Source organism: Phaethon aethereus (assembly GCF_964289735.1).
Source record: "Phaethon aethereus genome assembly, chromosome: 5".
In the NCBI taxonomy this organism is placed as follows: Eukaryota; Metazoa; Chordata; class Aves; order Phaethontiformes; family Phaethontidae; genus Phaethon; species Phaethon aethereus.
In genome coordinates, this window is record NC_138579.1 from 57,964,440 (window position 1) to 58,108,618 (window position 144,179).

The window sequence follows — 144,179 nt, forward strand, 5'->3', positions numbered from 1 at the left end:
TCCTTGATCTGAGAAAGGTTTGCTAAGGTTTGCTAGCTCAGTGCTCAAGCCACAGTAAGCACAGCAGCAAAAACTTCCGTGCAAGGATTTACCAATAGCCCCGATAGTAAGTAACTTCCATTTATGCTTATAACATGCCAGGAGGGCTTCTAATAGGGTGACCTGAACCACCTGGAAAGAGTCCTCGTCAATCAGCATGTTACCCATGATGCTGCCAGGTCCCAGACTCTGCCTTGTAACAAAGGAACCTTTCTTACTCTTATCCTGTGGTCCAGCCCTGGGAGCTGGCCAAGTGCAAAAATTCAGAATACAGATGTTGACAAAGTCCTCTATAGCTGTTGAAATGCTGTTACCTCTATTCTTTCCCCTAATCATGGAGGAAAAAAGGGGTAAAGAAATTTATTGCAGTCTGGCAAAAGTATGTATAATAGCTTCTGTATCTCTGGCCTACTGTAAAGTGATGGTGCCCGTGAAATGGCATGTTAATGAATATTGGTTTTAAGATGCACCTATATTTATCTTGTGGTATTAATTTATAAAAGCCTCACTTCATCGTCTCAAACAGCTAAGTGAAAAACTCCAAAACACACCATTTCTGAAGTTCTCTTGTCTTTAAGAGCTGGAAATACTGGATTTGTCTATAAACATAACACAGTTTTTCATGGCTTCGAAGAGCAACATCTTCACACAATTTTTCAGTTATCTACTTCATTAAGAAGTTTTTTAATGAAAACCTTGTTTTAAATAAGTTTTTATGCAAGAATGCATATCTAAAGAGAAATCTCTTCGAGTTTTTCAAATTTCAGCTTTGTATCTGTTCAGCACACATTTTTAATTTTTTCATCTCTTATTTATCTAATACCACATTTAGAGCTAAACATTTTGAGTTCAAGGAAAAAAAAATTGATGCAACTAATTATCATGTGATCTTCAATATGAGTGAAACCAAAGGTGACAACTTGACAGGTAAAGACAAGATAATAACAGTACAAGACCATTCTAAAACAAAGTTGGAAATGTAAAAGGAATTTTTTCTCCTTAGAGCTCAGCTTACTAATTTTTGGGAAAGAAGGGATGCTGGGTTTGTGGGGGTTATTGTTTGGTTTTTTGTTTTCTGGTGAGCAGTAGCTTTCCTGACATGTGCAATGCTATTTATTAGCTCAGTGGTATTTCACATATTGTCTAGGATAGCTCATTTTGGAGACCATTCTGAATTCGTGTCCTGTGACCTGTTTTCTTTTGCCTTCTCTTTAAATGCAAGAGATTTTTCTCTAATAAGAAATGTATAATCTAGTATAACATTCTGAGCTCGATGAGTTGGTCCAGCTACTCCTTGTTTTACAACACTGGCAAACAGGAGTCATCTAGTGCATACTAAACATGAAAATAATGTCTCAGTTAGCAATTTCAAAGGGAGAGTCTGATGTTGCAAAAATTTCTGTTGTGATGGGAATTGTATTTGATTTGTTAACAGCCCATGAAACCCGAGCTGAAAAAGTGCCTTCCTTTTGTCTCCACAGTGACTCTGGAATTCATCTTGCATGATCTGAACTAATAGTTAGATGTCAAGGTGTTTAGACAACTCCTCCAAACAAATCATCAGCACTTTTTTCCCTAGCCACTGGGAAAAAAAGGCAGCCTCATGGCATTATGTATACTCTCCATTTTGGGCAGTCATCCTCAAAGAGAAAGAATTGCCCACTTCTTTCTCTGGTCTACAGAAAGTACGTAAATTACTCATCTGGAAAATACTTATGGAATTGAACTTCAAAACAGATGAGAAATCCCCCCTAGAGTAAAGGACATGATAGATTTCTTCTACTCCAGATATTCTAAACTAATAACCAGTCTACCTCATTCCACAAAGTTTGTGTCCTTTTAAGGATGAGACACTCATGTAAATGATCGGCTGTGCTTCAAGGTATTTAGTAACTTCCCTGTTTATCCATCCCTAAAGATGGGCTAAACTTTTGAAATCACTAATTTGTAGTAATTGCTGCTCTGAAAAAAAAGTGTGGCCTTTTTAATAATTAAGCAGTACAAAAGTGAGACCTGTGACAAAGGGCATTGTATGTTGCTTTGGAAGTGGAAGCAAGCATCTGTAAACAAGCACGTTGCTTAACGTACAAAGCATACTCCTTAAATGTTCATGTTTATACTGAATTTTACAAGTAGTTTATCCTTAGCTTCATATTGTGAGATTTTATTTATATTTATTTTATTTTATCTTATTTTATTTTATGTGTTAGATCTCTGCAGTTCTAATTCTAGCAAGAATCTTGAAACCTAGGGGTTAGCTCTGGCTCTTCTTTACTGCAATACAGGCACACTGACTTACCATATCTTTAAAGAAGTCTTCCCTAGATGGTTCGGTCCCATTCCATAATTATTCTTTTGATGCAAGTCAAAACACACATGGCTGTTTCTGGATCTTTTTAGATATATCTTCTTGATTTATCATAAACTTTGCCTTACCTGATGAGCATACGTAACAAACAAGTCGTTAGGTATATCCTTCCAGAACTATTCAAGAAGAAGATTTTTACATTATGTGGTATAAAAATAATTCAGACTAAGTTTTTATATACACTGAAATCATTAAGTTACATTGAAGACGTGTGCGTTGTTAAGTCACATTCTAAAGGTTGTGGAGGACATGGACAAAAGTTAATTAAAAGACAGGGGTAATATCCAGAAAGTTTGAAGAAAAGGGTACACGCAGTGAACCTCTCAGACATTTGTGATACAGGTGATCACAACAGTGATAGAAAAGGTACTGTGTTAGACACACCACTTCTTCATGCCATTTAAACCTTTTGATCCCTTTTAATTTCTCTCTACAGCAAATTAGCAGTATTACCTACTACACTTTTTTTTGCACTGGTTTCCCATAAATTCCATTGGGTTCTAGGCACACTCGAGCTATTAAAACAAAAAGTCACTGATGGGCTGTTGAAAAGGAAAAAGAAATATCTTTGATTTCCCCGTGTTTTGTCTGTAGGTCTAGTAGTTTTCCTTTATTATTTTGATTCAGTGATTATTTGGCAGGGGACTGATCAATTCATAAACTCTTAGTTAGCAAGTCTGCTCATAAAATTACCAATACCTGGAAGCAGACTATTACACATATGTTTTCTCTCGAGTTTTCTGAAGAATATGCTGGTTCTTCCCCCTGTTTGGAACAATAAATATTTCTTTTTGTTCTAGGTGATCTAGAGTACGTTTATTTAACAAGCTATTCTTGTTACATAGTTTCTCAGCAAAAACCTTATCAATATAATAATTAGCAGGACCAGACCTTGGAATTTAACTCTCTTCTATTCAGATAATTAGCAATTATACAAATAACACTCCCAAGTGGCAGAAATTTGTCACAGCTAGAGAAAAGAGAAACTCAGACCAAAGAGTAAACTAGAAAGTAGAGCTATGGATTTCTGCAAAGCATGTCAGTATCTAAAATAGATGACCCTGCATTTTCCTTCTTCTTGGTTCTTTAGCCTGTCAAAGGCTGAAACTATTCACCCACCTGCCCACCAGCTAAGCACTTCCAACTCAAATGAACAAATTCACTCTTAACCTACCTTTCAATGCTCAATGCCTTTTTCCTTCCCTCCCCTTAAAAATGAGAACACTAGTGAATGCTTTACAGTGTCTAGAGTGTTACTTTAAATACAGAATCACAGAATCACTGTTGGAAGGTTGGAAAGGACCTTTAAGATCATCAAGTCCAACCATTAATCCAGCACCACCATGTCCCCTAAACCATGTCCTGAAGCGCCACATCCACACGTTTTTTGAACACTTCCAGAGATGGCGACTCCACCACCTCCCTGGGCAGCCTGTTCCAATGCCTGACCACCCTCTCAGTGAAGAAATTTTTCCTAATATCCAGTCTAAACCTCCCCTGGCGCAACTTGAGGCCATTTCCTCTTGTCCTATCACTAGTTACTTGGGAGAAGAGACCAACACCCTCGTCGCCACAACCCCCTTTCAGGTAGTTGTAGAGAGCGATAAGGTCTCTTCTCAGCCTCCTCTTCTCCAGACTAAACAACCCCAGTTCCCTCAGCCGCTCCTCATAAGACTTGTGCTCCAGACCCCTCACCAGCTTCGTTGCCCTTCTCTGGACACGCTCCAGCACCTCAACATCCTTCTTGTAGTGAGGGGCCCAAAACTGAACACAGTATTCAAGGTGCGGCCTCACCAGTGCCGAGTACAGGGGCACAATCACTTCCCTACTCCTGCTGGCCACACTATTCCTGATACAGGCCAGGACGCTGTTGGCCTTCTTGGCCACCTGGGCACACTGCCGGCTCATGTTCAGCCGGCTGCCAACCAGCACCCCCAGGTCCCTTTCCGCCGGGCTGCTCTCCAGCCACTCCTCCCCAAGCCTGTAGCGTTGCGTGGGGTTGTTGTGGCCAAAGTGCAGGACCCTGCACTTGGCCTTATTAAACCTCATACAGTTGGCCTCTGCCCATCGATCCAGCCTGTCCAGATCCCTCTGCAGAGCCCTCCTACCCTCCAGCAGATCAACACTCCCACCCAACTTGGTGTCATCTGCAAACTTACTGAGGGAGCACTCAATTCCCTCATCCAGATCATCAATAAAGATATTGAATAAGACCGGCCCCAGAACCAAGCCCTGGGGAACACCGCTTGTGACTGGCCGCCAGCCGGATTTAACGCCGTTCACCACAACTCTCTGGGCTCAGCCATCCAGCCAGTTCCTCACCCAGCGAAGAGTAAACCCGTCTAAGCCACGAGCCGCCAGTTTCTCCAGGAGAATGCTGTGGGAGACGCTGTCAAAGGCTTTACTAAAGTCCAGGTAGACAATGTCCACAGTCTTTCCCTCATCCACTAGGCGGGTCACCTGGTCATAGAAGGAGATCAGGTTGGTCAAGCAGGACCTGCCTTTCATGAACCCATGCTGGGTGGGCCTGATCCCTTGGTTGTCCTGTACATGCCCTGTGAGCACTCTCAAAACCAACCGCTCCATGATCTTCCCTGGTACAGAGGTCAGGCTGACAGGCCTGTAGTTCCCAGGATCCTCCTTCCAGACTTTCTTGTAGATGGGCGTCACATTGGCAAGCCTCCAGTCTTCTGGGACCTCCCCTGTTAACCAGGACTGCTGATAAGTGATGGAGAGTGGCTTGGCAAGCTCCTCCGCCAGGTCTGTCAGTACTCTCGGGTGGATCTCATCAGGCCCCATAGACTTGTGGGTGTCCAGGTGGTTTAGCATGTCCTTGACTGCTTCCTCCTGGATTATGAGGAGTACATTGTGCTCTCCATCCCCATCTTCCAGCTCAGGGGGCTGAATATCCTGTGGATACCTGGACTGGCTATTAAAGGCTGAGGCAAAGAAGGCATTAAGTACCTCAGCCTTGTCCTCGTCCTTGGAGACAATGTTCCCTGCCATATCCAGTAGGGGATGGAGATTCTCCTTGCCTCTCTTTTTGTTTTTAATATATTTGTAAAAACATTTTTTGTTACCCTTTACGACTGTGGCCAGACTGAGCTCTAGCTGGGCTTTTGCCTTTCTAATTTTGTCCCTGCTTGACCTAACGAGATCCTTGTACTCTTCGTGAGTTGCCTGCCCCTTCTTCCAGAGGTGATAAACTCTCCGCTTTTCCCTGAGTCCCAGCAAAATCTCCCTGTTCAGCCAGGCCGGTCGCCTTCCCCGCCAGCTCTTCTTACAGCACATGGGGACCGCCTGCTCCTGCGCCTTTAAGATTTCCTTCTTGAAGACTGTCCAACATTCCTGGACCCCTTTGTCCTTCAGGACTGTCTCCCAAGGGACTCTCTCAACCAGTGACCTGAACAGGCCAAAGTCTGCCCTCCGGAAGTCCATGATAGCAGTTTTGCTGACCCCTCTCCTTACTTCCCTCACAACCAAGAATTCTATCATGTCATGGTCGCTAAGCCCAAGACAGCCTCCGACCACCACATCTCTCACCAGTCCTTCTCTGTTTGTAAACAACAGGTCCAGCAAGGCACCTCCCCTGGTGGGCTTACTCACCAGCTGTGTCAGGAAGTTATCCTCCACACACTCCAGGAACCTCCTAGACTGTTTCCTCTCTGCCGTGTTATACTTCCAGCAGATGTCCGGTAGATTGAAGTCCCCCACAAGAACAAGGGCCAGCGAATGCGAGACCTCCGCCAGTCGCTTATAGAATGTCTCATCCGTCTCTTCATCCTGGTTGGGTGGCCTGTAACAGACTCCCAGCAGGATATCTGCCTCATTGGCCTTCCCCCTCATCCTTACCCACAAGCACTCTTATATACAAATACATTAAATTTAATATAAATTTAAACTGAAAATGAAAGCATATTTCTCTAAATACAAAGACCAATGTTATTTTGACTGTTTGCTGCTGTTATTTAAAAGGAGGTGGTCAACACACCTATTTGGAACAAACCGTATGAGATACCAGAATCAGTCTTTTACTAAGGCAATGTGACAACCTACAGACTAAGTCCTGTCTTTTGCATACTAACAGGCAACCCTAAAAAATAGGTAAGACATCCAGTTTATCAAGATGTTATTTTATCCCTTGTAGGTACAAATATTATTTTAAACAGAACAGGTCAGACAAGTAACATTCCACACAAATGATTCGTGTACCAAACACACAATAAACTGAGAAAAAAATTTATTCCATGAATTAAACATCTGGGCCCCGAATACTGTAAACGGTTCAAACTAAAGCTGAGATTTGAACACATTGTCCAAAGTCACTGGAATGTAAATCAAAGTTACAAAGAATCCTGCAGTTTACTGCACATTTGTCTAACATTTGTAATCTCATACAAAATCTAAAATGTTCAGAAAAATTAAAATTAAACTACAACATTTCTGACAAGTATAAAGTTAAGTTTCTAGAATGATTAAGATAATATCTAACCTACATACAGTCTCTATAGGTCAATGAGTTCACATATATGAATTGATATGTAAATGTATTACACATACTCACTACCTCACTCTGCTAACTGTATATCTATTTACACAGAGTCCAATGACTGATCGACCAAAATAAATGTTTTAATGAAAATCTTTTGATATGAAATACTCTGTTTCATACTACATTGAAATTAAATATGTTTATTCTGGCTTAAACTGTTCCCTTTGTTTTGGTTTAAAAACTGAGAAGTCACTTTCAAAGCAAACATATTTAATCCAGAATTCATTCAGAAGTAATGAGAAAATAGTATTTCAATATTTTTAATGACTTTTTATTTCCAAGTTAATTAAGAGGAAAGGAAGAGGTATATGTTTATTTTCTCATAAACTTTATCATATACAAAAATAAAGTGCACAACTTCAGGTGAAAAATTCAGACCTAGCAAAAATGTTTTTGGTGACACTTAGGTATTAACAGGTCTAAAGTAGCCCTTTCAAGGTATATTTTTCTACTGCAGATGTGAGATCCACCTAAATGTATTTTGTTTCTCTAATGTGAACAGCCACATTCACAATATGAACACATCTAAATGGACAATATGGGCCTAGAATTATGGCCACATATTTACATATTGAGAGTATCTGTAGTAAAATCAGTTGATGTGGATTCACATTATTGTATCTGAGAGCAAATTAGACTCATTCATTGCTACTGGCCTGCTCAATGAATATTTAATTGACCTGTTAGAAATGGCTTTAAAATATTATGAGTCAGAACAGCATTTTCTAAATAGCTACTTCAGTTCACTTTACATGTGTTGACTTTTTTTTTAATGAGATTTTAACTTTACCTATTATGGGATAAACCCTACCCCATCTACAAACTAACATCTCTGGTGTTAGTTGCAGCTGACAGAACGAGGTTCGGTACAGCACATTCACAACAGAATTTGATATGTTGTATTCTATTAGGGATTAACACGCTATCAGCATGATAGCAACAGGACCTTAGTGAGTTCATTTTTTATGAGATTTATGAGTTCATGGTTTATACCAAGCATGTTGAATTTACTGTTTAAAGCATCCATGGTTCATACAAGTATTTCTGCTTAGTGAGGAAAGTGTTAAAACCCATCACTTGTATATTTTTAAAGCTGTACAGTACCATACATCTTAACAATCTCAGAACTTTAAGGAGCTATCTCAAAGTCAGCAAACAAAGCAGAATTCATCTCTGCTTTTACTAGGAAATTACATCTGTGAAACATCTGATTCAATGCTTATCTTTGAGTAGTTGCTTATGGCAGAGGTCAATGTATGTTTTCTAATGTTTTAAAACTTCAGACAAGATAGAGCTCATAGTTAAATGAAGACATTACAAGGAAGAAATGTTAAGGCAGAGACTTCTTAACCCATATACTTAAGGGGAGAAAAAAGTAGCCACCATTTATCACTGCTTGAAGCAGGACAGGTTTCTCAGACACAGGAAATGTGGAAGGCAGTCACAGCTTAGCAATTTCCTGGTGCCTTTCATCTAAACACCACATAATACTAAATAAACATTATTGAATTAAGCTGCTTAACATATCTACAAAGTAAGTACAGTAAAGAAGAAATGTACTTACTTTTTTGGCAGATGGCCTAGTACCCTAAAGTTGTGGATCGTGAAATGATCCAGAGTAATAGTTGCAAGCCATCAAGAAAAAAATACCTATACTTTCATAATCTACAGAGTGCTTTGTGAGAAGCTGGGGTGAAAAACACTCTCAAGATATTGCCAGTTGAGTAATTTTAAATTTGTATAATTTCTTGATTAAAAGGAAAAGGCAAATTTTAGGAGGAATGTTCATGAAAAAAATAAATTTATTTTAAAATCAATTCTATTCTTTGTGTTGTTATCCATTGGTAAAATCTCCTTTTGTCAATTCCAAGAGCTCCTGAAAGTCCTATTTCAGAGTTTTAGAAATACAGGACTAGTTAGAAAAACAGAAAAATGGAAATTCAAGTTACAATCAATTTATCTGTTCCGATTATTTATTGTATGCATGCACAACTTTTCACAAAAGTAGTAGCTTGAATATTAAAAACATGTCTGGACATGCTCACTTCCAGTTCTTGTAAGGCTTGGAAAGGAGGGAAAATTATCTGTGTGTGATGATTTTAAGTCTTATGTGGATACCTTCCCATTGATGATGTGTGTTTGATCTCATAAAGATTTTCCTAGAATTCTCCCAATTTCTTTAGGAAATTTCAGTAAATATAAGTAAAAAAGTGGTCTGCAAGTGTGTATCCTCTAATGGAGCACATCTTTATACAGCGTAAGAATGTCCTCTAACATCAGTCCAAGACAGTATTTGAAAATTTTCAGAAAAAATTTCTCAGCTAATCACAGTTACCTATTTTCATAATTCTATTAAAAAATAGCAACAGTTAAGAACTGGACTCAGACTATGATATCTCTTTCATTTCAAAGTATATACTTGCAGCTTTAAGCATTATTTTTCTTCTAATGCAGCAAATGCATGAGACAAGCAATTTTCTCTAAAAAAATGCAAAATATTCTAACTGTAGAAAAATATAAGCAATAAAACATTATTAGAAGCATTTAACATCAGAGCACCAAATTCTTGGCTTCGTTACCTTGATTCAGCTATATTAAACAAGACAACAAGATTTTGTTAGATCGCGGTGATAAGGTCTGTTGAAATGTCTTGGAAGGAAAATAAAATAAAAAATTACCTTTGCAAACCACTGAAACAAGTTTAGTAGTTCTTTTTCTTTGCTCCTACACACCAGATGTTCGTGGTTTTAAAATAAATAAGTCATAAATAACAACAGGACTAAAAGTAAATAAAATTTTATATCTATTATCTTATTGTATTCCTATCAACTTGATTATTTTTCAAAGGATTTGGCTCACATTTATACAAAGCTCTCTTCCATATTTGTGCATAGCAGAAAGGAATCCACAAGTCTGGGCTTTACTAGCTGCTGAAAATCTGAATCTTCAAGTCCATCAGGACTCATAACGGCTAGTCTCCGTAAGGCTGCCTAGAAAAACAAAACAACATAATTGCAATACTGTTAAGGGTTGACAAAGTCTTCATTGCAGGAATCCATTGTAACTATCTCTAAATAATAGCCTAGATTCAAAAGTGAACTGTGCAGGTCTACGGAGTCTTCTGCCTGGCTAAGCTCTCATTACTGTCTTTATCTGTCAGATGAATCTCCCCTCAAATGCAGCTATTAAATGACGATTCTTTTTGGGCACATTAGTCCTGAGCAGCAAGGACACTGTGGTGTTAAAGAACACTGAGGTGAGGGTCAGAGCACTTAGATTGTAAACCTATGTCTGATCTGCTGCACATCTCACACTGCCTCTTTTTGTCTCAGCTCTTAAGTTTTGTCTTATTTATGAGAACTATAAGCCATCTGATTCAGAAAATGTTTGCTACTGAAGCTTTATGCAATGCCCATAACAGAAATCTTTTATGTACTAGTGTAGTAGAAAGAAGATGTACATTTCAATGTAACCACAAATAAAACTGCCAGTTGTTCCAATTCTGAGGCTGCACAAGAAAATTTCATTGATGTTACTATTATCTTCATAAAGTCTTCCATTCTTTGAAAGTTACTTGTTTTTCTCACTGAAGAAAAATGTACAATTACATACCTTCTGGCAACCTGACATGACAGATACAGCTGGAAAGCAGGCTGGCTTTCCTCACAAACAAAAATTGTCTTCTATTAGTAAGGTCTGATAGTTGTGATCAGCTTATCTCTATGCTGTTTGTCAATGCAGCACTAACACAAGAGTTAATTGCCTGCTTCAAAATACAAAGCTAAAAATACCAAAGAGTGCAAGCCATTAGACTTTTAGTGACAATATCTATCAGAGCCTGAAGCAGCTTATGTCTCAAGGACAATATTTTTGCCACATGTTTAGCAGAAAGCGTCATCAGACTGTTACAAAAATATCAGGAGAAGCAGAATTGCTGAGACAGACAGGCAGGTAAGATCTCAAGCAATAGGCATGAATTCAAGCAATGTGCAGCAACAACTTCAGTGAGACAGAAAAATCACAGTCTGGTTTGCTGCCATCACTCTGTGGCCTCTGCTCTATCCATACAAGATTAACAAACCTTCTTGGCATGTATGAGGAATAACCACAGCACTTCTTATGCTCACATTGATACTCTCTTCATCCTGAACAAGTCCTGCTTAAGCAAGCAAAACTTCTCATGTGCTGGTACAAAGCTAGATGTTAATCAAAGCTGCAATAACCAAGTTTTACATTTAAAATAACATGAATACTAAAAAGCACCATCAAACAATATTTTTCAGTCTTTATTCATGAAAACATATCTCCTAACCTTAGACCACCCATGTCCCCAGAGCACTTTCCTCTCACAGAATGCTAGGTGAAATACTCAACTCTGACAGTTGGCCGGGGCTTACAGTCCATGTAGTGCAGGGCCAGCAGCTGGGATCTTTCTCCTAAGCAGAGAAAGCATTAACCTTCTGTTGGCCACTCCTTGGCTGGACACTACATCGTCTTGGAGACTCAAAAAGAAAAAAAAGGACTGTAATGCAAGAAAATCTCCTTTCCTCTTTTTGGCCACTTTACATAAATATTTCCATACATATGTGTGTGTGCAGATAAAGGGCTGTTACCCCTGTGATTCAAGGCTCATTTCAGCAAACATAGCAACATCAGAGAATGGAGTTTAACAATTATTGAAACCTTAAATTCTGAAGTGTTCCAGTGAAATTTCTTAGTGCTCAATAATGTGAAGATGAAGCCATTTTTCCTTATGTGCTTAAATCTTCAATCAGAGGATAAATAATTGACACTGTACAGAATTACGCTTAAGGGGAAAAGCAGAAGACCCTCGCATGAATTTAAAACATTCCTGCAATACTCTACGCATTTTGATATCTAAAGGGCTGTTTTTTCTGCCTTTTTCAGAATAAGTGTGAAAGAAAGATTAAAATGTACATACCAGACATGCCACTAAAACAGAATCGCTGTTATTTCTTTCAGTTGGTGATCTGCAAAGTTTAATTAGGCGAGGAATACCTGAGTGCACAAAAGAGTATCAGGATAAATAATTTAGAAAAACAAACTCCTTATTTTGAGATGAGGTCTATTTTTAGATGTTTCATATTTATCTTCCTTAGTAGGTATGATCTCTAATGCAAAGATGATATGCAGTTAAGGGACTGTGCCTGGAGCTACGCAGTTCAGAGCAGTCATAATTAATAGTTGTAAAGCATAAACAAACACATGCATTGTTTTTACCCACTATTGCTGTTTCAGAGTGGAAATTGTGACCCCCGTTTCTTCCCTGTCAATCCTCCCACATGCCCTTAAAAACTCCAGCCAAAAGAACATGTTGCTTCCTGTTAGATTTATCACATCTGAACCTGCAAAGGCCCAATTTTTTTGTCCACTGACAGATCCTGCACAAGGGTTTAAATAAAGGAATGGAGAAAGCAGCAGTGTCAGTTGGCACAGTCTGCCACAGCTGTGTGTGGAGCGGACGCTGCACCTTGGTTCCTCTGGGAAATGAGCCAGAAGTTCATTTAGCACAGCATCCTCAGTCACTCTATGAACAGGCTGTATAGGGAACCTATTCCATAAAGTGTACCAAGTGAGGCTAAAAATTGAAGAGAGCTTCTCTATGACTGTCAGTTCCTCCCTCTTTTTCAGTCTGCCATTAACGCTACCCGGGCTGAAACCAGGACAGTGATACATCCTTACAGCTGAGTTTTACGGCTGCATCTGCCACCTCAGGATCTCGGCTGAGTCGTGCCAGCGTAACTGCAGATTTCTGCTGGACTCGCTCACAAGCAGCAACTTCTGCTGAATTTCCTGATGATGATCTTTCGAAGAGCATTTCCATTAAAAGTTGAACACCTAGAAGGATATAAGAGTCATTGTTATCCTTTCTCCAATAAAAACTCAGTCCAAAAAAGTAAAGGGAAAAAGCAAGCTAGGTAAATACAGACCAATCATTGCCCAAATAGGGCATGAAGAATGCATAAATTTGGAGTGCAATTTGGCCATCCGCATTCAGGCACATACGATCTGTGCATAAGTTTGTCTTCACTAGGAAGGTACAGAACTTCTGGAACTAGAAAATGCACTAACTCTTCCCTTTTCCAACTTCTTGACTCCTCTACAAGTTAGTATTTTAGATTTCACAAATGTATTGCTTCTAAACTAACCTTAATGTAATCACTAACCTAAAAACCTGTAATGACGTATTTCAGGTCCCTGCATCAAGTTTTGCTTGAATTAAAGGAAAGTAAATTTTTTTTTTTCAGTTTATGTATTTTTAAGCAAGCCTTTAAAACTTCCCATCTCAAACTGTTTAAGGGTATTTTAGAATGGAGAGTCCTTTAATGAAGGAAATGATGAAATTCTGGCTCTTGAAGTGTACTGTACGACTAACTCTTCACTTCAGAAGAGACAATGTCATCCATGTCAAAATGGTTTCATTAACTTACTGTTGCCTGTAGGAGTTGACATTCTTATTGTAGCAGCACAAAAACAGGCGAGACTGTACTGATTTCTATTTTCTAGATTATTTTAAATGTAAAAACAATTATGTGTTATTAGACTCCATATGCTATCAGGCATTCAGATTACTTCAGGTAGCATCAGAGGATTTTAACTATTAGAACATTTGCATAAATAATTAAGAAAATTAGCATCAGAATCATGCAGCTAGATAATAATCAATCAACATACAAAAAAAAGTCAAAGTTGAGAAGAAAATGTATCTAAACTCTCCATGATTCAAAGAGCCTTCTCACTTTGTGAATCGGGCTTCTGACCAGGATCTGATTATTATAACGTTAAGCAGTCACAAAAAGCCTTTATACACAAGACGAGTGTCAAACCATCTCAAAATCCTGGGGGCAAATGTTTCTGTGTGAACTTGCATTATGGAGTGTATGCACAAACTTTACTTCATCGCATTGTGCTTGACAATCCACTTGTACATCTCCACGTGCTGTGGTATCTAGCATGAGTTACATAACCAATCTGTTAGGAGTGCAAAAGCTTCCAGGGCTTATCTGGATTGTGAGTGCTAACAACAGCAAATCAGAAAACAGCACAAGTCAGACAGACAAATGATTCTCTACCCAATCCTACAATTACATACACCTAGGGTCCTAGGAAATGTCAGCATCTTACCAACAGTTTCTAGAAAAGACTCTAGGTAGGGAAACCCATGTGCCTGCACCAGGAGGTCCAGGACCACCTATCCAACCTCCAGGAACACAGGGAGCTTGGACAAGGAGCATGGCAGGAACCACCACGTGGACCTGACTAACCTCTCTCTGGGACTGCCCCATCCCTACCATGCAACAAGGAGGTCATATAAGAAGCTTTTTAAGGCTTCTTATAAGCCTTATAATGTCATATAAGAAACCACCATGCTAACTTGCCTTGCTCTGTCCCACCCTGCCACACCGCAGTGTCTTCTGCGTGGGACAGAGAAGTCAGGTAATTTGTAAAGCTGCATAGATCTGTGATTAAACTGCTTCAGTATCCAGATCCATTCAACCTCTACGTTGTCATTTGGTCTCAAACTGCAACAACTACCCACCTTAGCAAGGATATCAAATGCACACTACCTCTGTGCACACATGGATCACATCAAGTAAATTAGTTGTGCCTGCTCCTTGACAGTCTTATTTGTGTGCACAGAGCTCAAATTTTCCACTGAAATGCAAGGAACATCTAAATGCAATATTACATAGGAATTGGCCAATTCTATTTCAAGACCCACTTCCATGTAGATCCTTTCTGAAACCCCTTCCCCCACCTACAGCCAGCCATGTCTGAGATTCAAATGGTTCCAAATTCAAACTACTCCTATCCAAACCTTAATTTAAAAAGCATGGAAGGAATATTCCTAGGACAGAAAAAACAATATATGTGAAGCTTCACTGTAATTTAATATCTCCCACAAAAAAAAAAAAAAAAGCTGTCTTACTATATAGCTTGGCCATGAATTTGCTGATAGGTGTATTAATAAGGCAGTTTTGCTTTCCTGTATCCTTATCCACAGAATTATTGACCTAACTTCTCAGATATCTGGTGGGCCTATAACACCTAGGGTTTTTTCAACATAATGAATTTCTCATGATATTTAAAGAAGTGTGGGGAAAAAACTGGCAACTGCTGTATGGTAATTAAAACATAATGCTCCAAAATTTATAATACTTCTGAATACCGGTGAAAAAAGTGGCACAAAATGCAGGTATGCTTTGCTCAATATCAGGTGATGTCTTTCAATGTGTAAGAACTGCCACTGATAACAACTACTACAATGTAGTTACCAAAATGAAGGTTGTTGAAACACTTGGTACTACCCTGCTTTGTATCTATGAGTAAGTCACACACACAAGAACGTCAGTGACATGGTCATACGTGCAAAGTTTTCTAAAGCAGTGATAATTTATTTCCGTTACATAGAACCATCCCAAGGACTCATTTTTGCACCCTGCAGCAATGTGCTATATCCAGCAGAGACAGAATGCAAAATATAATATTATTAGTGAAGCCTTTCTCCTTTACCTTGTAACCACTTGTTTCCCATCAATCCACATTCTCCACAGACAAATACAGAATATAACTCAGATAAAATACATACCATTTCCTTGAATGATTTCTGATGTACACTGGTCCAAGACAGACATGTTTGCCAATATTGTTACCACCTGTTATTAAAAAGAAGGAAATATGAAGTATAGCCCTACAATTCAGAAATATTAAATAGCACTGTGCTTTATAAAATTAATATGGCAGAAACATGGAAAACCCAATAAATTGAAAAGTGTTCTTGTAGTTGAACAGTCTGTTTCCACCTTTTTGATTTCTCAGGGGTCTTTATCTTACATATGGCTGCTAACTGAAATCCAGAGAACAAGAAAAGTAAAACCTCTTTTTCTCACACTCCTATACGCATGCGTAAAATCTGTCATATAAAGATCTATGCAGCAAATTTGTTCAGTGGTCAAATTGGTAGAAAGAGGAAGATAAAAATTAATAAAAAACAACACCAAAAAAACCCTGGTATCCTGCAAAGAATTCAGCTAGGATCTGCCTGGAATCAATCCTATAGTCACATTCCAGCTCAGGCAGAGCTCACAGTAAAGGCTAAGAACCAGAATGTAGCATGTGTTCAGTAAAGGCTAAGAACCAGAATGTAGCATGTGTTCAGTTGCACTAAGTTATTGCTATGATTCTGCTTCAGGGTTCAGCTGAAACGCTGAATTGGAAGATGCCGCTGAAACGGCAGCTTTGGAATTTTGAGCCTTGATTCAAGGAAGTATTTAAGGAATACTTTTTAGTTTTAGTGAAGCCGTAAGTTGTGTGCCTGTCAAAATACTGTCCTAAAATGAGCTAGATTTAAAATTCTGTTTATACCTTTCCTGAGCTAAGGCCAGATTAGGTTTTGTACCAGCAGAAACACATTTTGAGATCCTGATTTACAGAATTTTTTATCCAAAATAGCACTAACTGTTTTCAAGATTAGGTATAACTCAGCTTGCTTAAAGTGATGCAGCAAGCCGTTGACAGAGACTGGATCATGTGGAGCTGTTGCCTTTCAATCACCCTTGCCCTTCATTGATATCATATACTTTCTCTCATATGTCCTGCAAGATATTCTTTTTTACCTTATCCTTCAAATAACTTGCTTCTTGCATGCAAACACATCTCAATATTAACAGTGTATGTGAGAGACCAAATAATAAATGTTATAGATCATTACAACACAAAATAGAAATAATATTCCTTCTTAAGATGTTTTAATTTTCTCTATTCTTGTTGAGAAAAACCGATCAGCCTCAAAAATAATGATCCGTTTGAGAACTGGTCATCAGCTTTTTAAAAGTACAGTGTCAGTTCACAAATAAGATGTAAGTAGGCATGAGATCAAATCACCATTCTGATCTCACTTTGCCATTTTAATAACAAGGATGACTCATTTTTGATGCTGTGACATAAAGGTCTTCCACTTTTAAAGGTAGTGTTACAGTGTCATCTCTCTGAATAAATATACTTACTTAGGATGCAAATGAGTTGCTGAAACTCTAAGGAGTGACAGGTAGAAATATGGTAACTCAGTATATGCCTATATATTTATTCCATATTCATTATTAATGGTGTTTCAGGCAGAGTGTATATGTTTTCTCATTCTAAATTATATCCTGTTAATGAAAATTGCTTCCTCTATGCAGAATCTGTACCCCATGTGGCTCTCTCAGCCACAGGTGAAGAATTCAATTAAACAGAATTTGAATACGTGCCAATTATTCCACTGTTTCAAGTTATTTTGTCTAATAAGTATTTTCATACATAAAAATATTTTGTATGTATCTTTTGACACCAAAAATTATTTGAGGTTTCATTTATACTTCCTTTGCGTTGATTATTTCCGCCCCCCCCATATTTTGCAATGTATTTATGAACTAGCCTAGTGGGTTTTTATGTAACCTTCTCCAGAGGGGTTTATAAAAGACCCTTATCATCAATAACCATCAAGTTCTACCTATATTATCTTTCTAAATCTTAGTAGGACTTGAAAGGCAGTTAAACTATAGATTAGCTCACTCCATATGTGTAGATTTTTCTTTCCCCAAAAAAGTCACATTTTCCTGTGATATAAACAATGTAATGTGAAATAGCATAATGTAAACACATAGTAGGAAAGCTGAAGAGTTGACTTTAAATGCTATATTTCCCCTATACTTGCCTATTTTAAAATTCAGTATACATGCAGCTTACACGAAAATTTCCTCTGTAATACAGACCAAAGATCAATGAAGTTTAATACAAAGGTGAAGTCTCTAGAGGAAAGCACAAACTTAAATGTAGACTCAATTTGCTTCGAAAAGCAACACTTCTGTGAGCACTGATATTAATGAGTCTCATTTCTTGTGGATTTAGAGTTGATCAAAAACCATAAACAGAACTCTTCCAGTGGCATCTCTCCCACTGTCTAATAATACATAGGCTCATGCTGCAGTCTTTATCTTCGCCTCTCTTTTCCCATTATCTGGCTCCAAATTTCATAAAGCCTTAGGCAGTCTCTCAAAAATAACTGTGAAGTCCTGTTGAATCAGCAAACCAGTTCAGATGTTACTGTGAGATGTGGAGCACATAAACAGATACAGGTAAAAGTGACTGCCTTTCCATCACCAGGCTTAGGTGGTGGAAAATAGATGAAAATTACTGGAAAAAGTAGATACCAAAACCACTTTCATAATTGAAAGACTTGAAAATATTTAACATGGAATCTCTACTGTTCAACTGCAATATTTAGTATTAATTTCATTAATTGACATTTTTTTCTAGAAGATTACACTCCAGGATTATAAAGAACTGGCCCCTGAGACAATTTATGATTCTTGCAATTTTTCTGGATTCCTAAGCCATGCAATGAACAGGTAGTGGTCAGGTCAAATTATAAAAAAGAAGGTATCCTGAAGAGAGGACACGTAAGCTGTGATCATTTGCCAGTGCTATCATACCATGCAGAAAGTCTGTGCTGAAGCCAGTCACAAATTCCAGTATCCTATTGATCTCTTGATATGTGGGATTTTCAGATGTCAGAGATTTTCCAGAGAAAAAAAAAGACGTTTCTTCATGATATGTGGAATTTTTTAATGGAACATCTGAACTCACATTCTATTGCCCAACCTAATGCAAGATTATAGTGGACTACCTTAGAAACCATGTGCTGCAGAACTGATCCCATCCAGCATAATACCCTGCCTCAGTGCCTGTATGTCTGCTAGGCAGATCCATTCTGGAGCTAGATCTTGATCCATGCATCTCCAATATCTGTATGCTAGCAAAGCTCTCCAATAGACTAACCCAGGTTAGTCCACGCTCTGGTCTCTGTTATCCAGATCCATCAAAAATTGCAGGTGCTTCTCTACAGCCGGACTTCCATAAACCTGGTGGCTGCAGCTTTTTCTGTGGGAACTGGCAGCCCTAAAACCACTGTAGTAATGAACACCACAGAAAAATAGACTTCATCAACAATGAACTAATGCATTTGTTTGCCACCAGATGAAAACTGAATTATTCAAGTCAGTATCGTATGATTTACACTACTAAAGACAACCAGAGGAACTGGCCTCTGGGGTTTATCCCTGTGTTCACCACCTACCTGTTAATATGTGCTATGCATTACGCACCTAAGCCACATAGTAGTGACACACAGTAAAACACAAAATGCCAGGAAGACAGTTATCAGACCAGCTCATGCTTTAGCACCTTTTGAAGAGGCACCAACTTATCAAAATATTAACATGTAGATAGTCCCACTGGGACTAGTAAGATTTTTCACAAGACTAAGAGTCTAAGGAGTTAACTTTCAGAGCTTAAAAAACCAAACCCAAAGTGAAGAAGTTTTGAATCTTCACCTCTAAATGATTTGTTAGTGAACTAGGTATGCAGGGATATTTGGACGGGAGTGGGGTCCCCTTTAGGTCCATGGCAAATTTCCTTACTTAATAAATAAACTTTAAAATAATAGAGATATTTAATACTTTTCAAATGTCAGTACAGCATCATGTTGCTAGTCTCACAGTTGCTCTGGAATTTAATCTAAAACCTAACTAAAAATCTCTATTTCTGTAGGCAAAATAAGTAAACAGATAGTAAACACAGATACCTCTCTGTGGTGACAATATCATCCATTATTATAAAATTGGCAGTGTTGATCTTGTTGGTTACTCTAGTAAACAAAATCTATTTGTAAAATTTGAAAAATGTTTTTAGTTCCACATAGTATCCTTCCATTCACCCAGCCTTTCACACATGCTGAATTTATGAGTGATGAACCTTCCTTTTCAGTTCTGTAGTCTGCTTTGCACTGAACCATAGGAATTTCAGTTGTCCAGGGTGATTTAAATTTGAGAAACCATGGTTAATTAAGACCTTTTAAGATAGTTTTGTTCAAAACTTCTTGAAGAACAACAGTCAGCTTGGAAATTCCCTTTCTAAAAAAATGCAATCACACTAACACTATAATAACTTTTTTCCTTCTAAGCAACTAATGGTGACATACTTATTAAACTGCACAAAGATAGTAAACATTTGTTGCAGAAGTGAAAACTAGATGAAAATGCTTTGTTGTAAACTAAGATACATACACTGAGAGTGTAAATCTCAAATGCTTTAGTTAACAAAGAGATTTAAACCTAAAAAGCACATAAGAAACAGAAGGCTTCCTTGATACCTTTCCCTTAACGAGAGATTTAAGATGATCTAAAAGTGTTTCTCGTTATTGTGAAACCAGCTATTTAGCAAGAAAGATGCAACAGCAAGATGAAAACACATGGTTTAGTGCGTTAAAGGATCAATGTCTTCCACATCTGAGAGTGACTTACCTAACATGGGGGATGGGGGGGTGTTTACAGAGGTGGAAGGTGTGATGCTAATATACCTTTATTGATAATAAAGGCCCACTGTTCAGTGAGCTTTTATTGACAGTCCCAACATAAATAGAAAGACACAAGCTCAAAATGAGAATTAGCAAGTAATTTGAGTGGCAAAGTAGATCAATATAGAATTGCTAATTCTCTCAGTTAATTACTGCTGTAAGGCTGGTTAATCTCTAAGTAAAATTAATTTTTCTACATATTATGAGAATATTTTGTAATTCTTTCAAATAAGTGACATAAGGATAAATCAGAGCGTGTCTGCAAAGTTCCAGATACCCATCTTCAGAAACAAAAGGGCATCTGACAACTAATTAGAAACAAAATGGAGTTTGTTTCTGAATGTAAATTAAAAACATCTGAACTTCACAATTCAAGGGCAATCCACAGGGAGATGGCAAAAGCATACATACAGCAGGGGTCGAGAACAGGCATTACATCAAGTCTAGGTAGAAAAACTTTTCAGGTTACTATTTATTGGGAGAAAAAAACTTGCTAAGAAATCTCTAGACTTTTTCTCTAGGACATTATATAGCTTAAAATAGAAAACTTAATTCCTGTTGCTTCTGATAGCCATTTTTGTGGCTGGGAATTCAGTTTTCTTTCTGAAAACAGAGAAATAATTATACCTAGATAAGCAGATCAAGAGGTCTTTCTGTCACCTGATTGGAAGAGGCAAACATCCCCATAAAACCGTAATAGCGGTTAGAGACAGAATCTGCTTGTGAAGTCTAGGTCTACTTTGAGACTGTGTCAGGGATCTATAATCTTGGAATGCTGAGGTAGAGCAACAGAGACTAAAACTAAAGGAATCTTACCCTTTGGAATGAAAGATATCTTCATTACATTTTTATTTACTTACCTTCATATTGTTGACTAGTCTAGCTAAGGAATAGGCAGAATAACCAGATTCTCACATTTTTTCTTTTAAAGAAAGGAATAGGAAATGCATCCTGCACAGGTCACATGGCAAATGGACATCTCCCACAAACCAGGTCATGTGACTCTTTTAGAGTGACAGAGCTAAAGTGTGTCTCCTACCTCACTTCTGTGGCCACAGTTTTCTGTGTTTCAGATGAAAATCCAGGAGAAAAAAAAAATAAATCATCCCTCAGATTTCCTTCGTGGTATTAGAAAGCTGCTTAGATTTTGAAACTGACTCAATCAACGAAAGACACCTAAGACATCTTGTGTCCCTAGAGCAGCGCACAATTTGGCCTAAGGCAATGCACAGTTGTAGGAAACAACTTTGCTTGTCTAGCTAGTCTAATTGGAATCAAGGTTTGAGTATGTGGGAGGAAACTTAATTACTCCCATTTTAGAGGAGGCAGAAAGTGCAGAGAACTAGTTCAAAGTGCCACTAACTCAAGCACAGTGGTCAGGAAGTCATTTCTGGTGCCTATCCTAGAAGGTAATAGTTTTCTGCTTGAGGAGGAAAATGAAACAAGAAACTGTAATCTGTAGAAACACTGTTTATGAGCTCACCTGCTCAGAACCAAGACTGCAATTGCAACCTCCACCTAGGCAGTGATTCTGTTTTGGAAAAAATTATCAGTGGCAAAACTCAGAGGCTGTTTGAAATCTGCCTGAAGGACTGAAGAACAAAAGATGACAAACACAGCAAAATGCATACATAACCATTTCTGACTTACAGCTTTATGATTGGTACAGCCTGCAGCAAAGTCTCTTGTTTATAGTTTCTGCAGTACACAGCCCAGCACCAGCCCAATTGTACTGTGAACCTGGCAGGCAACGGCAATGGATTGCGCTGACATAGCTTGTTTCCTCTAGAGAGACTTTACACTGAGTAAGTGCAATGTCTGCCCAACTTTACAGATGATTAAATAAAAATGCAGAAAAGTTAAACTGCTTCTTCAAAACCAGGACAGCAGCAATATTAAGAATTGATCCCAGGAATATAAACCTCACTACACTAAGCTAGCAACGAATAGCAGAGTTTTTCAATTGAGCTGAGATTTTACTCTTCCATCTGAACCTCTTGCTTTGCAAGTTGGAGCACATTGTCTTATCCTGCATCAAATCTAAATGTGAAAGGCAGAATTGTAACTAAACAGGCATTTTGTCTCAAAAAGATTTAGTGTTTGAGACAGTCAGTGTTCAACCCCTGAAAAGTATCATTCCATAACACTGACCACTTAATACTATTATAGTACACATACTGTTATTTATATTTTTATATTGTTCAAATGTATATGCAAAGACAGAGGTAACCAGTTAAAAAGAAAGAAGGGACATCAGGGAAGCAATTACAATCTTACACAGAAAACTAATTAGGATATCAATGATATAACAGCATGGTTAAAATTCAGATAGAATCATGTGACTTTTGGCCAAATTTTCATTTGTGCATCTGTTACTGGCAGCCTTGTTTCTTCTTTAATTTCTTAAGGTTTTTTAAATAACTTAATTATGTAATTTATCACCTCTCTTTCTAGCTATATTAGTTGAAAATATGTTTTCTCGGTGTGATCTAGTCAATGCTGGAAAAGATCGCACAATTTTAGTGTATCGTTTGCCAACCACAGTTCACAACCAGAACACTGAAAGGGAAGGCAATTCTGACCACACATCTAGTCATCATTATACTAACACCAGAGCTGGATATTAATGGAGATGTGTGCAAGAAAACTGTGCAGATACCCTTTTATAACCTACTTGTCCTTACGTAAAGGCTTTGTGTTGCATTTTTACCCACAGTATGTAAATCTACAAAAGTGTGTTGAACTGCAGAAAGGGTGTGTGAGCATGCAGTTGAACCATTTGTGACTGTTAAATATTACTTGCAGCTGATCTTGAAAATAATTTTCAAACACCAGACAGGAAGCTTAGGGCTACTGAAGTCAGACCTGACAGAAGCAGACCACCAAGCTTTGCTGCTAACCCTTGCACTGGCTGCTTGTGTAACATGCCATAGGTGATTGAGTCCCAGGGAACCACATGCATTTCTCCCCTGGGAAAGACCAGCTGATGGCTCAGCAGTGGGAGGGGTATTCCTCTTCTGATCCAATGGGGAGAGGGATCTAGTAGACTAAAAGTAGTCCATACTACTTTTGCTCCAAGAAGAGAGTTTTAAAAAGCATAAATGAGTACTCTTCATCAACTGCCTTCCCCTTGACCAGAAATGATTTTATTTCTTGTCAGATGTAAGGAATGTGCACCTAACATGGGCTGCACTGCTCAAACTCTACTTCAAGCTCCCTGTTCTTAGCCCATACTGGATTCCATACATATGGGAAAATCTGGACAGCAATTTAACAAAATGGAGTCAGGAACCCCACAGTCTTCATGACAACAAGCAGAAGCTATAAGCAGTTGGCAAGGAGTAATAAATTCCCCAGTATTCAAGAAATTCAGACTGAGAAGTAGTACTGCAAGTTCCTTTCATCCAGGCAGGGATTTTCAAAAGAAGTCAAAAAGACCTGTTAATATTCTTGTTAAAAACATTGCTCTCAAAGTCTTTCACTGGGTGCTAGGCAACATTTAAAAATCAAAACTTCTTTATGTTAAAATAACATCTGTCTCTGCACTCCTTTTCACCCTACAATCTCCCATGTAAGAGAAAAAAGGGGGAAAAAGGCAACAAAAGGAAAACTTAAATGCCCTGAAAAAAAAAATGGATGAGCAGAGAAAAGGATCTGGAATGTAGAGGAAGAATAATATCAAGAGTTTAAAATCTTAAATGAGACGGAAGGTCTCAGCTTCAGAGCCGGCAGCATCTCCCAAACACCAAGAAAACAGGAATCTAGCAGAAAAAAAGCAGCAACCATTTCCATTTTCTCCTTCCAACTTAAAAGCCTTTCTCCACCTCAAACTTTTTTGAAACATAATTCATTGATTTTAGACATAGAAATAGCCACTTCAAAAATGATGTATTCACTGCACATTAATTCTTTGTCTGCCTGAATAACAGAATATCAGAAGCTGTTAGACTATACCTCCACAACTTCACAGGTAAGGTGAGAATACTAGCAACACTGAAGAGACAAGTGGGAATGCGGAGAGAAAAAATTTATTATACATAGGCATACTGTGCACAAACATACATATTTCATATTTTTCTATGTAGAGTCTAAAATGATGGTTAAATTCAAGTAGGCCCTGAATGATAAGGGTTTTGGCCAAACCCTTCTTCTGACAATGCTTAAACTCCATTAAGACATCTGACTGTATATGTTACACTGCTGAATTTAGGCATGAACCCTTCTGAAAGGATATTTTGATGCTCCTTTGAAGTAAAAAAACTGCTATTCAGAAAATAAGTATCTGCAAAAAGAAAAAGAACATGGCACATTCATATCCATTTTGACCCAAAACTAGAGGCTAAGGTAACTGCAAATGATCACTTAATCTGACAACTCCTATACAAAGTATTTTGTTATAAAACTAAGCAATCTCAATGTAATATTGCTGGTGACAGAAGCAATACATGCTTCTATAAAATGGGCAATGATTATCTTGTTTATCGTTAACTCTATCGTTATCTATCGTTATACTATCATGGAGGGTGATAACTAATCAATACTACACTCCTTACCATCTTTCTCTCATTTCTCTCACAGTCTATTTTAGAAAATGACAATTTTCTTAAATCAGTAATAATGCTAAAGTAGTAATGTATTTAGAAATACTGCATAGTTTTCTATAGGATAATTGTGTTACTTAAATTAAAGCTCTGTATGAAAAACAGGGCATTTAAGTTTGAAGGGCTCTTTTATAACATTTTATGATAATTAGACCATATTTTGTTGTATTTGTTATTAATCTTATTCTTTGTTTAATTGTTCCAACATTTAGTGTAGCTTAATTCTAATTCATCTATTTTACTGGCCAGGATGACTTGATCATTCAGAATGGACATCAGTCCATAAAATGTATTCCACAGTGGTTGCATATTCCAAAATAAAAACTTGAATCAAAAAATTTCCAAACCTACTCAACTTAAATGTACATGTCCTTAGGCAAATGTCTACCGGTTGGGATGTAATATATATATATTCCCCCAGTATATATAACGGGAAAAGTTGGTAACTCTATTATGTACCTAAAAGGAGTTAAAATATATATCTCAAAAGCCAAAATGGCAATTTAGAATACCCTTATAAAATATAGTATCGTAGTGTTGCTTTTCTCTCTAGCTGAGTGTGTTTTCATCATTGCAACAACTAGGCATAGAACAAATTAAAAAGCAAAATATTCCATAAAACTGTCGTAGCAGGCAGACACACACTCCCCCAAAATATAACACTGAAACAACTACCCTTTTGAAAGGTGAGCAATCTACTCAAACACACATTTGTTCAGGAATTCAAAGGAAAACTTCTCTTAGGGTTGTTAAAACTGCTTGACTAGCAACACTGACAGCTCTGAAAGACAAGATGAGCAGCACTCAGATTCCACCTGAGCATCAGGTGCTCAGTAACAGAACAACACAAGGTAGGATTTTATAGTCTCCATCGCTGCAGAAATAACAAGGAGTCAGTTCAGAAACTTACTGCAGCACACCACAGAAAACATCACACCTTTCTGATCTAGTTTTTCATTTCAAGAAGGAATGTAAGGGGTTATTGGGGTTGAAATGTCCCCAATTCTTGGAAGGAAGCCATTCAGTTCTCTGTTCCTCTAGCTAATGAGATGTCCTGCAAGCTGCAAAAGGCCTGGAACTGGTCTGTTAACTAATAAAGTCATACATATTTCTTTAACTGTCTACCTGCCTCATACAAAGAAGGGGCTTGCTATGCTACCCACAGAGCAAACTGCAAGCTCACAGCTGACAGCAGAATTAAGATGAGGGCGTAAACAAAAAAGGAAATCAAAACTATAAGAGCATACAGGAGGAATAAAAAAAGAAGATGAAGAATTGTACATATGTAATAATAGTTTACAGCCATATCAAACACCACGCTGCTGTCCTTGACTTTGCCCAAAGAGCAATACAGTAATTATGGCTTAACTCCATCTTTTCATAAACACTCCTGAGCTGGAAAACTACTGATTGCTATTAATATAAGCTAAAGCAGCCCTAGTAACCCTCCTAGAACACCAATAATCAGTTTCTAAGGTCCGTTGTGCCTTGATTTCCATGGCCTGGCTCCTGTTGAAGGTTACACAGTGTTTTCTGTGGCAGTGCAGATCCCAAGTCTACCATAAATCATCTTTTGGCTACTTCAGAGGTGGGAAGGGGATGGGCTTGTGAGGCCTGAATTACGGACTTCTAGTTATATTCACAATGTCTCATAAACAGAAGTAGGGTAACAGAGCTGACTAGCAACATCCATCCCTTATTAATAGCTACTGAAACCCTCCAACATCATACCTGTTTCTCTGCTGAGGTGAAATTCATCACTGAGATGCCAAATAAGCAGTGCCTCTACAGCACCCCATTGCATGGTAGTGCCTGATGAAAAAAAAACTGATCTAGTGTCTTAGAAATATGGAACTTAGTTTCCTCCCCCCCGAATCACATTAAAAGCTGTCATATTTCATAATGCTCATAATAGAAAGGAACAGAAGCAGATAAAGAAAGAGCTATATATTGAAAAGAACCAAAAACAGAAGACGTGAAAGCAACTTAGGTTTGACTATGTCAAAACAGACATAGACCTGAAACCTGTTGACTTTTACACAAACGTGCTCAGGCAGCATCTTGCTGAGAAACTGCTCACCTGATCTCGGGAATATGGAGTATCCACTATGTGTTTGTCTGAACATGCTGCTAGAAGAATCTTCGTTGCATTTAACTGGAGTAATATTTCACAGGCCATGGTATCAAAGAAAGTAATATTGGCAAGAGCTGCTGAAGCCAGTAGGAAAACTTCACCAGATGAGGCTTCTTGGCACAGTTCTAGGAATGCAGAAGTTGAATAAAAGTAATTTCTTCATTGCAAAAATCATGTTTAGGTGTTTCAAATCAGTATTTAAGCATCTGCAACTTGCATTAGTAATCTTAGTATCTAAGACCAAGTTCATAATCATCAAGATAAACATTTTAAAAAAACAAAGAAAATGCTCTTTTGTCAGTTATATAATATATGACGTTGTTAGGGTGCTTCATAACCTTAGGCACCTTCATTTGAACCACAAAAGCAGGGAAAGATGGTAAATACAAACCTAGACACCAAGTGTTTCTAACATTCATCTAATTAATGAGATGGTCTACTTAGTATACCATTCTACAGGAAATATTCCACTGAACGTTCTTCAACATAAAGCTTGATGTAACTAAAGAAAATGAAATACAGGAGGCAGAAGGCTAACAGAAACAGATCCATAAGAAAATAATTCTGCTATATATCCTATTTTTTAGAACAAGATACTTATACATGTTGCCTATCTCTAAACCTATTTCTCTATAGTCAAAGATCACCTTGCATATTTTACAGCTTCAATAGGAAGTGCTGAAGACACAGCTCCCTTTTAATTCCTTACACACATGTATTTTAACTAAGATCTGAATCACCTGGCAATTGGATTTCAGCATGGTGTAAAAATTGAACATATTACAGTAATTCAGTTACTGAGTTATAAATATTACAAGGAAGCTGGTGTGTTATTACTGAAAGGGCTCTTCCAAAGTTATACATGTTCTATTTTTAATGCTCATATTTCTTGGGCAGAGTATATACTACTAAAACTCCTGTGGAACTTAAACAGTGCCAATCAGGGAAATGCTCCACCTGCTGATATCTTCTGGACAGACTGTTCAGATTGTCCCTTGACTGTGGTACACTGTAATAACCTGGATAATAATCTGAAATAAATCATGTCAGGTGCCACTAGCAGTCTAGCTACAGCAGAACCAAGCTCAACACAGGTTAATTCCACCCATTAGATTCAGGGCAGGTTCAGAGCAGAACTTTCAACATTTGTTGCTGGACAGTCTGGTCGTTAGGAATAAAATGTTTCCTTGATTTCTGCAGCACTAGTTCTGTTTGGGCATACCAAAGCATGCCTAAATACATCTCAGATAATTCCCAGGCGCTGCAGAATCCTCAAGCACTGACTGGCACTACTATAGTCTTTCCTTGTTCTATTTAAAAAGAACACACCAAAAACATGCATGAAAATTGACGTTCTGTAGTTTAACTGTAACCATTGAGCTCAGTAGAGGAATATTCAGATGTATTGATCTATTATACATGAGAAATCAAACTAGATGACCCAAACTGTACTTTTGAACATGAAGCTCTGGAAAACTGAATTTCCAGATCAGATAGCGGAAGCAAATGCTTGACTGAAAGCTTCTGGTATTTGAGAGGGATGGAGCACAATGCCAGAAATAAGAGAATCCTCTCTCTAGAAAGTCATGAGAAATGTCATCTTGTTTTTCTAAGTGTCCTCATTGACCCAGGTAAGGAAAAGCTTGCTGTTACCTTTACCTCATTTTACCATGGCCTAGACAAGGCCTCTGTAACGATTGTCTTGTAACAATGTCCATAGATTATACTGCACTGTACTTTTCCTATGAAGTATCATACAAATGTAGATGCAGTGGAGAGCTTGAGTTCCAACAAGTTTAGAAAATACAACAGGCATAAAGATTAGCAAGTATTAGAAACTGGTCTTTTACAGACAAACATGGGACAAGAGGATACTTTGCTAAGTCTTTTCTGTGGCTTTAATGGTAGAATTTCACACAGATATTGTTTTGTCAAATATGCATAAATGGAAGAAAAAATATTATGTAGCTTCAGAATGCCCTGATGCAGAATTAAAAATGACTGAGTTCTTTTATCTGTCAAGTAAAGAATGGCAAACATTATGTAGGCAATATTTCTAATGAGAGTAAGTCATTTTAAATGGAAAGACTCAGAAGTCCCATAAATAACTTACTGACAAGTGCTGTTACAATTTCTTCCATATTTTCCAGAAAGCTGCTGAGATGCTGAGTGAACGTGAGATGTGGAGATGTGATCTGTGCAATTACTGCTGCTGCTTCTGCATGAGTAGCTTCAGAATGGGTGTTATCAGTAAGAATCTCAGCCAGGCACAGTATCCCATCAACCTATGGAAAAACAATAGGTATAGGTTGGAAATACTCAAGGAAATTCTTTTGCAACCAAAGATGGGTTTATAGTTCTCTTTTCTTGGCTGTGGCTAAATTATTCAGTTTATTTTCAAAAATGGCTTAAACTTGGTGGCATTTATGACATAAGGAGTTTCAATTTAGCAAATACAAATGAGTTCAGCATAAAAGTTTGCTGACCAGCAAAAAGTCTTGCATTTCCTTATCTCGTAATGTTTCTGCTTAATTGATTATTGTCAAACAAAGAAGTTTTTTTCTGACAGACGTCTCAAGTTATACATTAATCCAAAAAAAAGCTCTTATAAGCAAATGCTAACTGCTACTACGCCATAGCCTCATTTAAGCGCTTGTCTGAGTGTGTCCTACTGCAAGACTGGAGCCTGAATGTGCAGTAAGTTCTTCACAGACATATTTTTTGCCATTTTTTTCTGAACTTGTCACAGAGCCATGCAGGATCGAAACATACTATTGAGACACCTTATCCAAAGTGCACCTCATGAGCTTGCACAGCTCTCACATTAAAGCTAGGTCCTTATATCCTTACTTTCTTGGAAGAGAAATAGAAAATGAGTAAAATGTACATAGGCTTATGCTTTTAGAGTGTCTGGAGTGTTCTAAACTCATTCTTTACACAGATTAGGCAGATACATCATATACGCGCACCTCACTCTGGATTATAGGACATTGACACAATGAAAGACTGCAACAGAGCATAGCCAATGGGATAACTTAAGCTGCAGAAACTTATCATCTGTTAACAACCAAAGCCAGCAAAGGAAGGTTCTCTGTAGACAAGGACATAATCTGTGAATTTTCAAATTAACAGGACTATGTTTCTTCCCCTGTTTAACATATCCCAGAATAATTCATCACATTGTCAAGCAGGTAGGTAGATGTGCTTAGAGGGGACAGAGCATGAAGATTTATGTAACTAATTATGGACATGTTTATGTCAAATCCACATAAATTTACTAATTAAAACCTTTATATAAATGAAACTAATGTAACTAATAGGGACAGTTTACAAATGATCAGAGCTTTTACATATTTCACTGAATAACTGTTTTAAAAACTGGCCTTATTTATTTATTTGAAGTTCTGAAAAAGTGTGGGGTCAATCACCTTACATGTTGCTTGGACACTTTAGGATACAAAGAGGAATTATGAAGGCTTAGCACTGAAATATACTTTAACAGTCAAACAATAACAAACCTACATTTGTGTTGTACACTCACCAAGACTCTTAGGTCTGTTTTTCAGACTGAATTCTCTGTCTATTCAAAGCTTCCTCAGAACATGCACATTAAGTCCTATCCATTATCTCCACAAAGGGTATTTAGCATATCTCTTATTCGCATTTTTGTTATTTATTAATACAGAATGTTGAGTTATCTTAATTACTTATCCTGCAATGGGCATGAATTAAATTATTTGATAAGCACCGACAGTTACTGTATTTTACAAGAAAAGCTCTCAGATTGATGGGAGCAAAAATTACCCTCTGGAAGATCATTCATTGGCATGCACTTTTTAATAGGCAATAGACTATATCATTGGAACTCTAATAACATAGATAAATACAAAAGAAATTATATCTCTATTTTTCCTCAGATTACAAATGGGATTTAGTATAGAAGCTCAAGTACTGGCAAGAAGAAGAAGAATAAATTTTCAACATTAAACTTTTTCTTGACAAGCTTTCAACATTAATCTACCTACAGCAAAATATTTCCTCCTAGTTATGGCAGAATTCTACAGCTTGAAATAGCAGATTCACATAATTCACTTGGCTTCAAGATACATTAATAGATCTCAGTGTCAAGAATTAATATATGTCCTCACAAGATGATTTAGTAGCCAAAGTGTGCTAGACAATATCAGATGCAAAAACCCCCAATTTTGTCACCTTGAAACCTCCCCAGATCACACCTTGTCTGGAGTTCGAAGGATGTTAATAACAACAGTCAGTATAAAAAGTTAAATATATTCCAAGGCATTAAAAAAATACTTTACAAGAAACTTCTAAGATCTGGTAACAGATATGGCACCCTTCAGCTCTAAATTTACCAGTTAAAATTCACTTGGCCAACTCTTATTCAATGACCTTGATAAAATGACTTTAGAGTAGTTTTATGCTATTTCAGAGCAAGTAATGGCTTATGAAAGACAGGTACAAGCATGTGGTTAGGTTTTTGCATCACTACTGATTGTTTATATCTACACTGTAAAATACAAGCTTCTAACAATACAAGGGCTGTACTCAACTTTTAAATTACATACTTGATTTTTTTTATTTGCTAAGTAATTGTTTTTTGGAAATTGGGAGTTGCTGAATTGTAAATAGAAGTAGATATATGTCTTTATTCAGCATAAAGATAAAATACATATTTTGGATCCATGAGAGCCAGCACTAGTTAGTTTTTCTCCTTTCTATTCAGAATCATGTAAAATACTAACAAATTCAGCCTAAAATTTTCTCTATACAATTTTGTCTCCCATCTTAAATATAGAAAATAAAATAAAACAATTTTACTCCAGCAGGCAACCCCATTTATACGTGTCTAGCAATAAATTTTAAAATGACAGGGGAACAATCTAATAAAAGCACTTTAACATCCAAAAAGAAATTGCTGCTCAAAGCATTTTTATAATTAACTTTCACACTGAAAGGAACTTTGGATGGCTGCCCTGTTTTCTGTTTAATTTTGGTGAAGTAATCAGCTAAATGTCAAATCTGTTCATCACCTTGGCAATACAAAAGAACCAGTTAGCCAGATAATGCAAACAAATGAATTCCATGAATGCAACAAGATGCTGTGGAGACCCTGCATTTGAGGAATAGTGTTCAGTAAATGCTTGATCACTAATATTTCAATACTGATAACTGGAAAAATGCCAGGAACTTACATCCTTATGAGCACGGTCCTGTTATAGAAACTTAATCCAAGTGACAAAATAAATATGTGATCGCTTTACTGCATAGATCAAGTTTTCTGAAAGGAAATAATTTCTTTTCTCTGCAATAGGAATGAATGAGTTTTGGGGCAGCCCTCTTCTTTCTTCAGTATACCTATTCTTCCTCCTAAAAATATTAAATAAAAGTAGGCATCTGTTAAAGATGCCAATACAGAACTTGGGATGAATTGCATTAATGACCTAATGATTTGAAATATTACACACAACAACAGTCTTAACTCTCTGCTTTCCACAATCAGGTTCAAGGCAGGCTTTCCATGCCACTCCATGAACCAAGACCCATTGCCTTCTTTTTAATAATGTCTGTCTTCATTTGTATGAAATGCTGCTGAAGGCCTTTTCTCGTAGTATGACTTACTCTAACATCCTTGTTTGCCCAGTCTTAACACTCAGGTGATCTCTACATATTGGTAAACTTTCTCAAAGTTTTTTTTTCATATTCTCTAAATTGATCTCCCAAGTCATCTTGCTGAGATTGGAAAGCCTTACAGGCTATCAGCTGATTTCCCACTGTCAAATCCATGGATAACATTATCAGCCTACAACTGTATGCTTCTGGTAGACAGCACCAGCAGGTTTTAAAGGAAAAAAAAGTGTTAAAGGAAAAAAGGAAAAGCAGTTTTAAAGGAAAAATGGAAGGGAGATGTTGAGATCCAGATATGACAGCAAACGCAGAAACAAAATCACAAAGGGCATTGCCTCTTAAACATTGTCTCAACCTTCCCAGGAGGCTAGAGGAGAATTTCAAAAGCAGAGGCTGCATCAAACAGTCAAGAACTGACAGATCAGTTATATTTGTTATATCCTTTCACACATGCTGTGTATTAGCACCTCCAACTTGAAGCTAGAGCAGGTTAACAATATAGGTGAAGACATGAACATTAGCAGACTAAATAGAAACTGCATAGCTAGATAAAAACCCAAACACATTAAAATGTATGAGATGAGGAAGACAGATGAACAGACGGAAGGAAGGAAGGATCATCATATTCAGACAATGTTTGAATCCCCTACTTATCATTCTTTGAACACAATCTATATCACTCCCCAGACCATCACATGAACCATGAAGTCACTTAACTGTTCTGCAACTCCATTGAAAATGTCATCCAGCAGAATCCATAAACAGTTTTTTTATGGATTTTTTTTTTTTGATGACTTGTTACTCATGAAATTAATTCCTGATCATCAAGGCTGAGGTATATCCTATGTCAACTTCTGTAACTTATGCTGCACCTGTAGAAGGCCTACATGTCTTATTTAATTTCTATGTTGAAAGAAAGGAAGGGAAAAGGACAAAAGTATTCTACCTTGCATACAATGATCTTTCATATTTGAAAAGTTGCCCTGCCAAGTGCTCTGCAGATAAAAACTGCCTTAGCTCCACTGAGAACTGTGCTGATTTATACCAGATTAAGATTTGGTCAGCTATTTTTAAAGTGAGATGATATATTAATAGAGTGATGCCATTAAAATGTCCACAAATACTATTCCAAATAATCAAAGCTACCACAGCGATTCCATGGCAGCAGCAGTGAGCAGAGAACAAAACTGCAACGATTTCTATAACTACTGCTGTACAACAGTGGTCGTGGGACCTAATTTATAAGCCATATTGTATACTCTACGGAATAGTGCAGGGCTGAATAAAGGTTGACTGGTTCCCAACTCAGTAGCTTTAAAACTGCTGGCAATAACCTTAGCTTTGTACCTAAATTGGCTGTGAGTGTATGCTTTGGTTCATGGCAACTTCAACTAAAGCTTCTCTTTTAAAATTCTATCCTTCAAAATGAGATCAAGCTAATCAAGAGGTATTTCTTCTTCCTTGTGTTTAGCCATCAAGGGGCAGTGTGAAGATGATCTGGTGTATATAAGGAATATCGTTATATGGCTTGAAAAAAAAATCAATCTTCTCTCTCTTAAAAAAAACAAGGCAGTTGGCTATATGCATTAGATGTGGCAACACCTAAGTAGCAACATTGCACCCATGCTGCAGGAAGAAACAAACTGCAGAGCAAGGTGAAATAATAAGTTCCTTATTCTGGGCTGACTAGGAATGAAAGGATAAATAGTGTGTAAACCTTTTCTCCCCAAAAAACCTAGGGAAAGCAGTCAAGCAGTCACCTCACAGTGCATGTTCTTTGGCACTCAGAGATGTTCCAAGCTTGTTGCAGTTAAAAAGAATAACTGTTTGTCAAAGAGGTAGAGAATAAAGCCTTTTGCAGAAAAGGTGGGCAAAATCAGTAAGATTAACATCCAGGCTTCTTTGTTGCCTTCGTTTCAAGGATAAGGGAATAGCTGGCTTTGAACTCCCTCAATTTTGAGGACTGATATGAAGGATAAGACAGTCTTTTAAAATATTATTTCTGTAGCTGATAAAAGAAATCAGGAACTGCACCACTGTTAGCCTAGCAGCTCACATATTCCCACTCTCATAAATCACAGCTTACATTGCTTCAAACTACCCTCTACAAACATAGGTGAGCCACCCAAGGATACATTGAAATTTCCTGATCTACTCGTCATATGCCTCAAATTCTACAGGATAGCTGCTGAGTGGCTACAAAGGGCAGCGTGAAAAGAGACTACAAAGGAATTCACTTGCAGTTATGCAGAAGTCATCTGTAGTACAGATCCTTTTACTCAGCCACTATTGATGTTTATTGAATTGGGATGCATTGATAAAACAGAAGGAAAACTACTGAGCACAAATGAGTAGCACAAACGAGTACAGTGGCTTGGGAAAAAAAAAGGCATTTGTCTTTGAACTCAGCATTTGTTACATTCTCTTTCTCCTATTCTGTCACAGCTAGAAGACAATCACAGTAATGACTCTGTTATCCATAATCTCAGGAGCATGTAAGAATAATAGAGAGCTATTTGTGTTTACATATGATAAAATTAGAGATTAAATTGTTCAAATTATGTGACACATGACAGAAGCCAAAGTTTTCTCCAACTCTTTTGCCCTACATTTTTAAGTTACAGGAATCTATACCTATTTGTAGGATTTTCTTGGTATATGCGTTACAAATTCCAGAAAGTATATGCTTGTTTCTTTTAAATAATGGATAAGGCTTTATATATTATACTTTGGGGTCTGAATTTCATTAAAATGAAGCTACACAGGCACAAAAAGGACTCAGCAACAAGATGAGAGGAACTGTCATGTGTTATATAAGAATGTTGAACAAGATACTGGGACCTGAAGTCTGAATCAGGGAAAGACCATACATTAGTAGTTTTCACATAGCCCTCATTTTTGTTTACCCCAGGGATTATAGTCTGAGACCAAGGAAAAAAAAAAACCCTCAGCTGTTCCTATAAACAAACAGGGGCTCCAGGGTTATGCATAGCAGGGCACTCCAGAAAATGAGATGTACTCACTGAAAAAAACATGCTCCAATCATCTAGTTTTAAATAAATAATGTCACAGACACTTCATTGCATGAGGGCATATTCTCAAATACCTGGTGTCCGGCATTTAAAAACAAGATCAGTCTTTCAACATGTTTGATTACTTTCTATCATTTAGTTTTTGGTGCAACACCATGGATTTTATTTTCAAGAAGTGTCTGTTAGTGTACCTCTTCATGAGAAAAAAAACCCAAAAACTGATGCACGCCATATTTTTAGAGGACCATCTTCATCTATTACAATAATGAGAAAGTGCCTCTATCCAAAAAGAGCAACATGGAGGTCACAGCCAGAGAATCAGTCATTATGAGCTAACCTAACTCTTCACAGTGTCTTTCTTCTCTCAGGAGAAGTATCTGATAATCTTCCTGCTAGAATTCTGGATGTGCTTAAGCCAACACTTTCAAACCTTAACATGATTATGCTAAAGAGTTAATAAAAGGGCTTATTATTAATTATAACTGTAGTTTCACATACAACTTCTCCTCTCATGAGATCAAAATTCTTGAACAGGTCATTATACCATGAAGCTAGGAACAAACATAACCCTACTCTGTGCTCAAAGTATGACAATGAAAACACCGCAGCAGAAAGTAGAGAGTTACGTTAGAAAGGAAGAAAAAGTGAATGAGCAATGAAGGTAGCACAGCATGTTGTGCTTTTTTACTGTTACTTTAAATATGAGATTCTGCAAATGCATTCAAGAAACAGATCCTTATGCAAACAATTTTCTTGCAAATATTTCTCATTTCAATGGTGTCAGTTGGTTTAGCCTAAAAAATATCCAGAGTCTGTGAAATGCAAGGCCTCTATAGTATTTGAATCACATGTACACTAATTAAATGCACCATAACAGTAGGACATTTATCTAATAGAGAGTATTAAATATATACAGCAGCTTGTTCAGAAAAATGTTTTTATGTCTAAATTCACATAATTGCCAAAACTGACTCAGTGCTTCACCCATGTTGTTCCTTCTAAAACTTTTTGTTGCTTTTAAGAAAAGCACTGTTAGGCACCAAGGATTAATATAAGTGTTTGCTACATTCATTACTTCACAATGGTTCTTCAATTATTTTAATAAATTAATTTAAATAAATTAACTCCAGAACCAACCTTGTACATGCCAGATTTTTATTGGCAGAGAATTTTTACAAGCAAGTTATAGAGCTTTATGATAGCCATTTATAATGAAAACACTCACAGTACTTTAGCTATAAAACTTTTAGTGAGCAAGTCAATAAGAGTCCGTTCATGTTGTAATAGCAACAGAGGAAATTGCTACCCTTATTCAAACATGAATTTCAAAAAAGTAAAAAAGTAGCAGTTTTCATCTGGTGAAAATTGATGGAACTTTACTGGCTGCAGCAGATTCAAGCTATTTGGTCCTAAGAGTCCTCTCCTGACAGTTAGGAAAATCTCCTTGGGTCTCCCACAAACATTGATCTATTTCTATGACTGCAGTGGCAATAAAATAATTTCAGAATTGCTTTAAGCATAAGAAATTCAGATTTAAGATCAGCTGTTTGCATGGAATCTTTACAAGCAGTCAGAGGTCTGCCTGATGAGCCATCAGGTAACATGATCTCAGAGCTTTTTCTCTCCATTAACACCTCCCAGGACTGCTCTTTGGTCAAATATAGTTGCTATATTGATTCTATATTAGAAGAAATAAGGACAATGCTAAGAGGCTGAGAAAACAGAATATTTTTGCAAGCTGAATGTTGATTTTTCTTCTACTCAATTGTTTGCTGCCTTACCAGGTCTCAACATAAATAAACATCCTTATCAAGGATAACGAACATATGCATTTAAAGTTAAGCTATTGTTTGAATGCTGCATTGAAGGAAGAACAAAACCACAAATTTGGTTACACTTTGAATAGAGATTATTTTTTCAGCAAGCAAAGGTAGCTACAACATAGCACTTTGATACAGGGGCCGTTCCAATCTGCATTTAAAATAATATTTGCACTTTTTTAAGTAAGACTTACTTTCATAAACTGATCTCACATCAGAAAATGATGTCAGAACTCACTGAAATGGAATTTACCTAGTGAGCAAACTCCAGCTTCAATAGCCCAGGACCTTCTCTGGTTATTTTACATGGAAACATATGGAAGCATTATGTTATGGCAGAGATAAAACCTCAACGACATATTTTACCTAAGAAGCTGCATAGATCTGGGAAAATAAGCATGTTGTCGAGGAAAGTCCCAAATACTGTTCTGATTCTGTCATCCAGTCACTGCCTATTTTTCCAATAGTGTCCCTAAAGTATGAGCCAGTTTCTTCACTCTTTGAATAATATGCACAAGAGATGTTATGACAGAAGGAACCTAGCAAGTACTAAATATTAGAATTCCCCAATAACACTCAAAGTTCATTTCACATAGGCAGTAAAAACTCTAATTCCATATTCTGAACCAACCTAATCCTCCAGATCTGTAAAGGCCAAGTCTGAGAGAGAAATTTCAGGTGACAGGCTTCATTCTGCCACCTGCCAGTCCATAAATAACACAAGATCCACTGCAGCTCTCCACAGAACAGTACAGAGCTTCCCCTGGCTCCACGATTAGGACCTATTCTCTTCGGCTTCAGAGGGAAGCACAGATAACATGATGGGACATCTAGAAGAGATACTAGAAAAGCATGACAACTGGAAAACAGGGGTATAAACATGTCACTGAAATCAGAACTACCAAACCCTTGCAATCAAAGAACATAACTTTAGATCAAAGTATACCAAATTTCTAGAAAGAGTTCAAATTCTGTTAAAGATCAAGGAGTCAGGGAGAAAAAAAAAAAGGCTGTTTTAAAGGACAGTGCCTTTCTAGACACTAGAATGAAATAGTGGTTCACTGGATTCTCACCTGAGATTTGCTTGCAGGGCACTCTCCCTTTCGAACAGCACGAACAGAATAAATGTCATTTGCTAGGGAACCCATTTTAGAATAATTCAGATTGTAAATAAAATATTAAAATTGAAATATTTTTACAATATTTTAGCTCTACAGCTGACAAAGAACAAAAGGAAGAAATAATTATGAACATGTTTCTATTTATACTAGGATTTTAGCACTTCCAGACACCTCTCACAGTACAGCTGTGTCCAGCTTCATTGAGCAGCAGGTAAAGCCCTGGTCACATTCTTCTCACCCTTGAGAAAGTGTTGCAACAAGACTGAGCTAGCACTGTAAGCAATGATAGCAACTGCTAGCGAAAAGCCAGTGCAAAGTCTGTGTTGTATTACTTCCACTATTTTTTAACAGAGAAGAATTCAGCATATTTTTGAAATTTACTCTGACTGATGTCTGATGAAGAAGGTAAGCTATACAAAACAAGGCTCAATATAAACAAATTATGCCAAATTCAAAGCCAACAAGGATCCTGGGGGGAAAAAGAATAATCAGTTCAAATAATTTTTAAAAATAACCCACACATTTGATTCTTGCTTATCACTAGATCAGTAATCTCCAAACAAAAAGTTCATGCCAATATCTCTCACACATTTTCTTTTGCTCTCTCCACATAACTAACTTAGAAGAAGAGATGGCCTAGTAAAGATCATTCAAAATTTTGTCTTGGACTGAGTCTCTGGCCTGCTAAGAACCACTGTCTCTCTCACTTTCGTGAAGAGCATGCTACAGACTTAGTTTCACACTAAATGTGTGAAATGTGCCTTGCAATTCAGGCACATTAATCATATGACAAACAGAAGTCTTATTGTTCACCAATGAAGTTAGGAGCCGTTAATAAAAGTCTTTGCACAGGATCAAGATCTAGTTGAGCTAAGAACTGCCCTACATCCCATATTGTCCCAAATTTCACTATAGGAATACTCTCAGACTGCGTAGCCAGCTAGATGTTCTGTTCGTAGTGTCTGCTCTCAAGTTCTGTTTAATAACCTAAACAACAGTTGTTACATTGAACAAGTGGGCTTTTGTTTTCAATATATTTATAGAATTGTCAGTTCTTGAAGAGACTTTGTGTGTGTGTGTGCGTGTACATACAATAGTTAGCATCGTAGGGTTTTGTTCTGTGACTGTGCTTTATTCTAATTCCCAAATCAAATACCTATAGCATTTGTTTCCATATTGTTCCACATCAAAATAGTTGCCATACTGCCAATAACAAAGATAGCAGCAACACTGTTGGAGTACTCTAATTAAATGCTTCCACTCAATGCCTTCTAGTGGTTCTTCCTGAAAGCCTATGGACAAAAATTTGTTCACAACTGTGAAATTTTGTTAACTGTGAGATCTATTAAATATCAATATGGTTACTAGATGTGTCTTTGTAGTCCCAAAACAGCTATATTACCATTCACATGTACATGACATTGCCCTTGAATATATACACATTTTAAATGAGTTTCTACCTTGCTTTTCTTTTCTGGAACTGTTATGTTATTCTTGGAAATTACAATGACTGGTTGACAATTTTAGAGAGTACAACTTTTACATTTAACATTCAGACCCCAAAAAGAACATGTGTGTTTATAACAGCATTCAGACTTCAGCAGAGCAATGTAGAGGGTTGTCTTTACATCTTTTTCTCAAACGCTTTTTGAACTGCTTTGTAAAGCATCTTTTATCATGCATCCAGGGAATTTTAGAAACAACACATTTACTTCCAATTAACTGTTGATTTCCACTCAGATCTTCTCAGGTCCAAAAATTCATTCACCATGAACTCTGGAGATTCATTAGTTACATCATTGAAAAAATATAACTTTATTAGCAAAGCAGATCCAAACTACCTTCTAGATGGTTCTTGCCACAGCAGAAAGCTAAGGCTTCCCACTCCTTCTGCACAAAGCCTGCAGGGTGTCTTTTTGTGATTTCCATTGCTAGCTATTATGGACTAGTTGCCCAGCTGCAACAGAGGTATTGGCTGGGATTTATTGACACCTATGGCTAATATCCTTGGTTGTCTTACTGAAGAACACCATCAACCAGAGGTAAAATACAGAAGTCATTACAAACTGAGATGAATGACCAAGCTAAACACAAGACACGACCTACTCCAAAGCCTGAAGGATTTTAAAGGAAAACACAATTGTGTTTCTGTTCAGAAATGGCCACAAACCATTCTGCTTTAAAAAAAAAAAAGGAAAAAAAGTCTAATCAGTCATCTTTTAATGAGCTTGAACAACTGATCTTTCTTAATTCAATTGTAAATCTTAATCCATGTTGCTGAAAAGGTCTTTGATTGTTATAGCATTTCCTATATCTCTGTTATTTTCTCTTTCCTATAACCCTGAAATACCATTTATTGGTATAGGCTTACCCTGACTGGCTTCTTTTTAGGATCAGAAGTCAGCACTCACAGCTTTCTTTAAAAACTAAGAGGAAAAAGGAAAGAAAAAAAGCCAGCGTCATCTCTACTTAAAATTACTTCCTTTTCCATTACCACTTTCAGCAATTGACATACTTTGTGTCTTTTTCTTTTTTTCTGTGAGAAAAATCAATTGTAATTACATGAGTATGTCTCAATTACCTGTCCTTTTTCAGGATGAAAGTCTTCCTCTGATTAATTTGACTTCTCTGTCCTAATGTCTTCTCCAATGCCCTAGATCCTAGGTGCCTTACCTTCTTCATGCATTTTGTGGCAAGTCCTTCATTTTGACTAGTTCATACAAGACAGAAATTCTTTGAGCAGAGAAGTGGTAAAACTGTGCCAAAAATTAGATACAAGTGTGTTATTTCATGTTTAAAGGAGCTTGAAGGGAAGATGAACCAAAGGGGAACAACACACAGAATTTTTACTCAGGGTAACATCAATATCGCTTGCAATACAACTTAGATGGCAAAGCCAGGACAGTAAAGGTGTAGGGTGTGCTTCTCAACATAATTTGACACAGCAGCACAGAAGGGAATTCAAACACTGCTAGTTCCCTGGGGCACAATTCCTCAAAAATCCTCTTCTGAGTAAGTGGAAAAGCAATTTGTTACAGCATTTAAACACATACAATAAATTCCTCTAACAGGAGCAGGAAGTCGGGAGACATATTGCTTAATCCATGAGTATTTCCTAGGTGAGATCCTGTGACTCGTAACCCAGCTCTTCTTCCAAGATACAGGATGAGATAGGCGCAATCTTTAGTGGGTAACAAAAATGGTGTCTTACGGCTTTTAATAATGTTGCTCATAACAAATCAAGTATCTAGCTCAAAAATAAATTGGAAGCCTATTCTAACAGCCCTGATTTGCCTTCTTTTTCATTATCATTCCTTCTCCAACCTAGACAGTAATACAACAGCATGTTTGGATCAGCCATGAAGTTCACATCACACATTTGAGGCAGCTTCTTACTCTTGAGTGATTTAATTTTGCTCTCACACCCTGTGCTATAAAACAAAGATAACAATCTACTTACCTACCACCACATAATGCTTGGATAAATATCATTGTAATTATGCTACCTATTATGATTTTAAAAAGCAGTCATTTGTCCAGAAATTATGAGAGTATTTCTTACACTGAATAGTAACCTGATCAGCAGAAAGTCCTGGTGACTTAGTGGGATCACTTGAAAATACAGTACTGCGACAGTGACAGAGCATGCACTTAACAAGCAGCCTCTTCTGCCTAATAACTTTTGCACCTATGAAAACAATTCCCAAGTGTGTAAATAAACTGATCCAACTTGTCATTCTCCCTTTCTTAAACTCTTTCTTGACTATAAAACAACAGTTACTTGAACATGCTTTCCTGCATCCAGGCTCTCCTTGCAGATCTAAAGTAGTTCCAGCATGGCCAAAATGCCAAAGCATCCAGTGCTTACAATGAAATGTTAAAATAAATGAAAAAAAAAAAAAAAAAAAAGGCAGAGGATGCTAAACCAGTTAAAGATGAAAATTTTCTAGGATATTGGATCATCACCCTCATTAATCACAGTTTTCTGCTAATACCAGACACTGAGTAGACATGCAACCTGTAACTGAAACCTGAGCTCAATAGCACTAGGTACACGGGAACATTATTCTAATTCAGTCAATTCTCTTTGCCTCTACAAGTCAGTTACTCACAAAACCCTGTTCACCACAACTATTTGTGATACATGACTCCTGAGAAAACAATAAACAGAAGATGACACATCTCACCTCATTCCCCACAGAGCAGCATGTTGACCAGCCTCATAGTAAATAATATATTCTTTACAGAAATACGATATTCCATACACATTGTAACATACTGAGGACTCCATGTTACGGGGGGTTGATCTGCTTACGGCTTATTATTACTGTCCATTTATTTTTGATGGTGCTACTGTTAGCATTGCCTGAATATAAAACATTAAAATATGCTCCCTTAGAGACTTCCTTCCCACCTACATGACACATGTCTGGCATTCCTCCTGTTCTCACTCCTCTCTCGTACACCTTACAGTCTATTCAGACTATTGCATCTAAGCACAGGCTGCGACTGAATCAGGAGCTATGCTTTCCTTCCGTTCCCCTTTGCCCCCATGCACACATGCTGCTCTTCACTTTCTCTCCAAGCTTTTGAAGCTGATACTGTCGCTGTTCAAGCAGTACTTTAGGGCACTAGGAGTAGAAGACATTTTTCCTCCACTCCCCAGGATGCTCTTGCAGTAGATGTTGCTTAAGGTTTTCAAACTAACGAACGCAGCTAAAGCAGAGGGTCTATCCTATAGGAAAAAGACCCTCACATTCTCCATAGTTTGTTCTGAGTAGACAGATAAATGCTCAGGTAACCTAAACTTTTCAAATTAAAAGCTAGGTTGACAGGTAAGAGTTCTTGATTTAGGAGAATGCTTAAGTTGTGCATAGCTTTGGTCCTCATAGACCTACTTTCCCAAATCAGCGCCTGCAGTCCTAAACTTGGGGTAGATTTGGTCAGATCTTATCCATCAGCAACAGAAATTTTGCTGTAATTCCAGCCTCCACTGGGTGCCACTATTGCATAACGCAATGTGTGGATTACGCTGCATGAATGAACAAATTGTCAAAAATGACTTTCAACTTGCACTTCATTCTCATGAAGTTTTCAAACCACATTCAGAGAGTTATTACCCATTTTTTATGTCCTTAAAATGCCATATGATAATCCTTTTAGAGACAGAAATACAAGGAGGATTTAATTCTTCCTAGATTGCTACAGCTAAAAGGCTCAAACACAGAAGTGCTCAGATTCTTTCCTGATTTTGTATTTGAATAAGCCTTTTAGCCCCGTGAGTGGATCTGCTCCTCCATGCTGACTGACAATCTTAGCACGCTATTTTGATCTATCTTTTTAACCTCTGAAGGGACAATAGCCACATCTCCATCTAAAGTGCTTTGATGACATTTCAACAACCACAAGGGTAAAACCTTACCACAAAGCCATAGGTGACCTTAACAACACTTAGTGAGTGTTCTTAAACCGTGTATATATCAGAAGGATGGCAGTAATGCTAAAAATACATTACAGCCTACCTTTGAATTTAACAGCAATTAATTATTACTTGTATGGAGTGGATGTAATTTCCATTTGATGGTTAGTGCATATCCATAACTTGCTAGGTAACAAATTTCATTCAGGTGACTTAAGCCAGAATCCCAAAATACTGAACTTTAATGTTATGAATAATTTTGGAAAATTCTGTCCAGACAATGTAGTCACCAACCTTTTCCCAGGCCTCTGATAAGTGAATAAATAAATAATATCAATTTAATTTCAGTCCTACCTAATGGAAGATTTTCAGACCTTACACTAAACATGAAAAATTCTTACAGGCAAAAGACTGTTATAAGGAGATTTCACACTCTCCTTCCATACTGGAATCATTTGTCATATTATTAAGTTGACAGAAGTGACATAACCACAATTGTTTCAAGTTGCTGAAGACAGGGGAAGCAGTGTCTCAGTGTTTATGAAGCCTACTTTTATAACTTCTGGTCTTTTCTCTCACTCCTCTCAACATTCTTGTCTGGTGAGCAGTTGGTGGCATTGATAAGTACAGAAGTTTCAATAGCCATTGATCTTTGAAAGGATCTTAGCCTTTTTCTAACAGAAATCCAAAATACTTTCTTGAAATTCTGCCATATTCTGGCACAGATTTTCCTGCAAACAGAGGCTTATGTGACTCTGCCAACATCTGTATTATCACAGAGACAGGCAAAAAAGAAGAACGTGTAAGCAGTCATCTGGCAGTACAGGTTTCTCTAGGGCAAAGAAGATACGGCAGGAAGAGAGAAAGAGACTATACGACAAACCAGGGGAATCAACAGAAGCAGACAGCAAGTAGACTGAATCTTCATCTGACCCACAGTTTTTTTCACAGACAGCTAAATCACCAGCACCATCCAGCAAAACAGGTCTGTGGTGCAGGACTGGAGGCAACAGACAAGCCCAGTGCCCTGAAGTCTGGCCATTCCTGCTCACAAATGGCTGTTTGTGGCTAAGGAGAAACAGCAATTCATCTGGTAAGCTAAACTGCTAAGTTCAAGAAATTCACCCAGGGCAGGAAATAGAAGTACTTGCAAAAGAAGATCTAGACAGAGGCAGCATTTCACTTTGCTACAACAGCCCTGCTGGGGCTCTCTTAGCATGCAGGCTGTTGTTCGTCAGACACGGCAAACTCTGCAGGAATGACTATCACCCACGTAGTTCCTCCCATTATGCCTACTTATTGAATCATATTAAAAACAGCCACAAGATAAAACAACTCTCTACCTGCTCTTTAAATTGATATGTGGCTATTAGACATACATGTTTGGATGTAAAGGAAACGTCACAGATGGGAAGATCAGGTTTATAAATCAATTTGTGTAATCACAAAACTGGAAAATCCCTGTCTTTCCATTAGCAGCTGAGCTGAAAATTTCTCAGTAGGAGAAAGGCCCAGTCCTACTTCCAGGAATCTAGAACACGTATATTCTTTCCTACCTCACCAAAGGCTAGGGAAACTACTTGTTCATAGCCACCAGAAATAATTTCCAAAGGGGTCTTGTTCTGCTTTCAGAGTTCTTCCAAGCAATGGTTGGGCTACCAGAAGATTTCAGCATTGCTGTCTCATTTTACCTATTTGTTAGGGACTATTTTTTTCTTTTCTTTTAGATTTAATTTCTTTGCCTTATTTCATAAACGTTAGTTAATCAGGGACTTTGGTCAGAAATGAAAGGACACTAAATGAATTTTATCTCAGCTAGACATGGCAGACTGTAGCATTACTCAGTATAGCTGAAGACTTGTAGACAATAAACTGACTAGGGAATGATTTTATCACATGCATGTGATGATGTCACCACATGCAGATCTTGCATGGCTCTAGTTGCACATCTTCATGTGAGAAGATCTCTGGTGGCATAGGACATCAGCTTCAGCCTCTTGAGCATCCAGGTCTTCAATGCCTTCAGTCAGATCAAGGCTGTCACCCACTTCTCTCAGAAAGGGGCTCCTTTGAAAATTCAAGATATACATAGAAGATGCATATTTCCTTACAAAAAATGGATGCATAGTTGAGAGGAAAGGATATAAAGTCCCGAGGGCCAGAGGCAGTGCTTTTAGCTGGTATCTTGACCACTCAGCTGTAGCTAAGGACAGCAGCGTAGGGAACAGTAAAACTAAGACGACAGTTTCTACTCTACAAAGAAATCGCTGTTCACAGCCCCTGAAGTTAACAAGTAGGCTCTATCACAAGCTCTGCCTTTGGGCAGAAACTATCTTCCCTTTGGAAGGTTCAGCTGCTTCAGGAAGTCACTTTCTTCTTCAGCAAGATTACAGGAAAAGTTAAAATCATAGAATTATAGAACGGTTTAGGTTGGAAGGGTTTCAGTTCAAAACCATTACACCTTGCCCTATCACTACAGGTCCTGCTAAAAAATCTGTCCTCATCTTTCTGTAAGCCCCCTTTAAGTACTGAAGAGCCGCAATAAGGTCTCTCTGCAGCCTTCTCTTCTCCAGGCTGAAAACCCCCAACTCCCTCAGCCTGTCCTCACAGGTGTTCCATCCCTGTGATCATTTTTGTGGCCCTCCTCTGGACCTGCTCCAACAGGTCCATGTCTGTCTTGTACTGAGGACTCCAGAGCTGGATACAGTACTGCAGATGGAGTCTCACCAGAGCGGGGTAGAGGGACAGAATCACCTCCCTCCACCTCTGGCCATGCTTCTTTTGGTGCATCCCAAGATATAGTTGGCTTTCTGGGCTGCAAGCGCACATTGCTGGCTCATGTCCAGCTTTTCTCAAATCCCTTCATCCCCTGCCTGTATTGATACTGCAGGTTGCCCTAACCCAGGTGCAGGACCTTGTACTTGGCCTTGTTGAACCTCATGAGGTTCAACATGGGCCCATTCCTCACATTTGCCCAGGTCCCTCTGGATGGCATCCTGTCCCTCAGGCATGTCAACAGCACCACTCAGCTTGGCATCATCTGCAAACTTGCTGAGCATGTACTCAATCCCACTGTCTATGTCATTGATGAAGGTATTAAAGAGTAAGGGAGGTGCAGCCAGGCTGTGCAAGGTCTCTCAGCACTCCATAAAAGAATTGCTCATTGCAGGGGCTTTTCTTCTGTGTCCCCCAGCCCTGTCACTGGAGCATGGGGAGGTGCCATCTCCTCTGCATAGAGCCCTGAGGGAGAAGGTCTGGTGTCCTTTGGGCTGCTGTACTGATGTCATGCAAGGACTCTGTTGGAGGCCACCAAGGGAGGTCCATGGGCTTTCTCTTCAGCCTGAGGTTCACCCTTACTCTCTTCTCTACTTCTAAGGACAAACCTTCTCACTGCTTTTTTTTTCAATCCTCAGGCATACTTTTAGTGTTCTTCCCTAATACAAAGTACGGTCCAATTCCTGCACTCATCTGGGAGTTTCACCAAGACATTTTGCCATGGCTATGGCAAACACAAAGAATAACTGTTAATACTTCAGTCTTGCTCATGCTCTTTGTGGAGCAGAACGTAGATTGGGCTACTTGCCTGCAGCATGGAATAAGCTAGGAAAAGGCCTGTGGGTTTGGGTAGCATATGAATTTTGTAGATGGTAGTGACAATAGTTTCTCAAGCATATAGCAGCAATGACACAGTTGAGAGGGAGTCACGTGTGTGACTATGGTCTCTTCTGATGATCAGTTAACATTCAGGTAGAGAGAGAAGGCATACTTTCTCCTCCAGCTTCCTGGTAATCTCAAATATATATGGATTTGATTAATTTTCTTAACTGGTAGCACACAAACAGATATTTTTGACAAAGTCAGAAGAGACATTTGATTAAGTCTGGGATGAGAAAGGGCAAAACCAAGGATTGTTTCTTCAGAATTGGAAAGAATCACAAATATCTGAACTGAATAATCTACTCCAAGATGTCAGTCTCCAAAAAGCAAGGACAAAGCACCGTTGGCGACATCATGGTAAGACATGACAAGACTGCATGAAAGAGGTCATTGGCTTTCAGTTCAGGTAGATGATGTGACTGATTGTTACCATGGGAATGAAACTGGCACAAGGAGATGAACACAGAGAAGTCTTCACTGGGAACAAAAAACACACAGGTGACAGCTTATGACCTCTACCTTCACCATCTAGATAACGTATTGTTCTTATTACTCAAGTCCTTTCATGTTGTCTTTCTCTGTGAGCCTGTTTCATCTGAATCATTACCTTTTTGCTTTTTCAGTGCTGTATTTTCATTTTGTGACTCCACAGACAGGTCTTCTTGGGTTGGCTCTTCTTCTTCGCTGCAGCTTTCAGAGTGGAATCCAGTGTTCTCCGCTATGACAGCAGGATCATCATCCTTGTAACAATAGCAGCACTCCTCAATGCTTTGTCTGTGATGAAGGCCCCTCTCCTCTTCACTAATGCCAGTTACCTTGTCCTTTTTCTGCATTAAATCATGACTTCCCCTTCCCATGGTGAGATCAGCTAGCAGAGTTTCATTGCACAGATGCTCTTCATCTTCCATGCCCTCCATTCTTTCTGCCAGCTCTTCTGCGGAGGACTGGATCCGGTCAGGGTAATCTACAAGGATTGTGTCCTGTTTGTGCTTGAAGCAATCAGCATTATCATAGACAGGAGGGTTTTCAGCCCTCTCTGATTCATTGGCACCTCTCTGATGAATTTAAGCTTCCTGACAACAATGTGCTTTCTTTGGATTTTGTGGATGCCAGGGATCTGCTAAAAGCAACTGCTTTACTAGTATAGCAAAGCATGGTGTAAATGATGCCAGTATAACTAAGTTTATTTTTACAGTACCCATCAGAGATATGCTTCTTTCTCAGAAAATCTTCCTTTCTCTTTTTATTCTTCATTTATATCTGCCTAGATCTGGCGGATGAGAGCCCCTTTTAGCATGCAAGCAGCCACCATGTAAGAAAAACACACACAACAGATTTATTATTAACAGGCTTATCACCAAGCAATGTAACTATTACATACTTACTGTCACCCTGCTATGTAACTGTGCATGTTTTTACCCGCATGCTGTTTCCCACCCTGTGTGCTCGTCACCAGAGGACACTGCTGCAAAGACATGCATGGAAGTAACTGCAGAACCAAAGCCATTAAGATACAGCTCTCCTAACACTGAAGAAAGAGCTCCTCCTGAAGGCAAAAAGTGGGACCTGTGGCTTTTTAAGTTATTTGAACTTTTCATGTGTTTGCATTGCATATAAGAAGATAATACTTTATTACACGTGCACTATATTGAGCCCTATGTCTAGAAAAAGGAATATACAGTCCATGGAGTGCAGTTACAGAGAAGCAAGTAAAAGTGCAAACAGGCTCCATTTACAGATGCAAAGGAACTCCAGCGTGCAGGCAAGGCGGTAGCGTGTTCTGGGGAATGACAGTAGGGTGATTTCTTGCCAGAGGATTGGCACACTGCTTGGCATCGCTTAGAGCGAGTAATGGATTTCAGTATTCATTGATAGATTATGATGGTCACTGCTTATGTTGCACTATATTGGTTAGAGCTCTGCCCATACCATTTGTTTCCCCCCTAAACAACTTGATTTATGTGCAGATTTCTTCATGAAGACATTTCCACCCATTTTCACCCAAAGCCAGTGGAGTTAAACAAAACCAGCTATGCACAACAAGGCCTAAGAAACAATCTTTAGGACTCTGGATTACTTCCAAATTAAAGAATAAAAATAAACACCCAGCTCAAGTTTCTAGCTCAGGTTTATGTCAGCCCTGATTAATCTGTGGACTTTACCTACCTACCAAAACACAAGCTGGAGGGGAAAGCCTGCCATTCTATTACATGCAGCAAAGTATGTCTGAAAATTGAGACTGATTTTGCATATCAATATGCCCTGATTCATACAAAAGCTTGCTTGTCCATTCCCCGGGGCAGCAAATGAACGAACTGAAAGCCCTCTGAAAAGGAAAAGCTCTAGACAGTTCTGGCAAGAGAAGGGACAGTCAGTGAAAGACCTATTGTATGGGACCTTAATGATAGGCAAGAGAAGTAAGATACAGTAAATATAGGAGCAATGCTGTTAGATGTTTAGTTTTTCAAAAACAGGATTATTACCTTAATCAGATGAGATTGTTTCTCCAACAGCTCTTTAAATGTTTTTGAAGATGCTTTATGAAACATGAAAGTTTTAGTATAAATCAGGCAGTGTGCCAGATCTAAGTGGTTTCCTGCAAACAAGCCTAAGCAAAAGAAACATTATACTGATGCACAAACATGCTTCTACATCACCTGCCATTAATTATTATTTAACCTTCACTTTTTTAATAAATACAGGAAGACACACATATCATGGGTGAGCTTCAGCTAAGCCATATGGCAGCTCTTAGCTCATTACAAACATGAGGTAAGAAAAAACTTACACAATTAAGTTCCTTTGTTTTTGTTAGGAGCACATGTAGGATACTTTACCTGAGTAATTCATTACTTCCAGACCTGACTTAAAAAGCATATCACAAGGAAAGGATACTGAGTTTCAGCTAATTTGTAAATTAGCTTTCACTGGGTTTGATTTCCCTTGTTTCTATTTCACAACTATCTCCAGGAAAAAAACTCAAGTCCAGCAAGAGTTAGCATTTGGCCCATGTGACAGTCAGGATATACCAATACTGCCAGCAAAAATCTGAGATAGTTTCGTGTTTATATAATAAGTTAAACTGCTAACCACTCATTTAAACCAAGGAAATCTACTGGAAGAAAGTTAAGTAATAGTGGCCAGTGCTAAAAATAGTTGAAGCTGTTATCATAAAAAATGTTTCTTGTATGTACTTTTTCCCTGTTTTGTAAAGTGTTTTCTCACTTTGTCGCAGTCATAAGTACTGGAGAGGAGGAGAGAGAAAAGAGGGTTTGAACCATGCATTTTGAACATAGTTCTGGTAAACATTGGGTGAAAACAAACAAAACCCACAAGCAACTGTATATGTATAAAATGAGATTTTGCAAAATACAATTTTGTGACTTTCCTTCTCAGTAATAATATCCAGAGCTTGCACATTTTGAGAGCACTGCTAGGACCCGATTTGCAAATGTTCCTTAATACCTGCAGCTAGAAAAGATTCCTAACTTACACCTGCACTGAACTCCATGTCACAGCAGGACTTTTACAGCCTCACTGCCTAAGCAAGTGTGAACACTGATAAATGCTGCAAGAGGCTTGTTAACCCCACGTTGAACCCAAGGAAGGGCAGTAACACTCGCGGGAGTACAGGAACTACAAAAGTGGTTTGGAAAAGAGCCAAGGTCTAAGTTAAGCATCAGCTGAGGTTTATGTATTTTGCTAGTTTGAACTACTACTAAAAAACAAGCCCAAGGAAGTGGTCAAGCTGAGAAGCTAACTCAGAATACAGATGTCTTCATGAGGAGAAACAATTTTCTGCAGCCCTCAAGTCCTGACTCTCACCCCATTAGATGACCAGTGTTCATTACCAGATCAAAGTAAGCTGGTCACTTGGTCTAGCAGCCTCCATCATGCTGTCCTCAGGTATGATTGAGATCAGCTCGTTTACAGATGAGTTAAAAACTCAAGCAGATGGAACATACGAAGCTATCTGTTTCCAACTGGCATGCCCCAAAGAAAAGAAACATAAATCACTTGGGACCAGGAGAAATTATTTTTTATTTTTGAGGCGTTTGCTCATTCAGTACTTTTGTAAGTGTAGTTTTATACTAGTGAGGAATTCCATAGCTGCAGTTAGAAGAAAGAATTTTCTCCTTTTGTTTTTTAGTAATGAGCATCTGCTGAGTTCAGTCCTTCAAAATTAAATGTGTGTAAAAATTTTTGAAAGTCAATGTTGTGCAAGCAAGAATAGATGTACAAGAAACCACACAGAGCACTAGAAATCTCCAAGAGTCATAGTTAATTCAATCTGGAAAGTAAAGGTGGCAGAAGCCAGAAATAATAAATATGGCAGATGGGAAAAATAATGCTAGTACTGAATTCTCAGGCTCCAAAGGCATTTAAATCCCTGCTGTGTAACCAAATCTACATAGGTATGCTTTTCTTCCTGCAGAGTTCTCTAAAATCAGTGGGGCTTTAGGCAAGTTTAAATGTCAGCCAAACAAGAAATGGAGGCTCTGAGCAGTAGACTCTTTGGACTTTTCTAATGACTCACAAAAATCATCAATAATACTGAGTCATGCAGCAGGATGGGTCAGTTGGACTAGCGTATCTAATTTCAGAAGAGATTTTGTGAGAGGGGGACCTATCTAATGTGTCTGTCTCATTTAATAAGTATTTTCACCTCTATCCTCACACTTTATTCTGGCTACGGCTAAGCTATTTCATGCATACGACATAAGCACATTCAGTATGCGTGTTTACATATGGATACAAATGCAGATATGTGATGCAATGGTTTCCTGCTGAATGAGAAGAAAAGAATAATTATGAAAGCTACTCATCTGATAGGCCTTTCTGTAAGGTCATGTCTTTCCAGTTTCTTTTCTGCCTCTATCAGGGACAGGAGGAATACTTGAGGTCCAAAATAGCTCTCTCCCTGCACTCTTTTTAAATGCTTCAATTGATTCTCATTAATCTCTGCCTTCAGTTTAGGAGCTGAGTAAGCTTCTTCTTTCATCTTAAAATTAAATTTGCTTGATAGATTATTATTATTATTATTAGGTAGGGAAAACCCACCTGTCATTTAATGTGTTGGCTTCTATTCCTTCAGACGTCATTCGTGGATCATTTGCTGACCTGATCACTGTCATTGCTTTAACGAATATTTTAAAGCATTACAGAAAAATAATCATCTGCTGATTTCCAAATTATTTTTCATTTATAAATCCTCTTAAAATCCTGACTTTTGAAACATAAATCTCAAGCTATTTGGAGTGTTTTAAATAAAATACTTAGTGAAATATAAAATCAATAGATAGCATAAAATACCAACAAAACTGACTGCAAAAACCATGTGTAAATTATACGTGAGCCAAACAAGTGCAGAGTGGTAACCTGGCACCAGCTCAATTTTTCAAAATGCAGTTGGAGGGAATGGCAATCTACAGGCACTGCTCCAATTTGATCTCGCACATTGAAGTGTACACCTCAGTAACCTAGCATAGTCTGAGGACTTTCCTTTTCAGCTTTCAAAATATATTTTAATGAAACTTTTCTCTGCAAAACAAGAAGAAAAAATCTGAAGACATTCTGTCTTCTGCACCTCAGCTAAGAAAATAGAGGTGTATAAAAAGACAGAGCTGAGGGGTAGATGAGAAGAGAGGCTGTTTCTCCTACAGTGACTGCATCCTATAGGGGAATCAAATGGCAAAGTGCACCTAATTCTATCAGCTGTCACTCTGCATGCACACTGCTCTGGACCTATGAAAAAGTACAACAGAGCAGTGACAAATTTTACTCTCAGCACATCATTGATAATACCTGAAGTGCCACTGCAATGCCTTCTCTTGATCAGGTCTTACTGAAACATGACAAAACCTGAATAAAACAGGGCTGCTTTGACTGTTATGGCATTTTTGCATGTGGACATGTTGTCACAGATCCCTGCTTAAGCAATATGCCACCACTAAATCTGTGGGTGACATGGAAGGACTCACACTAAAGGCAAAAGACTTAAAGTGTTCATTGTTGGCTTAGAAGACAGCTCACGCTTTTGTTATCAATTTATAGATAGGTTTATATACCAATTCATGGACTGAGTGTTGTGTGTCTTATTGAAAAGACAAGGTTTGTCAAAAAGGTCTTGTACCTGTTTGATCTGACTCTGAAAGTTCTGCACTGTTCCACAGCACTTTGTGTTCACTAATCACCAAATGAATATTTACTCTTGTAAAATTTTTTTGCAGTCTGAAACCTTAGTCATGAACAGATCAACAGATGTGCATCTCTGTTGACATTTTTAACAGGTAGTGGTTGTTGTCTTTTTAAATTAAATTACTCACATGCTTAAGGTTAAGTGCATGTGTATATGTTTGCAGAACCTGGGACAGGCCCAATACCTAAATGAGGAACTACTGAGAAACAACAGAATTTGTGTCCTCTAAACAGGCAGCTATTCACCAACTCCTTCACTAAGTCTCACATTGTCCTGCTTTTCCAGTATTATCAAAATGCTTATCTTTAGTGCTATGCTTTCTGGCTCCTTTCTCCCTCTTCTAAAATCTATAATATGATTAAAGTGAAGCAAGGTTTGTAAGGAGAAGTAATATCTTTTATTAGAGCAACTGATACATATCTCCTTAGACCATCAGGGCTACAACAACACAACACTATAATTTAATTAGTCATTTTAACAGAATTGGAATAATGGCGGTGACCTCAGCCAAAGCATTTTGGGTATGCTTTTTTCGTACAGAGATCTGGCAATGGCCCATAATCCTGCACTAACATGTCTGTCTTTATTCAATTGCATGTCTCTTGAATAATAAGTCCATAAAAAAAAAAAACTTGCTTTCTTTCATTGCATGATAAAGTGTGTACTACCATAAAGCAAACAAATTTTAATCTGCTGTGTAACTGGCAGAAGGATTCCAACAGACCAAATGATACTGCAGAGATTAGCTGCCAGTTGGTTTGCAGGTTTTTTTTGTTGCTGTTGTTGGGGGTGAGAGTTTGGGGGTTTTTTGTTTGTTTGAAACATGTTTTCACACTGGTTTTTAGTGTTCAGAAACATGTCCCTTCCATGACTTCCAAAGCATTTTGCCCTAGAACTGCATCTGAAGACGGTCAGATTCTGCAACGACCTAAGAAGTCTTGCAACACTTACCTGGGATTGTGCTGAAAGAAGCTGCATTTACTAATTATGTGTACATAGCTGTGTAATCAGGAGGTAAACCTTGAAACACCACCTAATATATACAAAGCCAGCAGTTGAGGAAGGGCAGTTCCTGCACTCTTGGATATGATTTAATGAATCTTGCAGGGGCTCTGACAGAAATGTAATTTGCCAAACCCAGCACATTTTTCACTACCAATTAATTAAACAGCCTTACTGAGAAGAAGTGTCCAGTAAATTAAAGAGCTGCAAGCCTACAACTTTACATTATCTAATTGTACCACAAACTCAACTACTGAAATAGATTGGCCTGGTTATCAAAAAGGCTATGTGAAAAGCAGCTTTGGAAAATGTTGTTCCTCACACTATTCCTTAGGGTTGACTTGTATTTCTGTGTCATTGTAGCTCTTCGTTCTCCTGTGATGTACACAATTACCCAGTGACAACAGTCAGACACAGTTCCCAGCTCCACCTATCAATGACACCAAGTTTCAGTGTGCCCTGCACTGCATGTCAAAAGTTGCCTGAATTAGTCTTTAAAAGATTATCCTTCTCTCTCAAAATCCAGAGCAACAGAAATCTCTTTATCCATTCCTGCCTACTGTTTGTAACTTCACAAGTGTGATTTCAAAGCCTGGCTACAAACGGCCATGGAAGATGAGCCAAGACAATGTTCTCGGATGGAAAAAAGTGCATTATGCAAACCAGAAGAAAAGTTGACTCTTCAGCCAAAGGGTTGTAAAAGGAACACATCCGTTTCCATCTAAATCACTTCACAATCTCTTAGCACACAAGCCAGTGTTCTGTGGTTTGAAGCATGCAGCAAGAAAGTTTCCAGTCTCTTCCCACCCATGAAGCTTCACAAGCACTATTTTAGGTAACAAACAAGAATGACATTCCCCTTCACAAAGCAGTGTTGAGAATGTGTTTGTCAACATGACCCATGAAGGACTTCGAAAGGATTATAACTTCATGTGTTACCTGGTTTTGTGTGAAAGAGACAAGAGAAGGGCCCCACAACAACTTATCTCCTTCTAACGACTTCTAAAAGTCCTTTATTTTACTGTTAATACCCAGCCTCGCCCTATCTCACTCAGGAAATAGTAACATGAAATGTTACTTTCTATGAATTAAAACTAAATTTTGAAAACTATAGTTTTCTTGAAAATATTTTTCTTAAAAAAACAAATGCTTAATCTTTTAAACTCTTGAATTAAATTCATTTTAGAATAAAATATCTGTGTAATTTTTATCATCTTATAGGCCTATCTAATCCCTTGTTCTGAAACTAACTGGGTTCAAAACGACTGCAATAAACCAGAAGAATTTTTCATATATTAACCAGGACAAAAAAGTTTAATACAAAGCTCTTCCGAGGAATGAGAGAGGCTAAAAGGCTGAGGCAGACCTCCGCACTCCTTGGTATCTTCACATTGCTGGAAGTCCTGTCAATAAGCCGCTACTTGCCATAATAAAAATCAACACTTCACCACTTCTCAGAAAGCCGCACACTACTCTGCACTTCATAAAAGCAGCAGCCTGCAGACATGCTTTTAAATGTATCCATCTATGGGTGTCTCCTTTTTCTCGCACACCTTTTCTAGAAGACCATTACTAAAGTTTTGTGTCCCCGGTTATTTTGCATTTGGAATATTCAAATACAAAGACAGCTATATAGTTCATTCAGATCAGGCAAATTTTCAGTCTCCTGTAAGGTATGAGGTTATTTCCATCATATACCATGTACTACAAAAATAAGGATGTTCATGATGGTGGAGCAGTCACATGCTGTGACAATGAAATCCATGGGCCACCAGCTAACTTCTGTGTTCAGATTTTAGAAGTGGTGACTATACCCTCATACCAGGTCATTCAAGTGCTCATAACCAAAACCCGCTCCATAATTCTCACTTCTGTCTCACCCTACAGCTACGTGAACCTTAATGGTTTTAGCAGCTGAAAATTAAGGCAACACATATACTTCATCTGAAAAAAAGTTACTCCCTGGTTTTGACTGTTAATGCTTGAAACAGAAAGTTCAAGGTGGTTAGAGCTGAAGGAAGTAATCAACTTACATTCACCTGAAAGCTATGAATAAATTGTAGTTGCAGGTTCTGTAATAAACATTTTACATAATTTCCACCAAAGGCTTGTTTCTCATATATATCATTGACAGACTACATCTCCATCATGCAGAAATTATTATTGTGTATAAGATCATGGTTATTCTTAAAAATCAGACTGGGTTCACAGTGAACAATAGATTTTAGGTCACTCATGTTTAAGAAGTCTTAATGAAATTCATATAGTTTCCCAACCACAAAAATTGTACACTTTGTATTTGCTTCCCCGTCTTCAGATTCTTTTTCTGGAGATAAGCAATTTGATATAATGTGCTTTAAATGAAGGATTCTAAGCAATTTATAATCTATACCTAGGCAATTTTCTTAAAGCACAGTGATAAAAGCTGTGTCATTTGTTAAAAAGAATGTTTTATTAATGAAAGTAACAACCGTTGTCACCAGTCTCTCTGGAATATCTTCTCTTAATGAGCTGATTCCAGGTGTCTTGCTTTCTGGAGTAGTTTAAATACTATAAGTAAACATACACAGCACAGTGTTAATATTTAAGCAGCTGCTTGAATGACTGCTTGTATAAGTCATTATCTTTCTGTGGCAGTTGAGCCTTGATCTAGGTTCCAGCTGAGTTGCAGCTTTTTAATATAACAAGTTTTCACATGCACAGTGAAAATTGCAGGACATTTGCACTATCTGTTTGCTATTTATTTCTGAACTAACTCTGCAGTTCTTTTACTGCAGCAGGAAGTTTGCCTCAGTGAAAAGCACACAACTGATCTTCAGCATAGGGCAAAAATTGAAAAGCCATGCCTTCTGGGACCAGTCAGCAGCAAGCATTATGTGGACAGACCTGAAGCAGAGAAACTGCCACAGACTTTAGGCTTTAATGAGGCTACATGTCAGCATATATATAGGAGACACTTGGTTCAGCACACTCTAGAAAACAAGGACCTAATGCAGCCCCAGGTAAGGAAAGGCTGAAGAACTGCTTTAGGCAAACGATGTGCTAAAGATGTAGGATTGTATTAAAATACTAACCCTTTTTCCAGGCACAGTTGCTTCATGTTGAAGACAATATCTGTTAGATTTTATGTGTGTCTTGACAATGAAAATGGTATTTGAAGTACAGTTATTCTTAATGTAATTTGAAGGATGTACATTATCAGGCAATCAAGATCACCTTTTTTTTTTTTTACCTTAAGTTTCATGAAATACGCATTAATCTATTCCAACTCTATGCCTTCAACAGTCCTCCCTATGTGGGAACCCTTGAGGTGAATTAAGTTTTCAAAGCACACTCATGAAGGTTCAAATATTCTTTCCTCTAGAACCCTCAACAAATGTCTGTTTTGAGAACCAATCTCCCACTACATCCCTGTATTTCTGCCCTAAACCTCAGGGCTACACAAACAGGTCTACACGTGCAGCACTGATACTGTTCTTCACTTTCCAGTCATGTTCACCTCTCCCAAACTCCTTTCAGTTCTTCTTGTTTTAGTGATTTTAGCTGTTTTCTGTATTATCTATTACCTGTATTTTATATTGTCTCTGCATAAACTCTGCAATGGCTAGACCAGGAAAAATGATCCTCCTAATGCAATGAGCTTTCTCCTAAAAACTTGCAGGCTCAAGTGCCACAACACAAAGCTCGCTTGGCTACAGGGACAATGCAAAGGAAGAAAATTCTGATTGATTTTCCAGGGTCTCTCCACTTCTCTCTGAAGTGGGACTGGTTGGGCAGCTGAGACTAAAGAATGATCTCAAGCCTGCTGGTGTCACAGTGGATTATGAAGTTAAAGTGTACCAAACACAGCTTGAAGCACCAAAATCACCACTTGTTACATAGCAGCACAAGTTACATAGAACAACAATTTTTTACACAGTCCTCAGTCACAAAATGAGACTATTTTTTCACTATCTTTCTGCTTTAATTGCCTGGCTAATTTGTTACTGTTGATCAAGTTCCTGGAGCTCTGTAGTTCAAGGTACAACAAAGTAACAGTACCTTTTCAAAAGTCAGTAAAGTACTGGCAAGTGAAATAATAACTATTCTAAACTGGAATTTTAACCAACTGATTTTTGCATTATTGTACATACAGCCAACTAGATTCACCTAAAAGAGTAAAAGCTGGTCATCGCAACAATTACTTGGTCATTGTAATTAGAGCAAAGATCAGTTTGTTTATCAAGATGATGAAAAATTAATAATAGCTTTTTCAAGTGTGCTGGTAAGAGAGTAATGCAGAAATATATTTAAAGATGTGTGACTGGGAATAACAATAATTTTTTTTTTAATTGAGAAAAATATTTTTGCTTAAAATAGGCAATTTTCTACGTCTTTAGAAATGAGCACTCAATTGTTGTGGTATTTCCACATTGCAATACAAAAACTCACTCAAGACAAATGGTTTAAACCCTGTGTAGCACCATTCGCATTAAATTTGCGCTAATTATTAAGAAAGGGTAATATTCAGGTATCCTAAAACCCAAGAAAGGTGTTAAAATACTCCCTACTTAGAGTGCCTCCTGTGAACTCCTAACTTCCTTGCTTGCTTTCTAAATACCCATCTACATTAACACAGATGTTCCTGCTATCGTCTTGTGTTGCTCTTGAATTGGCAAGATCAAAGAGCATTGGATAAATAAACAATACTTATAATGTCTTTAGTAATTAAGCACTGCAATTACTGCAGAGAGTATACCACCCCTTTTTAGTTCTCCTCACAGACAAATGTTCCATTAGAAACGATAGCTCCTGTTGCTTTCTTAAGTGGTCTTCTAAACACTTTAATGATTGTGAAATCTAATTGAAAAATAGAGGGGGGGCATTTTGAGGGGTTTTGTGTTTAGGGTTTCGTTTTTTTTTTTTAAATCTTGAATGACCTAACCTGAATTGTTTGGAGGCCAAGATTTATTTGTTTGAATGAAGTTTCTGTCATTAAAAATCAAGTTCAAATTGCACTGATGTTTTAATGCACTAGGTGGCATAATGATATTCACATTAGAGCAAATTAAATGCTCCACCACCACTGTTGGATAACAGAAGCTGCCCTTTCTGCCAGATAAGAAGTCCTATGGTAATTTCTGTAATGATAGGAATGCTAACATTATTAACTCTTCTTTTGTTGTTCTCTGCAAGAGCATGTCAAATATTAAAAGAAAAAAAAAATCATTCTTATTTAAAGAAGACAACATAAAAAACTGGAGTGCTGTTCACATCAAAATACCGGTCATCTGATCCATGCACTTTCCCTTCTCTATGTTCAGAGTATCTTGCTGCCTTTAAATAGGTGTACAGGAAGGGTGAAAAGACAGTACAAAATGTAGTAAAACTTTCTTTTTTACTATCGTTCCTCACCTCTATAAAGTAGTAAACCTGGGCTGTCACCAGCTGATAGGTTATTTACAGATGACATAGCATTCTACTGACCTGTGTTGTTTAACCTCCACTTGTACTTGGAGGGACATTAACCTCTTTGCAGAGAAATTTCATTGTTTCTTTTAATTTATTAAATATCCCATTCTCCCCCACCAGAAACCCAGGCATATACTGGACCCACATAACATATAGATCCCTCAGCAACACAATTTTAGGCAAAGAAGTTGACAAAGTGATAGACAAATACTCCTGTCATAAACCTGTCTGTTCAGTCAGGCACGTAGGATTAATATCCAGCCCCTCATATTGCAGACTTAGGTTTTGCCAAGATGTGATTTTAGAATTGAAGGCCCAGGTGAAAAATTAACTACTGAAAGCAGTGGTAGGGATTTCAGTTAAAAATCCTTTAAACCCTACTCCAACCCTGATTGTGACAAAGTTTACCCTGAGCAATTTTAGTTGTGACCAATATTAAAATAGATCAAAGACATATAAGCTTGAAAGTTATCACTTTTTCTAGGACTCCTGTTTTGTCAGCTTTGATATGGGCTACATTAAACATATGTTGACTCTGCCAGGAATTGGACCAGGTGAGTTGAATCAATCTTTTCCATTTCTTACTCTATTAATTCCACTGTTATGGTGGACATAATGAAAGATCCTTTTAGACTGATTCTGGTGTCAGTCTGAACCAGCATTATGTCAAAAAAAATTTAAGTCATCTTCATTTACTGTAAGCTCAGAGTCTTGCTTTTTGCTGCAGAAGTTCTGTCACAGTTTGCTTGAATTCTGGGCAGTAAATTACAAGATATGTCAATGTAAAGTGGCAGTGAAATCATTTATCATTAACTTGAAGAGGCCATTATTCAGCTGTGGAAGATGACTGTTTTATGAAATACAAAGGATGAGATCATGATTTAGTGACCAGAAGTGTTCATTTCCAAAACACAGCCGTATGTAGCGAGAGGGAGAAAGGAATGGAGCCTAAGCAGGTGATACAATTTTATCTGGATAAGGTCTTGATATTTGCCATCTCAGTTAAAATTGGCTTTTATGAGACTTGTTGCTGATTAGCAGACACATTTTCTATTGGCTAGCTGTTATATGTGTCTGAGTTCTTTCTGTGCAATTACAACTCTCACAAGTTACTGCAGTACCACAAGCAGGTGCCCTACCTGAGCAGCAGGAAAGGATTTAAAGAGGTATAAAGCTTTCTGTGTTTTAAGGGTATTTCAGTTTCTAAACAAACACTTCAGAGAGTCCAGAAATTATGTTTTCCCTAGGTTTTTTTGACATAGTCACTAATGTGTTTGCCTGTTTTATTAAAATTATCCCCACTTAGAAAGCTTATTCGTACAAGCAACTGAATAGGATAATGTTATTGCTGGAACTAATTTTGTAAAGACTGAACATGTTCAGCACAGAAAAAGTGAGCACAGTATGGAGCACAGTATCAAACACCACCAAGTTATCAATTCCTAGAAGAGATTAAAGGCAGGACTTCTCTGTTTTATGACGCAGTCGGTAAAGAACGCTGAAGTGCCTACCTTTTCCAGCTGGTGCATCCCTTCCTCTACACAGCAAATGGATGCCAACGTTCTCAGCGTCTGGGGATAAAGGCACCTGAAACAATCCTGGCGACAGATCTTAAAGAGAACAACTACACCTCCTTCCTGCAGGGGAAAAGCAAAAATCAGAAAATCAGCACTGAATGCTTCCCTAGTATTTAACTGAGATTGCAATGGTGGGTAGATTCCTTCAGTAATTTATCCAAATTAGCTATCATCACAACACCAACACAGAGGATGTTAAGCTCACATGGAGAACTCAAGTTGATTAATGCTTATTCACTAAGTGATGAAAAAGTAATATAGCCTCAGCGGGAGCTATGCTTAAGCGATTGACTTTTACCAATTACAAGCACAATTTAAATTTAACTTGACATTCATGCAAAAATTACAAAGAATTATCAATAGGCGGCAACTGGAGTGACATTTAAATGATAGTTCAACCATATGCTGTTAGTTTAAAACAGATTTTTGTTAGCATATATTTCCCATACATCTACATTTCTGAGCTCCATACGTTATTTACCTAATGCTGAAATATGAAAGAGAAGGTCATATGGTTGAAGAGCTACTGAAAATAATGTGGAAATAGGCGTCAAGGTCTATACAGATACAATCCATATCTTCATCCTCTAACACATAAAATTTGCATTACTATAATTTTTTCTTTAAAGATTTGAGTATATATATACATCCTAACAGTAGCTATCCTTAATAATTTCCAACACAGCTTGTAAACATATGTGTTAGCAAAGTTCATCTAATAAATGGAAAGATACAAATAAATAGAGACAATATATATCCTTCACATAGTGGGGTGGTTTTTGGATTGCCCTTCATTTCAAAATGTTATGCCATCAGGTAGACAACAGGTGCCTTATATTGTGCAAGAGCAGACATATAATGAAGAGGAAAACATTTAAAATATTAATGACTGATAAAAGATCTCAGACTAAAGTACTCCAATTACAGTAGTAAATTAAAAACAGTTGGAATCATGGACCAAATGTAATATACACCCTTCTTTCTAAGCCTGTTTCAATAGCCTCTATATAAAAATACTTTTCAGATTCACAGAAATAATCTTTTTCTTCTCAACCATTTGAAAACTCAACAAGTTGTACTGACATAAAACCACTGGACTACAATTCAGACTTCACTCATTTTCAGAATTCTACATTTTTGTACTAGTTCTGCTGGCATAGAGTAGAGAATAATAGAGCAAGAAAAGCTGTCTGTTCAATCTAACAAGAATACATACCAATTTATAAGAAAATTAGAATTAGACAAGATTAACACCTCAATATATTATAGTTTTTTATATTGCAGTATGTGATAGTATAGATAGAAGTTTTATATTATGTCTTTGCACATGTATATGAAATTTCTGTGAGATCAGTGAAAACAGTAGGCTTACTGAGGTTTGCTAAGAGTAAAATTTATTTCTGGAATTCTAAGTGCACATGTATCTGTATGAGTTATTCTATATCTAGTACTGTTATATATAGCCTACTGCAGAAAGACATTTCTGAGCCTTTAAAATAAGAGGCAGTACACTAACACAGAAAGTTTCAGTCCTATATATTTTTCCTTCCACAAAAGTATATCAATATTTCGCCCAAGCAGTAATTCAGTTGTCCATGAAAAATATAGATAGAAGCTATTACAGTGTTGTCCCGAAACCTAAGGTAACTGGGATTTTTTAAAATGCTACTTTATTATGAGTTTCAAAGCCCCCACAGTTCAGCAGAATCAGAGATGATTTGATCCTCTGGTTTAGTCATAAAAAGCAGAAGGCTGTGGACAACACTAGTAAAGCTCAAGTGATGTTGGCACATTAGCTTCAAGCTTTCTGTATGACAAATGGCTGCCCTGCTTTTGCCTCTTGATGGACAGGAAGTGATTTATCACTGCATTTATCAGAAGGAGATCTAAACTGTTTATTTTGTGCCCTGTGTACCATTACCAAGCTGTAAAATATTGATCACAAATAATGAACCTAGAGAGCTGTAAGTGAAATAAGGAATAGGTAGGAAAAACTGAGCCCAATTCTATGGCTTGTCAAAAACACTCCCCTCACTGGGATCTCAGCATTCTTCGTGCTTTATTCACATTTTTCAAGATTTGTCCCCTGTGTTTTTGCAACTATGACAAACCTATTCCATCTGACAGGGAGACACATAAATTGGTTAAATGGGTAAGCAGTACCGTTCAGACAGAGAATCATAACAGCACTGAGCTTTGCTTGCTTTGGAGATTATCTTGCACCTTTCCAAAAGCTCCCAAGATGTCTAAGCATGTTTTCATTTATCCTTTGCAGTCTTTTTGGTGTTTCCAGTTTGTGACCAAATAACACATGAAATGCTGCTCTTGCTGTAATTCAAGTTTCATCTGGGACAGGCTTCACATCTCTATGAAGCAGTATCTGAAAGACAGAACTTGCTTTACTGCTTCATGACCTATTTCCTATACTGGGTTAACAGGAACTGGATTAAAGCAATTTCGTGGAGACATCCCTGAGATGCTGTTCAGAAGGGCTAGCAGTAGTTAACAAAATCACCTGAAATACAATCACAAAAACTATGTGAAGGAGATCATGAGTATAAAAAGCCCCACTGTGCATAGTGAGTTGAGTGAATAAAGAGGGGCGAGAAAAGGCATCCAACTCTAAGGTGTAAGATTTTGCAGCTTCCGCCTCAAATAACTCAAAGTGCAGTCAAATCTCATCAAGCCTTTCCTCATGATGGAGGACAACATTTATAATTAGCTTGAAAGATGACCTCAAAAGAAATCTTTATAGTAAATACTTGCTAGAAAAAGAGCTGTCACAGAAAGAATGTAAGGCCAAGATGTATTAGAAGCTTCTTAAAGCATGTGATCTGCTGCACATCCACAAAGGACTCAAATAGTCAAGCATCCTCCAAAGAAGAGTGTGATAAGCAGGTATGGCTGTCTTCATTATCTTTATTTTTGCCTCTCCCTCTTTTAGGAGACTATTATTGTAGCATACAGTTCAATACAGTTGATATTAGACCCTCATTACCGTCAGTGAAATGGAATTATTTACAAAGATTTTTTTCTTTATCACTTTGTGTCTCAGAATTTATCTATTGTAACTCTGGAACTGATTTTTACCAATTCTTCTGGTTGTTATGAAGTTAAATCAATTTAGAACCAGTCTACTTCAAGTAATGCTAATTTTTCACAGTTGCTCGTCTGCTCAAAATTTATATTTCTGTTTTTTCATGTTTCCTTATGCTCTTCGAACACAAATGTAGAGTTTTAACAATCGAGACTAATTTATAATTTTTAATATAAAAGTTCCCACTATCGAAATCTAATAGTAAAAAATACTTTTGTGAATACACGCCTGCAATGCAACCCCAGACAATGATACAGCAAGTTAGTCACGTTGTTTGATGCTTAAGTATGTGCCATAAGACTTGACAGATGAGTATTTTAGCAACATTTGGTTCCAAAGCTAGGAAACTGATCTGGAGACAGAAACCTCACTAAAACTTTTCCTTGGTAGTTGCAACAAATACTCTACTTGGCTCTTCCTTTCCTCATTTTCTATTTTGCTTTTAAAGTTATCTAAACTGGTGCAGTTTCCATTATGCTGCCTCCAGTGTAGCTGGTTGTAGATGAACACTACATATTATGGTTCGAAACTCACAGCTCAACATTGGTTCTTCTGTTAGCTCAGAATTCGAGGATTTTTATTATTATTATTATTTAGGCTTTCTCCCTTCATTTCTTATCTTGCCCCTGCTACTACTCATTTGTGTTAGAGATCTTAGTCTTTATACTTCTGACAGCTAGTGAGAATGACTAACTGGCTACCAGGGTGAGTCAGCAACATGACTCTTTTTACAGCAGATTACAAAGTTAAATGCTAAAAAAAAAAAAGTTCAAAGAATGCCTCCAGGTGGAATAAAATTATAGGTGACGCTTCATCATGTGGGGGTAGCATTTCAAAGCCTTTTCAAATTTTGGTAAAATATTGGTGGGGGAGGAGAAGAGGGGACGTGAGGCGGGGAGGGAGAAGACTGAAAATCTTACCAAAATGTAACATGAGAAACCAGTTCCTACAACATTGTAGCTCTACGATATTATCATGATTCTTTGTTTGCATCCCCAAGATTTTGGTGTGCTTTAGAGTTGTAATTTATAGCTTGAGACAGGGAAAAAGCTAATAACAGTGTTCCACAAGATCACAAGTTGTCATGGAGAGTAAGACTTCAAGGTTACATGAACAAATTTGTTGAGTTCTGCTTTCACTATAAACAAATGTTCCACTATTTTTTATGAAAGATAGTATGACAACTCTCAAGGGAACTTCTGTATCTGTGTGAGGTTTTAAGATCTTTGCAAAAATTGAATCCATTCTCACCCTCTTAATGAGTGGGTGCAGTTCCAGATTTCTTTTTTTTTTCAATCAACTTGCAGTTTTACTGTCATAGCTAACTACTCAATTAACTGAATTTAAAATTCTGGTCTAATTTCTCTGCCACCTTCCTCACCGATGCAGATAACTGAGACAATACAAAGGGTGAAAGATGATGGTGAGTCGGGACAAATGTATTTCACAGTGCACAGGGGAAACAGACACACAGGACAGGTGATGCAATCACCACTGTAATTTGGCAACCAAAATGCCATTTAGGGTTCTTTGCATAAGGGGATGCATTTCCTCACTTGTAAACCTGTGATACATCCAAGTCTTAGCAATAAATTACCATAATGATTTATGGAAGGTCAGACTTCACTTCTGCTAAATTAAACTGTTATGGAATTCACACAATGATAAAAAGCACAACACCAATCTTTGTCAATTTGTTGGTTCTGCACTTCCTCAATACCCAATGTTTTAACATTGTTTTTGGATACCACTGAGTGGAGCTCAAATACCAATTTGGAAAAAAATTAAACCTCTCAGGCTGTTGCCAGGATCCACTACACTTTTCCGAGTTTACTTCACTCACAGCCTTCAGAACAGAACAGTACCTTTTATGGTGCTGTTTAACCTCATCTCTGAGCCGGACAGGCAACTGGCACACCACTCCACAAGCAGTAGCTTGGGAAAGGGGGTTTTCTCCTTTCTATATACACTGCGGTTGTGATTTTCTTGTCTTTGACCTCACACAATGCCCTGTCTTTCTCACTTTTTCAAGATCCAAGTGCCCTTAAAGGTGAAATATCTGCAGGGATTGCCAGTATCATTAACCTTGGCAGAATGATTAGTTTATACCAAAAGTTAACATCAACTACTCAGTAAGCAAGAACACACACTGCCAGAAGTAACTGCAATTATGTTCCTCTGTAAAATTAAAATAATGGATGCAACGTATTTCTAAAATTACATCTTTAATATCTCTAATCTCCTCTGTACACACAGCTGAAGAAGTCTTGCAGTTTCTCTGCAGAGCGAGCCATATGCATGGCCAATTGTAAAGTTTCTCTCCACTTACGTGCCTGATACTTAAAAAGCACTGACAGGAGAGACACTAAAAAGATGCCCAGCATACTGAAGGGAGTGGTAATACATCAGGTGGCACAAAGACAACTGAGGTTGAATCAACACCCAGAAGTCTGTTGGAGCTTACCACCCTACTGCGGTTGTTTACACAGGCATTGAGCTTTATTTAATGAAAGATTTGGGGGGTTGTGTCCCCCCCTTTTTTTTAAATCTAATAGGATAATTGTGGTAGTAAACTCTGCAGAGTAAGGCTTGTAAAAGCAGAAAAGTAGAAAAAAATAGTTTCTCAGAGTAGATTTTGTTGTTCTTTAACCTAGATTATTTGTCTTCTGAAACACAGAATTTCATCTTGTACTGTACATTTCAAAACCCACAACCACTACTGTGTTATAAGTTAAATAACTCACTTGTATTACTAGTTTACTTTGGATTAATCAACATATCCCCTTACCTTAGCTATGATACGGCACAGATGAGCGCCTTCCTGGGTAAGACTGAATAAACTACTAATCGCTGACTCAGTGATGTACACACTATCCGACAATTCGATTTGTCTCAGCAGGTTCTGTGTGATACAGGATAATAAACATAATTTACTTCCAATTAAAAACATTACTGTTATATTTAAAGATAAGATGGAGTAGAAAGTCTAGTTCATTTAATCCGTATCATTTTGCTTCTCATCCAGAGAAAGGAAAAAAACCATGGGCAGGAGTCAGACTGATAATATTGTAACACATTTATCATTGCATTTGAAAAGATGTAACCAAGAATAGTGATATTTAAAAAAATATATGAATAGAGTAAGAGAACAGGTATGTATGTGAGAATATTCAATAAAGAACTCTTCAGCTAGTTAGTAAATTATTATTGGATTTGGCCTGGGATTGAACTAAAGTATTCAGAAGGCAACTAATTGTCTTAGTGTAGAAGCTGTATCACAAGATGATACAAGATTTCCACCTTATTTATAAGGAATATCCTTATAACTTTTCTAACACTGCTTTCTAAGGTTCTGGGTTCATCACTGTTCTCAGTCTACGCAGAAAATATCAGACAGATACAGGGAAATCTCATAGAGAAATACAGTTTATTTCTCCAATGCATTAAGTTAAATATTTTTATCTTTGTAAATAGTTATCTTGCTTTTGCAGGTGTGCAACAGAGAAATACAGCTGTCAGAAGAGTATGAAGTTTATTTAATTTTACTTTCTGAAAGTATACCAAATCATTAGAGGAAGAATGAATTATATTTGTTAGGAGAAGGAAGGTAAACATTTTTATATTTAATCCAACTTTGAAAGAAGAGGAAATATCCCATATTTTATACTCTTATTTATAAAAAATTCAATTATCTTCCCTTTAAGAGACTTGTGTTCTCCCACCTTCAGCATTAGAAAAAATATTCTATAAAAGACATAAATTATCAGTTCACATTTTGATATTAACCTATTCTGAAAAAAATCCTGATACACTGATTAGAAAAGAAAGCTCTTGAGTATACGATTTAAGCTGAGAGTTCTGGCCTCTCACACAGGCACTTAGTCTGTTCCAGAGCAGCAAACTACCCACAGACAATGCGGTTGTGTGGCAGAAGTGGGCACACAGCCTGACTGAATGTCTAAGAAAACCATTCTTAAAAATGTTTTTATTAATGACCTCTAATCCAAGTCTCCAGCCACACAGATACACACGAGATGATGGAGAGTAATTAATTCTGCTCCCTTAAAAGGAAAAGAGACTAGGATTTCAGGTATATCAGTAGGTGTCAAAGTGCCCAAAGACAGAAATATTAGCAATAAAGAACTGCTCTTCAGACTAAAAAGAATAAGCATCAAAACAACCACAACCTACTCACTAAATTTGCAATATGCAAAATTATTTATACACTTCAACTCATATGTGGCATTTAATGTAGTTCTCATAAATCCTAATCAAAGCACATCAGCAAGTAGCTTGTTAGTTTGACTGTTACTCTGCAAATGTATTCTGGAGATTCTCACCTCCTAGTAATAATCTTTTAAAACTATAAGGCATGTTTCTGGAAAAGCCATAACTTTTTTTTCTATCTTAATGCATCAAGGTATGCTAGAATTTAACCAATACCATGCATTAATTTTGTTTTATTACAGTAGTAAATACTATTTAACCATTTCCTTGTCACTAAACCTATTATTTCCTCTTTTTCTGCAGGGACAACATAAAATTTCAGCATAACATTACCTCTAAAATATGAACAAATTAATTGAGCATAATTACATTTGGGGGGGTTTATTTGAGGAATATTAGAGGGTGCAAAGGATTTCTAATGAGATCTCAAGCAAGAAAACAGTGTGAGTTCAGATAGATTAGTTAGACTTGCAAGTTGCTACTATTTCAAGAATGGTCTAACGGAAAAAATTTAATGCATTTGTAGTCTCAGACTAATTACTCAGCACATTTATCTACTTGTAATCTCCACTGGAAACTACACATAACACCTGCAATGTTACAGCACTGTTTCTGGAACGTTACACATACATGTATAACCTGTGCACAACACTGTATTTTATCACTACTTCCTAGAGTCTAAGACATGCACTGGTTAAAATGTATGCTAAAATAATGTACTTGCTATATGTACATCTTCTAGAAAGCTTAGCTTTTAATGAGAATCATTCTGAGCAGGAGAGACTTTTTTCAAGGTTTCTAAAGAAAAGCAGTATCTGTATGAAAGGAAGAGAACATGTGTCCAAATGTCTTATTAGCAAGACATTGTCTAGAAATTAGATGCCTTGCAATGAAGGAGGCTTGTCAGGAAAAGTAAGTAACATAGTGAGCCATGGGAACATTTCATCTGGGATTTGAGGTTATTGGAGAATTTGAGAATACAAACACTTAAACCTTTTTGCAAGATATTTGAATTGCTGACAAGTTTGCTGAAAGTTGAAAGCTGTAGTTCTAATTCTCCTCTTAATGTGTGCTCTCCCTCAAGAGTCAACAATTTAGAAAAACTTAAAAATAAACAAACAAACAAAAAACCCCTATAAACTAACCTGTGCTTCATGTGTTAAAACCAGCTCTATCAACTGTCCAAAATACCGTGCAATGGTAGTGAGTGTTTCATTAATACAAGATTTCATGGACTTCAGTATCTGTTCATCTTCAGTTTGTGTGCACCTGAAAAGAAAGAGAAAGGAAAGAGAACAAGGAAAAAAGATGCAACAGGTAACTATTGGTTTATCAAGCCGATTGTCACAGGCGAGCTCTCTGTTAATAATGGGGATGTAGTGGGAAATCAACTGTGCACATGAGGACACTGTCTTTGTGCCACTAGCATGATACCAGACTTTAATCACAGCTTTGTCTACACATAGTAAGTATACTATCAAAGGACAGCAATGGACATTAACGAATAATTTTGGGATCACAATTTACTTCACTGACAGCAGGCCAAATTTTGCTGCAGATGCTGTGTGTTTATACCAGTGTAACTCTGCTATTTTCCACTTATGCTAATAGTTACAGTCACTCTAGGATGCCTGCATTTCAACTGCAGCTGTGTATATCCATCGATCTTTCGTGACCAAAGATGCACTTTCAATACTTTTCATTTCTTTACCTTCTTTGCCATAGTTTAATAATAGCAGGATAAGGACACAAAATGAATGTATGTCCAGATGAGTAAAGGTCATTTAAATCTAAACCACACACTCAAAAGTAAAATTTGGCCTTCTATGCAGAATGATTGCATACAGCAGCTTTACAGGGTTAGTATAACTATCCTGTAACCAGGGATATTTGGCAGTAACTGAAGAAATGAGATAAAGATGAAAACTTTATACAATTCAAATTAAATACCTAATACTTCCTCACAGAATGCATTCATTTTAATTGTCAAAACGTATTCCACCCAGGCAGGCCATTGTAATGGAGGATAGTTTGGTTGATCAGTGTCTCCACCTACACAGTAGTTCCCCTTTCAGCTTTACCTGACTTTCACCCACCTATATCAACTTTTTGTCAAACAGATGAAGGAGGGAGAGGGCTGAATTGGGGCAGACACTATGAGATCAGAGCTCTCATTAAATCAGTGTGTCTCATCGTAGAATATAAAAGTAAAGTCTGAGCTGTGTGGGTTTGGCAAAAAAGCAATAGTGCTCAAGAAATGTTCTTTCCTGATAATTAGATGGTGTGTTTTTCCCTGACGATCCCACAAGCAGAATGACTTGCACAGTGTTTAAAGTGAATCAAAAAAGACTGATTGAACTGTGCTGAAGGAAACAGGATAACTTATGTTAGGCCGGGGAAATATCGTGAGCAGAATTATAAAGAGATTCTTATTTTCCAGCCTCAGCATTCTGGAGTGCATGGATTTGAATAAACCTACAACTGCAATTTAAAGGAATGTGTATTTCAGTTTGGTTTGCTAATACATGGATATGTGCATACAGGAACATGTAGTATGTCTTGCAACATAAGTTTTCACACCAGCTGAAATCTTGGCTCCACAGAACCGGAAGGAAACTTTGTTACTGATACCATTAGAGCCAGACTTTCTCCTTTGATGTCTAAAAGCTCTGAAAAATCCACTTGCACGCAGCTTTGTGTCTATGCCATTGCTCTTTGTGCAACAGCAGATCCCATCTTTCATTAGGATGCAGTTTAGATAAAAGCAACTCACTTCAATCACCAGAAGCTAACATTTAGAAAGCTTTTCAGCTCTGTGGGGTCCTAATTCAAACATTTGAGGGAGTTAGTGGATTTGGACTTCTCATTAGAAATTTTGCAATATAATAAAACAGCAAAATGAATATTTCAAGTAGAAAATTTAAATTACCTTTCTGTGAATGCTGTAAATTCTGAACACTTGTCTATTAAAAGTTTTTCAAACTGCAGAGAGAGAAAGTAGCTTTAAAGTAATATCCATACAAAATTTCTTTTAAAATAAATAATGCTTGTTTATGATAATTAGGTGAAAACCCTCCAGAAACATAGTATTTCATATGGACACCTTTCTACTTTTCTGAATGAGCAGTGATAAAACTGAAGTTAACAAAAAAGTAGTATTTTCTGCACCTCAAATGCAAAGGAGCTCACAGATGGGGCATCTAATTACTTTAGTCCAGTAGTCCTCAAAATTGAACTTTTTTTCAACATAATTTGTTGACATTATTAACATTCAGAATCAGGCCTATGACAAAATAGGATCCAAAATGAGTCAAGAATGTTTCCATCACTGAAAAGGGATTAGAAAGTCTTAAACAAGGGACAGTATGTAAAAGATTGTTTAAAGTAAGTTTTAATTATTACAATTAAAAAATTAAGCAAGACAAACATGACATCAGCTAAGGCATCCCACCTGGTGCATTTCTTCTGAAGAATTCCTGGTGAATGAATTGTATTCATTTATCATTGAACGCACATGGCAGTTGACTCTTACTGTCATGCTGTGGACTCTCTGCCATCTATTCTTCTCCAGCTTTTGAGCAATCCTGGTCAACTCTGTGCTTATGATCCAAGCTCTTTTTAATAACAGCTGCAAGTTATCACATGTGCTGTATTGTGCGGAAAGGATAAGTTCGTTTTGTTCATCCTTCTCAATGCTGATTGGCTTGGACTGGAGAATACACATACATTCACAGTCTGTCATCAACTTCAGATCTTCCATCCATCGCTGAACGGAGTCCACCTGAATTAAGTGCATGCTAGAAGGCAGAGAAAGAGAAGGCAGAATGAGGTAAAGCAAAACAACCTTAGAATAACCACCAGCAACGCCATACAGTTGCATCCACCTACCAGTTTGCAACTGATTGACAAAAGGCAACTAATTGAACGTTTGCTTATAGTAACATGCAACATGCTTAGCTTTCTATTCCAAACTCAGGTTTTGGTTTTCTACTCATCTTTACACCACATACCCTGCTATGAAATTATTTGTGAAAAATCAGTAGAGATTAGAGATAAATAAACAGAAGTTTAGACTACACTTTTGGGGGAAAATGTTTCTTGTACATTCAGAGTTTAATATGATGAAGGAGCAAAGTTATGGGTATGTTTGCTTGTTGTTTATGGGACTGTACTGTCAGCTTTTTCTAGACACTTTGCCTATTAGACACTTAACAGAAAAAGTTTTACCTTGCAGCATCTCTGCAAAGCCCTCCCATCCGCACTGACACAGCCAAACCAAGACAGTGAATGATACTGTCAGCATTTCTACCATATCGTAAGCCCTTAAATCTCAGCTGATTCTACTTCCTGACCAGTCCTTTACCTTCCTCCTTATTTCTCACTGCTCTCTGTACAATTTGCACATCTGACTTCCAAAGCACGTTTTTGCACTACAGCAAATATGCTGTGAACCAATGAGGCTGAAAGAAATTCCTTGAGGAGTACAGCCTGACACAATGGGCCTGCATTTTGTGCCCTTGCACCCTGCAGCTAGTAAAATGTGGTACCCAAGGCAGCAGATGTACTGAGCTGTTCTGAGCTTTGTGAGGGATCCCGAGTTCCCCAGAGCCTTGAGGTAGAGTTGCCTAGAATTCCTTCTTATAGTGAGGTGGCCAGAACCTAATAAAAACCCCTTAATCCTCACCCCAACCGTACGTACAGACAGAGGCAGGTTTTATTAGACATGACTAGTGTTATTAATGTTCTATCTAACAGTATATAAAGGTTAGGTGTAGGACCCTATGTCAGACAGAGCAAAGTTTGCACAGCTGCATTCATCCTTACCTGCTTTGTCTTTACAGACAGGCTATGGTTTCTGCTTTTGTTTCATTTAGTTCAGGGGCTTCCTTTGTGGCGGCACCCTGATCCATTTGACTCCCTGAAAATTTGCTCCCTCTGAGGCCTACCTGGCCCACTGCTGCCTCACACAGCATCTCAGACCGTCTGCACAAAATGTAGGCTCCCAGCTTTGCATTTTGACTTTCCCTTACTATGTCTAAGGTATACATAAATAGATATATCAATTTTTAATATCAATAGTAGATATATAGTAAATATATATATAAATATCTATCTAAGCAACAGTTACATAGATCTAAGGGAAAAAGAGAAGAGTTATTGTTAAAATGAAAGCTGTAATATATTTTTAAATTATTAAAATTTTCCTTATCTTTATGCAAAAGCTTAAAAAATTCTCAATGACGGCTGCTGAAATTAACCATGGTTGCAATGGTAAAGACTGACTTTACTAATATCTGTCCCCCACTAGGCCCATTATATCCCCCCTTAACACGACATCATCCACTGGTAATAAAGCAAAGCAGGAGACCAAGAGTTCAAAGAATCACTTCAAGTCTCCATGGCACAGGAGATTTTTCATTTTTATATCTCTGAAACAGTTTCTGCAGAATTTATAAACACAAGTATGACCAACGAATGTAATATTCACATACGCAACACACTTCCAAAAGGGGCACTTTACTCAGCAGGAATTTCAGATTTCTGATCTACAAGAAATTAGGTGAAAGCAAAAGAGACCAGGCTTAGTTATTTTTTCCAAACTCCTATTGGTACCCTACAGATAGTCTGACAGTGTAGTGGAGTGTTGCCTACCTTCTGGATACATGCTGCAGTTTTATAAGATGCTATACCATAAATATAAAAAAGAAAGTTTGTATTATAGTCCCCATTCTTCTAATCCAGATACTGATTTATTGCAACTCAGCATCACAGCAGCAGTGATCTGTGCTGCTAGATAAAGCCTCACTGTTAGAACAAAATCTGCAATTACATTAGCCAAGCTAAGGATGACCAGGTAGAAGGCCTTTTTAATTCTTGCAGTTCCATTAATGCACTGCGCACCAGCTGAACTCAAGGAATGTCCTTCCAGACCACTGAAGTAATATTCCACAAATGACCAATATTGTCCAACATACATATGAAAAAGAGGCTCACTCTGAGTATAATTTCATACAAATCAACAGCAAACAAGATACAGGAAATCAGATTGATCTAATCCTCCTTTTCACCATATACAATGAAACTACTTTTAATTTTAAACTTTACAGGCTACTGCTATTTAAGGTCTTTATTTCACTCAGCTTTAAATATTGTGTAATTGCATTTCATGATCGATTGTCGCTCACTTTCTTCTTGCTATGTGTAGTCTCCTTATTGCCTTTTTGGATCTGAAGCAAGGTTTCCTAATAAACAAAAATAACAACTTTAGAAGTTTGAGACCATGATTTATAACGACATGCATAGCTTGCATACACTACAGGATAAACTAATTTGACACAGAAAAATGTATTTTTCATTTCTAAAGTGCACTATGATAATTGATGAAATCTCTGTTTTGTTAGTGCAAATAAACTCCTACATTATAAATTCACATGGAAAAAGCCTAGACTAGAAGGTTAGTCAGAAAAAACAAAAATCCTTCATATCTCCTTTAACCCCAAAAGCCAGTCTTCACTCTGAGGAGAAAAAAGGATGATAGAGTTGTACAAAAAAGGTACAGATGTTAAAGAAACTCTCCTTGTTTGCCTCTGTTCCTACAAATTGTCAGAAGTACAAGTGTAGAATTTAAGATGTTCTGTCATTGAAACTTAGTATTCCATAACTAACAACAATGGCAAAAATAATGCCATTCACCTCCTTTCAGAGAAAAGAACCATTCCTCCTGCTTACTATGTCAGTTTTTCTGACGCATTCTTTAAAATACACATACATCATGATTACTCAAGCGAAATACATAAATGATTTGCCTTCATCCATATCTCCCTGTATTTACAAAAAATCTTCCTAAGCTTTCAGCCCATGAATTTGTAGACGAATTTTTTATATGTTAAAATAAGGAAAGGAAAAAATGTGATCATTCCTAATTAGCTATTAAGAATCATATTCCAGACAGCGTTTACTGAATTCCAAAATCAAGTTGAAAATTTCCATTTTGTCTCCCCATTACTGAAAAAAATCTACGCCTACAAAATATAAACAGCCATAATGGGTCAGACCAAAAAAATCTGTCTAGCCCATTATCCTGCTCCCAAAATGGCCATTAGGAGATGCATAAGGAAAGATTATAAGAGGCATGGCAAGAGCTGAGCAACCCCTCCTTCCCATCTTCTGGCAATTAGTGGTTTAGGCACTTCCTAAACCAGAAGTTGTGTCTCAGCAGGATGTTTTTACAATTCATGAAACAAAAGTAGCCATTAATCCCATTTTGAACACAGTTAAACTTTTGGCCTTTACAACATCTAGTGGCAGTGTGTCATATTGTTTGATTATTTTTCGTCTGAAACTGTTTCTTACTGTTTTAAACTTGCTGCCTGGAGATATTAACACAAGCTCTTTAGTTCTTGTATGCTAAGAGATACTGACATTATTGTTCCACATTCACCCTCTTTGTGCAATTCATTATTTTATTTGCAATACCCTATCTTCTCTCAGTTATCTCATTTCCAAGGTAGAGGAGCTCAGTCTATCTAGTCTGTCACCATACCAAAGTGATTCCACTCTTCTGATCATCCACTTACTCTCCCCACCTTTTCAAAAAACCCTTTCCAGTTTTCCTGCATCCTAAGATGTGATGGCAAGAACAACACACAATATCCAAGATTCAGGTAGATTATGGATTTATGCATTTGAATTACATTTTCTGCACAGTCCATATTTTCCAAGAATTCACAAAATTAAACTTCTCTTTTACTTAAGTGTTTTCCAGAGAGCTGTTTCATGTCTACCTTCCAGAAAAATCTACTTAATTTGATTTCAGAATCTTTTCCATGACTGATAATACATAATTTAGAGTTCACTAGTCTATATGTAGGACAAAATAAATTGTTTTTCAGTTCCCTTCCCCTTCTCACATGCACTACTTAATGTTTATTAACATATAATTTCTTCTGGGATTTTACATTTCACTGACTCAATATTGTGAGAATTTTTGTGCTTGCCCATTATTTTAAATTAACCTGAACAGTTTTGCATCAGCAGGAAGTGTTGTTTTCCTGCTATTATAACTATTTTTCAGGTAGTTAAATACATTAAGCAAGTTTGGTTCGAGCATAAGGGACTTTACTGGTGTGATATTCCCCAGTTCTGTTTAATTGAGCAACAGTAACTGGCAAACATCCTGATCTACATAGATAGTAGTTCCCCACCAGTTAGTATTTCTGAATGTAGTATGTCATGGCATATTGACAAAAAAGCAATTTCTCTAGACTCTACACTATAAAAGCAGCATTTCATGTAAAAATAGCAGTAAAAATAATTCAGTGCAAAATAAAAATTCTGAAGAAATGCTGGAGACTTTCTTTAAAGTCATTCTATTTTAATTGAGGTTGTAAAATATTTGATGAAGTTTTCAAGAGCACTTGAACTTGAGTAACTAGCAATTTGAATACTCTGAATTCTACTGTGCTTGCCAAAAAACAGAGTCTTTTAAAAATTGTGTTATTTTGACAAATTCATTTGGTGTCACTGGCTGAGATGAACTTAGAGCCACAGCATGTTAAAAGCATATTGCTTCAAAAGATGCTCAGACCTTGTTTCATACAGACATTTCTGCACCATATAACACACTGAAGGCAAACTTCATCCTGGAGAAAGACTCACATTAAAAAAAAAAAAAATCCCATTTCACATTTCTAAAAAGAGGCATATTGTATTCGGAGTTCTATTACCAGCATTCCTTTTCTTTTTTGCTATTTTTTACCATCTAGTAAGTAGCTTGTTAACTAATGAATCACAAGATCTTTAGGATAGACAAGATGGATTGACATCTAAAGGATTGCTCTATCTTGTGTTGGTGCTACATAAATACAAAAGTGAAGGATTCATAACTAGATCATTTGTTTAACACTTCCAGCTTGGAGCTCTCTATTACAATTTTACTGGCAGCACACACACTTCTTTTTTAAACTGCAAATGATACAATGAAAAAGAGTTATACCTCCATTTTAGCACTGAGTTTCACTAAGTGCAAAAGTTCCATGTTTTATAACATTGTGTTGAAGTCTGAGCTGATCAATTGATGTGAATAATTCCAGTGGTCATATTTATAAAGTGTAAAGATTTCTGCTCAGTCGAATTATGTTTTCAAGGCTTCTTAGCATTTTTATCCATTTTCACCTATTATGACAGATTTATTACCAACCCTAATGATAGCATTTAGTACAGCTTCCAGATAAGTCAATGCCAAGACTTACAACTGTGCTCAAATTTATTATTCTAATTAGCAGTAGGTAATTAATTGGCAACAAACAACTTCTTGAATGGATTTAGCCCCCTCTTTGAACATAGATCATCCCTAGGTTTTTTCTATTTCGTCTTTTCAAAATTATTCATAGGTACCCAATATACCCAGGGCCACTTTCTACCTCGATACAATGGATAGCAGAACTCAACTCTCAGTGGAAAGATTCAGTGAAGAGCCATAGAGATGGCTCTTATTTATCCTCAAGTTGATTTACACAATTTTAATTGCATAAAAGAGCCTTGTAGATCTATGATATTGTATTTGCCCTGACTTTAGCACAATTTTATAGAGCTAGCTTAGAAGATACGGAATAACTTGAAGGTAGCTGAGAATCCAATTCCTGAATTTTAAGTGAACATACTTGCTTTGTAGATCATTCCTAAGGTAATAGAACTCTATAAGTATTTTGTATATGTGATGTGGGAAGCTAAAAGATTAGCCAGATGATTTGCACTGTGTTCTTTTTTCCCCTTAATTTTACATTTTTCTTTTCCAGTAGAACATCAGCAATCTAACTTCACTAGGACAAAAGACGAGTTTAGCGTGAATTATTTAAACCTTTAGAAAACACTGATAAAAGCAAGTTAGTTCCTAGTTTTAAAAAAAGTTAACAGGCTAGAATCAATGATATTTTAATTTACCTCAATAATTACTCAGTTGTTACAGTTACTAAGTCTTAACAATTTCCCCACATGAAGTCAGTAACTCATAGCAAACTACAGCCCCGAAACATTTCTCAGAACAACTTAAGGAAAGGTGCACTGTAGTTAACCAGATATCCTGAAGTTGTGGAATATTGTGGACGGCAGAACTCTGTCAACAAATATCGATCATCCTTCTACGCTTCAGCATTTCCATTTAATTTAGGAGTAGGTTTAAACCACAAAGAAATTTAGCAGAAGTAATAGAGGCATTGCCACTGGTTTCAGGAAGCAGCATACCAATGAGCAGAATAAATAAATATTGGTAACAAAACCAGAATTACCGAAAGATCACAAGTAAAACACAAATGTATTGCAGTAGTGGTAATAAGTTAACTGTTTTGTTGACCAGGGACACCTCAGTCAGAATCATTTAGGTTGGAAAAGACCTTTAAGATTATCGAGTCCAACTGTTAACCTAGCACTGCCAAGTCCACCACTATGCCATGTCCTTAAGGTGTTCTAAATACCTCCAGGGATGATGACTCGACCACTTCCCTGGGCAGCCTGTTCCAATGATTGACAACCCTTTCGGTGAAGAAATTTTTCCTAATATCCAATCTAAACCTCCCCTGGTGCAACTTGAGGCCATTTCCTCTTGTCCTATTGCTTGTTTCTTGGGAAAAGAGACTAACACCCACTTTTGCTACTTTTCTGGTAACTGATATCTATGAGTCTCTTCACCTGACCTGAAACCAACAATGGTCCCTCCTTGCCATTTATTGAAACTTCAGTACCACCAAATTCAGTCTGGCATTTGCACTCTGGGATGATGGAGTTACTGAAACCACCAACCTCCTCAAAATCAGTGCCACTATAGAGAAAATGTTAAAACCACAAACAGCTTATGCCTTGTCAAGCATCCATCCAGCTTCTGCAGGGAGATCAAATGAAGACCACACTGTGAAATTTAGAACTAAACATTTGTGGTCAGGCTACTGCATTTGGTAAAATCTTATGCATTCACCAATATAGAAACATCTATAAGGAGAGTAAAAACACTATAAACACTTGTAATATATAAGGTATGATATGTAAATTAACTATAGCTTCATCACATCTATTTAAAAGGCCGCATACATCATTTAGTGTTAAGTGCTGCACCAATGTTCTTTTCAGATCTTTATGTTTTTCTGAGAAATCCTCACTGTAAGTTTCCCCTCTAAAAGTGTCTGGGCATATACCATCCCAGAATTATTGGCACACTATAGAACATAAGGAAGACACAATATAAAATCACAGACCAATTCAGCTTGCTGATTAGCTTATGTAAAATCTAGGATAAACTTACCACATATTAATTTTCTTTACATTATTAGAGTTTAAGTAGGGCCAGGTCCTTTCCAGCCTCTGTCAACTGAAGGGATAGTCACAAGGCAAAAGGACTAGTTCAAACTGGGTTTGTGGATTTTTAATTTGTGCCTGGTATATTAAATTGCTAAAACGGTAGCTGTCTCAACAAGCACGTAAGCCACTGAGTTCTCAGAAAGTAAAGACAGCAGTAAAAGATAATATAATTTCCTGACAGAAAGGAGGAAAATGCTAAATAAACCCTGCTATAAGAAAGTTAAAGACAGTATAAGGCTGCTAATTGGCCTGCTCACAGGCAAAGCTGAACAAACAGTATGCTAATATTGCCACAATCATCACCAACTAAAATGTCTGTTAAATTTATATTTGCATAGTATTATTAATTCATACTTGCAATGAATACTATTGCATTTGTAGTGCCATTATAAACTAGTAAAATGACTAAAATTTCCCAAACCAATTAGCTTGGTGAACCCTCTGATAGTTGCATATTAAACATGATTAAAAGAATTATTAAATGGTTATGGACTCAGATCAGACTTAATGGACTTTGATCGAACTTGAGGAAACCACCAAACTTAGAAGCAGGCAATTTTAGCCACTCTACAATTTGGACAATATGGTAGATCGGGAAAAAAGTACTCTCCCACTGGCCCTGCTGCTTAAGAGTCCATTCATGTTGAAGTGGGCATGGGGGACTGGAGATATAAGTCCACTGCTTCTAGATCCCTTCACCCAAATGTTCTGGTATGAGTTACTGACATGCTTATATTTTTTTAATCTCTGTTTGACCACTGGTAAAGCTAGAAATGAAGGTGAACTTATCAAAGTCTGCAAGTGGAACTCTGTGATGGAGCGCTTTTGTTGTTTGGTTTTGGTTTTTTTTTAATATTGGCCTTTTTTATTCTGTTTATGTGTAAGAGAGTCTGTTACTCATTGAAGGTCAGGGATAACCCATTTGCAACAAGACACTGATCATCATCTAAACTCTGCTTTCCTCTGCAAGTTCATTTCAGCATGTAGCTGCACTCCATCAGCTATGCTGGCCTGGATGTTCTCCAAGCTGAGATTTCTCACTTAGCCAAACTATATGGCAATTTTGTGCTCTGCACAAAAAAAAAAAAAAAAAATCAGGGTAAGACCATCCAATGAATTCTTGGATCAGCTCCTGTTCATTTTTAATGATCTTTACAGAATATCAGCGTGAGATAGAGAGAAGAGTTATACATGAAGTAAAAAAAAAAACCAAACAACAAACTTAAAAAAACCCAGTGACGAAGCTTTGTGAAGGATATTCATTGTTATGTTCAGCATTTTACTTGTTCATTTGTTCTGCAGTGAGTAAGCAGTTTCCCTTCATTCGTCAGGCAAATTACTCTTTTTGGATTAGATGAGCTGGATGAAGTATCCATTTCCTCCATCTGAGGTTAGGTCCTGAAATAAGAAACTATTCTCCAATGCACAGACAAAAGCAGTGCTGAAAAGACACTTTTTCTTTCCAAATGATGACTTAGGTCTTGCAAGAACATGAAACAGTTATAGTTTTTCTGAAAAATGAGATACCAGAGCTGAGAGGTCTCAGCTTTGTGCACAATAACAGAATCCATTACTTTGGACTGTATTTAGCCCAATGTAATCAGAACAGCATAGCCTGTTGGAACATCACAAGGCAAACCTACTCAGAACATTTTTACAGCTTCTTTCAGGACTTTAGGTCCAACTTGGTGACTGAAGTATGCTGATAAACTTGAAGGGATGTTGTCATCAACATACATTTAAATTGCTAATTACTGAGTACACACAAAGTTCTCACTCCCATAAACAGCTGGACATGTTTCCTGCATTGCATGACACAAAAGTCAACAAGGCCATCAGCAGGAGAGAACGTGCTCAGGATATTAACCAGCGAGTTCATCCCGGCTCACTGCTTCCTGATGCTCAGGCTACACGTGTAATTGCAGAGGACCTCAGTTCCTCATAGCTTTATAAGAACAATATGCTGTTGGAGAGAAGTCCTTGTAAACACCTAGCAGGGAGAGAGAAATAGAAATGAAAGAGGAGGAGAAAAACAACACTGGAAATAATTTGGGGCCATAGACCATGGAAATGCTCAAACACAATCACAAGCAAGGACTAATTTGGAGACTAACATAAGAGTCCGTGAAAATACTGCCAGTGCCTCATTGAACATTTTTTTTCTTCCTCCAAATCTGCCTTAATTTGTAGTCTAATAATAAACAGTACAGCGCTCTCTGCCTTTTTCAAAGGAGTTATGACAATGTATTATGAGCACCACCATTAGCCTTTCACCTTTTACTATTTACTCATTTAAGGTCCTAACCCTACTGATTAGGTAAAGCCTGGATTACTTAATGAAGGAAGCAACAACCATTTTCCAGGGAGTTATGAGATCAGTATCACTCAGGAGACTACAGAAATTTGGGGACCCTCAGTCACATCTATTGCACAGCAGCTCCAGCTAAAACTGTCAAAAAAAAGAGGTAAGAAGAGGATAGCCTGGTGTTTGCTTTTCTAAGATTCACCTTAAAACACTAACTCTTCAACAGACAAATTAAAAAGATGAAAACTAATAACATGAAAATACCAAAGTGAGTTGGTAAAAAGACCTTAAGTAGTCTCATTCAAATAAGAAAGCAGTTTCTAGTCAAACAAATTTGATATTTAAGCACATGCTTATGTAAATCTGTAGAAGACAGAGGACTGAAAATGAAATCTTACATCATCAAGTCCACTCTTCTGATACCAGAAGCAACCAGATCAGGTAGTTTGTTCAAAAATGGCTTAAAAATCAACTGAAAAAATGATTTATTACAGGCTCAAAAGTGTTCTATTAAGAGGTTATTCTTGAATTGCACTACTCTGCTGGTTAGAAATTTCTCATTTCTGATCTAAATTTCTTAAGAGCCAGTTCATTCCCATTTTGTTTCATCTTTCCTTTAAAATAAGAATTTATTTTCCAATGCATTTCTAGAAAGCAAACACATGCTCTCATCTTCTGCTTTGCAACACTTCACAAGCAAAATTCTGTAGGTACCTTCTATGAAACTACATCACTTTCCAATCCCCCTGCCCTAAACAGCCTGATAGATCTGTAGCTACTGCAAAATTATTTTTTTACTGAAGGACTTGATGTCATGCTTGATAACAGATGAAGTCTCACAGTACCTTACACAGTGACTTTAGTACACCCTTATCTTCATCAGAAATATCTCACTTTACACAGTCTAGGACTGATCTTGCCGCCTTCATCACCACATCTTACTGGCAAATGCAGTCACAGTCATCTCATTATCAACTAGTGTACATAGGTCCTTCTCCTAATTTTTTTTTTCTATTAAATGAGCTACAAATTGTTGCAGTCTTTCTTGTTCTCAGCTCCTAAATGCTTAACCTTGAGATTTCAGTTACTCACCTTTTTACTTCAGTACTTGAAGTCTACTTCTAATTCTCTGCTTTCAAAAAGCTTGCCATTACCCATTCTCATTTTACACTTTGTCTCAATAGCTACTGTTTTCTGTATTTACTAGTAAATTACCACGTGTATAATCTGCACTGAATTTCCTTTGTTAAAAGGGAAAATAGGGAAAACAAAGTTAACTTGCTATTGTTCTCTGATAAGTTATTCAGTATAATGCATCTTTGTCAGGTTCATGTTTTGGCATCCCATTTCCCATTTATTCCCAAACCTTTAGCTACTCTTTACTAGAATTGTTCATGAATTTCTCCTCTTTTCCTTTCCAGTTATCTCTTACTCCACCCTCTCTCATTCCTTAGATATAAGAATTGTGTTTTCTACTTTCCATTTAAAGTCTCTACAAAATTTTGCTAACGAGTTCAGCAGCCTAAGTAAAGTCATTTTACGGCCTTTTGTAGTTTGAGTTGTGTTTTGCTTCTCCCTCAGATGTTTCTTTCTCTTTCCATGCATGTGGCAGAGTGAAAACTATATGGTTAACATTCCTGCCTGCACTGAAAATTAAGTCTTTGTTAAATCGGCTATGATTGCCTTTAATACCTACGCCTTACTAATGCGATAAAGTAAGCATTTCTTACCTTCTTCTCTTTTATTCTGCGTGGTTATTGAATTCATATAGTATTCATACATACTAAATTGCTTTCCTGAATAAAACTTTCCTTGGAAAAAGTATAGCTGACAGTATATACTAGAGTCCTAGATTGTCAAATCACCTTTTAAAAGGCTATTTAATAAACACTGACCTGCTGTGTTAGCCTCCCCATCTGGACCCTTCCTTATGCTCCAAATACAGGGTACAATAACACCAATTACTCTGGGTATGTGTGTGTGTACATGCACGCATATGCATATGGTATTTCCCTTCTATTCACACTAAATGCCTCCCAAACAACAGGTTATGTCTAAGGCTCTGATCTAATTAGAAAAGACCCTATTTTACTCCTGTCTTTTGAATGCAATTCAAAATTCTGATTTCTCTTCCCTTTCCTTCCTTCTGCTGATACTACTATTTTATTCTTTCTGCTCAGAGAGACCCCCGAGCCAAGCAGAAGCAGGAGATATTTGCACTCCATTTGCCGCACACAGACTTGTATTTTCTGAATTACTTAAAGCTTGTGTGGCCCTCCAGCCACAATAAATTTACTCAGTGAGCAGAGTGATCTAGTGGACAGATTCCTTGAGTAGAAATGCAAAAAGTTAGGCTCCACTCTTTGCTTCCCTTCTAATATTCTGACAAGTTTTGTCACCTCCTGCCATCCTTCTCTCCTGAAGTGACACTTTCTTGCTTTTGCACTGAGCATTATGCACAGTGTTCTGATCTTGATCGGAGCTTCCAGATGCTACTGCAACACATGTGGTGGAGAAAGGCAAAAATCTACTATTTTTCAAAGCAATCCTGAGTGGAGTTATGAAGGCTAAATAGCAAAAGGAGAAAGGAAACAAGTCGTTATTTTTACTACCATAAAGTTGCTTTTCAATGAGGGACAACAGCTGAAGTGTGAAGAATGCCTGAGCTAGAACAGTCTCATTAAAATATAAAATCCAAAGCCATTGGATTCCAAGACCTGAAAGAGACAAGAGTTCAGGAGGGTTCCTCAAAATGCTGAATAAGGTGAGGAAACAACCACAGCCTGGTTTCCTGGTGAAAGTAAAGATGAGTCAGTTAGAAGTCCTGCAGATTGCTTATTCCTTGGAAATAATTCATTAGCAAGGACTTTTCACCTTACTGCTGTTCACAGCAACTCTGGTAATCTCAGATGTAAAGGAGGAGCAAGGGAGAGAGCAAATCGTGCTGACAAGAGCCCCATTGCACAGGTGTCAATCTCCATCTTCAGAAGGAAGCGGGTCAAAAGAATTACATACCTTGAAGGATATAACCAGGTGGCTTTTACAGGGGCTGAGAGAATATTACAAATGATGACAAGAAGAGAAGACAGGTAAAAGATCTCTTCTTTTCCCGCCCTTCTTAGTGAGTAGGATGAAACAGCATATCTATTTATTCCTCTTCATTTAGTGAGAGCAGGGTTTGGGTCACTGTCAGTGAATCTCTGGCACAAATGAGTTATCCATGACTCATAAGGGTATGCAGGCTCCACATTCTGCAGTGCATTAAAAACAGAACAATGGTGTTTTCCAGAAAAAAAAGCATCATTCTAGTATCATTGCACAAAAATAAGTCAATTATCTCTTCTTAATTATTTATTTAGCATTAATAAACTCTTACTGGGCATGAAAGGAACCTGGGAAACAGCTAACAGGAGCAAAAAAATGTAGTGAACACCATTGTTTTGCAATAATACATCCCAGGATCAATGAATTAGCCTCTGGCACCAAATATAAATAAATGGGTATTTTATGTGAGCAAAACATTTTGCATTAAAAAACAATTAAAGGATAAGTGGAACTAGTTTTTTTGTCCTCCTATAATGCTTTATGATACCTCACAGTAGAGCAAGCAAATTGGTTGTGAAAATGTATCAGATATGGAAGCAAGGAAATATTCCATAATATTGTCTGCTATAGTCACCAGACTTAGCTAAAGAAATGCTTCATAGAAATTACTGTGGGGTAACAGAACTTCCTCACAAATGGGAAATACATGTCTGATGCACAAAAAATAAGTGGCTTATTCATTGAATATTCTTTTACTTTCCCTTTGTCAGTCTCTATAAGAGTAAAGTCTTCAGAGGAAGGAAAAAACCTGTCTGTGTATGTCAAGTGTCTGATTAACAATCCTTTCCTGCTGCCATCGTATAAAAGGAAAATAAGATAACTGACTTCAGTGTATAGAGAAGCAAATGCAAGTAGATCCAGTTTTCTATGTGATTTCTACGTTCTAGTGTTTTCTGGAGTGTAAAAATAAGTCAATATAGGATTGAAATAAAGGATTTTCATCACTTGTTAAAATTTCCAAAGCACATGTTCAATAGTTTCTCAAAGTCTATCAGTTCTCAAGCAGAATGTACTTTTCTATAACTGCCACTGATACAAAAAAATCAGGCAGGAATCTCAGCACTAACTTGGCACACACTGCAAGCAAAGCATGTACAATTTAGATTCTACCTCTCACCTGACACCTGTTTCTGGAAGGGCTCAAACAATGCCCTCAAATCCAGAACCTGAAAACATTTGAAAGAGGATCAAAACTGTGCACTTTGGGCATCTCTAACTTGAAGGGAGATGGAGTTTCTCCCTCTAGTGTCTCTCTCCCTCATAAGCTTTTTTTAGCCAAATTCATTATTGGACTGGAGATTATCTATAAAAAGCAACTGAACCTTTCTCCTGGAATCAGGAGACAAGAATCAGTTACACAATTCCCATTTTGGGAATGATACAGCATTTCCCTTCAAGGTCCAGAGGAGGGCCACAAAAATGATCAGAGGGATGGAACACCTCTCCTATGAAGAAAGGCTGAGAGAGTTGGGGTTGTTCAAGCTGGAGAAGAGAAGGCTCTGGGGAGACCTTATTGCAGCCTTTCAGTACTTAAAGGGGGCTTTTAAGAGAGATGGGGGGAGAATTTTTAGCAGGGCTTGTTGTGATAGTAATGGTTTTAAACTAAAAGAGGGCAGTTTTAGACTAGATGTAAGGAAGAAATTTTTCACAATGAAGGTGGTGAAACTCTGGCACAGGTTGCCCAGAGAGGTGGTAGATGCCTCATCCCTGGAAACATTCCAGGTCAGGTTGGACAGGGCTCTGAGCAGCCTGCTCTAGTTGAAGATGTCCCTGCTCATTGCAGGTGGGGTTGCACTAGATGACCTTTAAAGGTCCTTTCCAACCCAAACTATTCTATAAGTCTATCATTCTATATTCCAGAAATTAATAATTTAAATAGATGTGCTCTTCAAAAGGCACTGACAGGTACCTCTGTTCTCTGTTACCAATAAAATATGCATTAACCCCCCCTCCCCAATCTAAACAAGAACGTGCCCTTGCTTTCCTGCTTCTCACTATTGCTATGCACAAAAGCTGAAGACAACTCATTTCCATTAAACAACAGAAAAGAAATGCCAATGAACCTATTAAAGGCTGGTCAAAAAACAGGCATTAGAAACTGTGATAGAAGGTGCAAGCACAACAATAATAGCTCACCACGATTTGCCACCTTTAAATTATATTCAATTCTCTATTTATTAGTATTACAAAAAAAAAACCCCAAAAAACAATGCTGCATGGTGTAAACTTACTCTTTTAATTGAATCAGTGAAAACAACATTAAACATCTGTCTATATTTTGTCAGGTGCGTACTGACAACAAAAGTTGTGTGCTTATGTCATTGCTTTTCTCTTCCCTCCCCACCTTTTCCCACCACCTCAATCGTTCAGACATCTAACCTGAACTCAGAAGTGTTGAAGGCTTGAGATGCTCCAGACTGCACTATTCAGGTCAAAGTGTGATAGTGAGACTTTGAAGAGCAATACTGATAGAAGTGTCATTGGTCCTATTAAGACTGGGGAAGGATAGGACAGTATCTTCTTCCTCTATTGAGAGAATATCACCTTTGTCTCAGTGCACCCTTGATCTATTAAATACATAGTTGGATTTTCCATCGAGCATAACCTTACTGGAACTAGTCTTTTGTGTACTTCACAACTCCTTGGAAAGACGACTGGTGATAACAGGAATGAAACTACGACAGGGCATATGCCAGTTAACTCGTTATCCTACTTTTGTCTATATTGTATTGTACGCTCACTTGTAGAAACACAAACAGCTGAAATCAAATACTATGATACCTCATGTGAAAAACAGTAATTGCTAGATCCATGAAACTACAGACCAAATATCAAAATGCTGTTTAACACATTGGACCTAGTAGGGGCTGGCCATTTTTTCAGCTTTTTTTTTTTCTCCCCCCACCCCCCACTTTTTTTGTCAGATTCGTTTTTTATGTACCAGTAAATGAAGAGTAAACATATATACAACCCATGTTAGACAAAAACCGAGCACCTGTGGGCTAATAACAGGCCAAATATCTCCCGACTCAGACCACAAAGTGGTTCCTTCAACACATTTTAACTTGATATTGCATCCATTAGCTATTTGCTGTTCTAATGTTAGTATCATGCAATAAATATGCCTGGGAAACATTTGCTTATTAATACATATGCACATGTTTATCCAGAAAGATATTAGGGTATATATACTAAACTTAGGCTCAATTCCCCACTTTAAGGAATATTTTTATGAAATAGAAGCTATCTGGGAGAAGTGATCCTCTGCTGGTTTCAACTACTTGAGCAGAAGAGACAAAAAACACTATCTTTATGCAGAGGTAAAACAAATACATTTAGAATCACAAATATCCAAACAGAAAAAACATTTCTCAGACAACCGTACTCGGAATTCCTGTTAATTTTGTGCACAACTTCAGTTTTAAGAAAAACAAACACAAAGACTTGATAAAGTCCCATACCATCTTCGTATTTCCCTTCATTTTATTCACGGACCTAAACTGTTGTGAAATAATCATCTTATACCTGCATACAAGATTCATTCAGCTTTCTACCTTCCCATTTCTTAAGAACACAATTCCAAAGGAATTCTCTAGGCCATGCTAAATAATCTCTGGGTCACACTACTATTAGCTAGGATACCCTTTGACCACCCCTTCACCAGTGTGTGGCTCAGTCCACCACTTGCCCACCCCTTGCACAGGTGCCTAACAGTGACAGCATTCTGGGCACTACAGCTTCACAGGCACCCAGAAAGAAAAAGTTTGGAGAGTAGTGTTAAGGCAAATATCAGCAGCACTTTGCTGCCTATTAGTAAAATGTTTGACCACTTTTGACATAAAAGCATGCCTGAAATCCTAATGTGTCTTCTCTTGTGTAACCATAATAAATTAGCTAATCTGTACCACATTTGTCTGCTTGAAGTAGGAAAACTTGTCCTAACAAGCTGCAGGGATATATACAGACTTCTGATGATAATGGGCTGTTTTCACTGTTAAAGCTCTTTGAGGTATAAAACATAACTAAGCTCACTTCTGGTTATAGATGACTTAAGGACCTAATTTGGGAAGCGGTGCTTCTCTAGCACAAGAGTGTTTGGAGGCTATATATAGGTTCAAATAAAGCTAAGGTTAATATACCTGCAAGAAAGCATGTAGGATTCCTGTATTTGTTTGTGAAATATTATGGAAGTTCCAGCTTATCAGTTTTATCTTTCCTGATTTATTTAATGCCTAGGTGATATTTTTTTGCCAAAGGCATTTCTTCAGAGTATGAAACAGGTAATCAGTGGAGAAGCATATGAAAAGTGTTAAGGGTGGCTTCACCTGCTCTTCATATGGGCCTCCATGTAAGCATACTTTTAAAACAACATGGGCATGCATACATGTACAAACACACATTGAGGGGGGATCCAGATAGAAATGCTGAGCAGGGAGGGAAGAGAGTGACATGACACCAAGTATGTACAAAACTAATACAAATGGAGGGACAAGCTCCCTGCATAGTTTTGGTTTTGTTTGTCACCTGTCTTTGTAAGGACTTCTGAGAAAATCTCAGCTCAGGTGTCATTGTCAAAAGAGTGATGTATAACAAAATTGAAAGAGCAGTAATGCAAAAGCATTCCTTGACACACACTTGGGTGACAACAGGAGATATAGTTTTATGTAAAAAAAAAAAAAAAAAAAAAAAAAATTATAACTCTCAAAGAGAATGGATCTCAAAAAATGCCCACAAAAGATAGATGTAGAGAGGCTGGACAGAGAACAGCAATAAGTTTTTGAAACATACGGAGCCCTTTTTATTTCTTTCAAATGCAGTTTTAAGCCGCTTCCTGGAGACATGATGTCCTGCACAGATTTGCTAGAAGAATAAACTGAACTCAAGTTTTCTGTGCTATTGCACTATGAATAGAGTGAGTACTGAATGTATATCATACATATCACTGTTGTGTCAAATTAAAAAACAGAGCGCCAAACGCTGTCCTAAATTTTAGTTGAAAAAGAACATCAGAACTGTTTCTCCCACAAGCACACACATACACACACTGAAATTTAATTCATAAGGAGAGAGCAGTATCATTTTTAGATACTGGAAATTTCACGAAGATAATAGGAAAAATGGCTTAAACTCTTCTCTACCACTATAAACACAGTAACAGAGCTTTATTACTCCAGTTTCTCACCTCATGAAGATACAGGGCCCAATTCATCCTACCTGGCACTAGCAAAGGCTGAGAGTGCATGCAACTGCAGTATAGCTCTGACCCTACTGCAGACAAAGCAACTGTCAGTCTGCTTTAGCTTTCACCTCTGTTACCAGAGTCCTTATAGCACACACAAAGCACTGGTGATGTTATGTGCCTACAGACTTCCTCCGTACATGGTCTTCTCACACATTTACTCTTGGAAGTTACACTGCACTCAACAGTCCTACAAGGCTGGTGTCCTGCTGATTTAAAGGCCCTCTGGTGTGGAAGGTGTTCGGTGGGTGTGCTGGGGAGGATTGGTTCATGCAACCCAAACTAAGGAGCTGAAGCAAACAACAAGCAAGGTCCCTGCTCCTCATGTCACAGCAGTCATTTAAATAAAAAAATACAAATTCAGGTTTTGTGGTTGTGGAATCAGTTGAAGAGGTGTGTAAATTGACAATTTAAATAGTAAAAAATGCTCAATTTGAGCATGTGCTGGGGGTCTTGAATTTGCAGCAACTAGAACAATGCTGAGTCCAAATGCACACTTTGAACCACAATTGTTCTCATCCCCCTCTGACAGCAGAGCAGCTGTGTAGCAGTTTACTCAGTTGGATTGTCTTCACACCTTACCAAGAAAAAGAACCTTTTTCAAAATTATCGAGGGCAACGTCTCACTCAGCAGCTGAACCATGGAGAGCATTCAGTGCAATTCCAGCCCTTCGGAGCAGAAGAAAATGCCTGGAGAAAAAAATATCTTATTTTCCCCTGGCAGTAGCACACTGATTTCTTTCCAGTTTGTTCCTGGTACTTTAGCCAAGAGCAATATGGGGTTAGACTCTCTACCCAGAAAAACCAAGAGTGTTCCGATCTAATCACTTCCTGATTCATTCTCACAACATAAACAGAGCCCTTACCCCTCCACATCAGGACTGTGCCACAGGAAGTTCTGACAGGCTTCAGAAAAGTTTGTTTGCTTTTAAATGATGTGGAAAAATTAGCTTTATGCCTCAACCATTATTTAGAGAAGTTTCTGTCAAAAGAATGAAACCCCCCCCCAAGTTTATGAAGAGACATTGCTCTGCCATACGTCTCCATCCTGACTTCCCACTGGGTGCACTGGACAATAAGAAAATGTTAAATAATAGTAGCATACAAATACTGTTACTTGAAATCTGGAAACCTGAGGACTTCAGTGATATTCTCAAGATATCCCAACTTAATACATCTGTGAATAAAGGACTCTTGACTGTTCCAGGCTGGGTGCTTGTAATATTCACTAGGTCATTTCCAAGGCCTCATTCTTTAAATCTTGAAGGCAGGCCAGCATGTCAGATTTTAAACTGAAAATTTAGTAATTAGATGCAAGTGAATTAGTTTTGAAAGTGGCAATTATTTTTTTAAGTTCACAAAATAAAGGAAAAAGTGTCATTTTGCAACAACAGCATAAAACCTAGAAATCTCTGATCTTGAATTCCGAAACCACAGAATTCAAGCCTGGCCTGTAGGTCAGCCTACAGACAACTATGGCTCCCTTACTTTGGGATCCTGACAAAAACGAAAATAACATTCTAAATAGCTATCATTAGCTGATTTTACTGCTTTCTGATCCCAGTATTTTCCTGCCCCTTGCTCTCCTTGTCCCCCATCTATCCCAGAAGCAAATTGGCTAACATATTATCCATCAAAATCAATTTGAACAAAGTTTGGAAAACCAGACTATAAACATATGAAAGGTATTCAACATAAAAAAGGGAAGAAACAGAAAGAGGTAGCCTGCTGCAAGCAGGAGACAGAATCATATTTCATGAGATTCTTTCCAAACCAAATTATTCCTCAATTCTATATTTATTTAAATTGCAGAAATCAAAGGTGAATTAGTGAACAGTCATTGAAGAAATAATTTCACATACTGAATAAAGATCAACCTCTTCACACATACTTGTTTAGCCTCAATGAAGATGATAATTCTAATTCTAATCTAATAAAATTCTAATTCTAATTATATTTGCATGATTAAAAAAAATTTACACCAAAAAAGGGTAACATGCTGGCTACTTTTTCAAACCTTCTCAGCTATGTTACAAGGGCAAAGAAGGTAGAAATCTTCTGTGATGAGAATATCTGAAGCTGTCTGGCCATAAACTGTCAGTACTCTGAGGTCATAGACCACTCTGTTCATTGCCAGTGTAGTAACTCTGCTGGCAAGCCTGGGTAGTGGGAGATGACATGGTTAAAAGTTACCATTTAGTTCTCCCAGTGAGAAGTACACTTTGTGCTCTGAACTCAGCAGAATATTTTTTAAAATGAAAAATTTGATGGAGTATCACACTGTGAATATTTGCTTCCTGGCTAGTTAGAAACCATAGATTCATAATCATGTAATGTACTTTACTTTTCAATTTATTTATTTTTAAACTACAGGTAAGCCAAATTAATATATCCTTCTTGCATGAGTAGTACCAAAACTAAATTTTTCATTGCTGTAGCAAAGTAGCTTCCTGCACCATGTGTTTCAAATTGAATCTACAAAGTTCATTAAAATGCAAAGTAGGTAAATTCCAAAATCAAACATTCATGTGTGCACAGCTGATACTGAGCAAAACATTTTTGCTCTGTAGCACTTCCCAAAAAGTTGCTTTCAACCATCTTGCCATCCATTGAATAACCTCAATCGAATTTGATACCATTTCCTGGTTCTCCCCTTTTTCCTTTGATATTTTATTTTCTCAGCTTTCCCCTGTTTTGCTGCTGTCTATTCTTTATTCTGAGCTCAGTCCTGATGCCATTTAAGATAGTGGAAAAATATTTCCATTAGCTTTAGTTGGACAGAATATTATGCTCTTGACGGAATTGTTTTCTATTTCCATTGTACACCTGGAATAACTTCAACAATACAGTATCCACAAAAGACAAGGTACAAAATTCAAATACCTGAAGCATAGTGTATACATGCAAAATAAGAAAAAGGTTTTTTCTTTAAAAACCAAGTAAAAGATTGTATATCCATAGGACATATTGCCCTAAATAAAATAACATGCACACACACTTCATCACATTCTCTAAAATACTGTAAGGAACAAAAAGAATCAAGTGGCACTGCTAACAGTCACATTTCAGCTTAATATTAAACTCCTGTATGCATTTCACTCCATCACTCCAAATCCCTCAGGGTTAATATGAGCTCAGAAATCCAACCACTAACAGACACTAGCAAATTTAATGAGACTAGAAATGGGGTCGGACCTGCACATTTCTTAAGATCACTATACTATTTGTCAAAAAGAGGAAAAAAGAAAAAAAAAAACATTTACAAAGCTATAGCGTTGTTCTGCTAGCTTTCTTAAATTTGCTCATTACGGGTTACTGGATGACTGATTACAAGATCCTCCCACCATCCCCAGGCAGCAGTGAATCACATTGAGAGACCAGACAATTAAGGAAGAAATTCCCAGGAAATGTGAACTGAAGTGACAAATATTGTATTGAACACAATATAGTACTAGTATTTCTAATCAATAGCTGAGAAGACAAGTTGTAGTAAGATCATTAAAATATCCTTAATGAAGTGATTTATTTTTTAAAATCGGATTGTGGGAAAACACCTCAGAAATAACAAGGTACAGGTAATTAATCATCACTCTCTGTTACAGCCACAGTTATAAAGAGAGTTTAGTGAACTCACTTGCCAGGCAACACCACTGTAAAAAGGATGGTAAAATATAACACATGGAAGGAACAACTTAGTTTTTGTGAACAGAAACATACTCTTCACATTTACTGAAAGCAGCTGCTAGGTAGTATTCAACATTACCAACCTGCAATAGGATGATGCACACATATCAGGCATAACAAGGCATATAAGGTCATAACATCCAGAGTGCTATGTAAGTATCATTAAAATAGCAACTTGTGGAGGTAGGCTAATAAGGACTTCCATTGTGTTTCCCCAGCTGAGGCAGAGGAAAGAAAGACACAGGAAGGTAGTTCGCCTAAGGCAAGAAGATTAATCAGCAGTATAACCAGGGTAGAATCAGGAGGAATGACATATAATGCGCAAATCAAAATTAAATCAACAAAGCTTACTGTTCTTGAAGACAGATGGCAACACTGTCTTTTCTTACAATAAGAGAATAACAAATTCAGTGAATCTGCTTTCTTGAGCATTAGGATCCCTTCACTCGTTTGATCTGAGTTACATGAAGAGGTGTATTCCTGCTAAGGAGGACCACTTGGTTCTTTTTCCTCTTGGTTAGCACAGTGAAGGTGAGTGTCCTTGGAACGCTTCAACAAAACTTGCATTTCATACAGGAAAGATCTTTAGGGTATACTGAAGTCAACAGACAAGATTTCATCATTAATTGCCTTCCAGAACTAACAAGAACAATTCTAGCTACCTTACTTACATGATAACAACAATAATATGGCCTAGCTGCTAAAATGAGACACAGAAGTATGGATCTTTATTCTTGCGAGTAGAATACTAAGTTCAGATTGTTTAATATGCATAAAATTGCATAGAAAGTCAAAGTCTTACAACAGTTTTACAAAACAGATAACTACTAACCCTGCATTGTAAATGGAAAAACAATGGCGCAGTCTCTACTGTATTTTGTCAAAGTTCAGAAAGACCTGGAAAGTAATCAAGTCAAAGATTAGACACTGCAGGTGCTTTGTTTTCCTTGTAAGCAGTACTGTTTACAGCTAATACTAAACTTTGCCTTCCTGAAGACTCCTTGTAACTTGTAAACTCTTCCATGCATAACCAAATTTCCTAACAAATCCAAAATAAAATTTTCAAAGATGCACACCAAAAACTGCAGCCAGTGGAGCAAAAAAGTTCTCTGTACAGTTCGCAGGCAGGGTTTGAGCCACTCCTATGCTTTTATGGAGCACAATAGGGACAAGGATACAATTAGTTCTAGGATTACTGCCAATGACAGCTTTACCATTTCTGGCTCAATGTTTCCTATACCCAGGAGACCATGTTTCAGAGCAGCCTCAACCCCCTGAGCACAGCATCACTGCCAGGCACACAGCATTGCTCTGTGACCACGAGACATGATTGCAAGATATAGGCTTGAGTTGTGTGAGACACAGCCCTCTGAGTTCCTCCACTCTTAAACATAAGTTTGACTCCTCCTTATCTTGTGTGCCACAAGAAATACCAAGTTATCATTATGGTCTGATCCTGTCACGGTCTACTGCTTCTTGCTCTGTATTCCTTTTTCCTTCTTAGCCATACAATTGATGGGAGACGTTCGTTCTGCATACCCCTTCCCTACAACAAATAGAGTAGGTTCAGAAAGAAGACACTTGCAGTTCAGGCTTAGTATTCTTTGATGCCAGGAAGCTCACATAGACAATACAGAAGCCAAGAATGTGGCTCCTACCAGCTACTCATGGCTGAAACATTTTACATAACAGCATAATCTTATTGCACAACAACTTAATCAAAGGAGCTATGTAACTTTTATGGTAGGTTTTAGGTGTTTTTTCTTAAGCTTTTGTGGCAAATAAGCAAGATGTGGTAAATAAGCAACATGTCTAGATACTTTACTTAAGATTGTACTAAAACTAAATAGTTTCAGGTTTTGATTTTTGCCTTTGTTTTTTTATTGGTTTTTGGGTTGTTTGTGTGTCAGGGGGGCAGGAGGAGCATGCACATGGGACACCATCTGTGAACTAAAAGGGAAGATTGTTAATGCTAAAATAGATATAAAGTGTAAACCATTATAATAATAGGCAGGCAATGCTGAAAAAACAATTTGAGTTAAAGAACTAGATTAAAATATGAATACAATCACTTTACAATTAAAAAATTCCATGAGCTTCTCATGGTACAGCTAATATATCCCAAACTTCTAAGAATCCATCTTGGAATTACTTGAACACTTCACGAAGCAGAGAAGTATCAAACTGCAGTATAAACATTTGGTAGACTAAAAGAAATCAAAGCATTTGTGTCAATTAATGCATCATTCACAGTGTTAGACTCACAAACAAGAAAGAAGACTCCCACGTGCAAGATAAAACCTTAAACACAGAAATAATTAGCAAGACTGTCTTCTGAAAACAGAGTACAGACATCCAACACAAGTGGTAGAATATGTGTAAACCTGATCAGCATCTCTTCTGAAACATGCTACAGAAAAACAAGCATGATGAAGATTTGAATGCAAGTAAACACAACCAACCACAAAAAACATATGAATTCTTTGAAAAGCTCTTGCTAGTACCAGGGAAAATTTGCAGAGAAGCACAACCCATGGAGTCAAAGCTATAAAACAATGGCTAAAAGAGCTAGCTACAGGGTGTTACATTTGACAGGATTACTAATTTGATGTCACAATAAAAGTTTAATGCAATCGTTGTGAAGATACGGTCAGAAAGCATCATCTATGTCTGGCAGATAAGGTAACCTAACATTCAGGCAAGTTCTGTCACTGTTATGTCAAAGACATTAATTTGAGGGTCCTTTCTGAAAAGAATAGCAAGTGCCAAAACCAAGATATTCATCAGTCAGATGGGGACTGCTGTTTCTCTAATACACAATATGAGTTTTTTATGTAGATGCCCACATTTCAAAAACATGCATTCTGAAAATAATCAGCTAAATTTCTTCTATGATTAAGTCTATGCCAACACTAGCTTGACCTCCTTACAGTGCTTGCGTGCCACATACTATGAAACATGCTACTGACCCTGACAAGAGGGATTCAGGATACATTCGTAACTGTCTTTAAGGATGAAAGATGGTGCTTGATAATTTAACAAAAATTCCCAACTAACAGCAAACCACAAATATGAAATAGCAACTTTAATGAAAAAAGGACTAGTAAAGCCAGTTGAACAAATTGTTTAAATTCATAAATTTGTCCACATTTTAAAGTCACCGTAACTTCACAATTACTGTAATGGAGAAGCTCAAATTTCCTTCAAGTTAAAAGACAAAATCCTTCTGTGACTTCTACAGTTCAACATAATATTTTACAGCATAGCTCTGGGAAGTAATATAATATGTTTCTACAGCATGTTATACAACTGAATATAAAGGTATAGTGATAAAACTATCAGAATGAAAAGGTTAGGAAAAATCTTGCATTCTGGCAGAGTTGCACACCCCAAAAATGCATAAAATACTAGTGAAATGCAATTATTTTTACTGCCTGTGAGCTAAACTGCTGACCTACATTTTAACACCCCGAATACAGGAATAGAGATATTTTACCCAGGGATTCAAAGAAAAAATTAAAAATCTGTTGAGTTCATATTCCTTATTAATGCCACCAAATGATGGCAAATCAGTAGTCTCTACTTTACTAACATCAATCATCCTTTGGATCCAGTCAACTAACATATCCGGAAATCCTTCCCAGAAGGACCATATGGATGCACAAATCTGTTTTAACTACCACCATCAAAACTCCCACAAAAAACCTTGCTTTCAGTTTCATTACAGGTGGAATATAAAATCGCTAAAATCAGAAATACTTCATAGGAAGGTAAGTTTCCTTTCTGAAGCTAAAAAATTCTGTGCTGAATTGTTACACGGTAACAGAGTGAAATAAAAAGAATATAAGGTCATTAAAATAGGCATCATTAGTGCCTTGAGCTATGCAATAACTGAATTTATTCCTCGTCACTAGAAGGCAACTTTATTGCAGCATTGGCAGAGCACCTTCCTTTCTTCTGTAGTACTCTATTCCTACAGCTTACTGCAAAAAGAGGTTTTTCAAAAAAATTTTCAATTCCCCAGCAAGCATTCCATTCTTGAATGGTTTTTAAAAATTCATAGAGCAGCAATTCATAGAGCCATGTAAGCACACTGGACTTTGAAAGTCTTCAGCTCTAGCTCTTGTATTACAGATAATGTGCTTTTTTTCCTAGGGTTTCTTAGCGTCTTTATGTGAATGCCTTAAAAGAGCCACAGCACACAAGTTCCTGACATCATCCAAGTAAAATTTATTATAGGGGACATAAGATTTGTATTTCCTGTTTGTACTTTATAGGCTACTTACTGTGCATAGATCTTGCCCTGCTAATTTGAATCCTGTTTTCTACTCTGCATGGAGTGCTTGTCAGACAGGAAGTTCAGTTTGCAGATGTAGGTGGGAAAAGCCAGAAACACAGAACAAGCCCTTGATTATCAGCAGCAGACACTGCTACTCAATGTAGGAAATCATGAGATAGAAAGAATTCAGCACTTAGAGAAGATGTCTAAAGAGTGTAAGGACATACACAATCACTGATTAGACAAAGCATTTAAAGTACTTGTATTTAAACATGATTTTATGATTGATTATGAACTTGAGCACAGAGTTGTGCATACTTACAAATGGATTGCTCGCTCTTGAAGAGTCAAGGTGCTATAAAAAAAAGAAAAAGTGAGGCAAATCTTGTGAGGACAGGCACAAATAACAGAAGTATTAACAAAGTGCAGAAGCCATGTAGATACAAAGAAGAAAGGTAACAAGAACTGAGATGGTTAAAAATAGAGCAGAATGAGATAAAAACAAATAACCCTTATTCAGGTTAATTTACAGAAGTCACATCCCTAGGAATCATTCACTTAAGGGATTCACGTCTAAGAAAATAGGTAAATAACCAAACAGGAAATGTTTCAATGAACTGACATGCAACTAAACGACGTGCTGCCCAAAATTCAGTCAAAACCAGAACTTAACTTGGACTTAAGGCCAGATGAACAGACGGCATCAAAGCCTACAAACTCCCATCACCTACAGAATACAAGGGGAAAGAGGTCATTGGCTAGCTGAATAAAAAGGAACAAACCTGCACAATTTTGGCCAAGACTCACTTTTTATGACTGGACAACATAATTTCCCCGCCTTCAACTCTGAGGACTAAATCACCCAGTATTTGTGAGATTTTAGACACTCTAAGGTTAGAAACACAATAGGTGCATCCAGTCTTCTCCTGACAGCCCTATTCAGATTTCTATTTCTTAATAAAGAACATCTGAACACAATATTAAAGATGTATAAAGGTTCTTCACATGTCTTATACCTCAAACTCAATGTTCTCAAAACACCTCTTCTCAGCTGTTCAGAGGTCACATGAAGGTCTAGAAGTAAAATCTGATGTGAATGGTCCTTGAAATAATTCAGTTCCTGAATAGGTAGAAATGCATCATACTTTACAAAGAGTTTTGGGGTTTTTGTTTGATTGTTTGTTTTGTTCTGGGTTTGGTTTTGGGGTTGTTTTTTTTTTTTTTTTTTTTTTTTTTTTACACACACATCATCCTTAGTAGGAGTATTTTGTAAGGCATTTGGGGTTTTTTTTGGATGAGAAATGCAATTTCCATTATGAAAATATAATCCATTATAGACATCCATATTTTTCATCTCATATGTCCATATGTTCCATAAAGTTCTGAATGTTTGTCATCCTGATTTGGCAAAGAAACAATTAGAATCAATACAGTTTCTACACTATAAAATTTTTTAATTTCTCTTGCTTCTATCTGAAGTCTCAACTTTCAAATTTTGGCAAACATTATCTGTCAAAATATCAATTAATCCCAACTATAAACAATTTTTGTTTTCTTCCAGTTTCAGGAAGGTTTTAGCATCATTTCAATCAATATCTCTTTCCGCACTGGGCAAGCAACAAAGTACTTAGCAGAGTTGTGAAAGACAACATGGTGCCCAGCACTTAATGGGTGGAAAGCATTGGTCCTAGAGCTCTGGAGGTAGCCTTAGAAGTATTTGCTTTCTGTTTGCTTACTGAAAAACCTGCAAGTTATTTTGAACCATTCTTAGAATCATAGAATGGTTTGGGGTGGAAGGGACCTTTAAGGTCATCTAGTTCCAACCCCCCTGCAGTAGGGAGGGATACTTTCCACTAGATCAGGTTGCTCAAAGCCCCATCCAACCTGGCCTTGAACTCCTCCAGGAAAGGAGCATCCACAACTTCTCTGGGTAACCTGTTCCAGTGTCTCAGCACCCTCACAGTAAGGAATTTCTTTCTAATATCTAATATAAATCTATCCTCTTTTAGTTTAATACACTTACCCCTTGTCCTATCACTACACTCTCTGATAAAGAGTCCCTCCCCATCTTTCCTGTAGGCCCCCTTTAAGTACTGGAAGGCCACTATAAGGTCTCCCTGGAGCCTTTTCTTTTCTAGGCTAAACCACCCCAACTCTTTCAGCCTGTCTTCATAGGAGAGATGCTCCAGCTCCCTGATCATCTCCATTGCCTTCCTGTAGACCCGCTTAAACGGGTCCATGTCTTTCTTACACTGGGAGCCTCGGGGCTGGACACAGTACTCCAGATGGAGTCTCACCAGAGCAGAGTAAAGTGGCAGAATCCCCTCCCTCTGCCTGCTGGCCATGCTTCTTTGGATGCGGCCCAGGGGACAGCTGGCTTTCTGGGCTGCAAGTACACATTGCCAGCTCAGATTCAGTTTTTCATCCACCAATACCTCCTTCTCTGCGGGGCTGCTCTCAATCTACTCATTGCCCAGCCTATATCCATGTTTGGGATTGCCCTGACCCAGGTGCAGGATCTTGCACTTGGCCTTGTTGAACTTCATGATGTTGACACAGGCCCATATCTCTAGCCTGTCAAGGTCCCTCTGGATGGCAAGTCATCCAGAATTCTCTGCAGTCTGCAATGACATGGTATTCCAGTTCGTATCACCTGCTGAGAAAATAAACTTTGGGGTTCTCTCTTACTGTGGATTCCTTAAATTGTACAGTATTGTGCTTGGATTTTGAACCTAATCAACAAATTCTTCTCCTTCTTCACTGCAAGTGCTCACTCTTTACCACACCACGCCACCCCTCCAGCAAATCATACGCAATTGTTCTGGGTCTAAGGGGACAAAAACACATTATAAATTTCCAAATATCAATTTCATCTGTCTTTATACACAGTCAGACAAGGAAGCACAGATGTGGAACAGTATTTTTTCTCATAACCAAGCCAAAGATGACCTCAAGTTTTTATACTGTGAAATTCAGTGTCTCCTCCACTTCTGCTCTCTGTACCATAAGCTACAAGGGCCATAGTGGTGTGGGCCTTGCAACAGGTCTGCTGCTATATTGCCATTTCAGCTCTGTGGGGGCTTCTCACACAGATCCTTCTAAAGCCCTGTTTTTGCTGCATGTTAGAGAAGCATATTCCTCAGCAAAAAATTATTACTTAGGAAAAGGTTTCAAATACGAACTTAAAGAACATGCAGATTTTTGTGTAAGACACTGGCAAATACTAGCTTCTGGGTTTTGGTTGTTCTTTTAACTGCTCCATTTATTTCAGTAAACTTGAGTTTGGGGCAAGATGATTACAATTCTACCTGGACTTAAAAACCATATTTTCTCACATTAACCATGTTCTTGCTTCCGTTGTAAAGTTGTGCCCATAACAGGATTTTTTCTTAAGTCCTTTTATGAATCTCCTTCCTTCAGCAATTTCCATCATATCTTACATAGTGCACAGATCAGATGTAGTCACTACAGCTTGTACCATTCCTTTCACCAGAGTATGCATGCACAGTGAACAGATCTCAAGCTACCACATTACCTACCATACAGAAATACAAAAATAACACTGCAAGAAATAAAAATCTCAAGACAAACAAAAAGTAGGCTAAAAAAAACTAAAAAGCATACTGGAAGAAATTCAGATTTTTTAAGAGCTGATAGATGCTATAACACTGTTATTCTTTATAACAGAGGGCAGTTAATCTTAATTTATGTAACAAGACAGATCATATATAACTAAGGAGATCCTCTAGAGAAGTTACCAGAACACCTGCAGATACATAGCACATTTTGAAGAGCAATGTAGACTATAAATATGCATGGCATGACCTCATTTATATTGTTCTTTCATAGGACTCGGATCTTTAGTTCAACAAAAAAAGGAAGAAAGTAACAAAAGGAGGGAAGACTTTCTTTTGGTTAAGAACTGGGAGACAGGAAACCTGTATTCTATTTTTGGCTCTGCCACAGAAGTCCCTTATGGCAAACTTTTCCAGCTTTGGGGCATCAAATCTAGGAAGTGATTTTGAGAGCTTAAATGCTACAAAGAACTTAACCACAGGCACCTAGATTTGAAAGGCTTGTCTACTTTCACTGCCTCACCTCCTTTATCTGAAGCAGTGATAAAAATTCTCCTCTATATCCCAATGATGATATAAACTTCCACCAAAAACAACATAATAATATTAAAACCAGAAAAAAGAAACTAAATATAGAGACCTATTAGGTTTATCTTCCTGGTCCTCATATTCAAAGTATTCACCTTTTATAAACAAACAAACAAGACTTTAAATAATCAGCATTGCCTTTTATTTCTATGTGTGTTAAAATTATAGCCTCTGATATAATCTGCCATTTTTAAAGCTGTAAGGATGTTTAGACAACATATTTGTTAAACAGTCCAGCAGTATTGCATTTCTGAAGATCAGGGAGACAATTTCCCTCTGCCTCCACCCCCACGTCATTTTCAAAAGTACCTCCAAGATATATAGCCCAAATTTCAACACCTTTCAGCAAGATGAAGGTTTTTTCCAGTTTGTTTTTTTGGGCATTTTTTGTTTGTTTGATTGGGGGGGGGGGGGGGGGGAGGGGGCGTTGGTGGTGGTAGTGGTGGTGGGTTTTTACCTAACTTCCATAGAAGACCTTCCTTTATTCGTTTTTTAAAAATATGTCTAATCATACTGTATTTCTCACAGTTGCACCACTGAGCTGAAATTATAATCCAAAAAGGAAAAAGTGTCCTATTTCACTTTTTGTTATGAGTACTCTTTAACTGAATGATTTCAGATTCAGCACTCCAACGGTCAAGCTTAGTTTACTCTCCAACATAGAAAGTACAAGAAACCATAACTACAATGGAAAAAAAAAACCTGCATAAATTATAAATTTAACTTAAAGAAAACAAAAAGGCCAATGAACTTTCATTACACAGGAGGGACAGAAGAGAAAGGCAGCTTCTTTTACATTGGCTTTGCCATCCGGAAAAACTCACCAGAAAAATGGAAAAACGATACCAATAGATGTGAGGAAAGGGTCATGTCATTTTTCAAAAACTATACAAAAATAACTCTACTGCAGAATGGGGATATATGCATCACTAAGGAATATATACACACTTCACATGTTATAGTGAACTGGCCATCACTGATGGCAACAGATTATTTTTTATGGTCCTGTAGAGGGCTTTACGTAGAACTACTGAAAATTTTTGGACAGTAACTAGATTAATTCTTTATAAAATTGATCTATTTCCAACTGTTTTCTCTCCTAAGAGACAAAACTACCAGTAGTTGTAAGTTCCTAATTCATTGAAACAGAAAATAAAGTTTCTGTAACAATAATTTTGTTTTTCCTCAGGATACTGTATAGTTTTAAGTACTGTATCCATAGCAGTCTAGATGTCAATTGAAGAAAGTAGGTCTGGCAGTATGTTAGAAAACCACTAGCACAGTGACTCAACACTCTAGAGACTTTCCAATGCAAGCTGTGATTTCCCACAAAATCTGAGGAAAGAGAAGAGTATAAACAATTCATGCAGCACATAGACTTGGTTGAAGGCCCCAGTTCTAAATTCCTTATACAACCAAGATAACCGTTGACTTTAATGGCTGCTGTGGAAACACTTGGAACCAGTTTGTATGTGTATGGTACAGTACATTGTTCCTAGGGAGACAGATATTCTTGTTTGGAGATGGGTCTGCTTTTAATTCTGAAAGATTCTGATGTAAACATGAAGCAAGGCATGGTTGTGGTGCTACAGAGGACTAGCCGCAGTTGGATCTGTGTTACCTTTTTCTTGTGACGAGACACAACAGCACACACCTTTAAGTTAATTCAAGTCCCTCTCACAAAAAGCAGGAGCATGAACTGGAATCCTGAGACAGGCATACGTCCTAAGCTTGGTTACAGGAACAATAAAGAATAAATAATCCTTAAATCTTGTTAGCTATTTTGAAACCTGACTTAATCCTTTTAAATTCTCTATAGGACCCATATTACTCCTTTCTCTAACCCAGAAAAACAACTTAATCTCACATAAATTCCATTTCTTTGGAAAAGCTATTATGTTGAGTGTTTTTTAAAAACTCAAGAAAAGCATACTGTACAATTGCTGGACTTTATTGATCTAGTTCATACTGTCTTCTTTCTGCAAAATTCTTAGGGTAAAAACATATTTCCTCATTTTCAGTTCCAGCCTTCCCTGTGCCTTCACCTGTCTGACCACTGACAACTTCAGTCTGTCCATCTTGTTACATGGGCTTTCTCTGAAATAAAGGAAGAAGGATTCTCTTTCAAAGTAAACACGGAAAACAAGAGCTTCATATATACTTAGAGGTGGGGGAGATATTTTATTTATCTTTAAATTTCACTATATAGAATTGCCCTGCTGAGTCAAGTTTGCCAGAACATAGTGCTTGCTATATGGGGTTCTCCAGATCCCTCCTTGTGCCAAGATACATCCACTCTGCACTACAATGCAAGGTGGCATGGTTTTGTTCACATAGCATGGCTGAATTCTGCTCCCCTGAATGCAGAACTGACCTGCAGGCAGTTTCCTTTTCCAGAAATCTCTAGCCTACAAAATTCAGTGCTTTTCAGTTCCGTGCTGCTGTTACCTTTGAGCACTGCATGTATTATTCCTACTCCACATTTCCAGCTGCTAACACAGAGAGTCTGCAGCTAATTTCCCCATTTCTGTATCTGCAAACAAAACTTGCCACCATCAACCTGGATCATCCCTTGCCATCCACAGGACTGCCTTTGGGTCTGTTTGCAGCTACTTTTCTACTACAGTAAGAGGCTTCACTGGCCCATTTTGCAACCTAAGTTGTTGGCAGAGCAGTTGGCTTTAACAACTTCTTTGACTTTTAATCCAGGATTCAGCTTCTGGAACCCATTAGTTATCACCAAGCAATTAACTGGGATGTCTGGCACCTTATCTGACCATTGGATTAGCCTGAGCATCTCCATAGAAAAGTCATTAATCTGTCTTCACTACTCTGCATCTGAAGTGGTATTCTATGGCTCCATCCCATGGAAGAGAAATAAATTAATAAGACAGGACACCTCATTGCTGTTTATACTAGTCCACTCTATGCTTGCCTATACAGGGCTTCTAGGACTCACTGATTTCCAAAGCAAGTTTTGGCTAGAATCTAATGAACAGTACTGGTTACCTTGGCACCTGGGATCCCCAAACTATGTTCCTCCACATAACATTTTTGCAGAAGACAATACACTCATATGGTCTTACTGTCACTGTGAGCTTAATGACATTATCAAAGTATCTGCTGGAAGATTCAGGTATGGAAAGATAGAGAAATATCAAATTCCTGATGAAGAAAAGCATCGCATTTTGAGATTCCATGTCAGCAGCCAGTTGATTATGACAAAGAATTACAATCTGACCTGAAGAAAGAAGAGTAGGAGAAAGACTGAAATTTTAATCCTTTTTATTTTTTATTTTATTCCTGCAGTCAGCAGCCCCTTCCCCCCCAAAAAAATCAGTTGTGCCACATATCAAGACTCTAGTTCAACAAGAATGCAGAAGGTTATTGTATTCATTATTCTTTTTTTTTTTTTCTTTTCAGGGAACCTGTGTTATGCTAGAAGTGAAATTATACTAGGCAGGTGCAGCTACTAGATGTCAGCCAACAGCCAGATTTTAAAAACCTGTTGATTAGTAGCGTCATCAATGTCTCCAGTCCCACCAGAACAGGACTGGAGATATTATACTATAACCTTCCTATCATTACTATAGCTATACCTGAAGAAAGTCAACCAGGTTAAAGAAATTTATAGTTTTCAGTAGTCTTCACATAGTGCAGCAAGTTCCAGTGATTTCCATCATGACAAAGAACAGATCCAGTGAATACAGTCATATATCTAGTGCAAACATATTAATCCATTTAAAATGACTGCATATTCACTGTCATGATTTACCAGACTGTAGGTATAGAAATTTCCAAATGCCTTGAGAAATGCATCTCAGATTTACACATTCATTCTCAACATTTTGCATGAACATTTCATAAAACTGAGTTTAAAAATGAGTTCTTAAGCATCTTTGGATCCTCAAAAGAAAGCGCAGCTACAGCCTTAGAGGCATTTCATCACTCAAGTCTGGATGACAGAGTACACTACTTACCGCTGAACAGGTAATGGAAGGGAATCTAAGTGGTCCTCGCCCTTTAAAGCCATATTTATGCTATTCCTATGTGCACTTCTCCATAGGCTGGAATCTAGAAAGAAAACAAACAGTCATTTAGTAAACCCAGGGAAACTCAGGCCTCTTCAATCCAGCGTGGCATGGCATTCTCCTACTGATCTGTGGAGCTAACTCATTAAAAACAATTCAATATGCTGCTTTTCCTCAGGCTACCATGCAACTCCAGCAGATAACCAAGGCCATTAAGTACCTTTGATTGCATAAGCGACATAAGGTTTGCACATTCCTGAACTTCCTGGACTATTGCATGGGTCAGAGCCACCTGGGTTGAACATTTCCTACTTAGTATCAAGTTATTATTTAGCCTCATTTATTTTGAGCTAATCTGAACTGTAGAGGAAATCAGTGTAGTATGATTGTAATTCTTCAGGTTATTTTGAGAAAGATTGCAGGAGAAAGCAAGTGTGTGCTCCTATGATTTCAGGATCATTTAGTACTACATTTACAGAAAGGCCCTTGATGTCTAAGTTACTGAAGTATTGGATCCTTCCATGTTAAACAATTTCATTTTTCTATCACTTTGAAATGCTGTACACGTTTTTCCTCCATGTTTTCCTTTATACCCAGTGGCCAAGAGACGCATCCAAACACTATTGTAGTAGAAAGAGGCAGGAGAGAAAGAGAAAGATAGTCTCCTCATTTTCACAGAAAGGAGGGGTGCTGTCTCCCTTTCTTTTCTTTTGATTAGGCCCATCTTAGATTAGGGCATTACCCACTATAGATCAATGCATATTCTCAACAAAAGCCAGAGAGGATTTATTCTACCAAAAAATGTAAGGTCATTCCCATTCACCCATATGGCTAGAGGAAGAACTAATGCAAAATACTTGAAGGAAAAGATTAATCCATGACTCCAGAACCAGGAGGAGATTAATTAATTTGGAAGAAGAGACAGGAACAGTGGGGAAATTATGCTTTCTTAGACGTGAAAAAAAAAAACTGGGATCAATGGATCTCAATCTTGGAGGAAATAATTCACACAGGAAATTAATGCTGTTTGTGTCACCAGCTGAGACAGAATGTTTTTGATGTAGCCACTTGTGAAATTCTGCCATTTGGTTATTGGCTACATTCTGCAAGCTGAGTCAGCCAGCATTTAAGATATTTGCCACTCCAAATTGCTCTTAATTGACACAGGGCGGTCTTCAGCATCTTTCCTAGCAAACTGATCTCATTGCTAATGCATGTCCTTTTTTTTTTTTCCCAAGATCCCACAAACATTGTCCTGAGTACATAAAAGTATTACAACCAGAGTAATGCATTCACATGCTCTGTCCACTATTAGCACCAGATTGTTTTGATAATGGTGTTGTCCTGTGTTCCTCCCCATCCCCTGAATTCTTCTGGAAATAACAAGTTTAATCTTGTTAGTCCATGCATCTAATGAAGTAGTATATTGAAATATGGGAGAAGAATCTGTTTTTTAAAAAATAATTAAAAATAGGCTGTTTAAGTGTTACCGGATTCTCTGATTTAAAAATACTGCAAGCATCAGATATTTGACAGACTGTGCCTGAAAATTCATATGCCCAAGTATGAAAATATTAGTACGTATCCTTCTGCTCCCATGACACACCAAGATTTGAAAAACAAGCTTACTGTTGGGGTTTTTTTTAAGCATTTAGCATATGATGTACAGACTTCACTAACAACTGGAATAAATCAGCAATCTTCATTCTTTTTTACTAGTGGAAATTTTTTGTCCCTTTGTCAAACAAATTTAAGATTACCAAATACAAATAATCATATAATCAGATTTACTGGAAATAGCCAATTATCACAATTATCACTATCATCCTTTGGAGAAGATACCCTTAACCAAAGATGAACACATCTGCATAAAATCTTAATCTCCAAGATGAAGTCTCGTCTCCTAAATCCTACCATATAAAGGACTGAGAAAATAGTCTTTCAGCCTGTAGACTTCACGGACACTAGTGATCTCCTCCTGCTCAGCATCAGGCACAGGATTTACCTTCTTATGCTACCAGCACAAAAATCAACAGCTTCCCTCTGGCAAGCTAAAACTATTTCACCATTAGCTCAGCCCACTAACAATTTCTACACATACAAATCAAAGCATCTGCTTGTACTCCATTACTTGTGATCAGTGACATAACGTACACAGAAATAAATTAAACTGCATGTCATTGTTCCCTATAAATTAGAAACCTGACAAAAATGCAGCTTTTTATATTCTGTCTTCCCACAAAACACACACTTACATTATGGCTGAGAGCCTTTGAAAACATGATCAGCTCCTACTTAGAGGTCACTTATGCTCCAGGAACAATAACAAAATGCCACACCAGTATCTTAACCAAACAGTCTGTCTCAAGACTACAGTTAGATATTAGCTCAAATCTTTAAGCCCAAATTAATGTTGGTGACATGAAGAAATACTCTCCCCAGACACCTGGTAGTCTGCCAGAGGACCAGCTGGCAGACTTCCCAGGACAGCAAAGTACCACACTAGCCCACCTAAGCCCATGAGTACATGGCTTGAGAACAACTCTCAAGTACAACTCGAAGACCCAATGCTTGATATGGTAGAGGCTTCTGGTCCAGCTCAGAGTGGCTCCTCCGCGTGCTGGGCAATTACAGTGCTCAACAGCAGACATTGTTTAGTTTTTGGTGTTCTCATTCATCTTTCTGGATAAGACCAAGACAACTGTATTTCCTAGTAAAGACCATGGCAGGACTGATAAATCCTTCTGTTTAGTTGATGATGCTTTTTACTAAAGGCCACAACACTGTGTTGAGCTCTAGTCAGCATTCCTAAAAGGAAGGTCTCCTACTATAGCTGACCATGTAGATGACCACCCAAGCATCACCTCAAGTCAAAGCAAGAAACTTTCAGAAGTTTCATCTTCTACAAAAAAAAATCCTACTCAGGGTCAAAAGCTTCTTTACTCTGGCAAATACAGTACAAGAGACATTGAAGCACAGCCACACTATTACTAACAAACACATATGCTAGCAACATCTCATGAAAACCTCTCCAAGGCTTTTTCTTTAAGGGACTGAAGCATGGGTAGGGCAATGCGTGCTACAAGTGCTGTCAGAGCCTCTGTACAGAAAGCACCAGAAAGTTCAATAGCTTTCACACAATGGCTATACGCAACTAAAACAGGTGGCATGCACATGAGCACATGCATTCAAGGATACACAATCTGTAAGCACCTGCCCACGTCTCAATCCTTTCCACTAGCTGCTTCCTCACAGATGGTAGAGACAGCAGAGCTACAGATCTGAAATGGTGCCTGTAGTCAGAGACCTTTCTCCTAATGACCATTTAAAAGATGGCCCTCTGACTTAAAATTTCATTAAAAGTTATATATATGGTTTTTATATATGTTATGTATATACACACACACACTCACATTTATTAAGTATATACATACTAATAGGCAACATTAGCAGAGTTGTGTAGGAGAGGCTAATGTTTTTTTCTACTGGCTTCAGTGGCCACTGATGAGGCTCAGAGCTGGTCAGAGATGCTGTTTAGGTAAACTTGTACTAAAAAAAACAAAACTACTTGAAGTTCACAATATTGGTCATTTTGGTACAAGCCCAAGTGACACATGCTGAAATAACAAAATTGTCACTCTTGGACTATTATAAGGCAAATTTTTTAATACCTTACATAGGATTTTACATAAATAAATGTCTGCACATAGATGAATATCACAATTATAAATAACTACCTATAATCAGTTTAATTCTTCTGGCAGATAGCAGCATGTGCATGTGGAATTAGATGTATTCACAGCAGCAGTCTTTCCTTGTGTCTTTCATCTTTCTGTCATGTCAACACTGAATTGGATTTTAAGATGTTATTTCCTCATGTTTACTAGATAGATGTAGATAAGAAGACCACAAACCACATTTCACTCCCGTCTAAGACAGTCGGACAAAACCTTTCAGAGAACAACTGCACAAGAAGAAAACAAAGCATGACACCTGAAACAGCATGTAAGCATTGTTCACAGAAAAAGCAGTGTCAGCAGGGGATATGACCTTCAGGGGAAAAAAAAAAAAACCAAACAAAAAAAACCCAACCCAAAACACCCCAAACCAACCACAAAACAAAACCAAAACACACACCACCAGGAGGAGGTAGCTTGCTTATATACAAGCACTAGGCCCTGATGCTGGCAACTGAAACAGAGAACTAAAAACAGCTTAAGAAACTGACAAACCTAGCCCACCCATAAGTTAAAGGAGGAAGAGTCTCATCCTAATTTACACCAGGTTTGGCAGCCCCTGTTGAAACCTGGGTAATGCCTCCTTAGCTGGGAGCTGTCAAACTACTGGTCCCACAACAGCAGGCTCCTGCTGCCTTACAGGAACTCCCTGCTGGGAACCTCTTCTTACTCAAGTCTGCTTAGCCTTGGAGAGCAGCTTCTGCAGGTGCAGCATGGCTTTTTAGCATCCTACAAAAGATGTTATTTCAGCTAGGAAAACAAATTGCGTCTTGTAAAATCTCCCAATTTAAATTTCTTCTCCATTATTCAACATGTTAGCTTGTATTTAACAAGCTAGAAACCAGGAGGATTTTAACACTCAGGTATTCTGTTAAAAACACATCCTTGTCCAAAAGTATCACAGTAACAGCACGTATTCAAGGTGAAATAAGTGTGACTCATTCACTCCTACTACTGACGGCCCTAAGGAAGTTCTCCATCACAAAATGATGTCCTGAACAATTAAGACCTGAAACTCACACAATTAAATGCACATTTTTTGAGTTCATTCACTGCACACATGTCCACCCTTATAAAGGCTTAAATCAAAAGGCAAATCCATGAACTGTTGCCACCCCATTTCTAGCCCCTAACATCATAATTTCAACACTAAGAACATCTTAAAAATAAGGTCAAGAGCATCATTTCTCTTTCTGAAAGACAGAAATCCATGCATCTAGCCTTCGATTATTAATAAACATCAGAATTAGAAGAGCATGTTACCTATAAGCAAGATGTTTAACCTGAGAATAAGAAGTCATTAGCTAGAAGTCATTTCATACTAGATATCATTTGATTAATATGAACAGTTCCTGTCTGTAGTAAAGTACAATCTTTGTTCTGCCAAATAGTGCCTGTGCTTATTTTACAATTCTGGGAGTCTGGGAATCATTAGTTATTATTCTCCTAGTACACAGAATATCTGTTAATGGAATGTCACAAATCAAATTAAGAGCAAAATTCTGACAGCCTGTATGTGATCGGTCAGAAAGTAAGTACATACACTCTGTCCTTCAGCAACATGTCTGGTCCATCAGAAGTTTTTCACACTAACCATTTGAGGACTCAGGATCCTGTTGTCTTTTTGCATTATAACAGACTTATATAGACATTAATTAATTACAACAGTAAGAGCCAACTCAGAATTAAGCTGGGTGTCACAAATCTAAGAAGCCATAAAACCAGTGGCAAGAAAGAATGAAGAGTCCTTCAAATGCTTATTTAAACGGACTGTATTAGCATGGGATTACATACATAGATGTATGTACCACACACCTAGAATGCAAACTTAAAACTGGAAGGAGAGGTGGGAACAGGCACTACCAACAGCATTCATTCATGGTAGCTGCTCTTGCCGAACCAATAATCAAGGAGGAAGCACTGCTGAGTAGTTTATGCCTTACACTTCAAACACAACCTGAAGCATAAATCCATTTTCACTCACACAGGGCTTGATTTTTAATGCATATTTCTTCCCATCTTTTCTCTTTTCTGCAGAGAGAGAATCTAATTTTAAACAAGTCTCTTTGACAATACACCTTTTTAGATGTATACATACAAAATATTAAAGATATATACTGTAAAATGTTATATATTTATATAATACATTTATTTAAATATACTCAATTGTACTTTTATAATATTTTCCTAAAACATTTTATATTTTATGATAACTATTTTATATTGATTATATTATACATTAAATATTTATAATATGTATATTATATGCATATATATAAAGGGATTATGGGGTGTGTGCATATATATATCTATTTCTAATGTAGCTATTCATGCAACTGAAGTCTGTGCTAGTTTTCTGTTCTGGATTTTTATCATCTTAGCCTTACTGTACACAGCTATACCTTAGAAATATTGGGGGGAGGGGGGAGCTAAATATCTAAGTTCAAATAGATTATCCTGAAAATTACAAAGAACATTATTTTCCGGATCTTAAGATAGCATAAGAAGTGCAGCATTGCCAACTGCAAATATGAAGGCAGGGGGTGGGGAAGAGAAAGAAATCTGAAGCCAGTCCCTTAAGACATGGTCCCATTCATCTGCATACAGAGTTTGATTCCTTCATTCAACTTTCTGGTTTTAGAGCCTTCCAAATGTCCTCCTTAAACATATACAATTTTGTCTTTGTGATGACCACAATGCAAAAATCTTCCTTTAAATCAAGGGATGTTGGCTTGCTTGTTGCATTTCTTTATTTTAGCAAGTGGATCATATGGAAACACACTAAGTAGAATACCTGCAACGCAGCCAGAAGATCTGATTGCGCCGAGAGAGGAAGCATACATCCACGTTACCCAGGCAATCCAGCTTTCTCCATGACAAAGCGTACATACAACCCATAAAGATTAGGAATGGAAGAGACCTGTCATCACATGCACTACAGTCAGTCCTTTTGCCAAGGCGTGAGTTTTCTTACAATGTATCTTTAGCAAATTTTCCCATTTAAAGATGAAATCTCTGGAAAGATGGAGTTTACCTCATCATGGACTACATTATGAAAATATTTAAAATAAGGAGATAGAGAAGGGCATAAGAGATTTTAAGATTTCCTCCACTCCCTCCCTGCCCCTTAAAATTCTTTTGGGCAAAAAGCCACCAGGCTAATAACTTAGTTGGCTTTTTTTTTTTTTTTTTTTAATCTTATCAGTGAAAGTCTTTAAAATCTCCTGTTTTGGAAGGGGCACACCGATTTATATAGATGGCAGTATTATGGGAGCAAACTGATTAGTGGTCACATTTCTAGCAATTAGCTTTTTAGAGGCAGTTTTGCTGGAAAAGAATTTGCTTTTGAGGATCAGGAACTGAATAATAGGTGGCAAGTTGGTGCACTCCAGAGCTATATTTTATCTTTTATGTGATGCAGAATAATCACCATATAAAAATGTTTATGGGTTCTCAGAGCAGTATTAATGCAACTTGCTACCATAAAATGCTGAGAAGTACAACTCCTCCGTATTTACACTTCTCTTGCTTTCTGACAGACTCTGTAGTGCTTTCCCCCTCCCTTAAAATAAACCAAACAGCCAATGTGACATCACCTGCACCAACGCAAGTCTCAATTCAAACATTCACCATAAGGGCATTCCCATTCCTGGTCACGGCCTTTTGGTTTCAAAAGGTATTTCTGAAGAAAACAGGCTTTAACCATATGGTTTGCAGACCACCTCTCTTCACTGTGGACCACTCTCAGCCATGGCGTCACCTACATCGATGGCCCCTACACGATACAAGGGCTTTCTCTTCGGAGACGTTCCTCAGTCTGGTGGCCACTATGCAACTCCCCCTCCTTTACTTTTCCCCCCACCGCTAAGACTAGACATAAAGCAGCAGCCGGGGACACGCCAGCTGTGAATTCGCTACCTCACGGGTGTGGCTCTGAGGGCCCCCATGCCGCCTGTGAGGAGAGACCCTGCTGCCGCCCGCCAGCTGGAACCGGTTCCAGCCGGCCCTGAGGTACACAAAGACCCAGCAGCAAAAGCCAGTGCCAGCCCAAACGGCACCACCAGGCCTCGGGGCAGAGCTGAGGAGGGGTCTGCGGCCACCATGAGGGGGAGCAGAAGGAGCCTGCAGCCACCATGAGGGGGACAGCAAGGAAACCGCTGCCAGCACCACCTCAGCCTCCCAGGTCTCCCTGAAAATAAGGGCAGCTGAGGCCAGGCTGAGGCCTCCTCCACACTTCCCCCAACATCTGTATTAAAGGTCAGAGGTTTGTGTTGATTATCAATAATTTAATTCAAGTGAAATTTCCCTGCTTTGGTCTGATTTACCCTTGAAGTCATGGCCACATCCAAACAGCATCCAGTCTAAAGGATTTCATTTTGTATCCTCAACAGGAGGTGGGACCTTGTCTCTTCCCAGTCTCCTTGTGGAGAGGTCAGAAACAAAAGGGCTGCTATTTCAACTAGCCATTGTGCAGGGCACAGAGGAAAACAGAAGGAGATTTTTGTGCCTTACCCTGTCCAAGTCTAGACAGAAGAAATACCTACAGAATATCACGGTTTTACTGTTATTTGTTAACATAAGGCTTCTAGGTGGAATAAATGTTAGCTGTAATTTCATTATTCACTCACAAGCATAAAAAAAATTCCAAAACAAGCTTTAAATGAAAAGAGATAAAAGCAAATCATCTCCCTATCCAGGCAGGAAATAGAGAAACAAAAATTAAGTGACTTACCAAAAGTTAAACATGAGAGAAGTACAAATTTAAACCAAATATTCCAATGTTCAATACTGTAAATAAGTACATAGAGAAGATAATAACCTTGTATTTAACAACCTCGGTGAAGGGAAAAGAATAAGGACCTACACAAGTTACTCACTACAAGGAAAAATTACAATAATATCTTGCACATCTCTGTATACAATCCATTTTCTGTAATGAAAGGAATTAATCTTATTTAATATTCATTCCGGTTAGTCACACAGGCAGTCTGAAAGACGTCTTTACTTACATTGCTATTCCTCTAAAGAACAAAAAAAAAATCTGACATTTTAACAGAGATGAGCAAAACAATATTATTAATTTAGGTTACAGCCCACACTAGCCAAATCTTTATTGGAAGTATTGCAAGGCATTACATGGTAAACAGTGGTGGCATTTTCACAGTATTTGCCAGCAGCCATCAGGGTTTTCATTTTACAGAGTTAATATCCAGTTGCTCTTTTTTGTCATAACTCTGAAAACCTTAAAACCAGCTTTAGAGCAATTCAGATAAATACACATTTACCTAAAAGTTAACACAAACACAAAAGGTTAAGAATAACTCTCTAGTCATTGAGCAACTTCTCTATTTGAATTACCAATAAACTTGTTACTTCTATCACTAAAGTTTATCATGATTTTTTTCCCCCTTTCCTCTACATATTGGGGATGAGAAAGCAAAGGAAATCAAAGAGCTATAGAAAAGTTAAAATGGAAGAAGATAAATATGAGATGTCGAAGTTATTGCCTGCTAATAAGGTATCTCAACAGAATACAAGATCTAGTTTAATGACAAGCATACAAGATGAGCCAACACACACCAAGGAACATGTAAAGCAAGTGTAGTTGGGCTATCTACTTTCAAGGATCCCAGCTCTCTGAACAGTGGTTCTCCTCCACTAAGGCTATCTTCATGCTAATTGCAGTCTCTATCTTTAAGCATGTCTTTTCTAGATAGAGACAACAAATCCAACAGACAAACACAAACTTCTTCCTACAAGCTTAAAAAAAAAAAAAAAAAAATCAGAGTATGTTTGTGAAATTACATCTACACAGAAAACATAAACATTTGAGCCTACAGCAACATTTGAGTGTTGTTTCTATTTCTTGCTTTTTTCCCTTAATAACTACAATTAACACCTCCAGACAGCCTGTCAGCAGAACTATGTTGACTAGTGATTATAATTCTACATAAAAGTCAAATAATAAAGCGGCAGTGAGCTTTTTCTCTTTTTAAGGTGAATATACTGCATTTATATGTTTGAACCACTGCCAAAGAGTATCCAATCATTAGACATTTTCTTCTCCTTCTGTCCTCACACAAACAACATGAAGGAGCCAAAAAGCTGCAATGATGACACAGATAAGGAATCCCCAGCAGGACTAGAGGCAGAACTGCTCTATAGGATCATTCCCATATTTGGTGTCTCACAGGCAGGTGTAACATGACCAGAGCACATCTGGCAATCCCTAGCAAATCTAAAGCCTGTACACATTAGATTAGATTTACACCAGAGATCAAGTTGTGTCTTGGGAAGAAGCTTGGAGCAGAAAGTGCCAAGCTTATTTTCAAGTCAAGGTGCTGCACTCAGTCTTTGTGTCAAGAGCACTTCTGAGCCTCTGGCTGCAGAGCTCCAGAAGGCCAAGCGAAAAAAGTTCAAGTGGTTTGGGGTTTTTCGTGGGTTTGGTTTTCTGTTGTTTTGTTTGTTTGTTTTCCTTGGGGTTTTTGGGGGTTGGTTTGGGGTTTTTTTATGTTTCCTCCATCTTACCCACCCCCCATTCATAGGCTGAAGTTTTAGTATGGAAGGGACGAGAAGGAGAGCACAGGAAAGAAAGAGACATAAGGAGAGGAGCAGTGTTTGTTAGCAAGTAAAGTTTGGGTGTTGATGGACGTACATATGAAGAACTATGCAGCATCTGAGAGTTTATAACATTACTGATCCTGACAGAACAAAACTGGATGCCTTTTTCCAGGAATGTGTCCATCAGTGAAAAGTTTGCCTCACTAAGGATTCAGTGAAAATGGGAAAGACAGACCTTTAGGGTTTGCCACTTACACTCAAGGACAAAAACATTAGTGTAGCACAAAGACAGCTTCGTACTAGGTCTTTTGGTTTTTTTCTTTTGTTTAAAATCCAGCTGTGCGGTAGAGTCAACACAATATCCTCCATCAGTTTATAGCAATATTGGGTGATACACATTATGACTCTGTATTACGCATTTACATTCCTATAAATATTGTAGCTCAGTAGGGGCCTGTGTAGTTTGATTTAAAAAGTGACTATCTACATGTCACAGTACCTTTACTTAGTAAAGGCCCAAATTGGGAAGGTATATAAGTTATGGCCTCTATCTTCTTTCTCACTGGTAACTCCCAGATATGTGGCAAGATACACAAGTTCAGCAACTTCACATCTATCAGCTGAACTACAGTAACTGGCTGTGCTCCTCAGCTGATGTTCGGTAACCTATTACTCAAAGGAACTGGCATGCAAGTTTTGAGTGCACAGTGAACTACTACAGTCTGTTCCAGGATGGCTGTATTATTTGTTCTCATGATTTTCTAAAAAGTGATATTGAAAGAAGAGAAAAATTATCTTTTAAAGAGTACAAGTCTCATTACAGAAGAGGGCTAATGTTTTGATAAATATTTTTCATTATTATCATGAGTTTTTAATAGTTTGTGATGGCACAAGTAGAGACACACACACCAGAATCAGTTGAAAGTAAAGGTCCCAGAGTCAGGCTTTTGCTATTGGCAGCCAAATTCAATGAATTCCTGATCATTAGGCTTAGGAGTGCTCAGATTCCAGACTTTATTTTTCCTCCCTGTAGAAAAACATAACTGTGACCTTGGTCTTCTATCTACAGTTTTGGCTTGATTCACATTTGGAAAGCAGTCTGCTCACTCCCAATGCAAGCTTGTGCACTACTAACCCTCCAGGCACATGAAACTGGTAAGACCAAGGAAATCTTTAAGTGTGAAAATTCTCCATCAACTTCCATAGCCAGAAATACAGAGTTGACCATTTCAGGTGTAAATGCACCAAAACTTAGCAAAGGTCACAGAACTGATCCACTGTGCTGGAAACTTCAGTCTTCAGGCTTGTTTCTGTTGTTACCTGTGATACATGGGCTGTGAAACTGACCATCTCCCATTTGCGAGAACAGGACAAGAGTAGCAAAGTAAACTCCAAATCTCTCCAGAGAGCTCACTTCACTATTAAAATACCAGCATTGTTCCACCTACCACCTCTACAGAGAGCATTTCATGTTTAAGAATTTCATACATCTCCACTTTTCATGATCAGCCTCAGAAAACTCTACTCATCTACAAGTACCCATCATCTCCCAATACTGCAAATGCAACCAAAGCCAGTAATTGGCCTTAGCAAGAGAACAGACATGTTTCTAACCCCTCATGGGGACAGAGCATATATTCCACCTGCAAATATGGCTTTCATTATTTTCAGGGTGCCTAAGCTTAGCGATACTATCAACAATCCAACATTTACACCAACTGGATCCAAAGAACTGCCTGTACCAATTACATTTATATTATACAAGTGAATAATTGAAGTCCAGGCATGTCAAATAACTTGCTAGGTATTGCCAATACATGCCTACTGATGTGCCAATGCCTTGGCATCCAAAAGGAGTAAGGATCTGCCATCTGAGCAGTCAGGAAGACAGTCTGCCCCACCAGCAGTAGAAACTGCACATGTAAGTTTTTCATTAGACACACAATATCTGGACAAGACTCAGCACAAAGGTTTCAGGAGAACAACGCATGACATCTCTCAGTCAGTGCTCAGGTGAAAGAATAGGATTCCTGAAGCCACATGCCATCCATATTCATTACCACAACTTGAATGTCATGAAGGTAACTTGAAGCTTGTGTACATGGGTCAGCTTTGGTAGCTACTGTCAACACAGACCACAGTGAAAAACTGTCCCCAAAAGCAGAACCAATACTTATACAGCAGTCCCAAACACTGAAATGTTTTTATTTATTTGAAGATGCTATGACCAGCAACATGTACATGCAAGGAAAAAAGCGACATCCTTAATTTGGAGGAAAAGATTGAAATTACTGCAGTGCAAAATGTAAATCAGTTCTGAGACCCAGCCACCTAATTGTCCATTAAGATATCAAGAAACAGATTCTTCTTTTAATTTAATAGTCTTCTAAAAAAGAACCCAAGAAAATGCTAAGCATTACTCATGGTGGAACTACAGGACAGAGCTTTCGACTCATGACTCATCCAATAAAAGTGAAAGCAGTTCATAAGCAGATTCTGAAAAGTTTCAAAGCATAAGATGAATTTACCTTTAAAAAAAAAAATTTCAGTAAGAAGGGAGGGGGGGATCAGTTACAGGAAACATAGGGCATTGGTTACAGCTAGGGAATGAAAATAAGGAAATTGTCCTGCTTCCACAACAAGGTTTGTCACCAACTTCATCCACAGCTACACAAATTATTTAACCTCTCCATATGCTGAAGTAACAGTGTATCAAAGTCTTCTCTCTTTGGTGCAGTGACAGATTACCTTTGCAATAAGGGCGGGGGGGGGACACGACTTTTTTTATTTCTTTATTGCCCTTGAACCTCAAGCTGATTTTAAAATATCTGCCCAAATCTAATTCCAAGAATTGAAAAGTTCATAGATGTGAGAAGGGAATGTCTAGTGCACAAAAAAGGGTTTAAAAAAAAAAAAAGTTAAATGGTTGACCACTAACAGAAGATGATTAAGAGGGGAATTCAGTAGGGAATAAACATGGAAAAATAGGTCAGTAACCTTAACATCCTAGAACCCCTAAAAGTTTATAAGAATAAAACAGCAAAGTCAAAACTCAGAAGAGAAATGCTTTTCATAAAATATGTACCACTTGTTCTCACAAAGTCACTGTGACTCAGAAGCTGATATCACAGAATGGTTGAAGTTGAAGGGACCTCAGTAACCTTCATGGGTAAAACAAACTACCAAAGTTACAACCAATTAAAGTAATTTTTAAATCAAGTCTCACACCTCAAGACAGTTGCTACTTGTAATAGCATCCTCCTCTTTGGATGTCATTGAAAGTTAGGCTTCTAATTTTAACTGAAGACCAACATTTTCCAGGATAACAGAGAACTGAATGGAAGAACTAGATGGGGCCAGGAGGAGTCAATGAGAAGGACAGATGCATTAAAGCACCCAACAGCTCTGCTACTGACTTCAGCAGTGAAACAAGCCAAAAACATATTGCACATTCAGGAGTTAAGATTGACTGGGACCTTTCTAAAATTACATACAGAAAATACCAACTTCTGCAAATAATTATCAGGTCATATACCCATAAAAGTCAAGAAAAGGTATTTTATGACCTGCTCATCTTACTTATTTACGGAATAGAGCCAATATTAGTCAGCACAAGTAGCTGCTTGCAAGCAAGAAGGCTTCAATCAGTAAGGAAAGGAGGTAATTAAAATGAGGGAAATCCAAAACACAGTTACACCTACCAATCATGTCATCTAAATTGTGCTATTTTATTCATTAAAAATAAAGCTTTGGAACAAAGATGCCATATTTTATGCAAGTTCTTGATTACCTTTCTGCCGAGGGAGCATGTAATTTACAAGAAAGAGGACTTAAAGCTTTAAGTGCCTCTGACTTAATTCAGCATGCTGTATTGATGGTCCCATTTAGATGATTCCATTTTAGGCCCCTCTAACGCATTAAAGGCATGACTTACTCACATCCATTTGGCTAATGATCCCCTACCGCTCTAAAGTAAATGACAGCTATTTACAGTAAATTATTCAATTAGATAGAGGGAAGTGCAGTATTCATTTTATATTGACACGGCAAAACAGAAGTGTGCAAGAAGGCAGGTGGGGCATTTTAATCTTTTAGAATCGATTGTTTAATCCACAGCGAGAGAATAAATATACTCTACAATACTTGTCAGCATCAGATTTTTATTGTAAACATTCTAAGAGAGACTAAAGTGTTGCAACTCCAGATAATATAGTTTTGTCCACTTCAGAAGGAAGTCATCATACAATGCAAGGAATGCTAGTAATTAACATCTTACAGAACTGCTTTATTTTCAGCACAATTTCCAATTTGAAGTAACACACAAAGCAACTTTTTTTTAAGCACATGATAGCAGGAGACCAAAATTCCATTAAAAAAATAAAAATAAGGCATGAGCAATTCTGAATCCCATTTATTTGTAATGGGATTTATACCACTAAGCACCTACCTCACTTTCAGAAACAGGACTGGATTTCCCAAGATGTTTGGATAGTGGGGTATTGTTAATTCATTAAATCCTAGGAAACAACAGCTCAGCTGCCCTTACAAAATAAGAGGAGGATTCAGAAAAATAACCAAATAAAGGACAAGGTAGAGAACTGCAGGTTGGGGCTAAAACACAGCCTAGAAGAAGGGAGAATGATCACACTGCAATAACTCAAAAATAGTCTTAGGCTTGAAGGCCTTTTCACACATTGTTCTTTTCCAGATGCTGAAGGGTGTGCTTTCATGCATGAGCACATGCACATGTTACAATCCCCACTGTATACATGCTACTGTGGCACTTTGATGTCCCCTGTCAAACCCCTGCCTCATAAAAGAGAAAATAAAGGAGAAGTTCTCATTATTGTTATGAACACAAAGTCCAAGGTGCAGGTAAGGCTACTGTGCATCCTGAGCCTGCCACTAACCATGCTTTGCACAGTGCTCGGGCCTCCCAGCATTTAATACAGAGGGGAAAAAGGAAGAGGCAATTTGTCTGAGCCCTCTTGGCTAGCCTTGATTTTGGAGAATTTCTCTCTTCCGCAAGCCCAGAGTGCCTCAAAACAAGTGCCGAGCACCCCAAATAGAAGAACACTTTCCTCTGGCTCACCTGCCAATACATTTAATTTTCTGCAGGCAGAGGGCCAAGCTCAGCAAGCACAGCTCCTGCTAGGTTTAACGGGAGCCGCACTTGCCTCTGCCAGCAAGTGAAGTTTGCCTGGGGACTGCAAGCAACACACTACAGAAAATACAACTGTAGCCAGTGTCTGTATTCAAAGGAGACATTTGAAAGGCTACAGAATGCACTACTCATGGTTTTTTTTCTTCCTGTTTCAGCTCTTCTAAAGCTGCTGGCACAATGAAACCCTTCCTACTCTTAGTATGTATTTATTCACTTCCATGAACAAGGACTCCAGACTGACTGTTTGTGATGATGAATTTAGTCAAAAGACCAGCTTACTGTAACTACTCTATTATGAATTTAACTGTCATTTGGTGCCTTATATACCCAAAAGTGCTGGCCAGATTGTTTGGAAGACCTGCTACACAAAAGGCTCCTGAATTCCTAATGAAGGTCAGTATTTCAATAGCTCCAGAGCCTATTCCCTGCAATTTGATACTTATTACTTATTTTGCTAGCTACCTTCGCCCTTTTATGAAAGATTTATCTTATTTTAATTTTTAGCTCTAGGAGAACCAAATATATTAAGCAAATTTTAATCCAGATTCTCAATGGCTTTAAGCTATAAATACTATGCCAATTTCTACTAGGCAAAGTTTATTCCATTATTACTTGTAGATACTCAGAAATTCCCTCCCTTTGAAATGCCTTTTAGAGGCTACAGTAATACAAGTAATAGTAATAACAATTCTAGACCCTAGTGAGCAATACCCAGGTCTTTCAGTCTCTGGTGGCGCTCTCTGCTTGACCTACACCCCTTCATACAATGTCTTCCTTGTCCACCCTCCTGCTCTCAGACTAAATATAATTATGCATGCTGACATTCCCTTCGGTGCATAAGAAAGCAGGTTGGACCTTACATTCTTTAAACATGCGATGATCCTCTGAAACGTTCCACAGTTAATTTCTGCTGAAAAATTATCTGCCTGAAAGGCATTGAGTTAAACCAGATTGCAAGCCAATCCTTCACCTAGTAAGAAGTTAAGAATAGTGAAAACACTTAGGATGGCACTTTAAATCACCCAGGAAGCCCAAACTATATTAAAAAATCTGTCACACATGGAAAAAAACAGGGATAATGTGAATTTGGATCCACATTTTTAATAACTTAGTTCACTAATATAGACTTCTCTAAACCAAATAATTAACATTTATATTTTTCTAGTTCTGAAATCCTCCAGACAGCCAAACAGGAAAGTTCAGAGCAACTGAGACATTCAAGGTATGTTGCCAGTAAAACCACTACACATCATAGCTATACTGAGCAGTATTAAAAATGAAATATTGAGTGTACACAATAGCATATGTATTTCTGAGCAGTTGTTCAGAACAGGCTGCTTGGAGTGGCAAAAGTAAGAAGACTCTGAAGTGGAGGAGGCGGGAGGAGTCAATGTTGCACTTCAGTTTTTTCCTAAGCTCTTCACAGAGAAGTCCTTCCTTCCCCAGGGCTAGGCTATGATGGGTGCACTAGCTACCTACACAGATGGTGGGAGCACAGCTCCGTGGGCCACTCATACCAGCAGTGACAGCATGGCCAAGCTGGCCTAAGAACGTGGCTAATGCTGTTGCCAAGAAAATATGAGAGCAACTGTTGGACAGAATGACTTGGCCTAGGATGAGTCACTTGACATCATTGCCTTCCAGATGATACAGACAGGAATGCTGAGGCTCAGGGATTCACAGCTCCCATGTCCTTGTTCCCATTTACTGCCAATCCCTGCTGCCCGGAGTAAGAGCCCGGTCCCCTCTTGTCCACAAGTTTCTCCAAAGCAATGAGATTAACTGCTCCAAATGGACTTGATATACAAGTATTATTTACAAAGCACCTGTACATCCCTCGCTGAGAGGCAGACCCAGTAAAATTATACCAAAAATACAGTACCATTTCCCTGCACCTTGTGCAGGTGCACTGCATTTTCATTCTTATTACAATTAACAGACATAACGGGTCAGGCGCACACATCAGCTAGAAAATGGCACAATGATTAGTTAGCCCAACCCTGCTCACATAGCATCAAGCTTTTCTTGGTTTTGTTTGGAGGCTTCCCTCCCCTCCCCCCGCAAAACCCCTGACATTGTTTTCTAGCTATGGTAATACGTAGATAAAAGAACAGGCAACATTTCCACATGGGATATCAAGTATGCCACCCCATAATGGCCCCTCTGCCCAGTTTCATAATTCATACATGTTTAGATTTTTTAAAGTATACACAGTGTATTTTTAATAGAACCGCGCACAAGGTGGAATGATTCCCTGAGGCTTTCCAGGTCTTCCACAATGTCAGCAGCTGTTTAATACATCTCTGCAGAAGTGGAAGTCCAGCTTTTTTTTTTTTTTTTTTTTTTTTTAATGTTTTCTTTCTCAACAGCCAGAGGTCACCTTCTTCTCACAAGTCCTATGAATGCTCTCCTAAGTCATATACTTAGGAGTTAGAAATGGGGCAAGAGAAGCAAGAGCACTCAAACACATAAAGGATGTAAGAAAATAGATACCAAAGAAAAACCTGCTCTAGAGGGGCACTTGCATTGAAAAGAACTATGACCTGGTCTGAAAAATAAGCAAAGAAGATACACCACGAAAAAGTCTCATTGCATCCTATGCTTCTCGCTTAGCACATCAGTCTGTATTGGAGACAGTAGGTCCCTGGCATGGGGCAATGCTTCAGCAATGATGAGAGCACATTTCAGGCACAGCGCTGCGTTATATTTTACCCATGCACCCTTCAACTAGACAATCCACGTTGGCTACATTTTTCTTTCATAAATCAACATAATTTGTCTCTTTTTAAATTCCTCTTACTTTTCTTCCATTTAATGATTTCTCCAGAAGTGCTTAAAATCTAGGACATTTTGAGAACTAAATTACAAAATCTGGCATATGAAGACTCAAATTCCTATAAATAGATGAATATCCCATTTTCTGGAATTCTAATCAGCTTCTGCTTTTTAGTTCACCCCTATTAGATGGCAATCTCCAGAGCACTTTTATGACTGCTGAATATTCATTCCTGCTTTTTCCTTTAAGGGAAGCCTCTTGATTGACTGATTTTGTAATTCACATCAAAGTGTAAGTCCCAGGAGAAAAAAAAATAAAGTGGATATAAAAGTACCAAAGTTTATACCTTATAAGGTAGAAGGATAGCAGAATTTCATTGGCAAATCTCCCTCTACTTGAGACAAGTGTAAAGCTCTGCACCTCACTGACTATATGTTGGTGTCTAACAGTGCTGTGCAGCATGGCCATATTCTAACATTTCTAGAGAAATCCAGCTCCAACTTTTTATCTACCTTGTGTTCATGGATGATCTACATTTTCACAGGATGAGAACCAATACCATGTTTATATTAAACTGGTGCTGTAACTTAGAGCTATCAGGAAAGTCTCTTCACAGGTTAGCATGGCCACTTTGAGAAAGCAGGGAGGATGGAGCTCTGCGTGTAACACTCTTCGTTCTCCTTGTCTCTCACTCTGCTGCCAGCAATTGCTCCTCTGACCTCTTCCAGCTGCCAAACTCCCACACCAGCTCTGCGATGGGACCGACAAAAGCAGCATCCGGCTTGTGTCTGCCCAGACACCACAGGGAGCAGAGCAGTACAGAGCCACAGCTGAAGGCTGCCCTGTCCCATGCGTGGGGGACAGCAATTGTCAAAGCATACACCCACCTTTTCAGTTATGAGTTATGAAAATATGAAATCAAACCAGACTTTCTTTTGTTCATAGCCATGCTCCTACAAGCACCTTATGTAAAAAGCAAGAGAGGAAAAACTGCCCCAACAACAGACACCTAAAGTAATCTTACTTCAGCTGCGCTTTGGCAAAAAGCCTAGGCAGCAACAAGATTTTTTTCCTTTTGGCTAGAAAACAGATCCCGTTTCCCTTTATTCCAGGGCCCACATCCATATATTCAGCTGTAGTTTTGGTATCAGCAATTATGACTTTCATATGGTTACCATTTCTAAGGAAACTACTTCTGCAGCATAGACACAGTTAGTATATTTTCGTGTTTTCATGTTATTCTGGATTTGGCAGAATACTTGTACAGTATGGGAGAGCGGGAAGGAGAGACCACAAGGGATAGAAATCAGACCTAGAAAAATCAAAGGTAAGTGATCCATTTCTTAAGACGAAATGGATCAAATATGCAAAAATCACTATGAAATAATGTTTCAAACTCCCTTTCTGCCTTTCTTTTCTCAGTACAGCTATTGCAACCAGTCAGACCTTTTCTGGTGGGATTTCATGTAAGTGTGTGAGCATTGTTTTCTGGAGGGACTAAAGCACACAGAGATCACCATCTTCACTACTACTATTAGCCTAGGTACATCTAGCTCTGCTTTCCTGGGGAGCACAGTGCCCTGGAGAGAACAGTGACTTTGCTCACCTGCACGGTCTTGGATATGACACAACCATCAGTGTCAGCAGAAAACTCCAAGCATGCAAGTGCAATCTCTAGCATATCTACACTTTGATGTAGTACATCATGGTGGCTAGCTAACAGAAGCAGCAAAGGAAACCAAAGTCACCAGCACAGGGTATTCTATCTTTATTTTCTTTCTGTTCTAAACAGCTTAGAAATAAACCAAAACTAACGCCTGTTCCAACAAGCACAGAGTAAATTTGTCATTTCAATATCAAGTTTTGAAACAAGCAGTTCCAGAATCCAACATACATTAACTCTTCAGGCGCCGAGACAAAGTCTGGCATTAAATACCATGGCTGTTAAAGAAAATATAACCGCAGTCCTCAGCTTGCCCTGGTATTAGTGGCTACAGTGTCCCAGGAGCAGGCTTTTGCCTGCCCTAACAGTTTACAGGTCAATACATCAAACTGACACTGATAAAGACACAAGTTCAAGAAACTCAAGAGCACACATTTCAGTCTGCTACTGCTGTAGCAGGGATTGATGTCAACCATGGCAGCTACTTGTTCCATCACATGATATCAGAATGATTAATAAATACTGCCATCATAAAACAACTAGCCGCCCATCCCAAAATATCTGACCTGTGACAAACAAGAGTCAGAAAAATTAAATACCCAAAGGTCAGTACACTATTGGTACAATCAATGTCTTAAAACTCTTGCATTTGGGCTGAAAAGACATGTTTAAAACCTATATGCAGTGTATGCTCGACAGTATAATTCCTTCATATGAAGAAAGTTGACATTTGCAATTTACTCAGATCCTGATATTTGAGAACAAGTTGACCTAATTTTAATTCTTCCTGTGCTTGACTCTGAACAGGTTTGTTTTTCCAACAGCAATGCCTGGGAATGTATAAAACCCAGCCAGTCCTCAAAGATTGCTCCCCACAATATTTTCTAATGGTTTCTTTCCAATAACAGTAAAGTTCTTGCATATATATTTTCTACCTGTTTAATCTGTCAATGGTACCCCAGATGTCTTCTGAAGACAGCTAATGACCAACAGGTATATTGGGTTTGTGTGGCAAGGTTTCGGTAGCAGAGGGACTGCAGGGGTGGCTTCTGTGAGAAGGGGCCGGAAGCTGTCCCTATGTCAGATAGGGCCAGTGCCAGCCAGCTGCAAGACAGACCCACTGCTGGCTGAGGCTGAGCCCATCAGAGACAGCTGCAGCACCTCTGGGATAACATAGTTAAGAATGGGGGGAAGAAAAAAAAACAGCACACAGCAATTGCAGCCAGAGAGAGGAGTAAGAACATGTGAGAGAAACAGCTCTGCAGACACCCAGGTCAGTGAAGGAGGCAAGGAGATGCTCCAGGTGCTGGAGCAGAGATTCCTCTGCAGCCCGTGGAGGACCCCACACCAGAGCAGGTGGATGCCTGAAAGAAGTTGTGACCCTGTGGGAAGCCCATGCTGGAGCAAGCTCCTGGCAGGACCTATGGCTCTGTGGGGGACCCACACTGGAGCAGTCTATTCCTGAAGAACTGCAGCCTGTGGGAAGGACTCACATTGGTGAAGTTCATGGAGGATTGTCTCCTGTGGCAGGGACCCCACACTGGAGCAGGGGAAGAGAGTGAGAAGTCCTCCCCATGAGGAGGAAGGAACAGCAGAGACAACATGTGATGAACTGACCATAATGCCCATTCCCCATCACCCTGCATCACTGGACGGGAGGAGATAGAGAATTCAGGAGTGAAGTTGAGCCTGGGAAGAAGAGAGCAGTGGGGAGAGGGTGTTTTAAGATTTAGGTTTAGTTCTCATCATCCTACTCTCATTTTGACTGGCAATAAATTAAATTATTTTTCCCAAGTCGAGTCTGTTTTGCCCATGATGCTAATTGCTGAGTGATCTCTCCTTGTCCTTATTTTGACCTGCAAGTTTGTTGTTATACTTTCTCTCCCCTGTCCAGATGAGAAGGGAAGTGGTAGAACAGCTTTGTTGGGCACTTGGCATCCAGTCACAACATCCTACAGAAACATCCCCACCACAAGAGGCCATTTGATTCCAGTGAACAAGTTTTTTTTTTCTCCAAATGAAAGTAGACCTCATGAAGCAGATCTGGAAGAACAAAATCTCTCAGGAATCAGATCAGATTCAAGGGGTCAGATTTTCAAATAAAGAAAATACGACAAAAAGAATAAGAAACCTTTTCTAAATTTGATGAACACTCATTTTCTGGGTCAAATAGATGGATTGCAGGGTAACACAAAGCACACACCTGACACATGAATTGGAAAAATTACTTTTCTGAAGCAAAATATAATGTTCTAATATAGATTCATTAGGGACATAACCTACAGTGAATCAACAGTTTCTGTTTTACTGGAGGAGAGCATGGATGCCAACAAGAGATGGCAATCATGGAGCAGTGCCAGGTTACACTAGCTGAAAAGATGGCCCATTCCCCTTGCCATAGAGAGCTAGAACCTAAGAATACTATGCTCTGGCCCAGGTTTATTAATGCGTTTTTCCAGTTATTGTACTTTCTCTGAAATTTTGATACTCTCTCCTGAAGTCATAGCATATGCAATGCAACAAAGCATCCCTGGGGAAACGCAGCATCGCTGGGTAACAATTCCCTACGCAGAAAACTCAGTTGTAAATGCTGTGCTTCCTTTCCCACGTACACTGGTCTGGTCTTGCAGCATAGGGCCAGTAAGCCCTAACATCCAAAAAAAGCTGCTTTTCTTTAGTATCAGAGCACAGGCTCAAAGTGTACGATTCAGAAAGTTCTCTTAAGGATATATAATTTAAATTTTGTAAATGTTAAGAATTTATCAGCACAGTTAAAAAATCAGCTAGTTAAAAAATCATTTGTGTTGTCACTATTAACTAGTATATAAAGAATAATTTTTAAATCAAAATAATAGGAACAGATATCACAAAGCAGAAAAATATTTAGCTGTTCTTCCAAAAGTTTTGCAACTTCATCCACAATTTCTAGGAACTGTTTACTGTGAGCTGTGTGCTACAAAGAACTTTGATCACACAAAACATCCAACTAATAAATCAATTGACATTTCATGATTAGTAAAGCACTATATTAATTACTACTATAATTAAAATAGCGTGACTTAGAGAAAATGAAAAACAGATATCTTTATCACTGTGAATGAAGACAATGTTCATTTCCAGTCAAAAACTGAGATTTTGGTTCTGGCGTTCACCTCATAATAGTTACAAACGTGTGTAAGTCCATGAAATTTAAAAGTAATCAGATGACCAGAAAAGTGACAAAGAACTTCCTTTCCTTTAAAAAGGAAGTTCTAAAACTTTTGCTTTAAAAGCATAAACTGTTCCTTTAGATTACGTGACACAAAAATGCTCATATTAAGGCTTAAAAGTAGTTTTCAAAACTATAAATCAAGAACAACAAAGAAACTAGCATACTAATGCAATATAGATCTAAAGTTCCATTTTTCACAGCATAGTAGCACAGCTTGATACTTAGACATGGCATTTACTTTTCTGTCTTTTCATCCATCCCAGTAAACAAGCAGGCATTTATCCTACAAGCCATTTTTTCAAGCTACCTATAGGACTGTTGAATGCATTTCTGCCCACTGCGGGCTTGCAGAGTGGAGAGCAGGAGAGCGGTAAACGCTTTAGTCCTGCACGGGCACATCGAATCTCTATACTGCACTGAGCTTAGACATGCTTCTCCTAAAAGAAAAACAAAAGTCTACACAGTGCCCAAGAGACCGCTACAACTCCACATGCTCCCTCTTCAGTAACCTGTACAAAGACAAACTAGCAGAGCTAAGGTGAAAGAATTGCTCCAAGAGACATTTACCATCGACTTAATAGGCTTACCAGGAAGGGGATAAATGGTGCACGGCTTTATATATTTTGTAGTTCTTCTGAACACTAGCCTACCTACTAGTTTGAATACCGCTGGGATATCAGATATTATTAAACCAAAGCTTTGGCCAGCAGTTAACATAATGCTGAAAGTAGAGTCAATTCCTTTTGCTTCCACTGGAGCAATGAATGAAAGCTGAGATCATGTTTCGTTACCGAAATGGAATGTTTAGAAGAGAAATGAAGGGGCCAATTCAGCCCTTTTGAAAATCTACGCAACCTCAAAATAATAGTCAGGTCTATGAAGTGATTAAGGCAACTAGTATCACATTTTGGGGACCGACTTACTGGGTATGCTTTTGGAATTAGAAGTTTACATCCATCCAGCTGGAGAAACAGTAGTAATGAATAGTAATGGTGCTCATTTGCAAAAGATCAGTTTTTAATTGTTGAAAAAGATTATTTTATTAGGTAAAATTATTTCTGAAATCATATCCTTCTTGGTTTCTTCCTTGGCCCAGTTTTCAGTACTGGAAACTTCTGAAGTCCATCTATCTTGGACAGACTCATTAGCTGGGAAGACAGAGTACCTAAAGCTGGAACAGTACTCCTCTGCCTGAATAGTTTCCCTCTGCACTGAAAAACTGCTGCATTCTCCTTCCCTTCAGGCCAAAGGAGACCCTCAACCAATGCATAAAATCTGCTTTAGCAGAACAACAGGAAGCCTGCAAGGTACCACAGGCAAACTGGACAAGTACAGTCCAGCTCCTGCTGCCTGAATCATGACAGCTGTCCCAGTCTTGGTTCAGCTTTCATCAGCCAGAAGGAGCATATGTTTTTCTATGCCAAAAAAGTCATGTGACAGTTATTAGAGTTTAATTCAGCTGGTTTATGCTAACAACTATCACCTTTTGAAAAATTCATTGCATACAGTATTTGCCATCCAGCCTCCCAGTTCCTTCTTCAATAATATATAAAAACAGCATGAAGGAACTTTACAAAAGAGAAAGGTATCATTGCCAGAGAGACACAGAGGTGCATGTAATGCAATCATGAAACATAAGGAGAATCAAGCAAGCTCAACAGCACTCATTTTCTAGTATAACAAATACATCATTTATCATGGTTTGCTGTCACCTGTGTGTTCTTACCTGAACACATTTTGTTTCAAAGGAAAAGCATAAGCTCAGCTGTTGCTAGATGTGCTTTATCTTTGGCTTCATGCTAAGCGCAAATATAGCTCTCAAACTCACCTCTTTTTTTGCAGACGAGAATACAAATAATTCCTTCTCTGCGATGACTTATTTGACAAGATTGCAATTCTCTCTACGGACAGCCTCAAAGCTCTGGAAGAGGAGTATTTTCTGTTGGTTTTAGTTTTGGGCATTTTGTTGCGGGGTGGGGGGGTCCAAGCTCTTTAAACATGTTTGCATATCTAATAGTAAGAGAATGTAGAATCTTAAATATTATAAAAAACAGTAAACTCTTTCAAGCACAAAGCGAAGCAAGAACAACCAAAAGGAAGATAGCATACCTACATTTTATAACTTCAGGAAAAGCTGCAAATCCAGAGAAATTCTTCCTTTAACTTACACTGCCTAATGTGCAAAGATATCCAAGGTTTCAGTCCTGCCAGGATCCCAATCCAGCGAAGTACTTAAGGATGTTCATAGGAACCAAAATGGAAAACCTCACATGTTTAAAACCTGACACCTGCTTAAGTGCTTTGCTACATTAGGGCCAGCAACCTCAGCACTTCTCAGCTAAGCTGCTTGTGAATCTGCACTGAAATTAGTTGCATTGTCCTTCAGTGCTTGCCTTTCACCTCTCCAAACACCCCGTGGTTTGGAGCATGAGCCACCTGAGGCTTGCTTCAGCACAGCTGCTGTTTCTCCATTAAAATGGATAGAGTAAAAGTGGTTTCTAAGCCTTTGACACAGCTCTTGAAGAAATTAGAGAGAAACCTGGTACAGAAACTTGCAGTAAGAATGATACTGGAAAGAACATGCCCCTCACGCAATTGCTTAGACTCAAAACATGGTTTTTAATGCCTTGTAGGGAACAGCTGCACAGCACACCAACTGAAGTGCTATTTGGAAGCAGCTGCCGCTGGTAGTTCATTTGGAAGTGACACACTTTTCTGGACAGACATGGCTTTCTGGTTAGAGCACCCGTCTCATTCTGTCCCTGGTTCCCACGCAGCCCAGTGAGTCACTTACACCCTGATTCAGCAAAACGCATGTCTAGCCAGGAAGACACAGAGCATATGCTTAAAGCCAATTTGTTTCATTAAGATTTGAGCATGTTCTTTGTCAAATAAAGCAGGGTTCTGCTTTGTTGGACTAAAGGCTTATGTTACTTTCTGCCAAAAAAAATTTAAACAGCAGAAGACTGTTCTTCCCTTTCACTTGACTTTCTGTCCTGCCTGTTCAGTCGGTAAGCTATGCAGAAGTGAATCTTCCTTGGGTTGCCCCTTCATATCTAGCACAGTGGAACAGTTTTCAATCCAGGTTTCTCAGCGCTGTTATGTGGTCCGTCTTCATGCTGAGTGTATGCATTAGGCTCTTTGGTAGTGCTTAGTTATGAAGTATGTCCTTAAATACATTAGCTCAGGGGGTTGTTTTGGGGGGAAGGATTGGGCGGGGGGGGGGGGGGCTGGTTTTTTTGTGCATTGATGGTGGTGGTCGTTTTGTTTTTGTTTTTTTCAGTATAAAGAAGTCAAGAACAAAACTGCAGCATCTGGAAGTTTTGGTTTCCCCTCAAGCTCCAAGAAGGAAATAACTGCAGTGTATTATCTAGCAGGTGCTGTTGCTGAACGGATGCAGAAGTCTGCTTTCCCTGAGTTGCCTCAGCAGAGGTATGCTTTTTGATATCATGTCACTTGGACACAAGCTAGTTGTCCAGCCCTCCAATCACTCTAGATTAGAAATAATCACATTCCTCTCATCATTTCTTGCTTTATACTATTCCTTCCTCTTCCAGTAGCCTCAACAAATCTAGCTCCTGATGGCCAGATTTGACAGGTATACAGGACACACTCAGAAACCTGTATTTTCTGGACTGGATGGGAACTCATCAAGTTCAAAAATTTAATAGCTCTGAGGTTAAAAAAAAAAAAACAGTCTATTTTATCCTCCATTGTGCAAACATAACTCTCTGTTAAAGACCATTAGGGTAAATTGAATAACTCCAAGATGTGAAAATTTGGCCAACAAATTTTTTTAGACAAATTAAATATACACAGATTGTAGTTGGCAATCTATTTCAAATGATAAAATGAGACACAGCAATATGCTATAGAGACTTCCAGAGCTTTCATACCAGAAACACAGTGTGTCACAACCAAGCCTTTAGATGTGTGTTGCAATGAAGAAGTAGGACCAAAAATACATAGTTGTAGGGAAATGGTGGTCTTGCAAATGACAATAGATCCATACAGAAAAAATGGCACAGGAGTGGAGAGGATCTTGCTGATCACAGAAGTTGAACACAGGACAATGATATAAACTCACAAACTCAGGTAAAAAATAGTTTATCATTTAGAAAGAAAGCAAAAACAAGGGATGGCAAATTGAGGCTGCTTTTGTTTGTGTGCAAGTTTGTCTCATTCTTCACCAATACCCCACCAAGTCCCTGCACATACTCTCCTTTTCAGTAACAAGGGAGGATTCAAGGGCTACATGTCCATCAAGACAATGTTTTAACACGTGAACGAGGTGGCAGCACGCTGTGGGGATGACACAGCATGGTGGCTGACAAGCATCTGCCTTTTCATCACTCAGCCTCTGATCCCCTGAAATATTATCCTATACAGGGATTATTTGCACAAACAGGGGTATTTTGAACATCAGAAATTAAAACTCACGCTATCAAATAGAAAGCAAGGTTACAAGGAACAAAAATGACAAACATATGGAAGTATGCAAGATTGTCTCCCTCCTTTTAAATAAAAAATAAAAAAATTAATAAAATCAGGTTAGTGTAAGCCTTACCTGCATACAGAGTGTCTCTGACATTGGTTCGCTGAGAGACACTATGAAAAATTCCCAGGTTCTAGTACCAACCCACCACACCTACTCACCTTTACCTTGTACTAAAAATCCAAAACCCATAGAGGCCTCAGTTCCACATGTATAAAACAGGAATTAATTGTGCACAGAACTTTTGAGGAATCCTTCCATTACTCTGGGATCCCCCCCAACACACGATAGGCCTATTAATACATGAAACCTCCCAATATTGTTGGTCCCGTGCCATGTATGAGTAATCCTGGAACTCCAAATGTAGCTCTGTCACACACACAGTAGCTCTGGCACTTCAGAAGTGAAGCATACTTACTGCAGAGATACAGTCACAGTACTTAAAATGCAGTAGCCCGGTACGTCCCGGGACCTTCAAACTTACTGCAAGTGCACAGAACAGAATGAGTACATGTATTTGGCCACGAAATCCCAGACTGGCATATATTAATGTCATTTGTTTACCCCACAAGAAATGTCTTCTTTCACATCACTAGAAAGTACAAATCCTTCAAAGAAGGGACAGCGTTTCCATTGTAGCAACCAGCACCGCAGTGCTCAAAGAGAACTTCATCCCATGCTCACATCCCAAAGGAATGACAAGAGCTCTCCAGAATAAATTCACTATTGTGAACCTTATCTATCAAGTAAACCTACTGCCTTCTTGTCAGCACAAACACTTCTTTTCAATCACCAAAGGTTTGTCAGACCAGAGGCTATTATTTGATACCGCAACATTTAAAGAAAACCCCATACCTTGCATTTGATCTAATTATACTATTGACTACGATTTCTAGTGGCACTTTGAAGTCTGGACTTTACTATTCTGCAATAGCACTATAGTAAACTACAGCTACATAGCATGAGGCCTAACAGTTTTTATAGCAGTATCTTAAGCTTTCTTTTAGCAATATCTTTTTTTTCATGACATGAACCAGGACTGCAGGATACCAACATTGACAATGACTAATTGGAAAATAACACTATGATCCTCACAAAAAAATGACAAATTCCTGTCAACAGACCTGACTTGTGTTCAAGTTTGGTCAACTACTCAGCTTTCAAGCTATTTCACTTACGTCCTTTTCTAAGATGCACCACTTTTGTTATTTCAGAAGAATATTTTATTGTGGAAAAACCATACACATCTCAAAAGTTCTCTCACTGTTTGTTTGTGTTTTAATGTGTTTGTGTAGTGGTTTTGATCCCTTTGCACAGTATTTGAGGGCAATATTACAAAATGGTGCTCATAGTCTGAGGAGGGACTGCACACAGCTACCATTGAATGAGGGCCACAATCAGAGCCACGTCTAGCTGCTTTTTGTTTCAAAGAGGTACGAGAACGGGCGAAGCTACTTCTTTGGCTAGATAAAGGTAATCCCCCCTCCTGCTTAGCAGACTTCACAAACAGAGAGCAGAAGACAGAGAGGGGCTTTGTTCATTCCACGCACGCCGTGTACTTGTACGGAGAGGCAATAACTGATTTTATTAGTAACATCTCAGAGGTTTCTGGCCTTCCTGGTCCCACACTCCCCTTCTCTGACAAGCAAGCTTACTGTAAAACTGATACACCAGACACTTTTGTGCCAAGTTTATCAAGCATAAAACCTCTCAGATGGTTCTAAGAGAGCTTTTAAGCATCCAAGAAATTAAAGAGATTACAGACATTTCTACAGAACTGAATCTTCTTTCATTCATAGTTAACAGGTTTCTATTATGCAACCTTTTCATCATTTTATCAATAATTGATCTATTAACTGCCCATCCACCGAATTTTTACAAACATATTAAGAAACCACATCAAGTTTAACTTGTATGTAAACTTGTATATCATTAACTGGACAAATTAATTTGCAGAGCAATTCATTTGAATCTCTCTCACCTTTCAAGGAAACACTAAAGCCGTTATAAAAATACAAGTTTTAAGTTGTGTCCTGTTTTTCCCTCATTAATATTAGACAGGCACACAGACTACTAACATACTATTAAAAGCACCACTGAGACAAAACAAAAGGTCAGCTCTTATGAGTCCTACATGGGTGGCTGCCTTACTTGATTTATTACAGCAGAAGCCACATAAAACACCTTGTGTGGTCTTTGAGAGAGAAGGTCCTTGGTAGTGGTGCTGCTGCAGGAAGGGATAACAGCCTCTCCACCACCAGGCAAGACACAACCATGAGCAAAGCCACAGAACAGAGCAGGACAAATGTAGACAGATCACAAAAACATTACAGACACAGGAAAGCAGACTGAGCCCAAGACAGGCATGTCCTGAACGCCAAAGGACTTTGCAGAGGAGACAAGACTTCCTATATTAGATGGGCTGCCAAATAACGGTCACAGCCAGCCTTCAGGATTTTATTTCCCTGCTGCTTTTAGTTTCTTCTTCCCCCAAATCAAGACTATATTGTTCAACAATAAACACAGCTGATTCCATCCTTTTTGCTGAATGAAGTGAATGTTTACCAGCTATCCCAAAGCCATGAAAGAACAAAAAGAAAAGCTGAAGTCTTTGGCCATCCCAGTACATCAAGCTATCAAAGTGTTTGAACACGGTTATTGTTACATCTCTGTTAACATTTAAAAAATGAGCCAAACAGTGATCTTGTACCACATTTATATAATAACCTATTAATCCACAACCCTATGCAAAGTTTGCCTCTTATTTAAAGATCAATGAGCTTGGCAGATTAGCCAAGAGTAGAAAGTTGTCAAACTTAAAAGGCCTTGCTGTAGTTCTCCCCCACAGCTTCTGGCAAAAGAGATTGACGTAACTTTTCAACATTCCCGGTTACTTCACTGGCAAAAGGCAGGAGAATTTATACGCCTCTTGTGTAAGGTTATGTTAAAATTGCATCTATTTTTGCAGCAGATCTTACACATCCAAATCCATCTGTAAATATCTCTCAGCTTCCGCAACATGGAAGCCATCAGGAACCCAGCGTTCCAGAGATCAGACAGCGATGAAACCCCTGTCTTCCCACTTGCAGTGTATCATATGCAGATTGCATACTGCCTGAAAAAACAAATAGCAAACCCCCGACAAAAAGGTAAGAGGGGGATTTATTCTCGCTTTGCTTTTAGGTACCACATATTTGAGTTTGAACTCCACAAATTCCAGGAAGCCAAAGAGCAAATCAGAACACACACACGCCAACACAGCACGGCTTTCCCAGGTCCGGCACTGCCAATCTGCTGGTTGAGCAGTTCCTGTAAGAAGTGGTCTCCTTGCACGTCTGTTTTCATTTCAGTGTTTGAGACCGTTGCCTCCTTAGAAAAAGATATTGGTCCTTCTTGACTCCTGGATCCTGTTCTCATGTGTGCCCATGACTAAATGAGACTTTGGGTATTCGCTAACTTCTCGTTTGCTACAATTTACCTTCCTACACATATGTATAAATCACTTAAAAGTGAATAGCTGATCTAAGGTCTTCCTAGGAAGGGCATTACCGTATGTGCAATGAACAAAACTGTCTCCTCAGACACTTACAAAAATTTGGCTCCATAAGAACAGTTATCACAGAAACCCCCAAAACACATTTCCCTCCACTCACCACACCACAGCATGTGATGTGCCACAGCCATTTCCTCTTTCTGAAGATGTGCATCATTGTGGTATCTTAGATAATGCAGTGAGCACAGAGAAACGGTAACTTTCGAAATGGAAAAATGATAGTTTGCACAGTAATTGCAAGATATCATAAATGCCAGAGCTACTTAACTGCAAGGCAGAACAAAGGCTGGCCCCGGTTTGAAGCAATTAAACTCCACAGCAATCAAAATAAAAATAAAAAGCCTTTGTCACAAATGTACTTTTTTGTTTTTACTGGAAATTCTGGAGCAGCTCAGCCTCAATGAATCAGAAATTGAGTCAAACTACAGGTCTCCCCACCACGAAGACGCTGGTCTGTGCCCTTTGTGCTTTCTCTGGACAGTTGGCACTTTCTGAGAAGAAAAAAAAAAAAGAAAAAAAAAGAAAAAAAAAAAGAGAGGAACAGGCAGCAACTCTAAATTTTCTTTCCCAAAGTAGCAGCTGTCACCCAGATCAAAGGGAGGCAGACATTGCCTTACAGAGACCTGGAGCCGTTACAGAGTTTGTCTAGCATTTAAGATATGATCTCATCTCCACTGATGGGCACTTTGTTTATGGAATCAAATCCATAACAAGTAATGAACAGATTGATTTGGCACACAAAATTGCACTTCATTATTTCTCCAAAATCTAGAGTTATAGTTACTTACATTTAGTATAAGTAATAACTAATAAAGCAATGGAGTTAATACAACCTGAAAGCTAAAAGAATACTTTCACAGCACCATGATGTGTCAGTTCCATCTTTTGAGCAGCATTATTCCCTCCTTAGCAAATTATACCCTCTTTCAGATCCCCATCTCGTTTTCTTCAAACCAATTACCCCTGTGCCCATTCCTTCAATTTTAGTTTGGAGGTGCCTGGGCTGGGGGAGGCAGGGGAGAAAAACCAAAAGTACTTTAAATTGAAAAAAAAAAAAGCTCTAGACAACTCGAATACATTTTTAACAAAGAAAACTTGAGGCAGTGTGAAAAACTCTTTACATATTATCCTTTTATAAGAACTTTTCTCTCCCAGCTAGTTCACTGTTCTTATTATTCAAAGAAATGAGTTCTAGCTCCTTACTCTCCCGTCCCCGCCTTCTCCCCTCCTTTCTGACACACTGTATTTGCTTTCGAAAGGAATTGGGAATTTTGAGCCTTTTCCATACCCGGTGTGGTGGCTGTTAGAGATCTTTCATTAGGAGATTACATAAATGGTACTTGAAGCAACGATGGTGCAAAACAATATTCTAAAGGAACAATTTATTCATGCGATAAGAATTGCCTCATTTATTTTCCATAGAAATAGATCTGGTTAATTTAATGTTTCTATTTTCAAAGCCCATTAAACTGTAGTCTGCCTTTGGCAAATGGTACAGACATTTACAGTGCTAAATAATGGTATTGTTTTGTTTATAATAAGTTTTATTTACTATTATTTTGTGACATAGCTTCTTGTGCTCAGGTTTTGACAATGGCAAATAAAATTCTGCTGAAAATAGAAACAAATAACGAGATTGACAGTAATAATTCCATCTTCCTAGCTGTGTCCAAAAAAATGCAACAGTCAAAAGACAAGCTGAAATTATCTCATACCACGTACCATTAGGTGCAAAAGCTGCCAACAAGGATCATAAAGGCAGAAACCATGAAAAAGAACTCAATGTACAGGGAACCTGATTAATCCCAAACTATTATCCTGTCTGTCCTTTAGGCACAATTCCCAGCCGCTCTGTGGAAATAGCTCCGACATCCGCCACCAGGTGTTTGCGAAGTAGCTTCACTCTAGGAAAACGCATGTTTTATAAGCACCTTGTCCAGACAGCAGGTTTAGCCATGGAAACCCAAAGAAACTAAGAGAAGAAAAAGAATATTCTTAAATCAAAGAACATTATCTAGATGACGTCCTGTCACAAGGTCATTTTTCGGCACGGGGTTGGGGGTTGATGAGGGGTGGAACAACAGAGCACTAGTCTGTGAGTTCTAACACCGCTTTTGAGCGCAGCAAGGTGGATACTTGCCACCCCCATTAAAAGCTACAATTAAAAAAAGATAAAAATAGTGTTTAACTTCTGCAGTTTATAGTAGGATCGTTTTTAGAAAGGGATTTAAGGGACTCTGAAGTCCTGCTGTTTCTTCCACTTCTGGAACAAGGCTTTTGGCTTCCTTTTTTTGGTTTGTCTTAAAATAATTTCCTACAGACAATTAAATTAAGCTACCTTGTAAGGAAAGTAAACTCTTTTGTTTACTAGTACAGTGAGGACGTACACAACCCTGAGTACCCAGAGAGCATCCTTCCACCTTTCACTTTAGTTTGGACAAGAAATTGTGCTGTAATGATCATCTCCAAAGTGACAACCAGCACGTTTCTGTTAATATCCATTGAACTTCATCTGGATTGTTACCATGCTCAGATCAGCATCAAAATTAAGATGATGGTTCAATTTCCACCCGTCATCATGATGAAGGGAACATGGAGGATCCAGAAGCATTAGAAATTTAAATGATCAAATTCAGAGAGAAGTGACATCTCTGTCCTCTCTCTTTTGCATATTTGTCCTATTTTGTTTAAAAACAACATAGCAGTGGCACGTTCACAACTATGACCAAACTGTTTTGCCATTGTTGTACTTCATAATAAACAACCAACGCTAACAGGTTGGCAAAGGGCTTCATAGTAGCCCTGGCAATTTACAGCATATTGCACGCTCTGCTTTCATGTCCGTACAAAACAATCACCGTGACGCTCAGACCAAAATAAATGCTCTTTTTTTTGTCACATTGCCACCCTTCAACACCAACAAGACACTTACCAGCACTACAATTTACTGTTACATCATTTTGGACCTGTTCGTAGTACCCAGGCCTATTTCATTGTTGACCTTTCTGCAACCCGCGTTGGGTCCCAGAGGTTATTATGGAAATAACTGTAGAAATCCTAGCTTTTGCTAGAGATCACAGATCCAACGTGAGACCATCTTCACCGTACACAGCTATTCTGAAGATCTCAATGGGGAGTTGTACACGTTTTTGGATCGCCAGAGAGCTGGTGGCTTGGGATCATTTTAGGGACAGAAAGAGAAAGTGGTTGGGGAAAGTGTCTCTTTCCTCAAAGAAAGTGTTTCTTTCCTTAGAGAAAGGACATGGGGAGAGGACAGATTTATACACTCAGGAGAAGAATACTAACTCCAAAGTACTTACTAAGGAATTTACAGCATATGCTGTTTGACTGAAACTAGCTCTCACAGGTATTGGCTGTATTAATCCCAACACACACTTGGGAACACATTTTCCACTCTGGTGGCAATTATGAGCCTAGATGCTTTTTTTTTTTTAAAGCCATCCGTGTCAGCTATTTTTGAGGCAGGGGGAAGAGCAAACATGCACACCTATGTCTACTTGAGCAGAACAAAAAATAAATCAAAAGGTTACCCAACCTGCCAAAGCATGGAAAACCACCCTCTAAGTGGGAATCAACACAAATTTGCATCCCTAGCTATAAAACCTCAGTCGCAGCTTGTAAGTGCAAATCTAGGTTCACACATGTAGTATGTAATCACAACCACATGTCAACTGTTTAACTTTAAAAGTTAAACACATTCAGGAGGTGCCAAATTTTCTCCAAATTCTGCATTTGAGTACCAGTTATTTGCTTCTCCATTAGTAGAGGACAACAAAATATAGCAATAAAAGCTTAGAGGACACTGTATGAGGAAGCATATTTAAGATTTATTCCAGTTTCAGAGATACTATTACTTTCAAAATGATACTTTGGATTAAAAAAAGCAGTGACTTACATTTCTTTGCCAAATCACCTGATGTTGAGTGTCCAGCCAGTTGAAGTTAGTTTTTGTTTGTTCGATTTCTTAATGATTAAGATTAATTCCCCAGCAGTCCTACTTCTTTGCACAGGTAGTGCCTCTGCAGCAGTGCACTCAGGACTGTCATATTTAGTGACTGCTATGGGTGCCTACCAACATTGCTTTTCTGAGGAGCACAGCTAGAGGAGGGAAATGCAGTCTTAAAGTTGCTAAACCACTTAATCCTTAACACATGGAACAGAGAAAGCTTCCCCAGCCAGAGGAATGCCTTTCTCCCAACTGATTGTAGAAAGCCTAATTTGAATGATGAGTAAGGTGGTGTTCCAGATAAGAAAGTTGCAAGCATTTTAAAAGAGATAATTTGAGGATGCTGATGTTTTACATTTGTTCTTCCAGGAGCAGGGTATTTTTGTAATGTCCAAGATGATAAGGCCCTTAAACCCACATCTAGATCACAAAGCGCCAAGAAGGAGACCTATGTTTTTACTAAGTCATTTATGGAGACTACAAGTAGTAAAATCCCTATATCTAGGAAAAAATTCTCCAATAGACTCACTGTATGTAAAATGTGTTATATCACGCTACAGCTTCTTGCTCTAGGACAGAGATTGTCACAGAAGACTCTAAGAAATATTAAGCTTAGAGAAAAATTCAAGTTCATAAGTCACAATTTGCTTTAAACATGAAAAAGTGTTCAGTTACCCAGTTTCAGTACTCTTGGAGCATACTGAGTGAGCTGCCTGCAAAGCCTCAGACAGGTGCCTTGTACCAACACAAGGGAACATTGCATTTTCCTAACTACTAGCTGTGTTCACATCTGTGGGGAATACATGGACCAAATTTTATCAAAGATAAAGTTTGAACCATCTTTTGAATTCGGTGTTGCCTACTTGCCAAGTATAACAGCAAGGAATTACGCAAAACCTACCAATTGCTTGAATTCTTTCCCATGATGGGATCTAACCATAGGAGAATCTTGTCTCTCTGGGTTTCCTTGCAAGTAATATATGCTGAAAGATATCTACCGCTTACACATTTTACAGCTGACTATCTGTTGTTGTTATTTCTATATATAAGTTTGTACAGTCATACACTTAAATACACACTTTTGTTTAAATAAATGCAATCTTACATCTCTTGAAAATGCAGCTAACCATTTTTCTTTTTTTATTAAGAGCTTTGGCTCATTACCCCAGCTGTGCTTCCCACTTGGGCAGCAGCTAGAACAGACAATTATTGTGTGGGCTCCAGCTCCATTCACTTGAAAAGCCATGAACCTGAGCCAGTGTTGAGAAAGTCAATTATTCAAAGCAATACAGCTAAATGGCCACAGAGTACTTTGCTTAGGGTGCAGTTCAGCCACAGCCAGAAGTTTCGGTGGTGGATATTTTCCTAATGATTAGGTAGCCCCTTTTTGCCTTTGTTTTTGGTTTGGGTGTTCTTAGTTTGTTGGGTTTTTTTTATTTTGAAGTGGACCAAAAACCCCCCACTACTAAATATCAGATTCTCCAATCTATGCAAATCACAGCCTTAGAAACACATCCATCAGATACATCCAAGAAAAA

General features: G+C 38.1%; 1 protein-coding gene across 1 annotated transcript; it reads right to left on the reverse strand.

Annotated features, from left to right (window-relative positions):
- Positions 1-9,820: 9,820 nt before the first annotated feature.
- Positions 9,821-107,516, reverse strand: INSC (INSC spindle orientation adaptor protein; the record flags this gene model as incomplete). Its single annotated transcript, XM_082000462.1, has 12 exons — positions 9,821-9,949; positions 11,902-11,978; positions 12,663-12,818; positions 15,571-15,637; positions 27,058-27,236; positions 29,225-29,396; positions 61,970-62,095; positions 67,921-68,034; positions 70,505-70,628; positions 72,289-72,341; positions 72,811-73,156; positions 107,464-107,516. 12 exons carry the CDS (start codon positions 107,514-107,516, stop codon positions 9,821-9,823), a joined length of 1,596 nt encoding a protein of 531 aa, XP_081856588.1.
- Positions 107,517-144,179: the final 36,663 nt, after the last annotated feature.